The 118,998-nt window shown below is 42.3% G+C and overlaps 16 protein-coding genes and 2 long non-coding RNA genes across 30 annotated transcripts; 5 read left to right on the top strand and 13 right to left on the bottom strand.

The window, feature by feature from the left end:
* Window positions 7,980-11,332, bottom strand: LOC8061058 (glucan endo-1,3-beta-glucosidase 8). The gene is made up of 2 exons (XM_002440093.2): window positions 10,896-11,332; window positions 7,980-9,676 (listed from the first exon to the last, which is right to left on the bottom strand). The coding sequence occupies exons 1-2, from the start codon at window positions 11,246-11,248 to the stop codon at window positions 8,569-8,571; spliced, it is 1,461 nt and encodes a 486-aa protein (XP_002440138.1). The 5' UTR covers window positions 11,249-11,332; the 3' UTR covers window positions 7,980-8,568.
* On the bottom strand, window positions 12,850-20,117 carry LOC8061057 (pentatricopeptide repeat-containing protein At4g33170). Of its 4 annotated transcripts, none has more exons than XM_021448021.1 (5): window positions 17,051-20,117; window positions 16,867-16,941; window positions 16,098-16,330; window positions 15,088-15,147; window positions 12,850-13,081 (listed from the first exon to the last, which is right to left on the bottom strand). In XM_021448021.1, exon 1 carries the CDS (start codon window positions 19,909-19,911, stop codon window positions 17,275-17,277), a length of 2,637 nt encoding a protein of 878 aa, XP_021303696.1. In that variant the 5' UTR covers window positions 19,912-20,117; the 3' UTR covers window positions 12,850-13,081; window positions 15,088-15,147; window positions 16,098-16,330; window positions 16,867-16,941; window positions 17,051-17,274. The 4 variants fall into 4 exon arrangements, with proteins under 4 accessions (XP_021303696.1, XP_021303697.1, XP_002440137.1 ...); XM_021448022.1 differs by having other exon boundaries at window positions 16,212-16,330; XM_002440092.2 differs by lacking the exon at window positions 16,098-16,330.
* LOC110430374 lies at window positions 13,094-15,081 on the bottom strand. The gene is made up of 2 exons (XM_021448025.1): window positions 13,952-15,081; window positions 13,094-13,877 (listed from the first exon to the last, which is right to left on the bottom strand). Exons 1-2 carry the CDS (start codon window positions 14,397-14,399, stop codon window positions 13,624-13,626), a joined length of 702 nt encoding a protein of 233 aa, XP_021303700.1. The 5' UTR covers window positions 14,400-15,081; the 3' UTR covers window positions 13,094-13,623.
* On the bottom strand, window positions 26,269-26,919 carry LOC110430040. Its single transcript, XR_002447234.1, has 2 exons — window positions 26,542-26,919; window positions 26,269-26,433 (listed from the first exon to the last, which is right to left on the bottom strand). It is a non-coding gene; the product is annotated as an uncharacterized LOC110430040 (long non-coding RNA).
* LOC8068979 (stromal membrane-associated protein 2) lies at window positions 29,930-34,945 on the bottom strand. Of its 2 annotated transcripts, none has more exons than XM_021447104.1 (13): window positions 34,596-34,945; window positions 33,851-33,912; window positions 33,619-33,706; window positions 33,472-33,530; window positions 33,294-33,387; window positions 32,763-33,173; window positions 31,578-32,006; window positions 31,331-31,492; window positions 31,120-31,236; window positions 30,955-31,035; window positions 30,585-30,657; window positions 30,415-30,475; window positions 29,930-30,245 (listed from the first exon to the last, which is right to left on the bottom strand). In XM_021447104.1, the coding sequence occupies exons 1-13, from the start codon at window positions 34,692-34,694 to the stop codon at window positions 30,107-30,109; spliced, it is 1,875 nt and encodes a 624-aa protein (XP_021302779.1). In that variant the 5' UTR covers window positions 34,695-34,945; the 3' UTR covers window positions 29,930-30,106. The 2 variants fall into 2 exon arrangements, with proteins under 2 accessions (XP_021302779.1, XP_021302780.1); XM_021447105.1 differs by having other exon boundaries at window positions 32,763-33,167.
* LOC8068978 (protein CASC3) lies at window positions 37,533-43,419 on the top strand. Of its 2 annotated transcripts, XM_021447926.1 has the most exons (12): window positions 37,533-38,237; window positions 38,355-38,471; window positions 39,284-39,386; window positions 39,853-40,259; window positions 40,360-41,039; window positions 41,419-41,533; window positions 41,838-41,960; window positions 42,070-42,122; window positions 42,234-42,279; window positions 42,368-42,546; window positions 42,871-42,953; window positions 43,062-43,419. In XM_021447926.1, exons 1-10 carry the CDS (start codon window positions 37,717-37,719, stop codon window positions 42,393-42,395), a joined length of 2,193 nt encoding a protein of 730 aa, XP_021303601.1. In that variant the 5' UTR covers window positions 37,533-37,716; the 3' UTR covers window positions 42,396-42,546; window positions 42,871-42,953; window positions 43,062-43,419. The 2 variants fall into 2 exon arrangements, with proteins under 2 accessions (XP_021303601.1, XP_021303602.1); XM_021447927.1 differs by lacking the exon at window positions 38,355-38,471 and having other exon boundaries at window positions 37,534-38,237; window positions 43,062-43,391.
* On the top strand, window positions 47,959-54,303 carry LOC8061056 (heavy metal-associated isoprenylated plant protein 35). 2 transcript variants are annotated; one of them, XR_002447407.1, is made up of 4 exons: window positions 47,959-48,674; window positions 48,765-48,840; window positions 51,768-52,602; window positions 53,865-53,995. XR_002447407.1 is itself a non-coding variant. In XM_002441391.2 (3 exons), the coding sequence occupies exons 1-3, from the start codon at window positions 48,447-48,449 to the stop codon at window positions 54,005-54,007; spliced, it is 447 nt and encodes a 148-aa protein (XP_002441436.2). In that variant the 5' UTR covers window positions 47,981-48,446; the 3' UTR covers window positions 54,008-54,303. The 2 variants fall into 2 exon arrangements, 1 of the variants encoding a protein (XP_002441436.2); XM_002441391.2 differs by lacking the exon at window positions 51,768-52,602 and having other exon boundaries at window positions 47,981-48,674; window positions 53,865-54,303.
* LOC8061055 (calcineurin B-like protein 4) lies at window positions 55,832-58,135 on the bottom strand. The gene is made up of 8 exons (XM_021447208.1): window positions 57,722-58,135; window positions 57,540-57,622; window positions 57,354-57,413; window positions 57,181-57,289; window positions 56,909-56,961; window positions 56,693-56,773; window positions 56,480-56,592; window positions 55,832-56,365 (listed from the first exon to the last, which is right to left on the bottom strand). The coding sequence occupies exons 1-8, from the start codon at window positions 57,804-57,806 to the stop codon at window positions 56,311-56,313; spliced, it is 639 nt and encodes a 212-aa protein (XP_021302883.1). The 5' UTR covers window positions 57,807-58,135; the 3' UTR covers window positions 55,832-56,310.
* On the bottom strand, window positions 64,882-67,056 carry LOC8068977 (uncharacterized membrane protein YuiD). 2 transcript variants are annotated; one of them, XM_021446868.1, is made up of 2 exons: window positions 66,360-67,056; window positions 64,882-65,290 (listed from the first exon to the last, which is right to left on the bottom strand). In XM_021446868.1, exons 1-2 carry the CDS (start codon window positions 66,998-67,000, stop codon window positions 65,218-65,220), a joined length of 714 nt encoding a protein of 237 aa, XP_021302543.1. In that variant the 5' UTR covers window positions 67,001-67,056; the 3' UTR covers window positions 64,882-65,217. The 2 variants fall into 2 exon arrangements, with proteins under 2 accessions (XP_021302543.1, XP_002440134.1); XM_002440089.2 differs by having other exon boundaries at window positions 66,371-67,052.
* LOC8061054 (pentatricopeptide repeat-containing protein At3g49240) lies at window positions 67,904-70,300 on the top strand. The gene has a single exon (XM_002441390.2). It carries the CDS (start codon window positions 68,023-68,025, stop codon window positions 70,015-70,017), a length of 1,995 nt encoding a protein of 664 aa, XP_002441435.1. The 5' UTR covers window positions 67,904-68,022; the 3' UTR covers window positions 70,018-70,300.
* LOC8061053 (CLP protease regulatory subunit CLPX1, mitochondrial) lies at window positions 70,396-74,306 on the bottom strand. Of its 2 annotated transcripts, none has more exons than XM_021447567.1 (14): window positions 73,834-74,306; window positions 73,609-73,670; window positions 73,423-73,523; window positions 73,250-73,329; window positions 72,781-72,831; window positions 72,357-72,431; window positions 72,186-72,263; window positions 71,889-71,945; window positions 71,668-71,738; window positions 71,480-71,576; window positions 71,276-71,383; window positions 71,073-71,135; window positions 70,829-70,951; window positions 70,396-70,744 (listed from the first exon to the last, which is right to left on the bottom strand). In XM_021447567.1, the coding sequence occupies exons 1-14, from the start codon at window positions 74,017-74,019 to the stop codon at window positions 70,424-70,426; spliced, it is 1,473 nt and encodes a 490-aa protein (XP_021303242.1). In that variant the 5' UTR covers window positions 74,020-74,306; the 3' UTR covers window positions 70,396-70,423. The 2 variants fall into 2 exon arrangements, with proteins under 2 accessions (XP_021303242.1, XP_021303243.1); XM_021447568.1 differs by having other exon boundaries at window positions 71,279-71,383; window positions 73,834-74,303.
* On the bottom strand, window positions 74,455-76,856 carry LOC8061052. The gene is made up of 3 exons (XM_002440087.2): window positions 76,716-76,856; window positions 76,405-76,614; window positions 74,455-74,876 (listed from the first exon to the last, which is right to left on the bottom strand). The coding sequence occupies exons 2-3, from the start codon at window positions 76,590-76,592 to the stop codon at window positions 74,690-74,692; spliced, it is 375 nt and encodes a 124-aa protein (XP_002440132.1). The 5' UTR covers window positions 76,593-76,614; window positions 76,716-76,856; the 3' UTR covers window positions 74,455-74,689.
* LOC8061051 (putative F-box protein At4g38870) lies at window positions 80,619-82,324 on the bottom strand. The gene has a single exon (XM_002440086.2). The coding sequence runs from the start codon at window positions 82,263-82,265 to the stop codon at window positions 80,967-80,969; it is 1,299 nt and encodes a 432-aa protein (XP_002440131.2). The 5' UTR covers window positions 82,266-82,324; the 3' UTR covers window positions 80,619-80,966.
* On the top strand, window positions 83,456-91,625 carry LOC110430351. Of its 3 annotated transcripts, none has more exons than XR_002447802.1 (6): window positions 83,456-84,036; window positions 86,145-86,223; window positions 87,040-87,072; window positions 87,339-87,407; window positions 88,435-88,532; window positions 88,879-89,822. It is a non-coding gene; the product is annotated as an uncharacterized LOC110430351 (long non-coding RNA). The 3 variants fall into 3 exon arrangements; XR_002447803.1 differs by lacking the exon at window positions 88,879-89,822 and adding an exon at window positions 91,300-91,625 and having other exon boundaries at window positions 83,460-84,036; XR_002447801.1 differs by having other exon boundaries at window positions 83,461-84,036; window positions 89,223-89,822.
* LOC8061050 (E3 ubiquitin-protein ligase ATL31) lies at window positions 91,169-93,964 on the bottom strand. Its single transcript, XM_002440085.2, has 3 exons — window positions 91,964-93,964; window positions 91,623-91,682; window positions 91,169-91,464 (listed from the first exon to the last, which is right to left on the bottom strand). The coding sequence occupies exon 1, from the start codon at window positions 93,708-93,710 to the stop codon at window positions 92,529-92,531; it is 1,182 nt and encodes a 393-aa protein (XP_002440130.1). The 5' UTR covers window positions 93,711-93,964; the 3' UTR covers window positions 91,169-91,464; window positions 91,623-91,682; window positions 91,964-92,528.
* LOC8068976 (probable starch synthase 4, chloroplastic/amyloplastic) lies at window positions 98,862-106,924 on the bottom strand. Of its 3 annotated transcripts, none has more exons than XR_002447617.1 (16): window positions 106,631-106,924; window positions 106,011-106,119; window positions 105,686-105,761; window positions 104,656-105,583; window positions 104,490-104,541; window positions 102,722-102,844; window positions 102,565-102,640; window positions 102,306-102,490; window positions 102,006-102,197; window positions 101,844-101,912; window positions 101,006-101,215; window positions 100,791-100,929; window positions 100,423-100,572; window positions 99,842-99,903; window positions 99,678-99,753; window positions 98,862-99,576 (listed from the first exon to the last, which is right to left on the bottom strand). XR_002447617.1 is itself a non-coding variant. In XM_002440083.2 (16 exons), exons 1-16 carry the CDS (start codon window positions 106,753-106,755, stop codon window positions 99,406-99,408), a joined length of 2,730 nt encoding a protein of 909 aa, XP_002440128.1. In that variant the 3' UTR covers window positions 98,862-99,405. The 3 variants fall into 3 exon arrangements, 2 of the variants coding, with proteins under 2 accessions (XP_002440128.1, XP_021303377.1); XM_002440083.2 differs by having other exon boundaries at window positions 100,791-100,916; window positions 106,631-106,755; XM_021447702.1 differs by having other exon boundaries at window positions 98,883-99,576; window positions 100,791-100,916; window positions 105,686-105,758; window positions 106,631-106,919.
* On the top strand, window positions 110,736-112,190 carry LOC8085903 (probable serine acetyltransferase 5). The gene has a single exon (XM_002441389.2). The coding sequence runs from the start codon at window positions 110,887-110,889 to the stop codon at window positions 111,850-111,852; it is 966 nt and encodes a 321-aa protein (XP_002441434.1). The 5' UTR covers window positions 110,736-110,886; the 3' UTR covers window positions 111,853-112,190.
* On the bottom strand, window positions 115,846-118,693 carry LOC8068975 (RGG repeats nuclear RNA binding protein A). Its single transcript, XM_002440082.2, has 6 exons — window positions 118,257-118,693; window positions 117,585-117,978; window positions 117,352-117,496; window positions 116,734-116,892; window positions 116,589-116,651; window positions 115,846-116,259 (listed from the first exon to the last, which is right to left on the bottom strand). Exons 1-6 carry the CDS (start codon window positions 118,429-118,431, stop codon window positions 116,074-116,076), a joined length of 1,122 nt encoding a protein of 373 aa, XP_002440127.1. The 5' UTR covers window positions 118,432-118,693; the 3' UTR covers window positions 115,846-116,073.

Below are 118,998 nucleotides of genomic sequence, written 5' to 3'. Positions count from 1 at the left end.
GAAAAATTGAACTATAAATCTAAACTAAACATTGTTATTTCTTCTATCACCAACTTCACATCTCATCATCCTTCACATCAAAGACCACAAAGTTAAGTGCTCCTTAAATGGATGAGGTAGGTAAACGATTGCTCTCTCATTAAGTTCCTGCGGCAGTCAAGAATGAGATGTGGATCCAATTGTTATAGCATGTGATGTCATGACGTGGAGTAGATCAAGTCTAATTGACACACAATGACAGGTTCTCGGATGACAGATCAAGACAACTTCAAGGACCTAAAATTAGCAATTCAAATAAAAGTATAGGATCCAAATGATACACAAAGACAAGTTAGAAGATTAAGAGTTCAGGGATCTTGTGATAGATTTCTGTTCTAATAACTTTCAATACAACATTGATTTTGTAACAAATTGATGAAAACCAGGAGGAAGTAGCATCTTTATACTAATGGGGTGTTAACAACGGCCAACCATGGTCGGTACACCCATACAAATTGGACAAGGTCAACAAAAGAGTTTATAATTTTTATAATACTATATGCTACTCGTACAAGGTGACATTTGAAGCATGTGTGGGTTTATTTCTTATTTCAACATTCTTGAGTGGTAAATACTTAATATTTGCCAAATGATTCTAGTACTCAATAATAAATACCCTCCAAGTATTTCCTGGCAAAAACATAAGTCCACTAATGATGAAAACATGAAGGTCCCACTAGATGCTGCGCGGTTGTAATTGCAAGCTGCAACGTACTGTGCATGGTCGACCCCTGCGAAATCAAGATTCCGAATTGACAAAACAACCACTTAAGATTTTTTTTTGAGAGAAACTGGAGGGGTTTACACCCCTACAGTGAAAACTAATATTAAAAAAAATACAGTACAGTACAAGGCAAACACGGAAGCAAAGCAAGATAAGGAGGTTCAGGAGACAAAAAAAGAGAGAAAGAAAATAAGAGAAATTAAAAACATTAAGCAAGATTGTTTAACCATAGCTCTATGGAAGGAAAATAACTTCTTTTTGCACGAAGAAGGATCAATGCAAATTCTGACTTGAATGCCCGCTTTGTGGCTTCTACTGATGGCTGCACTTGATTGAAGATTAGACCATTTCTTGCATTCCAAATGGACCAACCCATTAGTATAATGATCTCCATGAAAAATGGGACATGCAGCTGTAATTTAAAACTTTCTATATTCCTGTGGAGATCCTCTTGCAGAATGACATGACAGTTAAGCCATGCCCAGCATGCTTGAGCAAAAGGGCAGAGAAGCATTAAGTGCAACAATGATTCCTTTGTTCTATTGTTGCAAAGGACACAATTATAATCTTGAAGTTCCATATTCTTCCTTTTTAACAACTCTCTTGTGCTTAATCTATCCTTCATGATAAGCCAAGCAAAGACTTTGTGCTTGTTTTGACAGCTGCTGCTCCAAATCCATTTAAACCCTGAATGAATATGATTGTGGCCACTAAGATGTTTGTAGGCTTTTGCAACAGAGAATTTACCAGAGCTCCAGAGGTAAGACCACTTATCAGGATCATCATTTAGTGTTAACTGATGCAGTTCTGAATCAAGCTGCAGGAATTGAGAGTAGGCTTGCTGAGATAATGGGAGGTGGAAGAGGCCTGACAAAGGAATGGTTCATTTAGCTGCTGCCAGAGTAGTTGTTTGTGATTTTGCAAATGAGAAAAGTTCTTGGTAAGCTTGATTGGGCACTTTATCATCCCACATATCAAGCCATAGGTAACAGGATTTGCCATTGTTTATGTTCACCTTTGCCATTCCTTTGAATTTGTCCAACAATTTAAGAATGTCTCTCCACCAATAGGAACCTTTTCTTCCCTGACATGGCAAGGTGTCTGAATCATAATAGCTTTCCCAGACTAGTGACACCCATGGGACGTCCTCTTTGTTGAAAAACTTGTTCAGGTGCTTAAGTAGAAGAGCTTCATTTTGGGTTTTAAGATTTAGAACTCCTAACCCTCCTTCCTCTTTTGATTTGCACACCATTGACCAGGCTGCTTTTGGCCTCTGATTAGCATTGATATCAGCCCCTCTCCATAGGCATAATTTCCTGTACTTATCAATCTGTTCAATGACAGAAGAATGAATGGCAAAGGTGCTCATGCAGAAGGTTGGGAAGGCTGAGAAGACAGAGTTAGTTAGTTGGAGCCTTCCAGCTTGGTTGAGAAAAGTTGAAGTGGCGGCTAACCTTCTTTCACATCTACTGACAAGAGGTGAAAAATCAATGACTCTTGGTTTAGTCAAACTTAAAGGGAGTCCCAAGTAAGTGAATGGCAGACTGCCCTTTTCACAATTAAAAGTCCTTGCTAGGTGAAGTAACCTTTCTTCTGAAGTGTTGATTGGAACCATAATAGATTTCGAGTAATTAACCCTTAAGCCTGTGGATTCACCGAAAGAGTGGAGTAAAGCTTTCAGGACTAACAACTGTCTGCTGCAGGCTTCCATGATGATCAAGGTGTCATCAGCATATTGGATAATTGGGAAATCTTCAGAGGATCTTAGTGGCAGAGGTAGGTTTAGAAGATTCAGAGATTTAGCCTTGTTTAAGACAGATTGCAGAAGATCTGCCACTAAGACAAATAACAAAAGAGAGAGGGGGTCTCCTTGCCTTACCCCTCTCTTACAATGTATTGAGAAGAACTGAAGAGGTTGCTGTATATAATAATTCCTTTATCCATTTAATCCATTTCCCACCAAAGCCTTTTGCCTGAAGGATGTGAATTATAGCTTCATGTTCTACTTTATCAAAGGCTTTTTCAAAATCAAGCTTTAGGATTATCAAATCCTTTCTAGATTTATGACATATGTGAATATATTCCAATGCCCATGCCAAACAATCTTGTATGGTTCTAGTTTTGATGAAACCATATTGATTTTTGTGTATTAAACTTTTGATTACTCTCTGCAATCTGTTTGCAAGAAGCTTTGTGAATATCTTGACAGAGCTATTCAGAAGCGATATGGGTCTGTAATCCGATGCTGAAATTGGGCCATCTTTTTTTGGAATCAGTGCTATAAGAGAGCTGTTCAGACTTCTCAGACATGGATTATGATCAAAGCAACTTTCAAATAATTTGTAGAAGTCTGGAGCTATAAGATCCCAGCACCCTTTGACAAATTCATTATTAAAACCATCTGGACCAGGAGATTTGTTATTTGGTAATTCAGATACCACCTTATCAATTTCTTGTTTGGAAAAAGGGATTTCCAGGGAATTCAAGTTATTTGAAGCAATCAAAAGCTCATTGAGGTTAAAGAGCATATGGTTGAAATCAATAGTCCCCAATCTCTCCTTGAAAGTTTCCCATAGAATCTTAGCTTTATCCTCATGCTCTGAAAAACTATTCCCGGCTCCATCTTGCAAAGTGGCAATGGAGTTTTTTCTATGTCTGATGGTGGCATGAGCATGGAAATATCTTGTACTGGCATCCCCTTCTTTGACCCAATTTATTTTCCCTCGTTGCTTCCAGTAGCTCCTTTGTTGTTTTAGGAGGGAAATTAGTTTTGTACACACTCTCTCTCTGAAGTTCCATTCCATAAGTGTAAGATCCCTGAAGGATTCGATTGTGTCTAATAGATTGAGAATCAACTTATTGTTGCTAACTGCATTCAGAAGACTTGGAGTCTTTGCATTCCATACCTTCAGAGCTTTTCTGAGATTCTTGAATTTTGCTGTAAGGACTTTGGCTGGGTCGGTTACAGATTGTTGACAATTCCATCCTTGCAATAGAACAGTGATGAAATCTTCTCTTTCAAGCCAGTGATTTTCAAACCTGAAGATCCTGCTTTTTGGAATTGAAGTTACTATTTCAATCACACATGGCCAATGATCAGATGTCTCCATAACCAAACTTTTCACGCTGGTGCCTAGATAATTGGTAGTCCAAGCATTTGAAGTAAAGAACCAATCAAGCCTTTCTAGGAGAGGAGAAGGTTGCTTATTTGTCCATGTGAACCGTCGTCCATGTAAAGGTAGTTCTGTCAACCCTAGAGTGTTGATTGCTTCATTGAATAGGAACATTTCATTAATGTCTCCTCCCTCTTTGTTTCTGTCTTCAGGTTTTCTTATTAGGTTGAAATCTCCTATAACCAACCACTCTTTTTCATCTGGCATTTGGATATTTTTAAACCAGTCAAGGAAGGCTCTCTTCCCATTTGGGGTGCAGGGTGCATAAACAGTAGTTAGAAGCCAAGCTTCCCTATTATAATTTGAAGAAAATTCCACAGTGATAGCAAAATCATTCTGGAAGATTTCCACTCCATTGAAAGTCCTTCCATTCCAACAAACTAGTATTCCCCCTGAAGCACCCTGGGATGGTTTGAAAGCAAAGGAGTCAAAGTGTTGTGGACAAATATTCCTGATAAAAGTTGAGTCAAATTGTTCCTTCTTTGTTTCTTGAAGACAAACTATGTCACATTTGCTTTCTACTATCTTATCTCTTATCGAGTTCCACTTCTTATCTGAATTGAGGCCCCTCACATTCCAGCATAAAATATTCCAGTGCTTATTTGTATTCATTGAGACTTGTTGCATGTGCATGTTCTTCTTCTCTTCCATATAGAGAGCCACTTCATTTTCAACCTAGTTTGATTCTCCCTTCTTCTTCTCATCCTCATCTTCTTTGGAGGGCTTGCTGCTAGTCGTCTTCTTTGCTATTACTCCTGTCTTCTTCTTCTTGTTGAGAGTCTCCACATCAAGCTGCTCCTCAGGGATTTGACAAATATTTGAACCAATACTTTTCAGCAGATCAGCTGACATCGTTGGTGGCTTGGCTGAGCAACCTAAGCAATTTGCCACCTTACATTGACTGGTTTTAAAACCATTGAATTTTTCCTTGACCCTGTTGCTCCTCCTAACTTCTGAATCAACCATTGGTGACTGAGGCTTAGCTTTCCTTGTTCTTTTCTTACTCTGGGGAGAAACGTTGTGCTCCTGCTCTATGTTCAATTCTTCCTCGAGAACTAAGCTACTGATAGGATGCTTTATGCGATCACAAACTTTTTGAGTTGACCCAATAAAATTTTCAGGGATAGTGAGATCCTGAATATCACCAGCTTGCTGGATCAGAGAGGGGAATTGTGTCTGTAGAAGTTTTTTTGTCCACTCAAAGTGAGATGGAGAATTAAGAAGCACCTGAAAAAAGTCAGCCCACAACTTTGGAATTTGGAGTATAGCTTTAGGTTGGAAAAGAGGGGAGTCAACCCTTGAAGCTGACATGTGAGATAACTGCTTATTGTTGGGGCTAGGCGGAAAAAAACTGTCCTGAGTCCTAACCATACCCACGTGAATATTGTTGATTATAACATTCTCCTCCTGCTGCCAATCCAAATCTTGTGCCTTTTTCTGATTATGAAGGATTTGGATTTCCAAATCATCCAAATGGTCCTCTTGAGAAATCTCTGATGTTAGGAAGTTACTCTGCTGATCTTGAGCTTGTGACTCTATGATAGGATGATTCTCCTCCACAACCTCTTCTGCAACTTCAAGTTGGACTGGATGTTGTATGTTGGCCTCTGTTTCATTTAAGTCTATGTTGTCCTGAGCCATTGAGTGCAGTGGATGAAAAAGAACTACTTGTGGATCATCTGGCAAAGGAGCTGCATTCAAGTCCTGCTCCAGAACTAGAGGAACCATGTTTAGATTAAGGCTCAGTGCTGCTGATAATTCTTCATGCCATTCATTGTTCTGTTGCTCCTCAACCTCTATACCTACAACCTGTTGCCCCAAGCCAAAAAAATCGATGATACCCTGTTCAGGTGTCTCTTGTTGCACATGTATTTTTTCTGACCATTGGCTTTGTACTACGTCTCTGTTAATCTTGGTTGCATCTTCTTTCCTGTGGGTCTCAAATGCATCCGGCGAATCATTCATATACTTAGATGGTAGGGTCCACGGTATGATCCTGGGCTCAGGCTGTTGAGGCGCCGTCTGCAAAGCCAAGCCCACGCTCCACCAATCTGCAAAAGAGCTAAAAATGGGTGGGCTGCTCTCACTCAGTCTAAGAGGCACGCTCCTGGTCTTGGAGAACCATTTGGGCTGCTCGAGTTGAGCTTTTCCTTTAATGCTCCAATCACACCTCTGGTTAATTCTAAACAAGTTTCTGTCCAAGTGTTGTTGCTCAATGCAATTCATTGCAATATGTCCCTCATACAGGCACCTATAACATCTAATCTTGAATTTACAGCCACTCCTTGAATGATTGTTTGAGAGGCAACGTGAGCAAGACCTGGAGCTTCCTGTCCATGACAGATTCGGATTAGGGTGAAAAGCAGATGGAGGTTGACTCATCCCAAGATCTAAAGCCAAATTCAAATCCATCTGAGTAGAGTCGATTGCCTTTCCACACCCATTGTTGCCTGGCTTCTCTCTGCTGACCAAATTCCTTCTAACTGAATTTTGAGCCCGGCCATAGAAAAGTCGGTCTGGAGGGGCTGCACGAGAACCCCAAGCATCTTTTGGGAAAATCAGACGATCGAAAACCGATTGCTTGCTCGGAGGTCTATTTGATTCTGCCAAAATACTGAACTTTTGCTTGACTGGAAGACTATTTGCTCCTGTCAAAATACCCGACTTTACAGCATCTACGTAACTCAGGTGCTCCTAACAACCAGGAATCATCTTCTTCTCTATTGAAAGCTGCAAGTTCTAGATTCCAACGAGGACCTCCATTGCCCCAAAGGTGAAAAAAGATCTTATAGTTAGAGCATTCGAAGCTAGCCAACTTGAAGATGTGGAAGCCCACATTTTTAGAAGAAACTGAGAAGCGAAATACTCGAGGAGCAAGGAACGCAGAAATCCTGAGCAACACCCCCAATGGTGGCTTGGAGGAGGAGACCCACTGAGAGAGGGCAAAGACGGAACTTGCAACGACCAAAAGAAGCAACTAGAAAGAAAACACCAGAAGAAATCCCCGAGGGAGAGACTGAAAGACCAAACCTCTGATTGATGGCAGCTTGGACCCCAATACCTTGGCGAAAATTGAGGCCAGAGAGCTCCATCGGGGCTAGAAGAGGCTTGCTTAGATGCGCCATGAGAGATCTTCAGTCAAGGATAGCACTCCATCCTGATTGACCATTCTGGCAAAACGTCGAACAACTTGGGTGCAAGTTCTGTAGGGAGCAGAGGCGGACGTGACGGCGAGCAGCGAGCCGGCGATGTGGCACAGCACACACATGCGACAGCCGGAGAGCGACGGGCCAGATGCGGGCGGCGGTGGCGCGTGACCCACACACGCGGCGGCCCCTCGGGTCACGCACAGCGATGCGTGCGTGCGCAGGCAGATGCACTGGAGGAGCGCAGGCCAGCAGCAGCGGACGCGCGGGCGGCGCACAGGCAAGCAGCAGCGGACGCGCGGGCGGCGCGCCGGCCAGCAGCGGCAAACGCGCGGGCGGCGCGAAGGCCAGCGGCGGCGGACGCGTAGGGGCCTCAGCAGCCACTTACCTGCGTCGTCCAGAATTAGGAGATTATTACAAACCAACAACCACTTAAGATTCGGGGAATCCGTCCGCATCACATCGAAATTAATGAACTTATCGATCATCAAACATCCATATTTCGAAGGGCAAGCATGTAAAGCACCGGAAAAAATGGTATGAAGGATTGAGGAAATGGAACGGTTCGCACATCCAGCAGACTCCAGCTGGAGACATGTCAAATGCTGATTCAGCAGAATTAACTGGAAAATTGTGCCAAGAGTAGATAGCTTCCACTGAACTCCGTGATGGAGCTTCGAATCTCAGTTCGTCAAATCAGATTCCTAGAAGAAGATAATGCAAATACCTTCTCCGGAATTTCGTAATGAATCGACCATGTTTGTGACTCCACAACGTTCGATCCTTCGGAGTTCCTGTCAGGTATGCCTGCCCTGAGCTGACTAGACCAAAAGAATCAATAAACATAAATAGATGTTCCCAAAGAAATAAGATAACCGGAAACGAAACAAAGAGGACTGAACAAGGGACAATGATCAGCATTATGTTCTCTCCCTAGAGAAGTGACTGGAGTAGTGAACAGACAAAAATACCACACATGGGAATCCAGTGTAGCTATCATGAAACAAGAAAAGTTTCTTTCACTTGGTTCATACATCCAGACGAGAGCAAACCTGTAAATAAAAGACAGGGTAGTAATGCTGCAGGTGCTGCGCAAATTGTTCGCTTCACATACGACAGACACAGACTGTTACTCAGTGAACAGGTAGCATCGGTATTTGGTATCGAAAAGAAAGTGAAAGCCATGTTGCTGTAAAATATCAGCAGCCAGCACAGCAATGGATGTGGTAAAAGGTTCAGGACTTAACACTTGTTGATATGCGAGATCATCAGCTTCTACCGACCACATGTCAAATTTTAGCTTTCTCACTATCAAAGTTAATGAGGTATGGTACTACTGCCAGTAGCACAGAGAACACGACTGTGTTTGACAATTTTGTTGTCCTCATCAACATCATCTTGAGTGACTATTCTTTCCTGTGTATGTGCAAACCTATTACCGCTTCAGTAACCCAATATTTCAGTGCTTACTACTATCCGTCCATGTCTACAGTAGATTGATCACAGAGACTAGCATAACCAAGGTTATAGGCCAAAATATCAGTGGCACCACTCTTCCTGAAGCACTCAGAATCTGTACTGGAAACAAGCACCCTCCTTGTGAAGCATTTGTCGCTGTGATCATTGCAAGGCCTCCAAAAGAACAAGCCCTGACATCCTGATCCATTGTCTGGAAATAGATGTTGAATGCATATGATATGTTCCCATCATGGCTGAGACCATTGCATGAGGCCCCATACCCCAGTGGCGTACAATCTGCATTTGAGCATGCATAGTTTACAGAGGCTGGCAGATCTTTGTATTTATCCTTTGTATCCTTGTTGAATACACACCATTGTGATGGCAAGTATTGCACCCCTTTAATTTCAGCCAAATTGCCTTTGCCATTTCCACTGAGATCCATAGAGAACTTTGGTTTTCCATCATAAGTGAATAGTCCCCAGTGACGCTCAAAGCGTCCAGGCAGGACACTCTTCTGGTTCTCATCAATCAATGCAAACAGGTAAACTTCCATACGACCAGGTCTCAGAGGTGTGCCAATATTTTTGGCCACCTTCCTCAGAAAACCATTATAGAACCTCTGTGCGTATTTGATGTTAGCATTCTTATCACCATCCGTTGGCCAGCCAACTTCACCAACAATGATTCTCATGTCGGGCACTCCAGCTTTCCTTAATGACCAGACAAGAGTATCAAAATTGGCATCAAACACATTAGTGTAGACCATTCCTTGATCAAATACTGGCTTGGTAGCACCATCAAAGAAGGAGAAATTCAGCGGGAAGTTGGGATTCTGATATAGGCTGAGAAATGGGTAGATGTTAACCACAAAGGGCGCATCATTTGCATGGAGGTAATTAACAATGTCAACCATGAGGGTATTGATATCCTTGCGAAAACTCCCAGCAGATGGCACTGGTTTGTTCTCAGGGGAGCTGTATATATCCGCATTCAGTGGCACAACTACCTTGATGCGTTGGCCAAAGCCAGCCTCATCTAGAGCCCTCTGCATGTTCTTGAGTGCTGGAAAGGTAATGTTGATGAAGCTGCCATTATAGCTCTTCAGAAAAGGTTCATTGCCAACAGCCACATACCTGAACAATTGGCATATAGGTATCAGGACTTTCACAATAGGACTATACAAAGACTGGAACTGAGTAACAACTATAGCATACTGTAACTTTCTGTGCAACAATTTCATTGAATTCATATAAACATGCTCGCCTATATGCATGAGAATGGTGAATTGGTGAGAAAAAAACATGACCATTCGTGTCTTGTGTATATGAATATCTTTTAAGGACAAAAAACTGTGCTATGGATATACTGTATGATACCACTATTCAAGAACAAGAGAGCATTAATTGCAACTTAGTGAAATAAAAGCACCAAGCTCACTAGTCACTACCTAAACATGATAATATAACTTCACTGGCCGATCCATTAAAATCCAAAAGAACTCCTGAAACACCAAATTATGACACGGCCACATACTCTATGGTTCCTCTCACCAGTAAAACATGTCTAAATTATTACCTACAATTCCATGCCTGATAGCTGACATAGTACTAATAACAATCAATGCATGGTGCATGACACACTCCTAAGAACATGGCAACCAGTAGTCCAGCACGTATGAGTGTATGACCCACAGCTAACATCTTAAAAAAGAGCAAGTCAAAGCACAGACCTCTAAGAAACGTACGGCTTCCAATGTGAATGAACCAGCATGCAAAGTCTGGTATGCTCTACAATCAACATGCATGAACCATGAACTGTCATATGGCTGCCTCCGACATCTGATAAAGCATATACTCTACTAAACTTGCTTACTGTAAGTAACAGATCGACGTTATTTTGGGGCGGAAGGAGTATCTTCTAAACAGCAAGCAGAGAGACCTGAACGTCTGCACTGAACAGTACAGCAGCAGCACAAGCATTGCATCCATTTCGCATGAACTAAAAAAAAATATGCACATCTCACTGCGGTAGCATTGTATCAAACATTCTCAGCGCACCAGAATACACATCACGTCCCATTGGCACTTGTAGTACCACTACCAAACACGTACTCGCGCGAAGACAACTCGTCTCGCCCACGCCATTCTACCAAACACTGATCAAATCAAACAGCCCAAATCACATTCCTGAGCACGGAGCATGGGCATCCGGGCCGCGGCGCCAGTCGTCAGTCGAGCGCACCCGAGCGCGCGAGGCAGAGCAACGACGGTGCTAGTGCTACTGCTACCAACTACTCACTCAGTGAGCTAGCTAGATGCGCCGGCAGTTGGCGTGGTGGTAGTGTAGCAGTACCTGACGTCGACGCCGGCGTTGACGTTGGCCGTGACGTTGTGGCGGACCCATTCGCGCGCGCGGCGCGGGTCGCGGGCGAGGGAGGCGAGCTGGTCGTTGGGCGCGGCGAGCATGGCCTGCACGCCCGACCCGGCGAGCGCGGCGACCGTCCAGGGGTCGGCGTCGAAGAGCTTCACCCGGTCGACCCCGTTGGCGCGCAGCATCTCAACCACCGCGGACGGGTGGATGGGGTGCGACATCATCGTGCCCCAGTTCACCCCCACGGGCGCCGCCGCCGCGGAAGGAGGGAGCAGGAGCAGGGCCACCACGGCGGCGGCGACGAAGACGGCGGCGGCAGCGGGGCGCTGCGCCATGGGATGGGAGGGGGAGGCAGCTGTGGTGGGGCTACGGGTTGCGGGAGACGGGGCGGGAGTGCGCTGGCATCGGCTAAGCAGGCGAGGAGCGCGGCCGTGGGCCGTGGGCGTGGAGAGATTTCTTCGCGCGGTATCGTGGGGAGGAAGGGGCGGGGCTTAAGAGGCAGGAGGTGGTCCGCTGACAGGTGGGACCATCCAATTGCGCCTCTGAGTGCATGACAGGAAAGCGTATGATGACGTCAGCTAGTATTTTTGCATCGGTTTGCAAATTGCAAGCCTATGATGACGTCAGCTAGTATTTTTGCATCGGTTTGCAAATTGCCATAAGTCCACTTTAATTTATAAGACGAATCTTTTAAACTTAGTCTATAATTAGACAATAATTATCAAATAAAATAAAAATGCTACAATAAAATTTCAGAATCAAGAAAGAGAACTGAAATACAATGAGCTCCAAGTTGGTATCTCTTGGATGTGCTCATAGGAATAGGGTACATACGTGTGTTTATAAGAACAAGTATGTATATGTTATAAGTGTTTATGTTGTACTGTGTAGTGCACTCATTTATTATTTATTCATACCATGCGCAATGCAAACATGACAAAGCATTGGTCAAATCAAGTAGGCAGTTTCCTTAAAAACCACTTGATATGTGAGCGCTCAATTAATTGTTTCTTCATACCATGTGCTATACAAACATGACAGACATTGATCAAATCAAGTGGAAGAAGTTATGGACTCAAAACCACGTGATACGTGGCATGACCTCCATGGATGAGCAGTGCAGTTTGCTCACAGAGAACTTGAGGTTTTAAGGCCTTGTTTTATTCCTCCCAAAAGCCAAAAACTTTTCAAGGTTCTCTATCACATCTAATTTTGCGGCACATGCATGAAGCATTAAATATAGATTAAAAAAATAATTACATAATTTACTTATAATTTACGAGACGAATCATAATTAAACAATAATTGTCATATACAAATGAAAGTGCTACTGTAGCTCAAAAAGTTTTCGCAAAGCATTCTCTGATAAGGCCAGGGTAGGGCCAAAACCTAAGGCATGTCTGCTCAAGGTGCTGCTTCTGTTGTAGCATTGATCTTGATCAAGTTCATATTCTCTCAGCAGCAACAACCGTACAGGTACAAATATCTGCAATGAATTAAATGGATAAGAATAAAAAATTTGAACAAACAAATATTGCAGAAGAAATCAGTAATATATATATGTCCAACGTTCCAGCGCAACAAAACTCACCTGAGTCGGTAGGTCTGGTGAATGATAACATGGGAGACCTTCACTTTGTTACTCGAACGTATCAAGCACAGCATCTGAATCCAGCATATACAGCAACAGTACAAGTAGCAGTATACCTAAAGCTAATTCTCTCTATAGATAGCTTACAGCCTCAAGTTAGTGGTAGAGTACAGTATAAGTGTATAACCCAGGTGCACCAACCAAAAAATAAGGTGCATGGCAGCTAGGCCTTGTTTAGTTCCAAAAAATTTTGCAAAATAAACACTGTAGCACTTTCGTTTGTATTTGACAAATATCGTTCAATTATGGACTAACTAGACTCAAAAGATTTGTCTTGCAAATTACAAATAAACTGTATAATTAGTTATTTTTTATCTATTAATAATGCTCCATGCATGTACCATAAGATTCGATGTGACGGGAAATCTGAAAAATTTTGCAAATTTTTTTGAGAACTAAACAAGGCCATGTAAAAGCAAAAAAGCCTCGAAGTTTCTTGATTCAGACACGTGCAGTTCAATAGTAGTGCTATTTCACCGAGTGGTGCTGTGGGTGTCTTCTATTCTTCTTCCAGGCCCTGATGAACAAGCAAAGTGTGTTAACATGAGATTCTCTATTTAAGGAAAATGTTGTTCTATCTGCATGAGACACACAGTGCAAGATGATTAAAAAACCGTTCAACGAGTATAGTTTCAAGCTGCAATGCTTCCTTTTGGTTTACATAACTTAAGGCATCTAGTACCACCAAATAGGCACAGCATAAATGCATAATTGGCAGAAGCAAGGCATCAGTAATCATATGGCTGATGTGTAATGGTGATGGATATTTTGGGATAACTAGGCCTTATGCTTTGCCAAGAGCTTGAGAGGTTGGGGGAGACTAGAATTGTTTCTTCATAATTCATTACTTGATTATATCAATAGAGTCTACAGATATTTATGTCCCTTCTACTTCACATCTTTTGCTAAATAATCTATCTGGGACTAATATAAATTGCAAATACAAAGATAATTAAATTTATAAAGATAACTGGGCCGAACTATCAGCCTGTCGGCCCTGGCTGCCTGTTGGCTGCCCATGACATCTCCTCCTCCCTTGAGGACCAGCTCGTCCTCGAGCTACAGTGATAGTGGTCGAGGAAGGTGCCGAGAGCGTCCTGGATCCCATGGGAAAGACCCAACAACTAGCGTCGCGTGGGCTGAAAAGAGGAGGACGTAGCAGCCAACGAGTCCGTTGGGCGCCTGAACAGATGAGATGGCCACTGCAATTCGTGGCACAGGTTGAACCGCCGGTGGTGCTGGTCGCTGCGTTGCCATGGTTGTTGCTGGAAGACACCAGACCTGGAACGTCACAGGAAGAACAGACGAGCCGGCTGTGATTTGCCAGCGTGCCGAAATGAGGAACATGCGTCTCATCCGCACCATGCGACGGACAAGAAATCCTCACACTGATGCTTGTAGGCGCACCGCTGCTTGCTCCTTAGATGCTTTTGTTGCATGAAAAGCCTGCGCTTGGCGGCGTGCCAGGAGTCCCCGTGCTGCTGCCCGGAGGCGTACAGCCGCTCGACGTTCATGTTCCTCCTTGTCCTTCGCCTGGAGACGCACCCTGAGGCGATCCAGCTGTGTGGACACATCAGCAAGGATGCGTAGGGTGTTGTCAACACCAAGGGATACCTGATGGAGCAGGTTGGGGCATGGGGGCGATTTGAAGCGCAGGTGCAGGAGCTCGGTGAAGCGACGCCATGCCGGGGTGCCTTCATCGTGCTGGACTTGGAGGAACCAAACCCGGGCGTCATCTTCCAAATTACAGGAAACCAGCCATACCTTTTCTTCCTCCATGATGCGCTCTCGGCGGAAGTAGGAGTCGCACTGGTTGACGAAGGCCACAGGATCATATTTCCCCGCAAATTTAGGGAAGTGCATCAAGGCAAAGCGTGGTGGCGGCGGTGTGTGGTGGGGTGGCGACGGGGGGTTGCGGCAGATCTGGATCGATGATTGCGGCGGCGGCGAATGGTAGTGATGGGGGTGCGGCGGCGGCTGGTGGCGTTGCTGTGGCGGCGCGGCATGATGGATGAGGTAGGCGACGCGGCGATCTGGATCGATATCTGTCTTTTTTTTTTTGAAACGACTGATGGAGGATCGGAGGTGCTAGAGGATCCGGCTGATGGAGGATCGGAGGTGCTAGAGGATCCGGCTGATGGAAGAGGATCGCTGGACTCTAGATACCAGATGTTATGGAGATGGGTATTTTGGGATAACTAGGCCTTATGCTTTGCCAAGAGCTTAAGAGATTGAGGGAGACTAGAATTGTTTCTTCATAATTCATTGCTTGATTATATAGTCTACAGATATTTATGTCCCTTCTACTTCACCTCTTTTGCTAAATAACCTATCTAGGACTAATATAAATTGCAAATACAAAGATAATTAAACTTATAAAGATAACTGGGCCGAACTATCAGCCCGTCGGCCCTGATCAGCTTTCTGATACCAATTGTAGTTGAACTTACAGGAAGAACACCAAATTCGGACAAAAGATAAGTTAGAAAAGAAATACAAATGTAGGGGAGTGGACAAACATACATTGAAGTTCAATGTTGCTCCTTCTGTAATATTCATTTCACGAAAGGTCGATGCCAGTACCTATCGAAACAAAACAAAGATGAGCTAAGTAGAAATGAATACACCAGTCATGTGAAGTATATGATGTCAGGCTTGAACAACCAGAAGTCAGAACCTAGAATTGGAATAGCCAGAAGAAATTACAAGGAAACAGATTTTGTGGCTATACTTCTTCAGTATACAAATTATTTGCAATTCCATTTACTATACATTGAACCTACACAGGAACTAGTAGGCCTTAGCTGGAATACACAATATTGTTGATCATCAGCTATCAAACCCACACCTTGACAAGTGCAAAACAAAAGCAATGACACATTTAGTGTTGGAGTGTCAAAACCATGTCTCAGTGTTGATGAATGAACCACAACCAAAAAGAAGCCATATAGGAAATGTTGACTAAGACAGTGTTCTTAAGCTAATTGTCACTTGATTTTTTTTCTACTCACATGATTTTAAGATTTGATAGTCCAACAGAGTTGGTGGATGCCTATTCAACGGCGGTTTAACATGGGTTTAGGCAGTTTCTCAAACCAAACTGTATGATTACAGTTTAGGAAGGTCGGTTTGTGAGGTTTCAGTTTGAAACCAGAAATTGAGGAGGCCGTCCTAGCGGTAGCAGGCAGCATGATCTTGGCCGCATGGCAGATGAACGCGTATCTGAGGACAGGAGCCTGCACACGCTAGCCTGCAAACAGCCTCTCGCTGGCAGCCTTCTCCAGCATGACAAGTTTCTCGCTGCGTCCAAGGAAGAAGGCAGCACATGAGGAGCGCAGTGAGAACAAGGAGGTGGTGATGACGAATGCTGCTAAGTCCAACAACTCTTGCACATACACCACACCGTGATGGCAAAGCTGTAGCCGATGAGAATACACGATGCAGAGGAACGAAATACTGTGGCCATCTCGCCAGAGGATGGCAACGGCACTCGGCGGTTGCCATGGCTATCTGTGGCAGTGACGCTACCGTACCTCCAGTTGTTTCTTCACCACCAAGGCCAGACCACTGGGCACCATGAACACATACGAGAAGAGTGCTGAGCCTAGGACGAAGAATCATGACTTGTCAAGCATCTCCCAGCTCACCTCCACAGCCAACGTAGCAGCCCTGCTCTCCTCCACCGTAGACTGAAGCACATCGTTAGTTACTGCTCTCACTTCTACCTGACTGGTTTAACTGGTTAAAAATTGCTAGCCTGCATAATCTGTTAAGAACAGTTTAGCTGGGTTGGTTTGGCGGGTTGCCCAGGTTGTAACCAAACCATGAACAGGGCTGGTGGATATTAGCAAATGATGCAAAGTAACTGCATGAGTCAACTTCTTTTTGCATTACACGATATATATTGATACTACCATTGGGTCAAAAGTACTTGTCACATTTGACTACGCATGATCTTCTATGCATGTCTAAAAAATATCCTTGATCACTAATATCTTCTAGAAAGTATTCTTAAGAACCCTTTAAATTTATGAGATTTTGCAAGTATTTTCCAATACAAATCTACACACATATCTTACATGTTTCCAAACTAAACAATTTTAAAGCTAGATGTATGTACATTTTAAGGTTTGACCAAATCTTGTCCTACAACATGTTTTTATGACTAACGGATATTACAACTGGAATCGACTAAAACAGAACTTATACAGTACAAGAGGGAATAGCAGCAAGATATAGGCAGAAGCCATGCGGAAACACAGTCAAACTTTGTCCCAGCAAACTTCATGAACCTTAACTCACATCAATGTTCGAAGCTGAAGCTGATTTTTCCTATCCAAATTTCACCCACTTCAAAAGGTTTGAGTAACGTGTATCCTGCACCAAAGAAATTGACCGAAAATAATTACTTGTTCACCAATACTGAAAGTTGAAAACAAACAAGTTCAACAAAAAAAGGGGCAAGGGCTAGCCACTTGTATCATACCAATTGATTATTGTTCTGATCTATTTTTCCATGCAATTGAGCCATCCAGCACCATGTGAGCCTCATAACACTTGAGTCGATCTGAGAAGTTGCTGATGCATGGACTCTGATCTATGGTCATAGTTGGTTGTCCATGCATGCCAATAGGTTAACATGGCAGTTCAGTTTTGCCGAATGAAGAATAACATGTCCACTTCATAATTCTGATACCGCACTATAGTTTGTCAAGGAGGAAACCCAAGTGCTGGGAGATCACCATATCGTTTCAGCGGTTCCACATTAACAAATCTTGCATCCCTCATCTTTAAATTCCTACTATCAACAAAAATAATGACGACAAAGTGATCAGATTTGGTGCTGTCCTCTTGCAACAAGTTATATAACTTAACAGATCCATTTATATTTCCCTTGTAGCTGGAATCCTTGTAATTTAGCGAAAGCTTATTCCCATTGTTGTTATTGATTCCAAATTCATGTCCAACCACATGAATGGGAAGTGGAGTTCCATAGAATTGAGAAGCAGCACCAGTGTAGATCTTCCACGCATTGGCAGAAGTTACATGGTCATTCTCTTCATCCAATGTGAACAGTCCAAGTTCTTCAAGAGTGCTGCTCACATAGCTTTGTTCTGAACTGAAACTATCTGTGGTATCCTGTTCTGAAACATTTCCTGTCAACGTTTCTTCAGAGTTTCTTCTTGATTCAGTCTGAATGTCAGTTGCTTTGTACATTCCCACAAGTGCATTTGTGACATATACATCAGAAAGCAGACCCATCTTTATGATGGAAGCATGCAGTTGTCTTCCTAAATCAATAGCACAAAGATCGCGACATCCCCGTAAGATTCTTGCAAAGGTGACACGGTTTGCACGCAGTCCACTGTGCTGCATCTTAGAGAAAAGATGAAGAGCTTCATCACTGCATCTGTTCTGAATATAACCCAACATTAACATGGCATATGAATTGATGTTCCTACTCTTCATGCTATGAAAGAATCTACAGGCACTAGAAATGCATCCACACTTGACATAAAGGTCTATGATAGCATTTCCAACAATGACATCCAGATTTTCAGAACCAATCTTTACAAGGTAGCCATGGATCTGCTCGCCAGCCTGCTTTGCTCTTATATCAGAACATGCACCAAGAATAGTTGAGAAAGTGAATCGATCAGGACACAGACCAAACTGATATTCCCTGCAAAATAGCAGCAGAGCTTTATCTGGCAGGAAATTCCAGCAATATCCAGAGAGCATGGCATTAGTTACAACTAAATTCCGTGGAAACAATGCATGGGTGAATAACTCAGCAGCACCCTCAATGCAATGGCACTTTGCATACATGTTTACTAGGGATGCACTGATGAAATCAGCAAGCAGTAGCCCAAGTTTAAGAGCAAACGAGTGTATCTGCCTTCCCTTATCCAAGTCCTGAAGACCAGTACATGCATTTATGACAGTAACAACACAATGCTGATCTAGCGGTGCTCCAGTGTTGCTTAACTGCCTAAAGTAACTGCACGCTCTTTCAAATTGGAGGTTCTTGACACAACCTGCCATCACTCCAGACCATGATACAACATCTGGTGATTGCATAGTTTTGAAGATTGATTCCGCACACATCAGTGATCCAAGTTCAGAATATACTGACATAAGGGCATTGCATACGTTAGTATAACAGAAGCCTCCGGTTTTCAGAGTAAAAGCATGCATTTGTCGAACCTCCTCTTCTATTTGACATATGCCTACCACTGTAACCATGTCTCCTTCCCTTAAGCTGAGACCTGAAGAAAGAAACCTTTCTGCAAGTTTCACTGCTTCATCCTGACAACCATTTGAGTGATAGCTTGAAATAGCCAAAGAATACAAAGATCCGTCACGCTTTCTAACTGCAGCAACAAGCTTTCCAATATACTGAGTTTCACCTACCATCCCGGCTGACTTGATGAGTTCAGACACAACAAAACAGTCTACTCCCAAGCCCACTTTAAGAGCATAAACATGAATGTTCCTAGAAAGATCAAATGATCCAAGAACAGCAGCAACACCAGCTACTACCCTCAAGGTCACCACATCCATTGACATGCCAATTTTATGCATATCCCGGAAAAGCTCAGCAGCCTCCACTAAACAACCATTCTCGACAAAACCATAAATCATTGCATTCCAAGCAACAGAGCCCTTCATCGGAATCTCATTGAACAGCCTAAAAGCATCACCCGTGTTGCCACATTTCGCATACATGTCCACTAATCCAACTTCTACAAACCTATCGACACCCAAGCCACACTTGACCACCAATGCATGCACCATGAGCCCAAGCTCCATGACACCCAACCTGGCACAGGCGTTCAGTACGGATGAGATGACAAACTGATTTGGCTTCACCTGATCAGAGGACAATAAGTCCTTAAATAATCCGATGGCCTCGACGAAGATCCCGCGGCTAACGTGCGCGGAAATGACGGTACACCAGGACACGACGTCCCTGTGTGGCATTTCGTCGAACAGCTGGCGTCCGGCCGCAAGAGAGCCTCCTTTGGCGTAAGAATCCAGCAGGACGTTGGATACGAGCATGTCGCACGCAAATCCTCGTTTGACGATGTGCGCGTGGGCAGCGGCGGCGCCCGCGGCGAGCGCGCCGCGCGCGCAGCGCCGCACGAGGCGCACATAGAGGCGCGCCTCGAAGGCCGGGAACAGAAGCTCGATGGGGCCGACGATCTCCAGTACGGCAGAGACGGTTCCATGCGCGCGGCCGCCTAGGGTACCACGGGAGGAGGCGGCAGAAGAGAGGAGTCTAGATGGGCTCTGCCTGGAGTGGAGCGATGAGTGGAGTAGGAGGAAAGAGAGAGACCTTAACATGAGCAAGGTAATTCGCGGGTCGCCGGAGACGAGCGACGGCGGCGGAGGAGAGTGAGAGCGGGGTCGACAATGGCATAGTCGCCCGCGGCGGCGGCGGCGGCGGCGAGGCTTGGAGCTTGGAAATGAGGGCCCAATCTTGCAGTCAGATTTGTGGCAACTTGCAGGCACGGATTCGTATCTTCCGAACAAACTCGTTGCTTATCTGTGCCGTCCGATAGTAATTTTGAGGGTCTATATTCAACCCATTAGGCCTTGTTTAGGCCTTGTTCAGTTTGCAAAAAATTTTGGCCTCGAGTACTGTAGCACTTTCGTTTGTTTGTGGCAAATATTATCCACTAACTAGGGTCAAAAGATTCCTCTCGCGATTTACAGGTAAACTGTGTAATTAGTTTTTATTTTTATCTATATTTAATACTTCATGCATGTGTTGTAAGATTCGATGTGACGGGGAATCTTGAAAATTTTTGGTAGTTTTTGGAAACTAAACAAGGCCTTAGTTAGAGAAAAATTTTGATTTTACTTATTATAGTATTTTTGTTTATATTTAGTAATTATTGTTTAATTATGGATTAACTAGGTTTAAAAAAGGATTAAGTCTATTTTTAGCCTCTCAACTATTGGCCGAGTATAATTTTAGCCCTTAACTATAAAACCGTCTGTTTTTCACCCTCAACTATCAAAACCGGTCACTTTTAGCACCCAGAGAGAGGACAGGGCGGTTTTAAGCACTTTGAGCGGTTTTTCCTTTTTCTTTTCTATGGTTAAAATTGTGAATTTCATAGTGAATTGTTTGAGCATGGTAAATTCATCAAATGTTTTGGGTAGCCTTGTCATGATGTTTTCTATGAAGGAAAAATATGAAACTATAAAAATAAGTAGTGTTTTTATGCTAAAAATTAGCTCTTTTAATTAATAAACGTATGTTCTGATTTTTGTAGGATAATATATATATATCCTATGATCATGAAACTTTTTGCATAACTGTTTTATACTAAGATAGACCTTCACAAAAAGTTTGAGATTAATTTGATGATGTTTGCTTATATCCCTAATTTATATGCTTTATTAATTACATATAAATTAGAGACATAAGCAAACATCATTAAATTAATCTTAAACAGTTACACAAAAAGTTTCATGATCATAGGATATATATATTATCCTACAAAAATCATAGAACATGTATTTATTAATTAAAAGAGCTAATTTTTTAGCATCCAAAAAATACTTACTTTTATAGTTTCACATTTTTTCTGTATAGAGAACATCATGACAAGGCTATCCAAAACATTTGATGAATTTACCATGCTCAAACAATTCAATATGAAATTCACAGGTTTAACCATAGAAAAGAAAAAGGAAAAACCGCTCAAAGTGGCTCAAAACCGCCCTGTCCTCTCTCCGGGTGCTAAAAGTGACCGGTTTTGGTAGTTGAGGGTGAAAAACAGACGGTTTTGTAGTTGATGGCTAAAATGAAACTCGGTCAATAGTTGAGGGGCTAAAAGTGGACTTAATCCTTTAAAAAACTCATCTCGCAAATTACAGATAAACTGTACAATTAGTTATTTATTTTATATATATTTAATACTTAATGCATATGTACAAAGATTCGATGTGACAAGAAAAATCTTGAAAATTTAAACAAGGCCTTACAGCCGTCACATCTTTGTACGGTCCATGAATAGCAAAATATCTAGTGCAAACCAATTCATGAAAACACTATTAAAATCATACTCAGCAGTTTTTAAAAAAAATAAAACTATGCACACCAATAATACATCTATAGATATAAATCATGATAAAATTTGAGATTCAAACTCGTTCTATAATTATTTATATAAAAAAAACAAATTTTATTTATATATGCGTTAAAGGATAGAATTTCTGGTACGGATGTAAAATTTTTTTCCAAACTGACGTCCGAAAGTAACAAGCCTCTCCACGCATATTGTCGCCTTGTCTATAACGCTGAGGCCGTGTTTAGTTCTTCAATAGAAAAATTTCGCGATACTGTAGTACTTTTATTTGTTTGGGGTAATTATTGTCTAACTATGGACTAACTAGGTTCAAAAGATTCGTCTCGTCAATTCCGACCAAACCGTGCAATTAGTTTTTATTTTCGTCTATATTTAATACTCCATGCATGTGTCTAAAGATTCGATGTGACGGAAAATCTTCAAAAATTTTGAGTTTTTGGGTGGAAGTAAACAATGCCTGAACGTAACTAATGCTAGCCAAGCCAGGCCTCGTTTAGTTTCTTTTTTTAGAAAGTTGAGAGGGGAGGCCCCTACCTAATATGTATTAAAAGCAATGCAAGATGTACAAAAAGTGCAAAGCCACACGAGGGTCGGAGAGAGCCTCATTTAGTTTCGTCGGTGGTACCATAATACTTTCGTTTATATTTGGCAATTATTGTTCAATTATGAACTAAATAATCTTAAAAGATTCTTACAAATTATAGACAAACTGTACAATTTATGCATGTGCCACAAAATTCGATGAGATGAAAAATTTTGAAAAAGTTTTGAGATTCGAATGTAACTAAATGAGGGCTCAGTTCTAAGCAGTATGGTGATGCATTTTTAGACTTGGGGATCCAAGGCTCTTTTTTTATAACATTCATACAGTAATGAAAAAACTCTACTTTGGAAGCCTCAGGGTTCGTTGTGCCTTGAGCAAGCCTTGTAGTAATAGCCAATGCAACTATCATAAGTCGAAGGAATGCTTTACGAACCATTCTGCACTACTAGGGTTAATGGTTCAAAGCTACTAGAATCGAATATGTCAAAATCTATATCAGGCCTTGTTTAGTTCTCAAAAAAATTTGGGTTGAGATACTGTAGCACTTTCATTTTTATTTGATAAATATTGTTCAATTATGGAGTAACTATGCTTAAAAGATTCATTTCACAATTTACAGATAAACTGTGTAATTCGTTTTTGTTTTTATTTATATCTAATGCTCTATGCATATGCCACAAGATTCGATTTGACGGAGAATCTTGAAAATTTTTTGGGTTTTGATGGGAACTAAACAAGGCCTATGTGAATCTTACCCTGTACCTACATATATCCTTTTATAAAGCATGTGGGAGTCCATTTAGATAATATAATTAATATCCACGAGTCTTTAATGTGCACAACTGAAAACTATCTATGCAAAATCGATAGAAAAATATAAAATACTGACAGAAAAATTAAAAAAAAATCAATTTTTCTATTGGTAAATCGATATAAAAGTATCCTTGGAATTAAAACGATAGGAAATATAAAAAACCTATTGATTAACCAATTTTTTTGTTGACAAAAAAATTTGAACAATTGGCGAAAAAATATCTGGCAAACAGGGGTAGAATTACATGTAGGCCTTGTTTAGTTCACTCCAAAAACCTTTTCAAGATTCTCCGTCACATCAAAACTTGGGCACATGCATGAAGTATTAAATATAGATGAAAATAAAAACTAATTACACAGTTTGCCTGTAAATCGCGTGACAAATCTTTTGATCCTAGTTAGTCTATGATTGGACAATATTTGCCACAAACAAATGAAAGTGCTACAGTAGCGAAATCTGAAAAGTTTTTGCATCTAAACAAGGCCGTAAATGGCAGGAAAATGTGCATCAGCTTTTTCATCAAATGGATACTTTAGCCAATCGAAAAAATTAAAATCACTGAAACAGTCTCAAATTTAATTTAGATCATTCATATACCAAGAATATTCATTTAACAAATCATATTACAACACAAATAATCCATCCATACATATAACAAATGACAAGTATTTTTAATCCATCCATACAGATAAATTATTAAGTTGAGCAAACAATCTAGCAACCATACGTCACTAACACTATATATGTATATAAAGATTTAGGCCTTGTTTAGATCCAAAATTTTTTGGATTTTGACATTGTAGCATTTTCGTTTTTATTTGACAAACGTTGTTCAATCATGGAGTAACTAGGCTTAAAAGATCCATCTCCCGATTTATAGGCAAACTGTGCAATTAGTTTTTGTTTTCATCTATATTTAAAACTTCATATATGTGCCGTAAGATTTGATGTGATGGAGAATCTTGAAAGGGTGAACTAAACAAGGCATTAGTCTATCTTGCACTAGGGCTTCTTTGAAGACTTGCATTAGTACGATTCATCCTCATCAAATAAAACATGCAATGGAGCATTATGTTGTTAGAGATCATCTTTCAAATATCAGTGGACTAGCTGCGACGAGGGCAGGAGCAGCGCCACAACAACAGAGGGATAGGAGCAGGGGACACATCTAACGGGAGCTAGGGTTGGGACAACATTTATATACGTGGTGAGGCTAAGAACACCCTCTTTTGGGCTGGCTGAAAGGCCACCATGGCTCAGGCCCAAGTTAGCAACCAACTCTGATTCTAGGCGCAAGTGGGATAGAATTTCTGTGTTGATAACCGAAAGAAGAATAAATGCATGTCCCTATCGGGTCTATAGTAATACAGAATAAATATGACTTTTCTGTCGATTTTGTACTTTTTTCTATAATATGTTTTATGGTAACCAACAAGATAAATATAATTTTTCTATCGATTGGTCCCATACCAATAGGAATATTTGCGTTTCTAGTAGTGGTAGGATGTAAGAATCAATGTCTAACTAATAATCAATCTCTATACATCTTTGCTATAGTATGTGAGAATCTACCTCACTACTAAACTATTTTGCCCATGACTTTCTGGACGAATTATATATCTAATCAATGTCTATACATCTTTGATGTAACATGTGAGAGTCTATAACTCCATATTTTCACTATAAATTAATTTGTTCATACCTCTCCCACTCTTGGTGTGATGGATTATATATCTCTATACAGAGCATATTTGAATTTATGTTTGACCACCACTACTTATGGTCTATGAGTCTTCGATATAGCATGCAAGGGACAATCCAAGACTAACTAATAATAAATGTCCATATTTCTTTGATATACTAGAATATCAAAATTCATGTCTCATTATAAATTAATGTCCATAAATATTTAAAAATATTATACTAAGACTTTGATGCTTAGTTATTACGAAATATAAATAATACGTAGATATTTCTAAAAACACCTACAAAACACATTAAAATATGAGTCACAAAATGAGAAATCTTTATCTATATCTATATCTATATCTATAGATTTCACATTTTCAGTTTCCAATGGCATTCTATCTCAGAATGCAAGTTGTCGTCTACGTCAATATCTACTTGCACATGATTATACAACCCACTAGCACATATAACTATGTCCTCATTTAAGCTATCCACATTAGCAATTCACATCATTTTGTTGTCTACATTAATATGCTACACCATCCACTGACCTTCACCATGACAGTTATCTCTTCATGTAAAACATGTAAGTAAATATGAGTAGTCTAGTTTTTATTTTAAACCCTTTGTGATTTTTGTTGCAACACGTGGCATATCCTTCTAATTGGTTAGAGATTAAAGTTTTTTAGAAACAAATATTGGACCAATCATAAGTTTCTTAGAGTGTTTCAGTAGACAAGCATATTGTGATATGAACAAAGAAAGAGTGAATCCACCGGTAAATTATGTTGCATGTGCCTTAAGCAGGTGCGAGCAAGGTGGTCGCTCTAGGCCTCCAGAGCCAAGACGAATAACTATGCACATTATATAGCATAGTAGCACTAGTAAAAGTGTTTTTGCGTTGCACGAAACAATGTGTCTTGGATTGGCCTTCTTATCATTGTTTTAATTTGTATGAGCACAGGTCATGAATCTAGATCTGGTACAAATGCAAAAGGTGCGACGATAGTTTAGTGAAAAAAAGATAGAACAGAAGAAACTATTCACCCTAATGGTATCTAAATAAATCATTTTAATAAAATAAATTATGTGAAGTCAAGTGAGTAGGAGCTCTATCCTTTGTCTTCATTGGGAGGAGCAAAACTTGCCAAGAGATCGCATACCTGGATAGGGATGTAAATGGATTGGATACCAACAAATATCACTTGTATGACGCTTATTTTTATATTTTTGTTCAGATTTAGATTTAAATATGAATAGTGTTGACTATATTGGATAGAATATGTTTGGATATTGACATCATAAATATATGATTTGAGTATTCGGATACGGATATAGTATCAGATATTGAATATCTAGGCTTGGGTACGGACATATGTGAACTCTAAATGGATTTAGTCTCGAATATAGTTAAAAAAATATCTATATCGTCTTCACCCTACTTGGAGCACGGGGCCACTGCTCAGGGTATACTCACTTTTTTATGTTGGTATTCAACATATATTTCACACCAGTTATAAAAAACCACACACATTGCACATATCATATTTGAAGACTTTCTTCTTCAAAGTATTACATAAAGACATTTGAATTAAAACCTTCCATATATTTATTCTACTCCATTTCTAGCTACTCCATGGCTTTCTCTATCTCCAAGAACACTCATAGATGTGCCAACCATGGCACTGGTGGTCCCGAAAGCTATGGAATAGTGTAAGCTGAAAACAAAAGTTCATGTCATATTTCTTACATGATAATGATATAATAGCATACTAATAATATAAAAAATATAATAAAATAAAATAAAAGGGTACTATATAACTTACTGCCGCATTTTGCCCCAGGTGTAAAATGTTGTCCAAACTGACGCCCCAGACTAACAAGCCTCTCCACACTTATTTTCTCCTCGTCGCTGGCGTCAAGGACGGAACAAATGCTAACCAAGTTAGATTTAGTGACTGTGTTGATGCATTTGCGACTTGGTGGTTTGTATGGGGGATGTTTTTTTATGGTATCCATGCAGTTTTGAAAAACATGTGCTTTGAAAACCAAAGGGCTCCCTTGAGCAAGCATTGTAAGCATAGTAATAGCCAATGCAAAGACCATAAGTCGAATGAATGCATTAGCAAACATTCTCCACTACTAGGATTCTTATTATTGGTTTAGTGCGGCTAAGACCGAATGTGTCAGAATCGGTATGGATGTGAACCTTACCCTGCACCTACATATCCTTATATAAAGCATGTGGGAGTCTATTTCTAGCTACTAATAAACACTTTCTACGAATCTTTGGTGTAGGATGTGAGAATTCATATCTAGCAACTAATTAATGTCCATACATTTTTTATATAGCATGTGAGAATCCATGTCTCACTCCAAATTAATTTATCCATACCTCTTTGAATGAATTATATCTCTAATTCTCTATGTAGAGTATATATGATATTTTGTTTGACCACTATGACCCATGGTATATGAGTCTTTGATGTAGCATGCATGGGAAAATCAAAGTATAACTAATAATAAATGTCCATGAATCTTTGATATACTAGCTAGAATGTCAAATCCAAGTCTTACTGCAAATTAATGCCCATAAATCTCTGAACTTTGATATCCTAGTTATTATAAAAGATATAATATGTAGATACTTTTTAAAAAATATATCAACTAAACTGCATTAAATATACGAGTCACAAAATAAGACAATTGATTTGAAATTAAAGTTTTTTTAGAAAAAAAAGATATTGGACAATTAGTAGACATAATAAGTCTCTATGTAGAGTATACTCAATTTTTTGTTTGACCACTATCACTCATGGTATATGAGTCTTCGATGTAGCATGCATAGGAGAATTGAAGTATAACTAATAATGAATGTCCATAAATCTTTGATATAGTAGCTATAATGTCAAATCCATATCTCACTACAAATTAATGCCCATAAATCTCTGAAAAGATTATGCTATTACTTTGATATCCTAATTATTATGAAAGATGTAGTATATAGATACTTTTTAAAGTATATATCAACCAAACCGCAATAAATATATGAGTCACAAAATGAGACAATTAATTTGAAGTTAAGTTTTTTAGAAAGAAATATTGGGCTGTTATGACATAATAAGTCTCTATGTCTAAGTTATTGTTTATTTGACCACTACAACTCATGGTATATGAGTCTTCGATATAGCATGAATAGGAGAATCAAAGTATAACTAATAATAAATGTCTGAATCTTTGGTATAATAGCTAGAATGTCAAATCCATATCTTACTGCAAATTAATGCCCATAAATTTGTGAAAAGATTATGCTATTACTTTGATATCTTAGTTATTATGAAAGATATAGTATATAGATACTTTTTAAAAAAAATATCAACCAAACCGCATTAAATATGAGTCATAAAATGAGATAATTGATTTGAAATTAAGTTTTCTTTAGAAAGAAATATTGAACTATTAGTATAGGCATAATAAGTCTCAATGTAGAGTATACTCGATTTTTTGTTTGACCACTATGACTCATGGTATATGAGTCTTCGATGTATCATGCATAGGAGAATCGAAGTATAACTAATAATGAATGTCTATGAATCTTTAATATAGTAGCTATAATGTCAAATCCATATCTCAGTGCAAATTAAATGCTCATAAATCTCTGAAAAAAAATTATGTTATTACTTTGATATCCTAGTTATTATGAAAGATATAGTATATAGATATTTTTTTAAAATATATATCAACCAAACCACATTAAAATATATGAGTCAGAGAATGAGACAATTAATTTGAAGTTAAGTTTTTTTAGAAAGAAATATTGGACTGTTATGACATAATAAGTCTATATGTAGAGCATAAGTTATATTTTATTTAACCACCACAACTCATGATATGTGAGTCTTCAATATAGCATGCATAGGAGAATCGAAGTATAACTAATATGAATGTCCATGAATCTTTGGTATAGTAGCTAGAATGTCAAATCCATATCTTACTGCAAATTAATGCCCATAAATTTGTGAAAAGATTATGCTATTACTTTGATATCTTAGTTATATATTATGAGAGATACAGTATGTAGATACTTTTTTAAAAAAATATCAACCAAACCGCATTAAATATGAGTCATAACATGAGATAATTTATTTGAAATTAAATTTTCTTTAGAAAGAAATATTAAACTATTAGTAGGCATAATAAGTCTCAATGTAGATATACTCGAGTTTTCGTTTGACCACTATAACTCATGGTATATGAGTCTTCGATGTAGCATGCATGGGACAATCGAAGTGTAACTAATAATGAATGTCCATAAACTTTATATTATTAGTTAGAATATCAAATATGTGTCTTGCTGCAAATTAATGCCCATAAATCTCTAAGAAGATTATGTTGTTCGTTATTATGAAAGATATACTCCCTCCATCTCAAATTGTAAGTCATTCCAAGAATCTTGGAGAGTCAAAGCATTTTGATGTTTGACCAAATTTATAGAGAAAAATACTAAGATTTGTAACGTAAAGTGACTATATTATGAAAAATAATTAAGGAAGAATCTAATGATACTTAGTTGATATCATAATAATAATTATTTTATCATATAAATTTGGTCAAACTTAAAAAAGTTTGACTCTCTAAGATTTTTGGAATGACTTACAATTTGGAATGGAGTGAGTAGTACGTAGATACATTAAAAAAAACATTAGCAAATTTGCATTAAATAATGAGTCACAAAATGAGACAATTGATTTGAAATTAAGTTTTCTTAGAAAGAAATATTGGAAGTAGGCATAGTAAGTCCTACAATGTTCCGTTGAACCAATCATAGTTTGATCAGACAAAAGACACTAGTAATATACGCTACATGTCTTGAGCATGGACGAGCAGGTGCCTGACATTTTTTTTTTGTTTCTTCAACTCTTTTTTGAGAAGAATAGCATCTACACCTCTCGATGATCTTTTTTCTGAATATAGATCCCAGAGACAGTGCTATATGACACTAAGGTTACACGCCTCGACACCATAGACCGATCCGTCCTCTTTCTAGGTGCATCCCCAGTGCCCCACCACCACCACTGCACGGTTGCCCCAAGCTCCATCTCTGCCGCAGCAGTGCAGCGCACAAACCTCCCCTTTGAGCTGCTATTTCAATTCCAAGCCTGTTCAATCACAGGCACCACGTGCAAATTGGTGCATCTAGGAGGGACGACGAGGTGAGCAATCAACATCTTTTATAGCGAAAATAAAATCCTATACACAAAACTGGTCATGGTCAGGCATTTCTTAGCAGTCTGCTTGATCCTCTACATTATTCCACTAACATCTTCTCACGGACAAAACGTAGCATCAAATGCTAAAAACTATATACAACGACAGAACTGGGGTAACAGATTAAGCAAACGGGTTTGTGCCAACTCGGGGTAAAGAACTGTGGTTCATGGCCTGTATATTTTGAGCAGCCAAACGTTGATCCATCGAAGGTAAGCCATATGTGTTGGCAGTCGTGGCCATCCCTCTGATTCCTTCATATCTACAATATTCAGAAAAGAGACGAGCATACAACATTGGAAGGATTAGTGGCCACGCTCAGTTTCACTGTTTCAGTAATAAAAACCATAAAAAGTTCATAAATATTAGAATATAGAATATATGGCATATTGACAATGTGAGTAAGGAGGGAGAGGGAGGAGGGGTGTTACCCGGTGGGGAAAGTATTATTTTGTACTTGAACTGCATGTTGCTGAACCATGTATTGATGATCTGTAAATAAATCATTTTAACAAAGGAAACTATATGAAGCCAAGAGAGTAGGAGCTACTGCTGTCCTTCATCATTGGGAGGAGCTGAACTTGCCAAGAGATCCCATTACCTGCAGCACGCGGCAACAATGCAGTACTGCCCAGATTTGCTAATGCTTCTTGCATAGAAGTTAAAGAAGGGAACTGCACACAGGCAACATGATATTTTTTTTACACAGCTAGCAAAAAACAGTGAAGTTCAAAATAGTTCTTGAAAAAATTGGAAATTGCATTTCATCATTGCCAGAAACAATAAACTTATAGAAGATTTTTTTTTAGATAAGGAAACTTATAGAAAATGACACAGATAGATCGTGCACTTGAATATAAAAGTACATAGGTTGGGTTAGATATTGTATATATAACTCTAGAGCATTTCGACCATCTAATCTTATTGGCATTTTACATATTACTAGTACAGGAGGTAGAACTTTTCAGTACTCTGGTGGAGGCATGAGCTGATGCAGGCCCTCCTGCCAAGTTAACAGGATTTACTGGGTATGGATGGGCAAGTTGAGTTGTCTGCACACGAAACAAGAAATAACTAAGGAAAGAGAAATAGTAATCTTAATGCGATACTGATTGAAATGACATCACAACACGTACATTTACAATTCCCACGGGATTATGCGTGCGGTATTGTCCGTATTGCATATTTACACGGGGATTTGGTTGCCAGTTCCAGGCTGAAGATACTGGACGATAGCTCATCGCAAAAATATCCTACAAAATTTCCTGATTTTAGAACAAAAGGCATACAAGAAAAAGAATAATGGGAGAACAAAACGCAAATTGTTGAGGCACCTGTCCCCATTACCTCTGGAAGTGCCTTTCTACCATTAGCTGTGGCCTCAGCAGCAGGTTCCTGGGATGCTGATACTATAGCCGGTTTGTGAGTTCCTATCATATTTGAAACCTGATTAGTAGGAAGAATACTTCCCCATTGCGTTGTTGGTGTAGGTGATGCAGCTCTCCATAGCTAAAGAAATGCATGCAAGGAAACAACTTTAAAATATGTCTCGCCTGAAAAGCTGGTGTTCTTCTAACAGAAGGACAATACTAACCTGGCTATGAACTGGAGCACTAGTAGCTCTGTTCAGGAGAGTATTGTTGTACTCGATAGTATTCACAGAAGAGAAATAATGTTGGTTCAGTTGACTTCCATGATTTGCCGGGGAAAAAGACAAGGACTTGCCATTTGAAAATCTAATTTGTGGTGCTGATGTCAAATCAGGGATCTGTAGCATTGGACCCTCCACAGAATTAGTACTGGAAGTTGAAGGCATGGTTGTAGTGTTTCTGTGAGTAACATCATCAAAAGTTGCCCAACCAACGTCTGTTGGAGGTAAAGAGCCCTTCTGAATATCAGTCTGAGTGACACCTTGAGGAGGTTCCAGATCTGAATCGAAGTCAATCAGATTTTTTGACATATATAATTTAGCATCCTTCAAGGTTGCAGGGCTAGGATCATCGGTCCTCAAAGATGACGGTTTCTGCAAAAATCAAAATTTATCCATTAAGATAAATTGGCAAGGCCAGAATCATGGGGCCTGAGGAACCATGGGATTGGTTATTGTTCTAATTTTTTCCCAAAAAAATCATAGGGTACTCAATTCTCAAATAAGAAATGTATAATAAATGAAGTACAAGTTTCAAGAGAGAACAAATGTGAAATGACCATCCATACCCCTACCAAAAGTAATACTTCAGCCACTTTGTTTCTATTGGAGCATTTAATTAGGGGTAGGGAGGAAACTACTGCCATAACTACATCCTTAATATCCTCAATGAACAACAGAACAAGTATTGCGGAACGTTTTGTACCAAGACCATGTGACAAATATTGTAGAACGAAGGGAGTAATAAAGAAGATACATAAGCTGAGAACCTCTTACACAACACCTAAGACTATTTCATCAAATTAGGTCCATATAAAGCAAGGTAAGAAGATGCAATCATGCACGAAAGGAGCAAATGCACGCTAAACAAACTAGTAGAATGTTGGTTATATGTCGTGAAGCACCTCTATTGTTTTCTATTGCAAGCTTGTTTTTTTTTCTCGAACAGCGCAGGAGAACTGCGCGTCATTTCATTAAGGTAGATCAAACATTTATTCTGGATTACTGGATTTTGATCTATCTTTGGCATACCTAAGTAAACATAAATAAATAGTTGGATCCATTAAAAGAAGAAAAGAGTAACACTAATGCAGAATAAAAAATAACGAAAGTCTGTAAGAACTACATCACCTGTGCTTCAGTAGAGGCATTAGATGCTGTTGCTTTCTGAGACCTAGGAGGATCAGGAAGTTTGATGGGCAGAACCGCCTTATTTGCTTCTTTGGAAGCTTGTACTGCAGAAGAAGCTGATGGGGCCACAACCTTCTGATTATTTTCTGACTTTCCATCAGTTTTCAAGAGATCATCTGGATGCAGATGGCTTCTAAGGTCGACCTTTTCTCTTGCCATTGTAGAACTATTATTTTGGTCTATTGTACTACCCACTGGATGTATATTAGAACTGTTTCGATTTTCCGAGAGACTTTCTGTGGTGCGCTTTAGATTATGATTATCTTCATAAGTTCCAACATATGCACTTCTTAAAACTCCTTGAGATGAATCTGCGGTGCTATTTCCATATGAGTCCTGACTACCCTGGATCTTTCAGATGTTTAATGGGTTAAAAAAATTCTGGGCAGTGAAGAGATTGTGGATACTAGTTTACTGCATAGATGTCTATTGGTGATCACTGAGCACGAGTTCAGAACTTCAGATAGGTACCTTTGCTTGTGGTAAATGTTCGCCGTTTCTTTGGTCTGAATATCTCCATTCAACATATACATTCTTGATGAAATTTCTGAGTCTATGTACATCACTAGAAGTGAAAAACACGTCAATCAAACTTCAAGTGTGCAACTACAATATGCATGAAAATAGTGAACAGGACTAGATGACTAACCTGCTGTCAATAACAGGGCCTTGCAAGTCCCAGTGCTTGAAATAGATTTTCTTAGCATGCTGGAAGAAAGAGAATATATGGTGTAAAAGAAAGGTAACTGAAAACATCACAAGACTTTCTAAATTATAAAAAAGATATTAGGTGAACCTCATTGCCCCCTTCCTGAAGTGCTGAAACTTCTTGAGAAGTGAATTTAGCCATTGATACTGATTTTACACGGTGGCTGAACTCTCGGCTGTAAAATGTCACAATTCAGAAATGAGCAGGCACTAATCAGAAGTTTATCACTTCTAGGGAGAAGTTCACGACTGTAATATAGCCAAACAAACAAAGTTGCTGCAGTTTTAAAGAGAAAAACAACAATATGATTATCACTTACTGTATCCCGCTGCAATTAGTGCAGATGAAAGTAGAGAAGCTTGTGCATACATATTGTGGTCCCTGTTAATGAAGAATACTTTTAGGTTAAGAAAGGAATATGTATCATGTGTTTTCACATCAAGGCTAAACCTGCATACATATTGTGGTCCTTGTTAACGAAGAATGCTTATATCAAGGATATATTGGTATTTGGTAAACAGGTTAGGGTCAGTACATGTGCCTAGGGCCAAGCTGTACCACCTAAATTAAATATTCACAAATATCAACTGTCACATAGTTTTGCACAAGGAACCCCACCTGAATTTTTTCGTCCGTGTTTCTGCCTGAAATTGGACCCCTGTCTCAAATTTCCACCTATATAGGGTCTTGGTTTCATATTTATTTTGCCTATGCGAATTCATACGTATGAAAGTATCGCATATCGTGTACTCCTATGTAAGATATAATAATCAGTTTCGGCACATGATCCTGATTTCTTTACTGAATCTAGAAATCGGTGCCAAGTGAGGAGAACGAACAACATAAGTAGACATCACTACATCAGACAACCACCCTCGAACTAAGGACCAGAGAAATCACCAATAAGGTTCCAATCTCCTAAAGCGAACCATCCTATGAGCAACCAACAAAAATAAAAGCACCAGGACGTCTCCAAGCCCCCAACCAAGCTACGTCTCCGTCTCAATCCCCGATGTGGGGTTTGTTCACAGAAAGCTGAAACATTTCCGAGAACCAGAGCTCACCAGGCTGTTGCAGTTGATGCACCGGCGGTTGCCGGGGAGCTTGAGAAGACCCCGGATGATCTTCTCGTTCCTCTCATCCTCCTTCACCCTGCTCCCCATCGGATGGCCGACGCGGGCTCCGGTCGAAATCCCGCGGCTCCGGAAGCCAAAACCCAGCTGCAAGAAACGAGGGGGGGCGTGTGGAGGTGGCCGGCGAGTGGTTTGGAGAAGGACGAGAGGAAAATGCTCCGGAGATTGAACGGCTTGGGAGCCTTGCTCCTTGCTGTTCTTGGCAAAGACCAGAGCTTGAGAGAGATACCGGGGTTTTGAAGAGTTGGTCGCCTAGCTGGCGGCTGACGTGCCCGACCAGTCGCCGGTCTGGCCGTGCACCGGTCCAGCACGCCACGGCCGTGTGTGCTTACCTGTGCGGGAGCCGAGGACATTGCTGATTACGAAAATGCCCCTGTGTGTGATTGAAGAACCGGTGGAATTACAGAGCTGGAGGACATGAGTACACATAACTAATTGCAGATTTGCCAAAATAAAAGAATGTTTGCGTCCGGAGTAAGTAATGATGTAAACATCATGGTCTAGTGATCTCGTGGATCATCATAAGTGATTTTCCGGCTAAGCAACTGTGACTGAATATAGATTATACTAGGCATTCGACGGCGCCAAAAGTGTGTCGTTCTTTTTCAGTGCAATAAGAAACAACAACAACTGAACTAAAGCATGGAAAGTTTGGCAAGCTGTATGTGTGAAAGGAAAGCAAACACCTACCAAAACTGTGGCACAACACGTGTGGCGTGGTGCAGGATGGATGTCGAGTATGTTCGTTTATCTGAAAAGTCATAACTAAAAGTATTGTCTGCTGATAAACTCAGCGAATAGGCCTGCCGTCCAAACACGCCCTCAATCAAATGTGGCAATTTGTGTCACCACTGCCCAAGGACAGTATCGGTATATCACATAACGAAGTGGGAACGGTGTTGCACAGTCATTCTACGCTCATGAGTTTATAAGAGAAGCATCGGAATTCATGTCGTGCTCTTGCAGAGGGGAAAAAAAAAGGAGGATGAGGCATGTAGGAGACCAATTCCATCAAGAATGCCATGTGTTCGCACGAGTTGATTACACCCGGTCCTTGGTCAATGTAACGGAAACGGGTATATTTTTAAAATTCTAGAAATAAAATTGACTTTTGATCGCATTTATCTAGATTGGCTCTCCGTTGTTAAACGATCTGGAAGACGATATGGTATCCAGATTTGACATATGCTAGAGATAATTCAATCCAAAGTTCACCAAGTTTTGTGTTGTTGTTTAGTTGGATGGAGTACCGACTTTCAAAAGTTCAGATAAATTGAAAGTGCTACTTATTAAGGCCTTGTTTAGATACACCCAAAAACCCAGAACTTTACCAGATTTCTCGTCACATCAAATCTTGCGGCACATGCATGAAGTATTAAATATAGATAAAAAGAATAACTAATTGCACAGTTTACCTGTAAATCACGAGACGAATCTTTTAAGCCTAGTTACTCCATAATTAGACAATGTTTGTCAAATAAAAACGAAAATGCTACAGTGTCAAAATCCCAAAACTTTTTGCATCTAAACAAGGCCTAAGCCATGTTCAGTACTCCTCTCGTCTCGTTTTAAATTATAGATACTTTTTGACTTGTCAAGATAGATATGTAGTTATCATATATTTAGGGGTGTGGCAAAAATATACTAGAAGAAAACCAAAATAAGGGGGGAAGGGATAGTTGTGAACTAGAGATAGAGGTATAACGAGAGCATGTAGATGAATTATTTTAGACTAGACCACTAAAAATATAACCATTAACCTAATTAATTTAGTCTACATATTACACTCCTAATCTAGATCTTAGAACTGGAGTTGACCCGACATAATACAAAAGCCAGATAATTATATACACGTACGCACGCCCTCATAAGCGTATTCAAATAAATGCAGAAAATTGTACACATACCAACTACAAAGATCGAGGTCTTGAACCTGGGCTCGTAAAAAAAAGTTTTATGATGGATATATTAGATTTTTCAAATCAGAATGCCAACTTCGTGTTAAAATTTGATTAGGACTTGTGGCTCTCATGCAAAAGATAGCGTTTCAGTTTGACTGAATTTTACGTGTTTAATCATGTTTTTAAAATAAAATATAATTTTTTAGTGGAAGGTAACGTGATTGTGGATGACAAAGCATTTGTTTTGATTTTATTAGCCTTGTAAGTCTTTCCAACCTGATCATCGAATCATAAGCACAGAGCAGATCTATGTACTACGTTTGTTTGGGTGTCTATACATGACACATGAGTGTCTATATATAGCTTATTATGTTTTGGGGAAAGAACAGAAGTCAACCATATATATGTGAAGTACTTTGCTGTTCCATCCGTTCCAAATTATAATGGCTTGTTTATTTCCCCTTACTGAACTTTAGTCAGCTAAAACTATTTTAGCTACTCTTAGATGATTAATAGGACTAAATTATTTTAACTTCTTTTTAGTCGGTATATAGTTACTTAAGTAACAAAGTTTAGCTAAATATAAAATTTAGCGAAAGGAACTAAATACTCTAAGTCGTTTTGACTTTTTTAGTACATCGAATTTACTATTTCTAGATATGTAGAAAATTCAATGTACCAAAAGATTAAAACAACTTATAATTTAAAATAGACGTCTTATGTAACTTGAAATTTCTTTTGAATAGTATAAAACACTAGCATATAAAAAACGGAGTGAGAGCATAATTCTTCCCATCACCAACTACAACTATAGTAGCAACAGAAAGCGGGCCGAACAGAATCCTATTCGACAAAGCCTTAAGAGAAACCAGTCATCAGGGCCCACATGCAGTGCGTAACGTGGACCGCCCTGCCAGTGTCCTTTCCGGACACCTTCAAATCCAGGATTTGGACACTCCAATGGTTTTTAAATCTTTTTTTTAACTTCACAATCCAACCTCTCCCCCCTCCCGTGGATAAGCAAACAATCCTCCCGCAGAAGCAGAAAAGGCCTCTCGAACCTTCCAAATTCCGTCGAAATCCTCGCCCGAGCCCTAAATTCTCTCGCCGGATTCGCCTGATCCTACACGCGATCTCTCGGCTCGCCCCCAATGGCCGACAAGGAGAAGCCGGAGGTTGAGGAGGAGGAGGAGGAGTACGAGAGCGACCTCGACGACGCGCCGCTCTCTGCGCTGCGGCGCCGCGACGCTGCGAGCGACGACGAGGAAGAGGACGAGGATGATGACGGAGGGACGCCCTTGAGGCGGAGGGAGGCCGGATCCGACGCAGATTCCGACGGGCAGGGCGCCGCCGAGGTGTACGACGAGGAGGGCGCGTACGAGGTAGGCGAGGAGGAGTACGAGGTATACGAGGAGGAGTACGGGGGGTACGAAGCAGGGCACGGCGGAGTGCGCGGGGTGGCGGCTGAGGCGGTTGCCGGTGCGGGGCAGGAGGGGGGCGAGGCGGCGGGGGATGGGGAAGCTGAAAAGGCGGGTGAGGCAGCGCCAGGGGATGAAGAGGAGGAGAAGAAGGGGAACGAGCCCTACGCCGTTCCGACGACCGGCGCCTTCTACATGCACGACGACCGCTTCCAGGAGGGCCGGGGCCGTGGGCGTGGCCGCGGGCGCCAAAGGTAGAGCCTCCCCTTCCTCACTCACTTTTTGTTGCTTATCCTGCTATTGTTTTCACAAGTGTTATGAGAATTGGACCATAGACATGCACTTGGTAGTCTACTTTAGTTGCATTGTAGGTCTAGTTCATATGCAACTAATTGGAGCCCAGACCTTTGGCGGGATTCAGCTCTAATTGGAGCCCAGACCTTTGGCGGGATTCAGCTCCTCCCATCTATGGTTATCAAAGGACATTGGTACGTTGACTAATGAAAATACCAAATTAATTCCACCTAATGTTATTATAGTGAATCAATAGCTAAAAAACTTATGACAGAGTTGATTTATCTATTTTTTTTCACTCATTTACTTGGTAGATGAAAACAGTTATTCTATTCTTTGTACTCTAGAATAACGATGCATTGCATGCATGACCGTTACTTGTGTAACATGGAGCAAAAATGCCCCTCAAAAATAACATGGAGCAAAAAAGATAGTGCATGATGCACTGCGTTAAAGAGCAGTGAATGGGGCAACCAAATTCAAGTGCATACTGCAATTTTCCCTCAAAAAGAGAGGATAGTGACACATTGTTAGCATGAAAACAGACAAGAATAACAATGAAACAGGGCAAGTGGGATTTGAAGCATGGTATGGAATGTAGCTTGCTACCTCAACCATTGGAAGTATATCATGCATCGGTCTAGCACAGGGAGTAAAAGACGATGACATAAATGAAGTACTGTTTGGGAGCTTAAGGTTTCTGGTAGAGTTAGTCAGGAGTAGTTGACCTTCATCATTTTGCTCATGGATTTTGTATATATATTATTGTTATATTTTTAAAAATTATACTGCATGCATTGCAACATTCCTTTTAGGAAAAAATGGCCTGATCAGTGAGTGAACTCCATACTGAACTCAGTCATAATACAGAACCTTAGTTATGTTTGCATGGATATCCTTTATATTAAGAATGTTGCTGTGATGCTCTGTCACACACATAAGCTTGATATTTATGATTTGAGGTTTTGAATGATTGCTGTCTAATGTTTCAGTATTGCTCATGTAGGAGAATGGTGAACAGTAGAAGGTTGTGGAGTCCTAAAGACGAGCAAGCCTGGGTCCATGACAGATTTGATGAGATGGATCTGCATGATTTTCATGGTGGCAATGTAAGTTCTATGTTTTCTTGCCATACTTAAACTTGTCCACCGATGTCATCTAGTAGGTCCCTAATTTGTTGAGTGTCCCAATTGAAGTCCAAATTACTGTAATTAGCATAGAATTGCCTATATTACATGCAAATGTGTTACCTAAATTGCAATATATACACACCGTGGTGATGGCATGAGCACATAGTAGAGCATGGGGTGTGTGTGTGGGGGGGGGGGGGTGCATCTTGGGCTCCTCTATACTAGAGTGCTACATATGTAATGACTTGCTGATTAGGGTAATTTGTACCTCAAGTGAACCACATAAAATTTAGGGACATGGATGTGCATTTTAAGAGAAAATAGGGATCTAGATGACACTACGGACTAGTTTAAGGACCACCCATGCATTTTATTGTTTTGTTTTTATGGATCCATTGTATCTTCCTTTCTTAACATGTTACTGTTTCTTCAACTGTACTTTCAGCCAAAAAGAAAGCAGGGAGGTGGCATTAGAGGACGCGGTGGTGGACAAGGTGGTAGAACTCGTGGCATTAGCCGTGGTAACTTCAGAGGCAACAGATCCCGAGCATACTATCATGATGGTAGCAAGAACTATAGCTATGTTCCAAAGGAATCTCATGCATACCATGATAACACCAAGAATACCCGTCATTCTTCATACTCTAATGGGAAGAATAGAGTTCCAAAACCATCTCGTGATCACTATGATGATGCTAAAAGTTATGACACTATCCCAAATGAATCTCGCACTTACTATGGTGATGCTAAGAGTCAAAAGAATGCACCAAGAGTAGGTCGAGGAAGAGGCTCCAAGCGTTACCAACCACGCTTGAAAAGTACCACTGATGTATCTTCAGAGCAAAATACCAAGTGAGTGGAAGTCTTTCTTTATGCGATCTTATGTCTTTGCTTCTTCTCTTCTGAGATATATAACTAATATATCAGAATTGTTTCTGTTATCACATTTCAGATCCCAGAGTCTTGAAGACACTTCGTCAAATGCAAACTTGGGAAAAGACCAAACTCAAGGATCAAATTTGCGGCTTGAACAAGTCCTTCCTGTTAAGCAGACTGTTGCATCAAGCTTGAATTCAGCTTCACCACCATTTTATCCTGCGAGGTCATCCAATCAAGAGTTCCCAGTTGGTCAAGGAGGGAATGCACAACTTAGTAATAACCTCCTGAGAGGGAAGGCCTTTGTACCATCAGTTGGGAATGTTGGAGCTGCTATGAATGGCATGAATAGACCCGCACTGCTTCCAGCTGCATCATCATCAAATGGCCCGTTTCCTTTAGCCACTAATCAAGTTAATAGAGACTATGGCCAGCCTGCACATCCAATTGTTCAACAAAACCCAGTTCAATCCCCTCCCAGGATGCCTGCCCAGATGTTTGGTGCAAGATTCAGCAATAGCAGTAAAATATCACCTGCACAACCTACGTCAACTATTTCGGGTGATGATGCTGAAATTTCTTCACCTAGTGGATCAAACAAATATGATTCTCGGTTAACAGTTAAGGGACAACCTGATGACAAAGGAGAAGAGCGTGCATTTCTCTATGGTGGGGCTCATGCTCTTGGGGCTACAGGTGCAATGGGCATTACACTTGGTGATCAAAATTTCCATGGCACCCCAGCATTGCTGCCAGGTTTGTATCATCACTCAGTAAAATATGAGTTCAGTAACATACTCTGTGAAGCATATCAAGGAAATGAACTACTTTGAAACTTACTGTAAACTAGTGAAGAAGGTAACTGAACAGAGTTCCAACCCCAGAAGCTACACGAATTTAAAAAAAACATATTTTAGGTGGCTGTTATTTATTTTTTTTCTTAAAAAAATGGGTTCAATTCCATACTGTCATATTGCCTTAAAGGTTACCAGTCTCCTGGTAAATGGGTAGTATTATTATTTATAGTGTGAATGCACCATTACACAAGCATTTGGTTGCTTATTATCTCCTCTTCATACTTGCTTTAGTCTGCATATGCTTTAAATTGAATCACCATCTCTTTTTTTGGGTACAGTTATGCAGTTTGGAGGTCAGCGACCAGTTGGGCGTGGTGTTCCTTCAATTGGTATGGCTCTGCCAGGATTTGTGTCTCAACAACAACTTGGTCTCAATAATTCTGAGATGACCTGGTAAGGACTTGGTTAAATCAAGACCTTTTGAAAGCACATTTGTCTTGTTTTCTGTCCATATGTAATTGGTGCAACGTGGTATTGTATTAAGTTACCAATCTGCTGTTGGTATGTTTATGGAGAGTATGCGTTGACATTAACCATGTGAAGTAAAGCAATCTTAATAATAATATACAGCTGCATACTACTTGTTCGGACTGAGCGCTGCTGTTGTATTTATCAGTTGAATGTGCCAGTATTGTACTGATAATTAGCTTGTAACTAAGTACCTAACTCCCTTCCTTTGGTATTCTAATGACATTAGGCTACCAATATTGGCTGGTGCCTCTGGATCTCTAGGAGCACCTTATGGTTCACCTTATGTAGCTGTTGATGGAAGCTATTACTCTCGACCATCTGAACAAGCATCTTCATCAGTTTCTATCAGGTATGTCAGTCTCGACCATCTGAACAAGCATTTTTTTTCATCAATTGCATGCATTATTAAACTAAGTAGGTTGAATTATTCTGTCTCAACATTTCTCTCTTGTATGCAGAGAACCTAGTGCAAATAATGCTTCTTCTCTGTTGAAGTCCCAAGAAATAACAGGTAGATCTAGATTCCCTTTTACTCTATACCAATATTCAATTTTCAGCTATGTTGGGAGCTTTGCCTTGCTTATGTTCTATAATTTTTTTTGACACCTTTTTCCTTTTGCAGAGGTTGCAAGTGATGAAAGAACTCAACGCCAAAATAAACCTCGTCGGTATGTTGAAAAAAAAAATGTGATATACTAATTTCTGCTCTGCTTTAATTTATAGTATGTGTTGACATCATTCCACTTTTTGCTAAAGATACTCGGAGATGAACTTTGGCCAATGAACATAGTGATGATAGTAATCAGTGAGGACCCATTGGAGCTTTGGATCCAAGTAAGACCTGTGCAAGAGACCCAGGCCTTACCAAGTCTTTGCAACATTTCACTGTCTGATGTCTAGCACTTTGGGCTATCTCGTAACCCAAAAAATGCCAGGTACATACACTTCTCCTATTGCAGATCCTCGGACCCTTTATGGTTTGACTCCTGTATATTTTCTCTGCTCACAGCTTAAGTCTGAGTGAAGTAGTGAAGAACCTGGTTTGGAAAATATTCTCATCAGTGTAGATATTGCCTCTAGTGATAGTGGTTTGGTGACGTTTCAGACAGCAAAAATAATCTAAGTTGTTTTCCCTGCCAGAAACGCCAAGTATTATTGGCTGGAGGGAATATTGTAATAACTAGCCTAGATCTCGTTTCAGTGCTTATTTTCCACACTGTTGGTCGTGCTTACAAGATCTGGACATTGCCCATGTGCAGGTTTGACAGTTGAAGGTGTTCAAACCATCACTATGGTCGTTTGCTGTGATTATTCTGCTGGGCTGGTGGTGTTACATTATTAGGTGAGCTTGTCGGCATTTCAAATGTTGAAGTGTATGATGAATTCTTGGCGCTTGGCCCTTGCTATGCAAGTGAACGGTTGTATGACCCTGGTGTCTTTACATTGTCAGGTGAGATTTACATGGTACTCTACGTCACCACAATATCAGTCGCAACAATATCAGACGTCGTCGCAGCATATTGCATACCAGTCCATAAGTGTGAAGGTCTTGGTGGAAATCGTGAGAGGTCTCCGTACTGTAAAGCTCGTGTTCCATTGTGTACATCAGTCTGTGTACTTGGGTGTGCGCTTGCTTCTGTGCCTCTGCCTTTAGCTCTTTGGTACTCGGCTGACTTGCATCCGTTATATTTATGATGAAGATCCTGTAAACTTGTTATCTGATCCACTGTGTTGAAGATATAATTGCCCAGGACAATGGTACGGTCTTGGCAGTTAATAACACACTGAGCATGATTTGTGGTGGTGAATCTTGCTTTGGATGTTGACAAATCAGGGCCTTTGTATTCAAAGGCCGTGCATCGGAGACGCCTGTGCACAGCCCATTGTGCTGCTGCCGCAACTTTCCGAACGTGCTATACCAACTTTTCCAAAAGAAAGGGTGCTCTACCTTGTCTATTTGCACAGGAGTGATCTGTATCGTGGGCTTTACAAATCAACTATACCTTTGTTTGGTCCACCTGAAAATTATAGTGTAATTAAACTAAGAGGGTGTTTAGTTCCCATTTTTTCCAAAAAAAAAATTGGGTTTTGGTCCATTATTTTGTAAAGGCCTTGTTTAGTTTCAAAATATTTTGAAAAATGGATACCGTAGCTTTTTCGTTTGTATTTGACAAATATTGTCCAATCATGGACTAACTAGGCTCAAAAGATTTGTCTCGTCAATTTCGACCAAATTGTGCAATTAGTTTTTATTTTTGCCTATATTTAGTACTTCATGCATGTGTCTAAAGATTCGATGTGACGGGAAATCTGAAAAATTTTGCAAAATTTTTTGAACTAAACAAGGCCAAAATGGAACTAAACACCATGCAAATTTTTTAGGAAAAAGATAATTATTGTCTATTTTGGATTTTGGCTTCAAGAGGCAAAAAAAACCCAAAATGAGTCTCAAGAGGCTTAATAAATTCGCATTTTGTATTTTGGATTCGGTAGTACTAGCGTCCGGACGTCCGAACAGACCTCCATATATCTGCATAGCTCGCTCGCCCACACTCAAGCATACGTAGGGACTACCCAAACCTGCTCCATCCAGACGCAGCACCTGCATAGTCCGCTCCCTTTCACGTGCCCATATGCACATGAGGGGGGACCGATCCCAGTCACCTACCTCGTCTCTGTATGTGCACCCATGTGGGGCTAGCACCACACCAAACATCTCCCGCATCGAGAGAAAGAGGCTGGGGCGCGACAGATGCCTAGCCAGCGCCGAAGAGGCGGAGACACCGGGGCAAGGCAGCAGAAAAAACAAGAAGGAAGACACAACACTCGATCTGCTTTTGAAACATCCAAAAACAACAGTTGCAACCTACGACTAAACGTAGTTGAAACACTTGAAAACATACTTATGAAACACTTGAAAAACACACCTGAAACACACTTGAAAACCATTGCAACTATACACAAAGATCCGAATAAAACACATGCAACATATGTGTACAACATATTCAACATCCAAATAAACACAATTGAAACATACATCTGAAAAACACAGACGAAACATACCGCTGAAACATCTAAAAACACTCGAAAACATACTATTACAACATGCCTTTAAAACAATTGAAATATAGACAACATGTACAACATTCTTCGATCTATTTTTGTAACATCCATTTGATTCAACTGCAACATATCTTTGAACCTTCTGAAACAATCAAAATATACAATTGCAACATAGGGTGGGCAGAGAGATCCTAGCGCAGGGAGTGCCATGGCCGCCAGATCTACGAACATTGGGGGCTCCTAGTGGGGAGGACGTTGGTGTGTGGGGGGGAGGGCGCCGCTGGGGTGATTTTTTTTATTTTTAGTCTAAATTTAAAACATATTTCAAATTTGACCTGCTTATGAAAATATTTTTAAAACTAGACCGTTTGGACCCGCCACCATACATGGCGGGACAAATATACGGAACCCCGCCATGCATGGCGGCGGGGTACTACCGCTGACGTGGTATGGTTCAGGGAACACCTGCTGACGTGGCTAACACGTGGCGGGGTACGTGGCAAAGAGTACCCTGCCACTCATCATGGCTGGTTGCAACCCCGCCGGGCATCATGGCGGGGTGCTCCCTGCGACAAAACGGCCCACCCTCTGCTTTCTCTGCGTTCCCTTATGGCACTTTCGTTAATTTATGATAATTATAGTCTGTAAATTGCACTAATTATACAGTTTGTCTGTAAATCGTGAGACGAATTTTTTAAGCCTAGTTTTTATAATTAGATAATTTTTATTAAATAAAAACGAAATTAGTACAGTGTTAAAATCTAAAAAGTTTTTGGATCTAAACAAGGCCAAAGAGAGAGGGGTCAGGCTGAGAGGCAAAGTGACCACATGAATAGTCTAGGGTGTTGGGTCTTGTTTAGTTCTCAAAAAATTTTGCAAAATTTTTCAGATTCTCCGTCACATAAAATCTACTTTATTCAAAAATTAGATTTAAATATCTATTTAATGATACTAATTTTATATTATAAATATTAATATTTTTAATAAATATTTAATCAAAAATTTTTTTATAAGAAGCGAAAACGACAAATATTTAGGAATAAAGAGGTAGCAGCTACAGGGCTACAGCGTCTGCCACATTGCTACCCTGCAACACTGCTCCTACAGTGCATGTTCTGTTCCTACAGTGCTACACTGCTACAGCGCCTGCTCAAGTGTGTTGTATGCTACCTCTTTATTCCTAAATATTTGTCGTTTTCGCTTCTTATAAAAAATTTTGATTAAATATTTATTAAAAATATTAATATTTATAATATAAAATTAGTATCATTAGATAGATATTTAAATCTAATTTTTGAATAAATTTATTTGAAGTTAGAAATATACGTCTAAAGATTAAATGAACGAAAGTGTCACTAGGGAACGCAGAGAAAGTAGGGTGGGCCGTTTTGTCAGGAGCACCCCGCCATGATGCGCGGCAGGGTTGCAACCCGCCATGATGAGTGGCAGGGTACTCTTTGCCACGTACCCCGCCACGTATTAGCCACGTCAGCAAGTTGTCTCCTGAACCATACCATGTCAGCGGTAGTACCCCACCGCCATGCATGGCGAGGTTCTGTGCATTTGCCCCGCCATGCATGGTGGCGGGTCCAAACGGTCTAGTTTTGAAAATATTTTCGTAAGCGGATCAAATTTGAAATATGTTTTAAATTTGGGCTAAAAATAAAAAAAATTCGCTGGGGTAGGGGAGGAAGGACACTGAGGTGAGAGAAGGAACCACCGGAGGTCGAGGAATATAGGGGAGCAGAAGGTTGCGTTGGTCGCCCGTACTGGAGCTGTGCGTCTTGTGCCGGAGCCAGGCTACGCGCCCACGCTAGATCTATGCCCGCGCTGGATCTACGCCCGCCGCCTATCCCCACACCGGAGTTGAGGCCAGGGGTGGCTGGCCAGAGAAGAGGAAGGGGCGCCGAAGGTGACCACGAGGAAGGAGGTCACTGGAGACTCGTGCTAGGGACGCCGCTGCGGAGGAGGGAGAGGGAAAGAGCGTGCGCATCTGCTCGTGTGACGCGCGTGGGGTGGGAGGTGCAGGGGCATGGCTTCGCAGAGGAGCATCACGGACGTGGTGCGGAGATATCGCAGTGGGAAAAGAAGCGAGGAATGAGCGGATGAGAACGGCGTCCGTCCGTCCGGACGTATGATAAGTATCATTACCGTTTTAGATTTTTATGGAGAACTAAACACTCCTTAAGTTATATTCTAATTCATTTCAACACATGTGGATTAAAGTGGATAAACATGCATCTAAACAAGGCCTTTGTTGGTGGTAATTATAAGTTTAGCCTATCTTTGAAACGTTGGAATTTAACAGAAATTCTATAGGAAAAAAACAGAGCTTAGGAAACAATGGATCTCGTGTTCAAGAAGGGGCCTACAGTAAACTTATTATTGTCACGGGGGCGTGGATCGATTTCTGGTCCTGGTCCGTGTACAGCCACTGCCTTGCATTACTGCAACCAGAGCACAGCGCGAGCAGACAGCAGAGGCCATGCCGTATAGGTGGTGGTACCGTATTGGTCCATTGCATTGCATACCTGTGCTACGAGATCCCACACCGTGCCGTTTCTCCTAGGTCTTGTTTAGTTTCGAAAAGTGAAAAGATTTCGGTATTGTAGCACTTTCGTTTGTTTGTGACAAATATTATTCAATTATGGACTAACTAAGATCAAAAGATTCGTCTCGTAATTTACAGCTAAACTGTGTAATTAGTTTTTGTTTTTGTCTATATTTAATGTTTCATGCATGTGCCACAAGATTTGATGTGACGGGAAATCTTGAAAACTTTTTGGTTTTTAGAGTGAACTAAACAAGGCCCTACATGCATTGGATTGGATTGGATCTCAACCATCGGAATAACCAATCCGAGAGAATGGAGTAGGCACATGTATATACGCGGCGCCCAGGCCCATTGTTTGCTAGCCATATTTCAAACACACAGGGCCTTCTGGATCTTTGGAAATCATTAGGCTAGCCAGTTGGCAACACTGTCGTCCGCCGACCGCCGCCGCCGGCATGATATGATCCCTCCTTTTATTATATATATATAAGAGCCTCAATGATTGAGCCGCTGTCATCTAGTGCGGCATCACCGATCGATCGAGTCCAGTTTCGAGGCCGTGCATGCATGATGAAAACCAACAATTGCGATGCGCTATTGATGTATACAGTATATTGTGGCAGCACATTGTCACATGGGGAGATCGGCAGCTTGTCCCCGCTACCTAGCTGCAGAAATAGCTGTCATCCTTAATCCTTAATCAGCTCGTGATTAATTTAAACTGCTCTTGAGTGTATTTGAAGGACGAGACGTACTTACGTAGCCCGATACTGAGCCGGCCGGTCGCCACTGTTGGTGCTGCTAGTACAGAGTACGTACTGCAAGGTAGCTAGGGGTAGGTCTCCCTAGTCCCTACTGCTCCCTCGTGTACCTGCAGCTCGCCGAGATCCTCCCTTGCCAGTTGCCACGGCCAGAACCAGAGGGTAGTGTGGTGCTGGCGGCCCATGGCGACTGTGCAGCTAGTTTGTGTACCGGCAGGCCTTCATTTACCATGGCCATAACTATTAGTATTACCTAGATCTCGACGACAGAGAATCGCATGGAGAAGGAGAACACCACTGCCTCCCCACCACCACCACCACCACCTCCTCCTCCTCCTCCTCCTCCTCCTCCTCCTCCTCCTCCTCCTTCTTAAGAAAGAGATCGATCGATCGGTACACCACTGCGGCGTTTGCTTCGTCGATCGCTTGAGGCGGCACAGAGAGCAAAAGAGCGGCGATGAGGCGGCCGCGCATTGGCAGGGTGCTGCTGGACTGCTTCTCCTTGTCCCTGTGCACGAGCACCTGCGTGTGCGTCCGCGCGCTGGAGGACGACGAGGAGGAGGCCATCCAGAGGGCGGCGCTGGTGGTGAAGGCGAGCGACCACCACCAGCAGCAGCACCGGCAGCGGCGGCTCAAGGACCTCGTCGATGGGGCAGGGACGCTCGGCTTCCATCTGCAACCCAAGGTACTGCCACCGTCATTCTACATCCATGCATGGTTAATTAGTTGCAACACTGCCTGTCTTTCTTTTCCTGATGATCGGCGATGCATGCAGACGGTGGAGCTGAGGGTGTCCATGCACTGCAACGGCTGCGCCAGGAAGGTTCACAAGCACATCTCCAAGATGGAAGGTACTTACTCATCTATCTATCGCAACATTTCACTGGATCGGTCTTCCACTGCAATGCAAGTGTGTTTGCATTGATTCGTAGTATGCCAGTCACTGATCTCAATTTCTGAACTACTATGAGGCCAGATTCATGTCAAACACATTTTGTCAGATAAAGCCACGGCCCTTCTCGGTCAAAGCTGACCTGCCTTGTGTTTCCCTGATTCCCTCAATCGTCAGATACTCTGTATTGTATAGGACTGCTGAATAATTTATGGTTCCCATTTTGAAAGAGACCACACACCTTGCCCTGCCGCCCCTGCACGCCAAGGCAAGGTACCTGCTACGGTAGTTTCCAGTACGGTTAGGAGTATCTTCTTCTAGGCCTTGTTTAGTTCACCCTAAAAACTAAAAAGTTTTCAAGATTTTCCGTCACATCGAATCTTGTGGCACGTGCATGAAATATTAAATATAGACGAAAACAAAAACTAATTACACAGTTTAGCTGTAAATCACGAGACGAATCTTTTGATCCTAGTTAGTCTATGATTAGATAATATTTGTCACAAACAAACGAAAGTGCTACAGTACCGAAATCTTTTCACTTTTCGAAACTAAACAAGGCCCTCTGTATATTCCAAAATTTTTTGAGAAATCGATACTGTAGCACTTTTGTTTGTATTTAATAAATATTGTCTAATCATGAACTAATTAGGCTCAAAAGATTCGTCTTGTCAATTCCGACGAAACTGTGCAATTAGTTTTTATTTTTGTCTATATTTAATACTTCATGCATACGTCTAAAGATTCGATGTGATGGGAAATCTAAAAAAATTTTGCAAAATTTTTTAGGAACTAAACAAGGCCCTGAATAAGAGTAAAAGGGTACTCCCTCCGTTTATTTTGTAGACAAATTATCTAGAATTTGATCAAATTACAGAAGAGTGTCAATAATATGACACAAAATATGTCAATTATGGAATAGTATATTTAAATAAATCTAACGACATTTATTTAATATCATCAATATATTGACTCGGTTATTATAGAATTCCATTGTTTACACGAAGGAAGGAGTATTTAAGCTTGATCCAGTCGTCTTTTTTTGTGACTTAGCATTATAATAATTACGAAATATATTTTTATATAAATTAATTTAGAGCCATAACTACTGATGTTGTTCACTAAAAAACTTTGTCAAACTTAAACTACTTTATTTGGCATGCAAGTAGGCAACCTATCGTTGCAATCTTTTCCTGCCAGAGGAAGTACGATTTTTTTTTTAACACAGAGAAGAGTACTACCACTACTATCAATCTTTCAATTTCCACCATAAAGAAAAATCAATCCAGATCTTCGGTAGCACAGCTGCACAGGACGTCATCTATATTCTATTTATTCGACCGAATTGATGGTGGAAGCACGAACAGAGGCAATTTATTTGGCTGGAGAGCTTTGCACTGAATGCAGCTGCAGTACGTGTGTGGTACCAGTGGCGGACCCAGGATTCCCTCAAAACTAGGGCCGAATTCTCCTAGCGAAAAATTAAAAACTACTCTCTTCATTCTATTAAAAGTGTCGTTTTTAACTTTTAGAATTTTTATTTAGTCGTTCCTCTTATTCAAATTTTCTATACAAATAGTAAAATAAATAAATATTGTTAAAATATTTTTATTGACAAAACAATTCATAACAAAATAAATAATATTATATAAAAATTTTAAATAAGACGAACGGTCAAATAAGAAGTCTCAAAATAAAAAATGATACTTTCAATGGGTTAGAGGGAGTATACCGTAATCATAATATATGTGTGGTCTTACGGCCTGCGCATAGATGAATCCTAGTATTTCACGATCATTTCTTTGTCCAACGATGACAATACACCATCAGATAAGGCAAACATCTTGTGGCCATGGCATAGGAATGGAATCATCAGCTGATAGACGTTGGTGGTCGCCTACTCATAGGACAACGACACAATAAGGCACTAGCAGACAACGGGCACCTGCTACAAGCGGCGACGTGAGTGAGCGAGCATCAGAGTGAGAGGGTTGAGACTAAGACTAGAACGAAACAATAAGAGAGGTGTCATTTCCTTATCTATGTGGGCTAGTTGCTAGTTTAAAAGTTGTTAAAATAAACTCTAATAAAATAACTATTTTTTTAGAAACAAATGATAACTATTATTAAAATGTACCTAGATTATATAGATCATGACTAGGGCCAAGGCCCTAGTGGCCTTAGGCCTGGATCCGCTAATGGGTACCACTGTATGTACGTACACCAGTATGTACGTACACCACTACTCCTGCAGTGGGGTCTTGTTTAGTTCACCCCAAAAACTAAAAACTTTTCAAAATTTTCCATCACATCGAATATTGCGGCACATGTATGAAGCACTAAATATAGACAAAATTAAAAAATAATTGCACAGTTTATATGTAAATCGCGAGATGGATCTTTTAAACCTGGTTACTACATAATTGGATAATGTTTATCAAATAAAAATGAAAGTACTATATTTTCGAAAACCAAAAAAATTTTCCTAACTAAACAAGTCCTCGATGCCTAAATACGACTGTTGCATGCTACGGCGGGGGATGCATGGTTCTTCATGCAACGTCACTAGTACTGTATCACCATTCACCAGTTTGTTGGTCTCGTCAGCGATCAAATCGCATCGGGTGCCGGCTGCTCCCATCCACGTACATGTACATTGCCCTGGCCCCTTGGGCCTTGGCCACCCGTGGGCCAGGCCCACCCAACATTGACTGTCTGTCCTGCGCACATGTCACTTGCGGATGTCTAGCATGTAGCATCACATCCATTGGGCATTGGCCAGCCCAATTCCATTGGCCATTCAGACGCCACGCACTACTATAGTACTACTAGTTGTTTTTTTTTGACAACTTCATATATTATATATTATAAGCAGCCATTTTACAGAAAGTTCCTCTAAGGAAGACCAAATTACATCTGGGTCCAAAGACCGGATAAGCATGACAGCTACAACGAAGGCGTTGACGACGACGGATTCGCCGGTGGGGGGTCGTAGAGGCGCCGAAGACGCATACACCCAGGTGGAAGGCCGCGCCAAGCGTCGGTTGAGGGTGGGGCGACGGAGCCGGTGTTGAAGCATGCGCCGAGTGACCGAAGAATAAGGTTGTTGCCGTCGCTGGGGGAAGAAGATGGAGCTCCAAGTCGGGATCCCGGTGGAGACGAAGTTGACGCGACAACGCCGCAAGAAGAGCTGTCCAGATCGGCAGGTGCGATGGCTGCATAGTAGAGGAGAAGGCGGAGGCGGAACGCGGTGGATGCGGGTCGGAGAAGCACAGATCTGGGGGTTGGCGCGAAGAAGGCGAGGTGGAAGAGAAGGGGGAGGCCGAGCACAGATCTGGAGGGTGGCGCGAGGATGGCGAGGTGGAAGAGAGGGAGGGGTAGATCGAGCTGTGGAGGAGCAGGTTTATTTTATTTAAACGTACCTTGGTAGGAGTCTCGCCGGCGACGGGAGCTGCAGCAGCAGAGACAACGACGGCGACGGCGAAGGCGACCACCAGGGGAGACCCCATCGCAGGGCTCCTAAAGGCTGTACAGGAGGGAGGGAAGGTGGGGGCCCCTTTCCCTACCCGGTGCGGCGAGGACGTCGGGACCGAGAGGGAAGGGGCCAGAGAGCGGCTGGGCGGCGGCGGCGAGATCTGTTCGATGGGGGAGAGAGGAAGGAGAAAGAGAGAGGGAGAAAACGCACCGGGCGTTACTTCCGCACTAAGCGTCTCCACAGGCGGTTAGTACTACTAGTTGTTACTTATTCCAATCATAAAGTAACTATATTTAAAAGATTCATCTCGTGATTTACAAATAAACTGTACAATTAGTTTTTATTTTTGTCTATATTTAATACTCCATGCATATGGCGTAAGATTCGATGTTACGGAAATCTTAAAAAGATTTTGATTTTTGGGTGAACTAAACAAGACCGATCTCCTGACAAATACTAGACCGGGGTGAAAGCAGAAGTTTTCTGTACTAAACGGCTACTTGTTCCCTGTGAAGTGTGAATGCTGGAGACCAAAATAGTTCATCTTAATTAAACAAATAGATCTCTGTTGATAACTTGGACCTAAATTAGGTTTTCTTCTCTTTTCATAGAGCTCTGATTTTTCCGCCTTATTTTAGCAATATATCATCTAAATGGCTAAAACTTGGCTCTTACTCAATCCATTCTAAATTACAAGACGTTTGACTTTTCTTACATTAAGTTTGACTAGTCGTCTTATATTCAAAATTTTGTACAAAATATCATTTCTTCGTGGCTTGGTTTATTAACAAAAGTTTTTCAAAAATAGCTTAATTTTTTACTATATTTGTATAAATTTTTTAAATAAGACGAATGGTCAAATTTATGATAAAAAAGTCAAATGTTTTATAATTTGGAATGGAGAGTACTTGTTTTATGACACGCGAGACCTGTTCTTCAGTGCACCTCTTTTTTTTTCTTTTTCAACTCTCTCTAGTTTTTATCTCTCCCGCTCCGTTCTCCTTCCAATATGCGTGGGACTTGTCGTACATATACGATGCTCATTAGGGCCTTATTTAGTTCAAAAAAATTTAGAATCTCTGTCACATCGAATCTTGTGGTGCATGTATAGTGCATTAAATATAGATAAAAATATTAGCTAATTGCATAGTTTGTCTGTAATTTACGAGACGAATCTTTTGAACTTAGTTAGTCCATGATTGGACAATATTTATCAAATACAAACGAATGTGCTATAATGTCTATTTTGTAAAAAAAAATAGAGATGTGGTCGAAGAGGATTCCTAGGGCCACAGTGGTGGGAACCGCTCGTATAAAGAATTTCTTAATTAGCAAGAAAAATACTATTATGGTCCTTTTTTTGCTGAGCATATTAGACATGGCCGATTCCATAAAAGGAACATTAGACTCAGCCCCTCTATACGTAATTGCTAGGGCACACTAAATTAAAGATGTTTTTATGGTAGACCATGGATGTATAGCTTATCCGGTAACATTGGTGCTTGCAGGCGTGACATGGTTCGAGGTGGATCTAGAGAGCAAGAAGGTGGTGGTGAAGGGGGACGTGACGCCGTTGGAGGTCCTTCAAAGCGTCTCTAAGGTCAAGTTCGCGCAGCTGTGGTTGGCCGGCCCCGGCCCCCATTGTAGCTAGCTGCAGAGCGTCTCCATCCATGCATCGTTCTGTGAAGAAGGCCCGGGATACGGGATTCATAGCTGCGGCTCCCTACTACTCTCTCTATCTCAAATTATAAGACGTTTGACTATTTTATCTTAAATTTAATCACTCGTCTTATTCAAACAATTTGTGTAAAAATAGTCAAATTTAAGTCATTATCGAAAAACGTTTATTAATAAACCAAGCTACGATAAAAAAGTGATATTTTACATAAATTTTTGAATAAGACGAGTGGTTAAATTTTGGTGTTATAAAAGTTAAACCTTTTATAATTTCGAATGGATTGAGGCCTTGTTTAGTTCGCAAAAAAATTCAAGATTCTCCGTCACATCGAATCTTTAGTCGCATGCATGAAGTATTAAATATAGATAAAAATAAATACTAATTGCAGATGAATCTTTTGAGTTAGTTACTCCATGATTGGACAATGTTTGTCAAATAAAAATGAAAATGCTATAATAACAAAAACCATTTTTTTGCGAACTAGTATACAAGGCCTGAGTACATCACTGCACAACGTGATATCGCGCTCAGATTCGGCGAGCCCGTACGCGCCGCCAAGACATGGCTGTTTTCGCGCGCGCCGGAGGCTGCAGCGTTTTGTCAAGGCTGTGTGATCCTCTACTCTACAGTGGCAGTAGTAAGGACGGTGTTTTACTGCTGTTGCTGGTATCAGTGTCACAGGGGGCTTCGATATCTCCAGGGCTGTACAAAAATCGCAGGGCACTAAATTAAAACAGTGAAACTGTGAAAGGGATGTAGATGTACTTTCTCCCTCTTTATATCTCTATCTCTGAAAAAAATAAATAGAGCGGTGATGCTTTTACCTTTTCTTTCTTTCCAGGTACTGAGAATCTGAAATTTTTTTTTGTAAAATTTTCTGGGAACTAAACAAGGCCCAGAGAAAACTGTGTGTTTGGATACGCCATGGCCCATGGCTCTTGTACAGACTTTCCCATCGGGGCCCATGCGAAGCCCGTATGACCCAGGAAGGGCACAGGCCCTACTTACTTCAAAGTTTTATTTTTGGACTTGAACCTATCTGGACATCTTATCCTCTCAAACTTTAAAACCGGACATCTTATCCTCTCAACTTCTAAAATCATTTAAATTACCTCGCTACCTTTGTTAGAAGTGGTTTTTAATACGATGTTTACCCCCTTTAATTACAAAAACTTGTAAACGGCTTGTAAGTTTTTTAAGCCATGAAAATGTTTCTAACTCTAAAATTTTGAGACAAATACTAAAGATATATTCGGATACAATAAGTCCAAATAGAATATTTTGAACTTGTGAAAACATATTTTGAAGCTTCCAAAATATATATATTTATCTCTAGAAAAATGAAAAAAAACTAGGAAATAAAAAAATCCTTCATTGGTGTATAAACGCATTTTAAAATATTTCCAAAACAAAAAAAAACCACGAAATGAAACTAGCATGCACGATTACATTCAGCACTAATGTATGTTACACTAATACTTGTTGAATCTCATTTTGTTGTTGTAAGTTTATACAACATGTATAGCCATTATATATTATTTTGCATATTCCCAATATCTTAGACCCAAATCTAGTTTGGAAGATTCTACAGATATTTTTCATGAGTTTTAAATATTTTATTTATATTTCTCGTGCCCCAATCTATCTAAGATTTTTCTCTGAATTTTAGAAGGCTAAAACTAATTTCCATGGTTTAAAAACTTTACCACCAAAATTTTTAATTAAAAAAAGATGAAATTGCACTGAAAACCACTCCTTACCGGAACCCTAGCTTCAATTGGATGCAGCCAAGTAAGATGAAAATACCTGAGCAGCTAAAAACTACTTAGGTACTAAAGTAGTAAAGTTCATCAACAATACCAAGTCTCCACAAGTTATTCTTTCCTTGTTACAATTACAACTATACGCAAGACGAAAGCATCTCAGTAGTGGGCAGCTAACTTCTGAACTCAGGCACTGCTTGTCTGCTTCGATGAACAGACTTGTTGATCCTCTGCAATATTTTCTTTAACGTAGGATCCTCCACGATGTTTGGATACCGAGGAATTCATTGCCTGCTTACCATCTGAAACTTAACATTCAGATGAATTTTCGTCACCATCTTGTTAGGCTGCAGCGTGTGGCAGCAACTCTCATGCACTCCGTTGCAGCTACATTCTGAACTTGCTCCGGTGCCTCGTGCCATGGACTAGGCTGTGTAGGCTCCAAGAAACTCAGGAGCTAACTAAGGCACAACAGAGCTGATGGAACTGTGTACGCAGCTGTACTCAAATACTTCAGTCACTGGCTTCTGAATGCATTATGAAGCTCGGAAATGACATGGTAATGTCCCTGAACAATCAACAATAATTCAAAAGTAATCAGATCCTCTCTTCTTCTTTTTTTTTAAAAAAAAAAGGAATGGATAAGAATAACAACGTTCTACAGGGGAGATGCGCTACTCACTGCAAATAGGGGAGAGACATGTTTCTTAATGTTGCCGGGTTCTTCTTCACGAATTCTTCCCATTCTTCAGGATCTATCCTGCCGTCCCCATTCGAGTCCGCTTGACTGAATGTCTACACTCCAATCCAAACAGAGCAGCACAATCATGTTATGCTAGAATAAAAATGAGATTTTTGCGAACAAACACTTGATGAGTAGCAGTATATCAATTACATTATCGACAATCGTCTCAACGGTGCTATCTGAAAGGCAGAGATCAGACTCGTCAAGCAGTGCCAAGACCATCTCTCTGAGCTGTGTCAAAGAACAAAATCGTTATGTAATCAGAACCAAACAAACTATGTTTTTTTCGGATCATTAAGGCATACACCCCGATTGCTTTGTTTTGTTTTTTTGGAACGTAGTATAAGAGAATGCATGAACGATCACCTCTTCTTTTTCGATGTAACCTGTCCCTCTTAGATCATACAGCTTGAACGCGACTGCATAGATGATAAGAAATCCAAATCGAACATGTCAATTCCTTCTTTGTCGATGTAGCCATTTGGATTTTGGAATCGTGTTGGAATTTCACGCGAAAAGCGCAGGATTTATAGAAGAGAGATAAAAACAAATCCATCGTTCCAAACATGGCCAGATGGCCTAATGCTGTAATGCATGAGGAGAAGATGAATGAAAGACAGAGATCAGACAGTTCATACACGCTGTCTTCTCCGATGTATCTGCGTTAGGGTGGAACACACTGAGCGACCGCACGAATTCCTCGAAATCGATGACTCCGTTCCGTTTGAGATCGAACAGATCGAAGACCTACCACAGTGAACACGAGCTCAGTTTCCTCTTGTAAGTGCGAAAATGGGAATGAGACGCTTACCCTGTCCGCGAAGAGGTTCGCTCTCTTGCTGTTCCTGAACAAGGCGAACTGAAACTCCTCCTGATCGACCAAACCAAACACCACACAGACTCCAATTCGTCAGCGGCACAATCTCTCTATCAGAAACCAGGAAATGGAATGGAGTGGAGATGGATCCATGTGTCGGTGGATCCCCAGTTCCCCCACCTTGTGGATGAGCCCGTCTTTGACGATGGAGAAGCTCAGCTTCTTGTACAGCTCGTACAGCGCCTCCACCTCGTTCACCGTGACTGCCACACAAGCAACCGCAGCAGACGGGGTCAGTCAGCGTCACGCAATCGGGGCGGCGCCGGTCGTTGCCGGTGAGGAGGGGCGGGAGAGATGCTCACATGAGGTCTGGGACGCCAGCACGGCGGGATCCTCGTGCGCCGACGACGCGCTCCTGCCGAACTGCTTGGACGACGCGCAGCCCATCGCGCCGGCGGCGCGCGGGCGCCCGGGCCGGGCGGGCGAGCGAGCGACCGCTCGATCGGGACGCGACGACGCGCTGTGCCTGTGCGACGGCCGGCGGCCCACGCGGCACGAGGCTATGCAGCCGCTGCCGACCGTTCCAGAGGTAGTAAAGAGATTCGGTAGGGCGGCGACGGCGAGGAGCCGAGGAGACCTTGAAACTTGGTGCGCGCGCCGAGGAAGTCGTCGTGTGTTCTCGCGCCACGCCACGCCACGCCACGCCACTGCCTACTAGCGCGCGCGCTGTCTCCCTCGAGTCCCGTGTCCACGCCTCTCACTTTTGTCTGTCTGTGTCCCTGGATCGGAGTCGCGCGTCCGCGATCGATCTTGGCCTTGTTTAGTTCTGAAAAATTTTGGGAAATAGACACTGTAGCATTTTCGTTTGTATTTGACAAATATTGTCCAATTATGGACTAACTAGGCTCAAAAGATTCGTCTCGTCAATTTCGACCAAACTGTGCAATTAGTTTTTATTTTCGTCTATATTTAATACTTCATGCATGCGTCTAAAGATTCGATGTGACGGGGAATGTGAAAAATTTTGCAAAATTTTTCGGGAAGTAAACAAGGCCCTTTTATAGCGAAGCGACTTTCGAGTCAGAGATCGGACGCACGCCCCCCCCCCCCACCCCCCCACCACCACCACCAAAAGAACAAAGGCCTTGTTTAGTTAAAAAAAATTCAAGATTTCTGCGTGGAGTATTAAGTTTAGACGAAAACAAAAACTAATTACACAGTTTCTTATAAATCGCGAGATGAATCTTTTCTCGCGGCGCTCACGCACAGTTGGCGATGGCGTGGACCCTGCTGGGCGCCGAGAGCGCGACAGGTGCAACGAAACGAACCCGGCCTGTGGGAAATGATCGCCACGCGGTGAGCTAAGTTTAATAATACAAGTTTAATACAGTGTATTTGCTGATAGAGTTACTTGTAGCCTTCTTAGCTATTTACTTTTAATATATGGTCCACTTATCTCTCTCACAAAGTTTCTTGATTTCTACGTCTAAGCTGGCTGTAAGTTTACAATCTGCTTCTCTTCTCTATCCTCTCATCTCTCCTCCACATCAGCATTTAGGCGACTTACAGCCCACTATAATACTTGCTTTAAGGGCACGTACAACGGTAATTAATATGTTGTCTATATACTGTCATACAGTCGATTAGCCCTGTTTAGTTTCCCACCTAAAAAATTTTCATCCATCTCATCAAATCTTTGGACACATGCATAGAACATTAAATGTAGATAAAAAATTAAATTAATTACACAGTTTGGTTGAAAATTGCGAGACGATTCTTTTAAGCCTAATTAGTCCATGATTAGTCTTAAGTGCTACAGTAACCCACATGTGCTAATGACAAATTAATTATGCTTAATAGATTTGTCTTGCAGTTTCCAGACGAGCTATGTAATTTGTTTTTTTTATTAGTTTCTAAAACCCCCTCCTGACATCCTTTCGACACTTCTGATGTGGCAAAAAAAAATCATCTCCAATCTATCCTTCCGACACATCCGATGTGATAGCCAAAAATTTTCATCTCCAAGAGCCTAAATAAGGAGAAATGAGAGAGGGTCCTGCCGTCGTCTCGCCAGGCGCCACCTTGGGCTCGTGCTCCCAGGCTAATCGTCCGCCACTGTCTAGGATCTCAGATCCACTACGAAGACGTGGTGCGTCAATGAAAAGGAATCACCTTCTTCTGTTGTGCAGCTTTCGTTGCACATCAAGCTGCCCGTAGCTCACCTCCCCTTTTCGGCCATGTCTAGGGTGAGGCGGGAGAGATGTGAGAGGGAGATAGGATGGAGAGGTGAAAGACGGTATTAATCGAATATTCCATTGAATGTATGGCTGCACCTGAAGAAACGAAGGGATAAGGTTAAAGATCTCTATTATTTTTTGGTTTTTTTAATCCATAAATATATAATCTAAATCATTGACAACTAACGAATGCCATATTTGATTTATGGGGAAGAAAGCGTATGTTATATTTGATTTTTAATAAAATATATTATATTACATTATATATAATATATGATTTTGAAGGATTTGTTTTGCATCAATTAGCAATTATATAGAAATGATATTCATGATTGATCATGGCTACATATAAGCATTAAATGATTTGTAGAAAACCAAACAAACAGTAGTTGTCTCTGGGTTGTATGAGCTATCTATTTAGCTGTCTGTCAGTGTTGTAAATTTCAAAAATTTATAGGCAGCAGTTGTCTCTCTGTTGTACATACCCTAAGGATGATGCAAGCGGATTTGTTTACGAACTCGTTATAAATATACTACTTAATGTAAAGAGTTTTGAAGGCCTTCGCGTGGGAAAAAATAAAGAGTTTTAAATACCCTAGAGATTTTTTTAAAGAAAAACTAAATTTAACGTAGTGATTTTAGAATCACGATTCTATCTTTGGCCTTGTTTAGTTTCAAATTTTTTTAAAGATTTTGATACTGTAGCACTTTTGTTTGTATTTGATATTTAATATTTAACTATAGACTAAATAGGTTCAAAAAGATTCGTGCAATTAGTTTTTGTTTTCGTCTATATTTAATGCTCTATGCATGTACCGTAAGATTCGACGTGACGGAGAATCTTGAAAAGTTTTAGGTTTTTGGATGATCTAAACAAGGTTTTTATATTTTTGTCAGATTTATTGATTTCATCAGATTATTTAAGTTTAATTTACAAGGTGTTCGTAGCTTTATATTATATGTTTCCATTATAATTCTCTCCGATCTGATACTCTTGCATTTCTCCATCGTCAAATATTAATATAATATTAATTAGTCATAATTAATATCTAATCTGCTTCATTTGTGAATTAAACAAGTGAATGTGTCTACGACATATGAAAACAGTAAAGCTACGAATTTCATGTTTTAGGAAAGTACTCGGAGATGGATCATGCTTGATGTGAAGAGATGCGCTGTTTTCAGACTTTGAACAGGGGAGGATGCAGATTTTTTTCTTTTTTAATATATAGAGATAAAATAAAAATTATATATGTAGAGATAGTGCCGAACTGAACTTAAATTTAATTCGTCCAGCAAAATAATTGCTTAAACATACTATCAAACCCAGACTATAAAATGTGATAAAGTTTAGTTATCAATGGTGCTCAAGAATTTTTAGTCCTGTGTAACAAACACCTTGGTGTTTTGTTTTCTCAGTGGCACCTAAGGAAACAAATTATCTATATAGATGACAATCAAGGAAATATATAGACTTGTTCATGTAATGATAATGGCAGTGAGAGGATAAAAATTGTAAATGGATGGCAGTGAGGGAAGTCTATATTTTTCGATGGCAATAAAAGAATTGTTATAGGTTTAAGTGAGGACGAGAGAATTCTCTCCATAAATTATGGTCGATCAAGATGGGATATAGAGACTTATGTTCGGTGAGGAGGTGACTTCTGCACGGGCCGCAAGATTCGATAAATATTATTTAATTATAGACTAATTACACTCAAAAGATCTGCCTCATAAATTACATGTAAATTGTGTAAGGCCAGTCTCAATGCATGTTTCATGAGAGTGTCATGCACATTAAATAGGATACCACATAAGCAAAAATGCTGATTTGGCAGAATCATAGTTTTCATCAGATGAGAGAGGAGTTTCATCCCCATAAAACTCATATGGCTCGGTTACCTAGTTTATAGTCTTGGTAACTGTGTCATGAAACTATACATTAAGACTAGTCTAATTAGTTATTTTTTATCTATATTTAATGTTTCATGCATGTGCCACAAAATTCGACGTGACTGAGAATCTGAAACATTTTGTAAAATATACAAGGCCTTGGTTGGTGGACGGGAAATCGTGTTGGACACTGGAGCGTGTGGGCTACTGTGTTTGAAGCATTTTCTCTAGGTATCACAGTAGACACTAGACAGCCATCTGAGTGACTGCTTGCTTTAATAATAGTAATAAAAAAAGCTTCGGGTTCGGCAATGTCAAACTCGGGAGATCATGGACCGCGACGTTGGTGTCTGCTCGTCGTCAACGGCGCTGTACTGCACTTCAGGAAGCTGCGGCCGGATAGGGACACATGCACGCACGCCGGGAAGTCGTTGTTTTCAATTTGTCAGCAGAGCGGACCCAAAATCATGTCAGACTCAGAGAAGCTGTGCATGGCCGCCAGGCGGCAGCCACGACGACTTTTAGGGATTGCTTGAATAATCTTTTACTACTTTATTGTTACTTTGTCTTGTCAAGCTAGAAACTAAAGAAAGACATATATTTGGTTAGACTATCTCCAACAATCGTCACCCAAAATACAAGACCCATTTGTCCTTTGGGTAGCGCTACGGGTAAAAGGTTCCATATCTATTTTTAGTCTTCTCCAACAACAAGACCTAAAAGACAACACTCTCTGCAAATGGGTCTCGAGGAGAGAGGATACCCAAATTTGGGTTATGCCTCTCCTGGTACCCAAATTAGGTCTTCTGTATGGGTACTCTGTTGGAGGCTACAGGTATTGTGTTGGAGACCCATTTTAGGTTTGGGTTTCCAAATAGGTCTCCCTGTTGGAGATAGCCTTACCCTTGTAGTCTATGCTGACATGTTTTCCATGTTTCTATAACTAGCCTTGCCGACCTAGACAAGGCAAGCTAATAAAAGAATCAACCATGCCCTTAATTCCCAAGTTGCACGGCAGGGCAACACATCCCTGTCGTAAGAAAGACAAAGCAGCTAGACAGATCCATTTTTTATCTATTAATTTCACAAAAGTCAGTTTTTTCTCCATAAAAAACCAGACGCAACTCCTCCCTCGTCTCTCAAATCCATACACGTGAACCTAGGGCTGTTTCCTTTGACGGATTTTCTCCTTTTTCATTTATGTTTGTTTTGACTATTTTTTAAAAAATCATACTAAATCATAAGAAAATTATAAAACAAAAAATCTAATATTGTTAGACTCTACGTGAGTAAATCTACAGAGTGGACATATTATATATTTCAATATAAAGTTTTTATTGCAGCTTTAGATCTATAGGTTTTGTGATCCAATCGTGATAAACAATTTATGACGGGCTAATTAAGCCTGGGCAAGTTACCCGATACCTATTACACGTACCCGAATTATCCGGATCCGAACCCAAATTACCCGAACCCAAGGTATCCAATCTTAAATTCGGATATTGATTTTGATTACCCGAAATTAGTTTGGGTAATTCGGGTAATATCCCCTGGTACCCGAATCACCCAAATATTTGTCTGTCTTTGTATTTATCATGTGTTGTTAGTTAAATATTAGAACTTATCAATTTATTAGAACATAATTCTCTTTGTTTGAACAAGTAATAGTAATATATTATTCACTACAAAATGCTATTGAGATTCTATATAAATTGCTGCTGAAATTATATATAAATTGCTATTAATTTTTGGTGTAGTGTGTTGTTTTCTGAAAATTCAGGTAAATCAGAAATACCCGAACCCAAATTATCGGAGTACCCGAAATTGCGGGTAATGTTTTTTTGGGACTAATATCGGGTAACAATTTTCATTACCTGAATTTTGAATTACCCGAATTACTTGTCCCGAAAAAATCGGGTAACCCGAATGCCCAGGCTTAGGGCTAATCATTTCACGCTAGAGATGTAATAAAATTTTTACTCATTGGATCATGTATACTCATTGGATCATGTATGACTCAGTTATAGATTTATCTAAGTTTATACTTGTTAAATAGTTTTTAATAAATAGTTAAAAGTGTGTAAAAATAGAAAAAGTGTGTTTTCGTAGTAACAATGGTAAAATATAACAATAGTTGAGAGAGGAAAAATAGACTTTCTTTTTTTTTCCTGTAACCAAACATGCTCCAAATTCCCACAGGCACAGCCACTCCAGCCTAGTTGGCCAGGCTGAACCAGAGGTGGGTCGAGGCTAGTTTGGTTTCACCGGTTAAAGTTTTTGTCCGTCATATCGAATGTTTAGACATATTCATAGAGTACTAAATATATACTATTTATGAAACTAAAATACAACTAGAGAATAATTTACGAGACGAGTCTTTTGAGCCTAATTAGTTAATAATTAGATACTAATTGTCAAATAAAACAAAAATACTATAGTACCTGTTAAACTTTCACAACCTGAATCAAACACCCCCCAAGAAGGGTCTTCATTCTCGCTCCATAATGAGAAAACAAAACAGTATTTCTTTATTAGTCAATAACATTTTTTTTACAATAAATTAACAAATAGTACTTTCAGTGTCACTTTTGACAGGCTCATATGCACGGCTCAGCACTAGCCTCCCCAAAACGGCATGCTCGCGACGCCAGTTGAGGTCTTGAGGACTTCAGCGTGACATCACTCTCAAGACCCTCCCTTGAGTTCCACCTGTGGTAACAGAAAGCAAAGTCCACTTTATTATACGTAACAGGAACATAGCACCAAAATTACAGCTTCCTTGTCCTGTACCAGGCAAGGTGGGCCGTGATACATGGGCTTGGGTGCAGACCTCAGCCCAGATACCGGATCGAACAAGAACCGGAACTCGTCTTCCTCGTCGAGTCCTGTGTCTGAGACCTGTATGTTCCCTTGCTGTTCTTGCTGCTACTCCTGATTTAGTACAGCTCACAACAACTTCATGAGCTGTTGTAAGCTGTTTTTTTTTCCTAAATACTTGTTTACAAAACAGCTTCATGGATGAAGCTGTTTTTTCTTCTCCTCTCACCAAAATATGAGTGAGATGAAGCTGAAAAAAAATAGCTTATTGCAGCTCTCTCCCTCCTTTCTTTCTCCCATCTATGCAAGAAGTAGTTGGTGAGGCTATTTACCAAACACTTTTTCCAAAATAGCTTAGCTTCATTTAGGAAGTTGCTCATGAAGCTATTTTCTAAAAAAACAGCTTTACTAGTGAAGTTGAGCTGTGCCAAACAATGCCTAATTCTTCCCAAATTGTATCAAGTTACTCTTGTATTAGTGAAGTGACATACCTGATGTACAAATGTGTATCTTCAAGTCCACAAACGGTGATAGAATGACTCATATCATACATCCCACAGGATAAATAGAAACAATTGGATCATAAATAAAATGAGCCTCAACTTGGCAATGAGACTCGAAAGGATGGATATCTTGATCGTTTCATACTATGAGGTTACATATATACAGGAAAATCCCAGAGAAGAAGGGCAATAGTTACCTTCTTAACAATGATCAAGCTAGTCAAGAAGATCAAATATTTTCCAGAACACTAATCAAGCTACATGCAAAATCCACGTGATGGAATAGTTTCATTTCTAGATCATCCATACAATAACAACATCAAATGGGAACAATACAACCTTGGCAGCAATACCAGGCCACCAAGATGCCTAAAATTGCTCCTGCAAATACCTGTGATGGAGTATGTCCTAACAACTCCTTAAGTTTTCTTTCACTAATCGGATGGCCTTCAAACAGATCCTCAACGATCTTATTGAGTACCTGTGTGATCATAATGCACATATTAGTAAATGAGAAAAGGTAGATACAACAGGCACACATCTAGTGACAATAACAATGAAATTCAAGGAGCTAAACTTCCTTCAAAGCACACAGCGGGTAGCATCTAGGAAAAGCACCATATCATAACCTATCATGTCGTGCTTGGTTGATGTGATTCGAGCATGTCCCAAGAGATAGTCAAGATTACTCTAAACATAGTTCAGCTGTCAAAATACAGTAACTGTTATGAAATCCCTACAACACAAGTGATGACCGTTGCAATGTCTTATATTGAATATCATCGGCAAAAAGGAGTCTCAGCAAATTTAACTGAGAACAGGAATGCCTTGTTTCTATGTAGGCTCATCAGGCCACAGGCAAGTCTGTGTGCTATTGAAAGGTGATGCACCAGGCAAACTGCCAAATGACAGGGCTTTAATATATGAGCTAGCCTATATGATCAACAAAACCCTGTGAGCAAAACAACACAGCACTCCATGTTTAAGGTGCACTGTAATGGATCTAAGCTACCAAGATGAAGTTGTAAACTTCCTGTGACAAAGCCAACAACACCAACGTTTAATGATGAATATCAAGCTATTACTACATACAGTGGCATCACAACTATGAATTATCACCCCCAACAAGTAAACCACAGTGGATAGAAGACATAAAAACAAAAAGTACGAGCTGACAACAGTATCATAGTAACTCAGATGAGGTACAGATCCAGAAATTGAAACTGCTAAAATCCAAGCCACACTGACCAGCAAATAACCATTCTCTCAGATTTAACTGTTTGTTTCAGGATTACGATGTCCAGGCAATCACACAAAAATCCACATCTTGAACATGATATCCTACCAACTAACTATCGCTTAGCAGAGTATCGCAATGATAGAAAACAATGGTAGCCATCACGTTCTGATACTCTATGAGAATAACATCATGCTGCAGGGTTTCCTTCAGACTACAAAACTAGCTCAACGAAAGCAAGATTTTCCCCAAACGAATTGCATAATGCCACCAAAACATTGCAAGATACTGTATAAAAAGGAAGCAACCGAACCATGAGCTCACCTCGGCCTGCATTCCGGCGTGGCGCCTGACGCCCGTGGCATCGTACATAACAATTAGAGTAAAACCGAGACAAACGGGGAAGAGCGCGTCGCTGACGCCATGGCAGAGCGCGACGGATGCGGTGAGCGCGGTGCACAGCGCGGTGTGCGAGGACGGCATCCCGCCGGAGCTGAAGAGCATCCGCAGGTCCCACCGGCGCTCGACGACGGAGGTGAGCAGGGCCTTGGCAGCCTGCGCCACCGCCCACGCGACCAACCCCGACACGAAGGTCGGGTTGGCCGCCAGCGCCAGCAGGTACGGGCTCTCCCGCGCCTTGGTCACCGCCGCCGCCGTGGTGCTCATGAGCAGCGTCCCTATCCCGGGCCCGCCCGTGGCCGTGGCCGCGGCCGCGAGGTCGGGGAGCTCCCCTCCCGCGCGGCCGCCCCGCAGCGCGGCGGCGAGGAGCCGGCCGAGCGACGGCGGCGACGGCGCGGCGGCATCGGCGGCGGGGCCGTGGGCGGAGGAGGCTAGGGTATGGACGGCGCCGCGGGGCCGGCGGCACGGGGGCTTGCTGAGGGGCCTGGAGGCCGCCGGGTCGAGGAGGCTCGGGAGGAGTGCCCTAGCGAAGCGGCTGGAGCTGAGCACCTCCATTGCTTCTGCTCCGCATCGCCGCGCGGAGGTCGGAGGAGTGGTGTGGCCGTGGCGATTACGCTTTGGGTTAATACCGACACGTCCATGTCCAGGAATACCCCTGCGCTTTCCCCGTATTCACGGCGCGTAGCGCCGGAGGAGTGGCTGGTTGCCCAGGGGTGTTTTCGGTAGCACGAAGCGGGCGAGGGGACGAGGGGGCCAGGGGTTTCTGGCATATTACGGCGAAGATTCTGGGGTGGTCGGAGTCGCCGTCGCGCCGTCGCGGCCAATGGAAGCTGGTATAGGTGGCTGGACCGTGTAATTTGATTTGAATTTTATATCGTTGGCGTATACGAGTGCTCGCTTTTGATTTTCGTTTTGTCTTTTTTTTTGAGACACCGATTTCGTTTTGTCTAGAAACATGGCATGAGAAACGGACATAGGCTACGTATCTTTGTGGTTCAATTAGATTGAGAAATGTGTGGTGGTGACATGCTGGTGTCACGTGATGTGAATGAATAATAAAAAGATGGGAAAATTTTCCTTCATGAAAATGACCATGATTTTTTTAAATTTATGGAAATGCTGCCGGTACGAGTACATGATGGGTTCCACACCAGCATATGCTGTTGCTGTATATGCCTTGATTTTTCTTTCTAGTTTTTAGTTTGCAACAAATTCTTCCGTACGTCCCGTTATGATAATATTTTCATTAGACCTACGTGGATTATTTCTGAAAATCTTGAGCTCCCACTGATAGAGGATAACCAGACACAACAAACTGTCCACTTCCAAGTTCGAAACAAAAGGTTTGGCAAAAAAAAAAAAAAAAAAACAGGAATGCAAAGCAACAAATGATGTCGGTTTGTCACAAAACATAGAGTAGCAGACCTTTCCTATACGTTTTCCTTCAGCGAAGGCGTAAAGTATAGTTCAATTCATCTCCTGCTCCCAATTCTCCACTCCCGGAAGGCCGAAACCCCCAAAACCCTCCTCACCGTCCGGCGGCCGTCGCCCAAGCCCAACGCCCCAACCGCGGAAAGATGTCGCTGTCGAAGCCGGTCTCGGCGCGCCGCCTCGTGCCGGCGCTCTTCCCGCTCGCGCACGCGGACGTCGCCTCGGCCGCGGCTTCCCGCTGTGAGCGCCGCAAGGACACGTTCGTCGCGACGCCGCCGACGCCCGCGCCCTCCCCGCGGGCCGTGCGCCTCGCGGAGCCGCTCCCCACGCTGGCGCCGTCCCGCCTCGCGTTCCACAACCGGATCCTCGCGCTCCTCTCGGGCCCGCAGGCCGACCTCCCCGAGGCGGCGCTCCTCACCCGCCACGCGCTCCACTCCAACTGCCGCCCCTCGTCCTTCACCTGCGCCGCCGTCCTCGCCGCGCTCCTCCGCGCGCGCCGCCTCGAGGACTTCTTCGCGCTGCACCGCTTCGCGCTCCAGGCCGCCGTCCCGCCCACCGCCGCCACGCACGTGCTCTACCTCTCCGCGCTCGCTGCGCGCCGCCTCGCCGACGACGCGCTCCACCACCTCCGCCTCCTCGCCCGCCCCGGTTCCCCCGTGCCGCCCTCCCCGACGGCCTACCGCGTCGTCGTCGAGTGCCTCGTCGCTGACCACGGCCGGCTCGCGGATGCCGTCGAGCTCAAGGATGAGATGCTCGACTCTGGATTCGTCGGCCCGGATCCCAAGGTCTACAGAACCCTCATGGCTGGGTTCTTGGGTGCTGGGGATGGAGCCAAAGCCGTGGAGCTGTACCAAGAACTCAAGGACAAGGTTGGGGGCGAGCCAGTTCTTGATGGCATTGTGTATGGGACTCTCATGAAGGCGTACTTCCTTATGGGAATGGAGGAGAAGGCTATGGAGTGTTACAAAGAGGTGCTCAGTGTTGAATCGGCGGTGAGGTTTGGGGCCGACAGCTACAATGAGGTGGTTGATGCGCTTGGGCAGAATGGGAGGTTGGAGGATGCACTTAAGCTGTTCCACAGAATGCTTGGGGAGCATGACCCTCCACTGCGGATTGCAGTTGATCTCAGAAGCTTCAGGGTGATGGTTGATGCATATTGTGCTGCTGGGAGATTTGAAGATGCAATTGCAGTGTTCAGAAGAATGGGGGAATGGAAGCTGGTGCCTGATGTGGCATCCTATAATAATTTGATTCGGCACCTTCAGAATAACCAGTTGATAGATAAGGTGGAGGAACTCTACAGTGAGATGTGTGAGAGTGGTGTCGGTGCGGATGAGGAGACATATTTACTGCTCATGGAAGCATGCTTCAGTGTTGACCGCATCGATGATGGTATCTCTTACTTTGACAAAATGGACGAATTGGAGCTGAAGCCTGATGCAACTGCATATCATAAGCTTGTTGATGGCCTGGTGGGTTTCAGTATGGTTGACAAGGCTCAGGAATACTTTGATCAGATGAAGGAGAAGGGAGTTAGCCCAAGCATCTCAAGCTACGAGACATTGCTGAAGGCATATATTGCTGCTGACCGGTTGGATGATGCAGTCAAGGTTGCAAAAGGTATTCTTTTGGATGAGAAGGTTGTGTTCAGCGATGGAATGAGGGAGCTCTTGGAAGGAGCATTACGTGGAGATGGGAGGGAAGATGACATCGTCAAGTTATATGAGGATGTGGAGAGGGAAAAGGCTGAAGCAGAGGCCCGGGCTGCAGAAGAGAAGGCGAGGGCAGAGGCTCTTGCCAGGGAAGAGAGGGAGAGAAGGAGGGCAGAGATTGCTGCTAAGGACGAAGCCGCAGCTAAAGCCAGTGCCGCTGCCATTGAAGCTATCCTAGCCCATAAAAGGAAGATTGGGAATGAAGGAGCACCTGCTTCTGATGCAAACACCCTGGATGGTGGCTTTCTCAGTAAGCTAGGCCTTAAATCAGCTGGAGAAGGGGCACTTCAAGGCAATGCAACAGAAAGTGGAGACGATGGAGAAGTGGCACTTCAAGGTAATCCAACAGAAAGTGGAGACGATGGAGAAGGGGCACTTCAAGACGACCCAACAGAAAGAAATGGAGACAATGTGCAGGGACATCTGTGATGACCACAAGTTATGTCCACAATTTGTTCATCACACTCAAATCATAAGCTATAGCTTGCCAGTTTATATATCAATATATGAGCACGTTCGCTTGTCTGAAGAGCCATGGCTGAAAGGTTCATCTCTGGGTAAAATTAGATTGCTTTTGGTTGAGCATTGTGTTATTGCAATGGATGCACACAAGCATTTATAGAATTTTGATGTGTAGTAATTATTGGAAGCCATTTTCTATTTGTTCAGTATCAAAACAACTGTCTGTGTTTGCTACAGTAGCGTTAAGTCACATGAATTGTTGTTGCAAAATCTATTCTTAACAACAGAATTGCAAGGTACCGAAGAAAACACAAAGGTCCAGCCATTCTTTTGCTATCTCAACAGTTGACACGAAAATCAACCTCGTCATATTTCATTGTGTAAAAATGTTGATCTTGCATAGCATCAATACAATCCATTCATATATCGATGAAAAACAAGGAAATGTTTGGTAAATCCAAAGCTTTGTCGCCGATAATGCGACTAGAAGGCAGAGCCTAAAAATGCGTCTGCGTCTGGGGTTGCTCTGAATCAGCCCGGGCACCTTGATATTGTTATGGTAAACATACAGTTCCAAGGCTCCATCATCCCGAAAAATTTTTGCTCCATATCCTCGATGGTGTAGTGGTCCTACAGACTCTTCGTCGACAAGAACAGCAATCACCTTCTCTTTCCCCTCTCTAGCATCAGGAATCTGCAATGGAATGACCAAGTGCTATCAGCCAGAAGCTGATACTGGATTACCCACTGGCATGCCAAAATCAAAATAGAAGTCAACCTCAAACATTGCTTCTGTCAAAATGTCCTCCATTATAGACCGCAGCCCTCGGGCTCCTGTTTCTTTTGCGGCTGCCTTCTTTGCTATCATCCGCAGAGCATTATCAGTGAAATAAAGCTTCACCTTATGGAGGAAACGTGAACATAAATTAGTTCCTTGATTAGAAATTGTCATTTAAAGTTAAAAAAAATCTTCGTCCAAAGCTTGCAATAGCATTTCATTGGCTGAAATGAATCAGACTAACATCATTCATTTTGAATAGCTTCTTGTATTGCTTTCCTATTGCATTTTTGGGCTCCCTGAGCACCTGCAAAAAGAATTGGCTATAATTTTGAGGTGGTCGTGTTCGAGAAAAAAAAATAAAAAAATAATTTTGAGGTGGTGGTAATCTTTGAGAAGTATTTTAAGAAAGATTGCTTTAAATTATAAAATTAAAAAGAAATTTACTACTTGAACCAATTGCTCTTCACTAAGATTGTTCAGGCCAACTGTTATTGGCAACCTTCCAATGAATTCTGGGATCAAGCCGTAGGCAATAAGATCATCATTTTCAACCTAAGTGGCACACCATTAGGAAAGACCTCAGTTGTCAATGCAGAATCAAATCAAACTGTCTAAAACAATGCAAAGTGCTGAAGCAATTGAACCTACAGTATCAATAGAGCAAGATTCCTGAAGAGCAGTTGTCCAGCTGCAGTTCCGCAGCTCATGACATATTGGTATGCCAAATCCAACAGGATGTTGATGTCTTGCACAGTACAAAAGTACTTTGAGAAACATATAAATTCTAGGTGAAGAACCTAAAGGTGAATAAATTCGTATATTATTAACTGTATAACCTTTCTGCGACTATCTTTTCCAAGCCAAAGAAGGCACCTCCACAAATGAAAAGTATGTTTCGTGTATTGACCTGCAAAACATGCAACTTACTGCACAGACGAACAGACCAATTCCAAATTGGCACAGAACTCATTATCGAGCCTATTATTTTCCATAATTCAACAATGTAAAGGCACATTTTGTTTGCTTTGACTGAGCATAAGTTTGTCCAACCAACTACCTCAACATAACCCTGGGGCATATTATCTTGACTTCTTTTTCTTGGCACGCTGATGACCTAATAAACACAAGAAACTGTTCAGAAAGCAAAATATAGTAAATATAGAAAGACATCATGACATGAAACTTGAAGTTGAGGAGCAAAGTATGATCAACTACTTTGTTTACATACTGTCTAGGTTAGTTAACCATGTGCAGTTTCTCAAATATTGGTTTCCTCTAATAAAGAGGGAGTGTGACTACTGCATGCAAAATATGAATATACAATGTGGCGGAGAAAATTAGTAGATGCACTTACTGTTCCTTCAAATATTTTTAACAATGCCTGCTGCACACCCTCTCCAGATACATCCCTTCGATCCTCACGGCAGTCGGCCTGAAAGTAGCAATAAATATGATTACGGTAGGTGAAATTAGCTTCATTACGTGTTAAGGTAATATTAAGATCAGAGCTAATTTGTCCAATAACCTTCTTTGTGAGCTTATCAACTTCATCAATGTACACAATACCATGCTCTGCAGCTTTAATATTGAAGTCAGCAGCCTAAGAGAGTAAGAGGTAGCACATGTGAGCTAAAAGATAAAACTGATCTCCAAGTTCATTAAGAAATGACAAGCTAATATTTGATGACTATTTCAAACTAGAATTGTGAAGATTCACACAACAAGTTTGGCAGACAATCAAATGGAACATTGAAGATATAGTGGAATTAACTTGAAAGATTTTTTTCTTTGAGGGAGTCATGCGCTGGTGTGTGTGTGTGGTGGTGGTGGGTGGGGGTAAGGGTGTGATCTGACCTTAAATAGACTATAACATTCCTTACAAGGGTAGACTATACAACCCACTACCAATACTACAGTAAATAATCAAAGAATGGTAGGTTGATATATACCACTAGAAGTTTGTAGATTACAGATTCCACATCTTCACCAGAATATCCAGCCTGAAAAAGAAGTCTTTTTGTCACATCAGGAAGAAGAAAGTACAAAGAACAATCAGCTGACTTCTTTCCAACTTTCTCTCTCTTTTATAAGGCCTTGTTTAGTTGTTAGGGCGAAAAAATGGGTATTGTAGCATTTTCGTTTGTATTTAACAATCATTGTCCAATTATGAATTAAGTAGGCTTAAAAGATTCATCTCGCAAATTACATGCAAACTGTGCAAGTATTTATTGTTTTTATCTATATTTTGTGCTCCATGCATGTGCCGCAAGATTTAATGTGACGAAGAATCTTGAAAAGTTTTTGGTTTTTGGTGAAACTAAACAAGACCTAAATGGCAGCAAAAATCGCATGAAGGATCAATGGGTTAAAGTATATCATGGAAAAGCACAAAACACGTGCGATGGCAGCCAAGATTACCTGTGTAATTGCTGTTGCATCAGCAATCACGAATGGCACATTCACATACCGAGCTAACGTTTTTGCTAACAATGTTTTACCTGTCCTATACCGAAAAAACAAAGCCTTCAGCACAAAAAATTACCATTGTCTTAGCCATATAGATTGACAGATTACATGTCCGCAAACGATACCTGACCCTGTCGGCCCAATCAGAAGGATGTTACTCTTTTCAAGCTCAATGTCATCATCACAGCTCGCAGTGACACCACCACGAGCCAAGCTTTTCACGGAACTTTGATCGCAAGTCAGGGATGCAAATCCGGTGTTAGAATCACGACAAAGTCTTGAAAAGACTAATTCAGTTACCAGAACCTCACCACTTATTGGATGACTCGTTGTATATCCTCTTGTAGTGATTGTGCACAGCAACAGAGAGCACCTGCACGGCCAAATCCCCGCTGAAATTCCGTGGAAACCCCAAATTATCTGCCATTTGTTTTGCAGTAACGCGACAAAACCCATTCATGCCAGTACGGATGCCACAGCAGCAGAGCCAGAAGCAGAGCGACGAGAAGGGATGTGTGGCGAGTGTGATTGGTAACCTTCTTGGCCTTGTCCTGGCCGACGACGAACTCGTCCAAGCCCCTGTGGATCTCCTTGGGCGTCGGGAAGCGAGGCCGCGACGGGGACGCCCCAGCGGAGTGGGAGTAGGGCGCGGCAGCCGCCGCCATGGCGAAGGCGCGGGCGCGGGCGCGGGACGCGAGGAGGCGGCGAGCCGCTGAGAACATGAGGCCCGAGGTCGTCGCGGCTGGGACCAGCCGCCAGGCGGGACGGCGGCGTATTCCCCGATCAACCGCCGCGGGCTCCGCCTCAATCTACGTCTTCAATTACTCTCAGTTCGGTTCAGTTGTTCAAACCGGCCGTAGCTCTACCTGTTTCAGGGCTCTTTCGGGAAATTCGGCAGCGAAGGGCCTCCAGCTTTTGTGCGCAGCTAGCTTAACAGAATCGTCTAGTGCGGGCTGATTCCTCCGGCTAGCCGGACTGCCGGAGGATACTGCCGCCCGCGCCGGTTTCAGGTGAGGCCGCGGGCTAAAACGAACACACACAGCTTCAAGCTAAAAGACAGCAGCTTGCCCCATCTGCATTTGTTGGTTTGGATGTAAAACACGGCAGTCAACAATTTGGCATCACAGCAGCATCACATACACGCGCACAGCAAAACAAAGACCAAGTCACCAAGGGCATCAATAACATCAAACAGTTGTGGTACCCCAGAATTAAACCATGATGTAGCAGATTATTGTATCTCAATAAGTCGGTTTCACCGAGATGCACGCGTGCATTTCACACAGCACCAAAAATAATCTCTCTAAATTCGAAAACAAACTAGGCATCTGGCTGCGAATTATGTGCCTAAGAAGTCATCAGCGAAAGGGGACTGAATTTGTTGCTCCGCGCTCAGACATGATACCCTGTCAAAGTAAATCCTCTCCCAACGATCTCGCCTGCGCAGAACCACGCGTACAGCTCGATGCCGAAGAGTGCTGCGACACCGGCGTGCTCGACTTTCAGATCGTTCCTGTTCTTCCACAGCTGCTTCACTTGATCAAGCTCTTTCCAGAATGCTTCGTAGCGACCAGGAAGGCTGAAAGGAGCATGTGTCAGTTCAAAGATACAGTTGAATAGTGTTCAAAGCTCATGATATAAACAGATAGATATGAGACAATCTAGTTATAAAAGTGCAATGGTTCAATCTCTTATCCTAGCTGCTTTATTTTTGCCTCTACAACTATTTAATTTTATAAATTTAGAGCACAAAGTATCTCTATGTAACGGTTTATAAACCTCAGGTCTTTACAGGATGGGTAATTTTTTAAACACACATCATATTTCAATGACAAAACTACTGTCGAGTTAGGCCTTGTTCAGTTGGCAAAATTTTTGGATTTCGGATACTGTAGCATTTTCGTTTGTATTTGGTAATTATTGTCCAATCATGGACTAACTAGGCTCAAAAGATTCGTCCTACAAATTACAGGTAAACTACGTAATTAGTTTTTGTTTTTGTCTATATTTAATAATCTTACAATTTTTTAGAAACTGAACACTATTGTAGTCCATAGCTAATATCATATCCAATAAATGACTCAAAGGCAACACTGGGAAACAGATCACAAGGCTTTATGATAAGCTGCCCATATATTTAACAACTGTCTTCTTTCCCAAATCTAGTCTCAACACCAAAACTCAAGTATTATGGGATATGTAAATCTTATAGGCATCAAACACACCACTAAATCAACTAGAATTCATCACTTACGTCTTCAGAGAGAACATAGGTGAAGCAAAATTGTACTTGGGACGATGAGCCCCTAACTTTATCTGGAACTTTCTGATTAATGATGTAACCACTCTCAATGAATAAAGATTGATGATTTTGTCAAAAAAAAAAGTCAGTTAACTACATGTAAATCTAGGATTTTACTTTCAAGTCTATGCATTTTTTCAGGATCTGTGGTCAATCGCCACCAGACCACTGGAATCATTGGACATCAGCCTACTATAGAACTAGATTACATCTGCTAATTGATCATAACAGTCAATTGCCCCAGCTTCCAGGACCATAATACTATCCATACTTCCACTGTAACGAGCATTCATCAAACGACTCACTTTCTCACAACACAATTTTCCTAGTCCAGAGCTTGCATTTGAATGTAAGTATCCAGCCACTTCCCTTACACAATGTAGTTTATTCAATCAACTGATCAGACACTTTATGAGATAACATAACTACAATCAGGTAATAACTACACGCAGAGTTTCATGAGTGCCCTTTCGAATATTGAGGAGCTATCTGTACAGTATCTCCCAAAATTCCTGCTCAAACTTTAAACACGATGTGTAAGTCAAACATTGAACACCAAGTCTATTATTTAATAAAACAGCGCTTTCTCACATCACTATCACTATGATTTGAGCTAAATTTTCATATTACTATCGCGATGATTGGTGCTAAATTTCACAGCCCAACGCAACACTCGAAGTCTAGTATTTGGAAAGCACGTCTGTAAAAGAAGTATTGCATTGAGATCACGGAGTACGGAAGTACGGCGCACACGATCTGCCACATGATTCTCAGGTGCGGAAGAGAGGAGACCGATTGCACGAACCTGGCGAGGCGGGTGTAGAAGAGCTGATTTGAGAGCTCCTGGCACTTCTCGATGGTGGGCGGCTCCACGACGTACTTCTTGTTCTTCTCCGCGAGGGACCGCTGGTACTCGCACCCGTGCCGCGCCACGAACCGCGTGGCCTCGCACGCCTTGGCCTGCAGCTGCGCCAGCCTCGACGCCAGCGCCATGGATCTGCTCCGGCCGCGAAACCTGCGGCGATGACCACCAAGATCAGGGGAATCGTAACAGCGAGGTGAGATCGCGGGAGTAAACCCAGCGGGAGTTGATCGCCGTTGAGGGGTGGTGTTTACCTAGGGAGATCCGAGAGGAAGAGGCGATCCGAGACGGCGGCGGCGGCGCGACTTGGTTCGTGCCCTCACACAGACTTGTGGTTTCCTTTTGCCGGGCACTAGCCAGGTAGAATAATGTTTTTTTTCCACTCTTTTTTTTTTGGGCTTGGGATGTTTTATGCCAGATGGGACAAAGAAAGGCACAGGAGTTTTGGAGGATTTTAATCCTAATGAAAATTTTTCTATATGATCATTTGGAATAAAGGATTTATTAAACATAATAAAACATGGGATTTCTATGGGATGTGTAAAATCACAAGCATGAGGTTGGACCAATGGACCTCATGAAAACTTTCCTTCGTATCTATGTCTTGTAATTCATGTATTTTTTTTCTATGTTGTGTTCAAAAGGCACCGGAAATGTTCTTGCATTTTGAATTCTTGTAGGATTGTAGATTATACACAACTCCAATCCTAAGTTTTCCGTATTCCTTAAGAATCTTATGTTTAGTGATAAAAAAAAAGAACCATGTGTTTAAAAAAACTTGGGTTGAGGAAACATGAGTTAGACCGTTCGGATCTCTTTCTCATCATATGGCTTCGAATAACCTACTTGGGGCATGTACATCTCAATTGTGACAAGAATCTTACCCAAGTCCCTAATTAATACTTTATATACGGAGAGTGTGATAGGTTGATTGGCTTAAGTAACCCCTAACTCGACGAAGCACCGGCCGATTGAAAGCCAGAGTCGAAGGGAGCCTCAATGACTTAGGAGGTTCCCAACTAGTGGTTTTGCGTGAAGATTTTGATGCCTACGGCAAAGACATGGTTAGTAGTAACAAATAATGCAGAGGTTGATGATAGTGACTGATAGGCTACTAAACATACATTTTCATCACCAATTCTAAAACCCATAGCATCATCGGTTATGTTTTTTTTGGGGTAAAAGTCAATAATGATAATAAGTTTATCACCGCCATTTTGCCGCGATAGTGATCCAAGAAACACGTCGTACACTACCAGCCCATACTCACACCTTGTTGCCATTCCACAAAGAGATAAGAGAGAACCAAAGACAATTGAAGAGGTAAAGACGGAAGCATTGGCAGCCACACACTCAGTATTTGTTTTTCAAAGTGGATGCATTTCATGATGAACTCTGCTTTATATTGTATATCTTTTATTTTATTCTGATTTTGATTTTTTCCAAAATTTTGGAACACTAGCCAGCGATGAGCCGGTGATATGGAACATGAGACAAAAACCTTAGTTAAAGACAACTTGACATGGGGCATAATCTTAGTTGAGGACATTTTCTAGGAACAAGATACTCATATATCAAGAATGTTCTCACCATACCGGATAGACAAGGGAGGAAGAATGTATTGGCATGGCATTAGGATGTCATGGGCAGCTGGTTAGGTTTTTTGCGGCGGAATCTGTCCACCTGGGTTCAAGTGTTGTACTTGATACGGGTGCTCGTATTTTTCTTAGGATTTAACGGCGCTATGCTTTCGATGGTAAACAACGTGCCCGTCGATAGCGAGACACCTGTTTGACTTTATCAAGCTCGAGATTTGCCAGTCTAACTCGGTTTTTCGAAGATGCTCATGGGGGTAAGGTGAGTATGCGCTCGTGTTGTAAGCGTCTGCATCTGGGTCTAAAAAAAGGGCTTATTCTCTTTTTAAATCGGCGCATCATGCTCTGGAGGACTCTCGAGCGCGCCTGGCAAAGAGACAAGTCGCTGCTGAAATCGAGTTCAAACTCAAACACACGAGGATAATTTGAAATGGAAACAAGCTGTGTGGAAGTTAAATTGTCCTCCCGAAGGTCAAGCATTTTCTGTCCGCACAAATATTGGACGCAGGAGTATGAACATTGATAAGATGGATAAACGATGAAGATGGTGATCACTACTAATACTTTTTAAAATGTGAGTTTGTGAGGAGATGTTGGCATCCGAGTCCGAGGTAGTGTCCTCCATCACAGGACATCCACAAGATCAACATTGATTGTGCATTTCTTCTTGTGAAGGACAGTAGGGTCTTGTTTAATTCGAAAGATTCGATGTGATGGAGAATTTAAAAATTTGCAAAATTTTTTTAGAACTAAACAAGGCCGGGACAAGACTGGAGCATGGGGATTTGTGATTCGAGATCACAATGGCTGTTCAATTATAGCGGGGTTCAGACCATCTAATGGTGATGTATGCTGCATTGTGTACTGAGGGAGAAGCTTGCCTTGCAGGAGTCCTAATAACGCTCTGCAAGGGTGATTGTGGAAGCGGATCCCACATGTCTAGCTGCAGCACTGGAAGATGACTCCTATTAAGGCTTTGTTTGGATGTTGTCGGATTCACCTCAATCTACATGTGTTGGAGTGGATTGGAGTGGAATTTAGTTCAAGTTCCACTCCAATCCACCCCAACACATGTGGATTGATGCGAATCCAACTACATCCAAACCAAGCCTAATTCTGTACAATTCCACGTTCCTGTAATGTGGCTGCTCATGAGCTTGCTCGCTTTGGTTTGCAAAGGGACCCGGATAAGTACCCTATTTTATTTGGGTTGCCCCCATTCCCATTGTTTAAACTCTCTTGGACTGTGATTTCACTGGTTCCATAAAAGGTTAAAAGGCAACGAGCCTTGAATGTAACAAAAAGATTCCTCCCATTCGCAGGTCAAGGCAACGAGCCTTCAATGTAACAAAAGACTATATATATATTGTTAAGAGGAATGAAAGGGATTAAATCTCTTCGCAGGTCAAACTCCTCCCATTCTCCGTTTGGATTGTAGTTTTCTCATAGAAATTTCAAAGGAATAGCATTCGTTTGTTTTGCTGACGTTACCGTCCGTTTGGAATGGAGGATATTGCCAGTTTCCTTTCCTGAGGAAAGGTTTGCTTCCCTTCTCAAAACGCATGAATCAAAAAATTCCACTCTGATCTCTTGGTTTCTCTTCCTATAGCGAAGTCTAAGGCAAAGCGCATGACAGAGAAGCAGCAACCAGCGCTAGATTCTTGTTCACGTGAGGTTAGGTGCTTTTAATATGTTCTTTATTATTTAGTTTCCAAGTTCCTATATTTAAAATTCATTTGTTTCAAACAGCTCGCTGAGTTGCTATCCTGTATTTTTCCAATCCTTTGTTTTCACACTCTTATCTCTTTCCTCTGTTTCCTACCATTCGTGTGTTTTCAGTTCTTGTGTTCCAAACAGGCACGTAACTCTTTTTTCCTTTGAGAAAAGGACAAGACATAATAATTTTGCACGCCGAATTTATCATCTGTATTTCAAAGCTATAATCATAAAAAAAGATCGGTACTTCATAGTTAATAGCTTACAAACAAATAAGACCAACATTGGAACTAAGGTGACCTACACGGCAAGCACCAGAAATTTTTGCAAACAGAAGTAACATCAAAGCTTCAGATCAGACTTTCCGTTATTCAAATTAAGATCGTCCAAACACACACGAAGGTTACAGAGACTACCTCCACCTAGAACAAAGATGACAAGTTTCCTACAAAGCTCCTGCACTACCATGATTAGATCAACCGCATACTTGGACACTATTCCTATCTTATCTAAGTCGACCAGAAGGCACCTCGTCATGGGCTTGCCGGTGCCGCGATGATGTTATTCTTCAGGCGGTGCTCTTCCCACATGTCTCACATTGAATATACTGATTGCAAGATTAATCAATTTGACAAAAAGTATCTATATCCAAGACTAAAAACTAAATAAAAACAGCAGAAGACGCCCAAAAGTAGGATAGACTGAGCTTCATAAAGGAGAAAACATAACAAGGTCTTGGTGTCTTCAGACGAAATCACAAAGGACTATAGGAGTTTTTTTTTCTTCTAATTATTATACCCCAAACTGGCATCCACCAGGTAGGATCATAATCGACAACAGATCACCAAAGCTCAGAGTGACATCCCTTGCCTCCAAATTTCACCAGTATAAATTACATGACATGGAGTTTAGTCAGGAATAGCCTACCAGGATTTAGCCTAGGAAAAAAACTCAAATAAAATAAAATTATGAAGCCAAATAAACACAACGTTTGAATGTGCACCATTCTATAAGATAAAACTCTAATGAAGGCGATACAATGATACTAGGGAACAGCGCGCATTGAGCCATCAGAAGCTACATTCTATAAGATCCTGAATGTGCACCATGTGTAGCCTTATTTTGAACAAAAAAAAAAGGAACAGAAGCTACACGCTTGCCACGGCCTCGTCACCAAATAAAGCCATCTATCAGCTAATAAGCAGTGAGAGGAACAAGAGACTCCGTGTAGAGCCTAGCAGTGAACTTGCAGAGATTCTTCCACTTGCGTGCTTTTCGACCCTGGTACCTCATGCGATCCAGCTCGCACTCGATCGTCAGCATCGAGGTCGCCAGATCATAGCTGTAGAGCCTCAGTCGATTCCAGAACAAGACCTGGCTGCTGCCATCACCACTGCCAGGAAGAAGAGCCAGAGGGCGAAAGATCAGCGGGTACCCGACGATGGAGTAGCGCTGCTCCCACTGGCCTTGGCCCCCGTTGTCGTCCACCGGCATCGCCCAGATGGTCAAGGTATCCGGCGTCCTGCTGGTGCACGCCGTCAGCCATAGCTCCCCATGTAGCATGTCCATGAAGAAGGTATCGTCCAGTGCAGGGTCCATGGAGTCAGGTAGCCTGGTGACTCCGAATGACTCATCTGCCAGGTTGAGGTGGAGGAGACCCCGCGGCGGAGTCTGATGGTGTCCATGGCGAACTTTGTCGATGCGCCAGAACATCAACCCTTTAACACTAAGGCTAGACTGCTGTCTACAGACGGGGTATGGCACATCATGTGCTATCTTCCTCCAAGCACGGCGGCGGCCGGCGCCGACGGTGAACACCTCCATCCCCATCCCGTAGGCATTCGTGGTGATATCAAGAGACCGGTAGAAGGCTCGAACCACCTTGTACTTACCGCTGCGTGGATCCAGGCCTAGGCCTGCAGAATTGCAGAATTCTCGCCCCAATTTGTTGCGCTTATTGTCCGGCAGCGTGAGGGAGTCCCTGGTGGCCGGGTTCAAGAGGTAGAGCTTGGTGTCGGTGCGAACGAGCACCAGACCATCACAGAACGCAAAGTAACCCATCTGACGAATAACTTCACCGCTGCCAAGGTCCTTGGTGTAGATGTGCGTCGCTGTCTGTTTGGAGGAGGGAGTACTGCCACCATTGGCTTGCAGATGATGCCACTGGTAGAAGCGGAATTGGTTGGAGAAGGTGCTCGGCCGGGACTCCCCTGGGATGACATTGTCCATGATCAAGGGGCTGATGATCACACACGGGTCCTGCTCCTGTTTGGTGGCAGAGTGGCGGAGGTGTGCGCGGATGAAGATGGGATCCGAGATGGTGGCGCGCCAGGCCTTGCAGACCGACTTGAACCGCACCAGGGACTTGACAGGCAGCCGCACCAGGATCTCCTCAACGATGATCTCCTCCGACAGCTCAGGATTCTGGTTTGGAGGACTGATCCTCCTCCTCTTCCTGCGCCCGTCTTCATTCTGCAGTTCCATGGCGTACATGCAGGAAGGAGAAAGATGGACAATGGTTAATCTAGCTTGAACCAGCGTTGGTATCCCAATATGTATAAGAGCAACTCCAACAGCTTTGCTATTCTTATTATGAAGGCTTTTTAGAACTTGTATAGCAGAAAAATAGGCTCCAACAGATGTGCTATTTGATTTTGTAAAATAGAAAGTTTGCTATTCCTTGATTTTCGTTGGCCATTTATAGCCTGATAGCAAGGCTGTTGTAGACCTCTTCTTTTTTAAAAAGTTGTCTATTTTACAAAATGGCTAAACATTAGAATTTGGCTACTAATTTTAGCCAAGCTCTTGGAGATGCTCTAATATATATATATATATATATATATATAGACGCACGGTATATATTGACTCAGCAATGGTTAGTCATGTTCTACTCGGAGTAGGACAAGGCTTCTGTATCAGACTCGAAGTCGAGAAGAAAAGAGAGAACTTTTTTTTTCCATTTTCCCAGATTTCTTCACAACAACCAAAAGGATAATAATATAGAAGTAAATGTGTTCCGGTCATTGTGCTCTGGGCAGATGACAGCGAGGCTCTGGGACGGCATGGCTGCTGACAGCAGCGTCATCGTTCATCCATGCTGCCGCCGTCGTCCGGTCGTCGTGCTCCCAGTTCTGGAGGTAGTCGACGACGCCGACGGGCCGACGTACTCGGTGATGATGGTGATGGTGAGATCCCAGATGAAGCGGTCTGCCTCCACAGGGTTATATATACTGACAATTCTTGCAAAGGATGGCAAGTGTTCATAAATGCATTATTATGATTTTTCTTATGTTTCTATTTATTAAGAGAAAATTCAATTCGACTATTTGAACAAGTAAAAGAAAAGCTTATCACTAATTCAATGCACATTCCTTCAAAAGAGCTTCTTCTTCGTCCTCTATCTTGGATTGACAAACCATTAGTAACCAAATTAAGGATAATAGCAAGCTTTTTCTTTCCATAGCCGGCCAAATGACTACCGGATCATCGGTCTACTCTACCTCAATTCACCATTTCGAACTTTATACAGAACCGTACCAGCTTTCTTTCCTTTCTTTTCGGATCAATGAGACAAAGAGGTAGTTCAAGAAGAGCATCTCCAACAGATTAGCCAAATCATTTTGTAAAGATAAATTTAGCTATTGTTGAAAGAAAAACGTTTCCAACAGACTTTGTAAATGACTCTCTAAATTTAGTGGCTCTCCATCCCACCTCTCTCGCTCTCTACTTTTGGATAGCGTACCTCACTAGCTATTCAATACAGAGTCTGTTGGAGCACTTTAGTATTTTCTTGTCAAATCTATTTTAGAGAGTAGCTAAATTAGTAAATTTAGCTAGTACTTTTAGATAATCTCTTGGAGGCAAAGGAATGGAAATAGGACCCCCTCAACTTCTAAGCGGTCTCATGCTAAAAAAGAACAGAAATACTATATGACACATGTGTGTTTTGTGGTTTGTTGACACATGAATTTTGTGGCCACTCGATGAAGAATGAAACGTCGGATTTGGTCTGATCTGTGATGGTTGCTTTGTGAGACTGCCGTGAAGAGCCCATTGGGACACTTTTTGTATTTCTCGATCCGCGCGCTCAGACAGGAAAGGAAGCGGTTCTGGAGGTCGTCACTCTGTCTATTCTCCCCTTTCCCTTGTGTGCTCTTCCCCGTCGAGCCTCGTCGGCATCGCGGCGATTCAATAGGCGACGGCGCCTCTCCGTGCTCCTCCCCGTCGAGCCCGTCGGTGTCGCGGCGATTCAAGAGTTGTGGAGGTACGTAGTTCGCAGCGACGCTCCCATGAGTTTTCTATCGTTCTCGTCCTCCTTGCCCACCACTAGATCTGAGGGAGGTTGAGCTCTGACGGAGACGATGACCCGTAGCAGCTCCGCTCCTCCTCCCTCTTCATTGACGCGAGGTGCACCATCTGGGTAGTTGTAGTTGGTGGTGGCTCGCGGATTCCTCATAGTCGCCACTGCTGATCCCTCCCCACTGTCGCTTGACGCCGATGTGTGCCTGCTGCTGCCGCTTCCTGGGGTAGGACTTGGAGTTGGCCACCGCGCGTGCACGTCTGCCGAGCTGGCACTCCGGGGGATTTGCCTTTGTGTCGTTGCTTCCATTGCAGACCACGAGCGACGGGCGGAAGTGAGGTGGGGATGGGTGAATTGCAGTACTGTGCTACCGCTCGAGGGGAGCAGGACAAGAGAAGTGGAGGAGCGGTGATTTGCGCTGTGTTCTGGTTGGATTTGCTGTTGGGGTTGTGGTAGGGGTCTGCAGAGCTATTGTCTGTGAATGTCATTGGTAGCTAGTTGGTGTCAACTGTATTATTTTAGTCTTCAATCCTGTTACCCTGCTCAGTCAATCAGACTATGTTATCCAAAGATTTCTGTTGCCTATCTGTTCGACACTACTTCCTTCTTCAGTTGTCGCTGTTGTGTTTTTATTTTCCCCAATTCAGCAATCAGGGATGCTTGCTTGTTTGTAGTAGCAAACCATCAAAGTTTTTTTCTATTGCCATGAAAACTGATATGTTGTTCACGTGTCACTGCAATAATTGTCTGCTTTTTCAGTCTACTGAGATTAGATTTGCTCATGTACCAATTTTGAAGATAACCATGTTGCAATGCTGGTCTGGTTTCAGTTTGGAGCTGGATGATAACTGATCCTGTCCAGGAAGAAAATGTAATGTGTCAGTTTCGTCTTTTTTCTTTGCATTGAAAGTTGGTGGAAGTGGAACTGCGCTGGTGTTTGGGGGTTTGTGCCTAAGTACTTTGGTTGCTGTTGTTTTGGTCACTATACAGGTTAAGCCTTGCATTAGTGTTTCTCTGTTCTGGTTTTAGATGAGTAAGTAATAAATTCAGGTTTTCCTATTGTGGAAAAAATGTAATTGGAAATGGCATCAATGCATTTCTTTTATTTTATTTTTTAAAAAAAATATCTGCCAATGGAACTTGAGAAACCATGCACGTCGCCAGTAAGTATTGTGATGAGTATTGCACGAGAGGATATAACTATTTTAATGGTCCATCACTGTTAGCTTTTCTAAGCTACTACAACATTAGCTGATATAATCCTAGATAGCTAAATAAGTAATCCTAGATGCCTTTTTGTATTTAGCCTCATAAGGGATCAGCAAATACCTTATTTGTTCCCAGTGGGTTTGGGAAGTGCTACTGCCCGACGGCCGATTCGATAGGTCCCTTCCATTATCGCTAGCATGGAGTGATGGCTGATGGGTTTGTTTGTTCCACACATGGTTCCTGATTATGGGCTAGACCCCTCCCAGCCAAGGAAATTGGGATGCAATGCAACAGCCAACAGATTGAGATCCAATCTATGATAAGGGGCATCAACACTAGCAGGTTGTTCAGTAGTTCAGTAGCAGTATTTAGTATTTCTCTGTGTTGGCCAACAACACTAGCAGTTAATGGTTGTTTTATTTCAGTTAATCCTAGGAATAGATTGCCTTCAATTAGCCTGTTTATGTGTTGTTATGACAAATTCTTATTTACGGGAGTAGGTCTTATAACAACAGCTACCTACATCTCATTTATGTGCTTTCCCTTATTCTGCTTGACTGAATATTTCTTGAGTTTGGTACTGTATGTTTTTAAGAGTGCATTTGCTTCGAGTCTGGAGCACATTTCGGCTAACAGTAGTGGTTGGATATAAAAAGTTGTTTGTGTAAGATTTTTTGTCTGGAGCACATTTTTGTTAACAGTTGCTTGTGTAAGATTGTTGTCTGAAAATTTCTAAAAATTCAAGAATCTGAAATATAGCAACTCCCTCTCCTCTGAATAATAGGAAGCACCATACAGTTATGTACACTGTACACAAGAATGGCCAGATACCCTTGGTAAATTTTTCTGCCTGATCTCTGCAGGCAAGCTGAGGGATGCAGCACTAATGCCACTCAGTGTATTGCTGCGCCCACTGCCCAGTGACAGGAACCTGCAGTAGAGGTATGCTAAATTTTTGGCCAGAAACTTGGACGACAACAGTTCACAGATTGTACTAGAGCCGTGCACTTTCTAGGTAGTAATTTTGTAGACTCAGCTCCATCATATTTCAGGTTCTAAATTTTAGTAAATTCTTGCAGCAGTTGTAGGTTTCCTTTGGTCTGAATCAATGCAGTCTGATTGCAGTGGCATTTTGGTATTGCAGAGACAATAGCTCAGTCAAGCTTATAGGTTTCCATTGTCGCTCGTAGCAAGTCAATGTGTGTTGAGTTTGTGAACTTTTGGTTTGTGGTTTTGTCTATTGGTGTTTTTAATTCTCTGGATAGAAAATTGCAGACTAAGCCCATATAAATTGCAACAAACTAAAGGTATAATTTTAGTACAAAATATATGCAATAACAATTTTTTGCTGGGTAAGTTGTTTTTCATTAAATTCTGTTGATTTTCTGAATCCACAACACACTTAATAGTACATATGCATAATGGCAAGTTTTATGACATGCTCCAGTAGTACACACCTATACAATTTTGAGTTGTAGTAGGGTGGCTGTGAATTTTGTGGTGTGTGCGTGTATTGGTGTTGGGGTGTGTGTGCGTGTGGGTGTGTGTTTGCGCTCTCTCTCTCTCTCCCTCTAGAATCTCTTTATCAGTTTGTGATTGTAGCATTTAATTTTCTCTATCCAACTTAATAGTATATATGTATAATGGCAAGTTTCATGACAAGCTCTAGTAGTACACGCCTACACCATTTTGAGTTGTAGTACATATGTACAAGCTACTTTGGTTGCTCCATAAATTATTTCTTCTTCATTTTTGTAGGTGCTCTTGTTCTTTGTGCCCCCTGACTTCAAGGTCAGTTATTAGTTTTTTAAGTTTAGGATTGTTATCAGTTCAGTTATTAGTTTTTTTAGTTTTACAATTCTAGGTTTCAAGTTCAGGATTGTTATTAGTTGAGCCTTAGTTAATTTTTTATCTTTAATTCCACCAAGGCAGTCTTTATTTTTTTAGACTCAGCTCCATCATATTTCAGGTACTAAATTTTAGTAAATTCTTACAGCACTTGTAGGTTTCCTTTGGTCTGAATCAATGTAGTCTGATTGTAGTTTCTGTCTATACAGGGTCTATTACAGCCAACCTTCTATAGCCCCTTGAAGACTACTTACTAGTTCTACTAGGACTAGAATAAGGTAAGAAAGAACTGCAATATTATGGTGGTTTGGTTGTTTTTGTTTTGGCTCACGGTTTTTTTTCTGAATTCTATTTCACACATCTTGTGATTTGTGCTAACACATCTTAAACTTTGTTAGTTGTGATTTGTGCCAACACACACCTCTTTTTTTGTCATTGTCCTTCCATAGAAAAAAATTGTCTCTTGTGATTTGTGCTAACACATCTTGAAATCTGTTGATTGTGATTTGTGTCAACACACACCTCTTTTTTGTCCTTGTCCTCCCATAGAAAAAAAATTGTCACTTGTGATTTGTGCTAACACATCTTGAAATATGTTATTTGTGATTTGTGTCAATACAAACCCCACAGACTCAGCTCCTCCTATCTTCAAATATTCTCTCATGTGTTGGTTAGGCCACTGCTGTCCTAGACCTTGACTGTTGGCTTTGTTTTATACTCTATAAATCTATATGGTGAGGTAGGTAAGTGGGAGGAAACTGATAGTATTAGCTATTTCCTATGCAGTTTGTGGATTGGTACTAATTTCAACCATGATTATAGTAGTTACCTCCCTCTCAACTCAATTGAATGTAGACTATGTTTAGTTCAGATTGGTTACTGGTTTCTGATTTTCATATCTGATATATGCAATTCTCATAGATCATGAACCAGTCTAAATATTTCTTGTAGAGTGTTTATCTCATCACTCAAGCATTGCATCCAAATTTGTTGTGATTTGTGTTAAGAAATCTTTGAATTTTATGATTTGTGTTAGTTTGCTGCCGCTCTGTTAGTGACTATCACAAAAGCAATTTGTTATATATGTGACTATGTTGCTGCTCTTTTTTTATGCAGTGAAGTATGTAGATAGGTCATCTAAAGAATTACAAACGGAATAATGTAAATTGTAAATATAGGGCTCCGCAATTGTATTTCTGACAACTGTTTATGCCATCACGGTTAGCTTTACAAAATAGGTTAAATGGAAAACATGTTTAGCAATGTGTTTGTAGTCTTTACTGTGACAAGTGTGGATCCTTGTAGCTACCCAAAAGACTGTTGATGTGCCCTCAGTTAAGGACTGGAGGGGTTGAAGGGCTGCTAGTTTCAACATCATTCCCAGGAGCACTGGAGCTGCTAAGGTTAGAAACTGAACCTTTCTTTTCCTTATGCGCTTTGTATAATATGTAATCATGAAATAACTTCATGCTTTGTATGAAAAAAGTAATTTGAAATATTGTAGTATCAACTCTTCAATTGCGATAAAATATTTGGTTACACAATTGCAATCACAAACAATGTAATTTACAGCAACTAGTAAGTGCAATTTTAGTTCTCAGCGTATGCAATTGTAGTTCTGGGCATAATTTATTTTAAGATTATAACATCTTGTTAATTAAAAAATTACATATATTAATTGGTAACTGAAATTAACTGCATCCCTCCTCCTTCTGATTGATAAATTTTGCTTCCATATGTAAATTGCAGCTCATTATTGGGCAAGCTAGGGATCAATGCTACCATTTGATGTTTTCTTTCTCTTATTTCTTTTTGGCTTCACTGGGATTCTATAAAACATTATTAGTTCAAGAATTATGCATTTGGATTCAAATTCTATTTGTAGCTACACAGTTTATAATGAAGCATTGAAAATTACTCTCCTATTGTGCTGAATTTACATCGCATATATGGGTGTAATTTGCACATGTGCACATTGTAATTTCGGTATACTTGCAGTATAATTTTTACCCATCTATTCCTGTCAGTCTAATCATCTTTCTGTGAGTTCCTGATTTATTCCTGATTTTGCACTATGCTCTCTCTGCTTCTAGCCTTTTAGACCACATCACAACCTCCCAAGTGCTGGATCTGCTTCTTGTGCACAGTGAGCAACCAGAGCCATGCCCTGCTATTGGAGCAAGCACAAGCAGCAGTCCATTTTTGCCATCCTGACTGTGTTTATAGTTCCCATGATTACAGATTCCATGTATCTAGGTTATCCTAATCTTTCATCTCAGTTGTTATTTTGTTCGTTGTTGCTTCTTCAGAGAAATTGATTTACTAGAGAAATTGATTTAAAAGATTGGTCTACTAACCTTACCTGATGAGGTATGAATCAGACTTGTAGTGCTTGTTCTTCAAATTTTCTTTGCAATCTGATTTCTGCCCGTGTCCCCTGCTGAGCAGAGCAGAGCTTTTCCCAATGTAGAGCAGATCTATTTTGTTTGCTTTACTTTTTTTCCCAAGTCTTATCTGTTGTTTTATTCCTATGGATTCTTTGTTGTTGGACTGTTTTTCTGGGCTGCTGCATGTTTCATAGGCCAATTTCTCTTTTTAGTTATTGGGATTTACTATTTTACTCTTCGGTTGCACAAAAATTACAACAGATCGGCTCTGCGTGGGCCTTGTTTTAAAATCAAGTGTTTTATAGACAGCCAGCAACCGTGTGCTAGCTTGTGCTAAAATACACAGTTTTTTCTCTGTTGAAAATTATGTGTTCTGCAGGCAGCGAACAACCATGTGCTAGTTTGTGCTAAAACACACAGTTTTTTTCCGTTACAAATCGTGTGTTTTACTGCCTGCAAACAACCATGTGCTAGCTTTTGCTAAAACACACGGTTATATAGTAGACAGACTCAAAAAGAAAGAAGGTCAAAAATAGGGGTGATATAATCCACTGCTCGCCTAAGAATGTACTGACGTAATCCCTACTATGGCTTCAACAGCCATAACGGATTGATGTGACATATTCATTTTTAGCTCTATACAATATTGTGTCTGTTAATTAGTCAAAATAGATCACACAGGCCAGAAGACATATGTAGAAGACGAACAAACTCCAAGTTGCAACAGTAGCTGACGTGAGTGGAACAACAGAACTCCCAAACAACTTTGGTAGCGATAATACTCCCTCTGTCCCAAAATAGAAGCCGTTCTTATTTCCCGAGAAATCAGTTTTTTATAGCTTTGACCAACTATATGTAAAAGAATTTAATATTTATAATACATAATTAGTATTATTAGATAGATTATTGAATATACTTTCATAATAAACTTATTTGGAGACATATATGTTGCATGTATTTTCTATAAATCTAGTAAAAGTTAAGAATGTTTGACCTGTACGTATTTTATAATGTTATCTATTCTTTTTTGAGAAATAATGTTATCTATTCTAGGACGGAGGAAGTATACTACAGCATGCATCATGTTGTAAAAATGAATTAAGACAAAACTCGTTAACCAGAACATGTGGTATTTACTGGTGAGGTGCCCTAGGTTAAGAATCATGAGAAATGCAACCATTTGAATTCTGGGATAGTAGATAACGCTTCTCTATAAGACTAAAGCAACATCAGGGAGATGCAATGTTCATCAATCGTCAGTATATAAGATATGGGAAAGTTACTTTAATTTCCAGTAGAAAAATTGCACTGGGACGAGCGAGTTGCATTTGCATATACTCTCTTCATCCCAAATTATGAGTCATTTAAAAAATCTTAGAGAATTAAAGCATTTTAAGTTTGACCAAAACTATAAAAAGAATTATAAAGATTTATAACATCAAATAGATATACTATAAAATATAATTAATAAAAAACCTAATGATACTTAGTTGGTATTATAAATATTATTATCCTATCGTATAAATTTGGTTAGATGTTTTGACTCTCCAAAATTCTTAAAATGAGTTATAATTTGAGATTGAGGGAGTACATGGCAGCAAGCAAACAGCACGGTACGCCCCCCCCCCCCCACACACACACACACACATCTCTGCTCGCAAGAATTACCATTAATAGACACCAACTTTGTATTTAGCAACATGTAAAAGGACTTGGCACAACAGAGGATTTTATGGATCAAAGCATACTCAGTGAAGATGATGTTCTACTTCTTCCATTGCAGAGAAAAAGCAGGGCACCATGGTACATGCAGTCTAATGTTCCAAGGCCCAGGCCTGCATGCCGAAAGCTCCAGTGGTTCGTTGGCTTTTCAGGTGAAGATCCTGCTCATTAGAAGTGGCCTCCTCTCTTGGATTCTTCCTTGGGTTTAACCCCTGGTGGCCACTCTCTGCATTGCAACCCTCCTGATTTAAATACTTATTTATGCCTTAGCAAAAATTCAAAATCATAATGGATCATCAAGTTGAGCATTATATATTAAGTTTATACAATGAAAAAAAATTCTAAAGTAGCTTTATTTGGTGGATGTAAAAAGTGTGAATTTACCTTCGGTTCCAGTTGTCTGAAGTGGATGCACCTGAAGTTTACCAGCTTTTAAACATTCATCTGAAGGCCAACAAGTTCAACATAAGACATCAGTAATTATGATAACACAATATCTGGCTATAAAAATAAGGATCATACATAATCTAACCCCAAACAAATTAGTTAACACAAGAGACAAAGTCAGCTGATAATCAGTTTTATCAACAATAAGATACGCTATAATTTGGGGTAAGATTATAGCATCCATGTGTGCTCAAGCTACCAAACACTAATCAACAAGAAATTGAGCTTAAGGCTAATAAGACATAAGCCTGATTTAGAGCGAGGACATTGTTGTTTACCTAGAATATCTGTCATCCGATCCAGTGCCTTGAACAAGGTTGTTACATTTCTGCAGTTGAAAGCATATGTTACTCATATGCAAATGTTTATAGAAAGATGGGTATTTTACCGTCATATATGTTTCCTGAGATGGATCTGAAGAAGCTAGCCATGCCATGACCCATGATCACTATACAGTTCATCTCAAGATAACAAAATTTGTGGAGTACCTGCTATCTCACAAGATAGCTCTTGGCAAGCGCAGCAGGAGCAGCACACAGTTCATCTCATCAGATTTTTTTTATGAAGAAAAATCCTGCTGTTTCTCTAATCTCCAATTCCTATCCTGCTGCTTACACACAAGTCCACAGTCGATTTTTTTTTCCTGTAATAACTAACGGAACTAAACGAATGAAGACTCTGTTTTTAACCGAAAGTTGAAGTTATAATAATAATAATAATAATTAATATACTCCATATACAAATCCACTCTATCTAATTTGCCGCCGCGCAGCGCCTAAAAGAGGACTCCTAACTTTTTTTTACTGGGACTAGGATTGTGTACTGTGAGCTTAAAATGCCACGTCAAACATGGGCGCCAAGCGAGCAAGCTCCGCCGTCGCACTGCTCCACGGCCTTGCCGTCGTCGCCGGCGAACTTGGCACCCTTGGCTGGAGCGTCGGCCTCACCGCGCCGCACGGAGCCCCACACTGGCAGCCTCGCGGAGAAGGTGCGCGCCAGGAGGGACATATTGGACCACCGGCCGGAGTTGCCGAGCCGGACGCTCCTTCCATAGCCGCGGCGCGTCGTCGTCCCGTCACCACCTGTCTGGACGCTCGCAGACCGCCGAAGGTTGCCCGCAGCGATGGCTTCCCGGAGAACGTGGTCGGGCAGCCTCAGCGTGTAGCGCTCCGAGTCCAAGGTGGAAGAAGGCGAGTGCGACGGCGCGGCGACGGCGAGCGAGTGGCCCGTGGTGTGCGAGCGCGGGAACTGCGCGGGGCGCCGGCCCGACTTGCCTCGCAGCGCCAGGGCGCGCTTCACGCTGCCAATCCGCATCAGCTCGGCGGCCTCCTCCCTCCTGACCCTCTGGTCCTCTGTCTCCCCGGCAGCGGCGTCGGCGTCGACCACCGCCTGGTCCGGCGGCGCTGCGGGGACAGGCGGGACGACTTGGTCACGCTCCGTGGCCGGAGCCGCGGGGGCGTCGGCGGCGTCGGGGGCGGCGAGGACGGCGCGGCAGACGGGGCAGGTGACGTGCGACGCGAGCCAGGCGTCGATGCAGTCGGTGTGGAACGCGTGGGCGCACCTGGGCAGGAGCCGGAGCGTGTCGTCGTCGTCGAACTCGCAGAGGCAGACGGCGCACTCGAGCGCGCCCTTGCCTGCCTTGTGCGCCCTGACGTCGGCGTAGGCCATGGTCGGGAAGGAGTCCAGCACGGCCCGGTCGAGGCCGCGCATCCTCCTGGACCGCGACGCCGACGCGTAGGTGAACCCAACCCCCGGGCGGCGCCCCAGCCCCACAGGGTACTCGTCGTCGTCGTCGGGCCCGCCAAGCGGGGGCCCCGCGCATCGCCGGAGGTAGATGGAGAAGAAGCCGAGCAGGAAGAAGGCCGTGACGAGCACGACCATGACAATGGCCATGGACGGGTTGAAGTTCTTGGGGTTGAAGTAGTCTGGCCCTTTGCCCTGCTGCGCCGTCACGGAGTCCACGGCGGCGCCGGCGAGAGCCACCGCGGCGAGAAGCTTGAGACGGCGGCCATTGATCGGGCCCATGTCCGTAGCTGTCTGGGGCCTGAGCCGCTGAGCGGAGGGTGGTGGCCGGTGGGGTGACCAGTGGCCTCTGTCCCCTACCCTTCGTCTCTCTCTTTTTTTCCGGTGGGGAGAGTGGAGTGGCGAGCGACCAGGCCGGTGCCTGCCTTTGGTGGTGGAGATGACCGGGCGCTCGGGTAGGCTTCCACCTTCTAGCGTGCCGTGCCTCGGGGGTTGGTGTGGTGTGGGCTGAGCGCGGGCGGAGAACCTGGTGGCTGGTGCTGCCGGCCGTTCTGCTTCTGCTTCTATGCACTTTGATCTGATTAACGAAGCGTGGATCCAAAGAGCCGCTGCATTCTGGTCCGGTGCGATCTCTATCGCAGTAGGTATACCATCGAAGCGTTCCATATATATTTTTTGTTTTTCAATCGCGGTAGGCAGAGCCGAGCAGCCAGTGATTGCGGATGACTTGTGAGCATAGCAATGGTGGAGAGCTAGCCGTCGGCAATGACCAGACCAAACAAACGGCTGGATCACCTTTCACATTTGCGTGGCAGCAAACGCAGCACTGTTTATTGGTGTTACATTACATCCCACTCAGTGCCAGGATCCGATCCGCCGCCCGGTCAAACCCGACAGCTCGGACAACCGGAGGAGCGGAGAGGATAGTGAGAGGGCGATGTTTTTTCCTCTCCTCCGCCGGGAACGGGACCGAAAGAGGCAATAATACAATACAACATGTACATGCTCAGCATTGCTTATCTGGACCATCTAAATGTGCTCTGAGATTCGTGCTGCTGCACTTCTTCCAACTGTGTTCACACTTCTCTCCACTGTTTCACACATCTCGATGCATATTCAACGGTATAGATAAGCAATGCCCAGCATATAGACTTCAAAAAACTGCGTTCACGAAAGAGGTCAGTGAGATGGTTGTTTTGAGGTACACGTCAGTGAGACAGTGAGCATGTTCAGTTAGTAGAAAAATTATGACACAAAATTTTATTTACTAATTTATTATAATAGAAAAATAATATTGAATAGCTAGTAAATTCGACAAACAACCAGACCAACAGAAGGTCAATTATATTGGGCCCCAACGCCGCTCGTTAGGGGTGTGTGAAAGTAAAAGTGGATAACCGAACAATCGTACACAAACTTAGGAGCAGGAAAACCTGCCGTTGCACGTACGTACGTGTCGGCACCGTGATGGCAATGGTGACTACTAGTTGGATCGAGCGTGAGTGGATACCTTGACGGTGGATGGCAGACATCACGTACGTAAACACAAGTGGACACCTACCACTTGCATTGCTTCCGTACAAATCATCACACAAATTAAACTCCCTCTACAAGTGTGGCAATGCAGTGCGGGGACATCAGAAAACAACGGATATGGCAGTGCGGCACAATGCCGTATCCGCACGTAATACGCAGCTAACCAAATTAAAGGCAGAGACAGTGGACCTCCCCCCCTTTTCTTTCAGCACGGCGTTCCCTTGATTTTTCCTGAGGGTCAAATCAAATGTCAAGAATACAGAAAACTTTAGGAAACGGATAAATTGCATGAACCTTTTTCTCTCTACACTAATAAACCAATAAATAAATTACTCAAATTTGGCGAGGCGCCATCAAGCTATCTTGCTTCATGTAGGCTGGCATAATCACAGACTATCACCTGCAGGCATGTGTTCTCCTATCATCATGTCACTACGGACAAAAGGTGCATGAGGCATCATGCCACAACCACCATGTAATCTGGGCTTACGAGTAGTGATGAACTACTCCTACCTGCTGCAACAGGAACAAAAAGATCATGTCAGAGCAGGGGCGCATGAGACATACTGAATTAAAATGAAGAGGAGGCACTTGCTGCAACATCAAGCAACACAAACATCATCGATAATACTACTGATAGCATGTCATTTTCCTAAAATATAATGATCAATGATACCACCACATTAAGACATGCTTGGCAGAGCTCCGCTGCTCTTTGATTCTATGGTGGAGTGACTACTTGGTTATGATGGAGGATCAGGAATTCAGGATGGACAGCACGTGAATAAGAGGACAATATAATGTGAACTAATCTTATTCTAAATTTGCAATGTGCAAAATTGTATTATGTGCCTCTAGTTTTAGCGTTGCCCTTTCTTTTTGATCAATTTCTACCTTATTACTAGGTTCACTTATTCATAAATCGACCAACCAAATTAAATGCGTTGTCCGTTTCAAATTATAAGTATCTTTGATTTTTTTTTTTTTGGGGTTGTGGTTGCCACCGGTTAGCCATACCTTTATTTGATTGTTTGATGCTTAATTAATCCATGGTTTCATCGGACAGTGTTGTCAGCCTGCTGCCTCGCACGCACCGTGATCAAACTTATCAGCATTGGGACATCGCAGACTTGTAGTGCCTCAACATGTAGAGGTGAAGACATTTGCAAACCGCAGTGTTGCATGGCATCACCTTATTGCGTTGTCAACTTGCCGCTTCCGATACGCCCGCGTCAACTTTCGAATCCTACCAGCGGGCGCCTAGGGCAGCCTCACGCTTGAATTGCCCAAATAACTCAATGCATCGGGTTCTCGTCCCTCGAGGAGATACTTTTTTTTTTTTTTTTTGAGAATGAATAGGCATACACTCACCACAAGCACGACAGGCAACAAGGGAGGCCCACAAAACCTATGGTCGCGAATTGGCAGCCCAAAATATTGGTTCACTATTGCAGTTCTTTCTTCCCTCTTTGTTCAAACCTTGGATGCTCAGCCTAGAAGCACGGCCCACATAGCTACTACGGGCCATGTGCGAGTGCGAGAGCGTACGAGCGACTCCACGCGCACTCAGGCCCACGCGTCGACACCTTTGGAGTGAAGCTGCGACTTCAATCTCCACTGAGCTCTTGTTGTAATCTTTCATGTATTTTTTTGCCATGCATATCATGCAACAGAAGATCGAAAAGGCTCATGAGCTTGCGTGCTTTGGTTTGCAAAGCAACCCGGATAAGTACCCTACTTTGTTTGGGTCGTTGACCCCTTGCCATTGTTTGTACTACAAACTCTTGGACTGTGATTTCACACTGGTTCCATGCATAAAAAAAGGTTAAAAAAAAAACACTACCAGTCATTAGCACACTAGTTACTGTCATTTATTAGCACACTAGTTACACACTGAATCCAGGCACAACACCAACATGCAAACATCTGAACCTCTCACTTCTGAGACTACCAGATTACGTAAACTCTTCTTATTTAAAGCAAGAACTAGGCAAAAATTCAGAGGAACCCTGCCTGCCGATGCTGGTTTTACTTGGTCCACCAGTGAAGGAAATCCTTGCGCCTGTTGATCTTCTTCTGCAGCTGAAGAACACCGTACAGCAGAGCCTCAGCGGTTGGCGGGCATCCAGGGACGTAGATGTCAACCGGGACGATCCGGTCGCAGCCCCGCACGACGGAGTACGAGTAGTGGTAGTATCCGCCGCCATTGGCGCAGCTGCCCATCGAGATCACCCAGCGAGGCTCCGGCATCTGGTCGTAGACCCTAGAGAAAACAGAGGAAGCTAAGTAGCTGAGAGTGAGCATTTTTCTGCAAGAAGTTACGTACTAATCTGTTATCTGTAAGCGAAAGGCGAGTTACAGGTTGGTGTCGGTCAGCGAGACGCCGAGACGTACCTGCGGAGCGCGGGCGCCATCTTGTTGGTGAGCGTGCCGGCGACGATCATGCAGTCGGACTGGCGCGGCGAGGGGCGGAAGATGAGGCCGAAGCGGTCGAAGTCGTAGCGGGAGGCGCCGGCGTGCATCATCTCGACGGCGCAGCAGGCGAGCCCGAACGTCATGGGCCAGATGGAGCCCCGCCGCGCCCAGTTCATGAGGTCGTCCACCTTGGACACCACGAACTCCGCCGCCTTCGACGCCAGCGCGGGAGGCAAAGGCGCCGCCCCGCCGTACGGCGCCGGGCGCGGGCTCCCCGCGGCAGAGGAGGAGGAGTAGGCGCGCGAGGAGGCGGGTAGGAGCGCCAGCCGCGCCGTGCGGGGGAGGAGCGCCATGGTGGTCGGGCAGTGACCGGGGAGGACGCCGGGAGGAGGGTGTCGTGGGTGCTGCGGGCTGCGGTCGGTGACGGTGGGTTCGCCCGCCGAGTTGAGGACACAGGACGGCACGAGCACGAGAGCGAACGGCGCGTGGCACTGGCAGGGACTGACTGAGGGGCACGACTCCAGTGTGGGCAGCCTAGGCCGACACGGCTCGAGTCCGCGGTGTCATATGGTGGACGCGAGCAGGAGCAGAGGATGGATGGCCGGTTTTGAGTCTCGGGAGGGAGAGGTCGGTATACGCGTGCCGTGTACACCGCACGACACGATTGCCGAGACATGTGTGACTACCGCCATGCTCGCTTCAACTTTATCAGCACTGTCCTTTACCGAAAGAATAGTCGCGTAATAAATCAGCATTAATAACACCATCAACAAGACAACAACAGTTAAATTTTAACAAGCCGAACATGGCACCGTCTCTACTCTCTAACGCTAGTATTCCACTACTCTCTCCATTCTATTGTAAATTACAATTCATTCTAAGAGCAAGGGCTCCTATAGTCCTACTTAAGCCCCAATAACTAAATATAAGTGTCCAGACTAAAAACATTACTCCAACAGGGTCCCTACTCCAGATCTTATATTTGATTGGGATCTCATTCTCATTTCTGTTGGCCTAACAGGACAGCCCCCATCCTCCATCGCGTGTCCTAGCCCCAGCGCACGCTCTCTCTCTCCCCTTGCATGTGTATGACACTCTACGATAACGGGCTTGATGCTCTAATTGTGTCCCTGTCTAAAGAAAGAAGAAAAAGACAATGACAAGTGGGTCTTTTCTGTCATTCTCTTTGAATAAGTTTGGGGACCCAAATTTAGATGCTACTGTTGAAGTTGAAACAAAAAAAGTTGAGCCCCAATAAGTAGAGGGAGCATCCAAATTAAAAGTAGAGGCCTAGTTTTGGAGGCTATTGCTAGAGTTACTCTAACCTTTTTTAAGTCAAAGCATTTAAATTTAATTAGTTATAAAATTTTATGATATCAAATAGATATAATGTAAAAGAATAGATAATAAAGAATCTAATTATAAAACTTTACACCCATGAACTAAACAAAGCCGATAAATTAATCAGTGCTCAGTGCAATGTTGATGCTCTTCTATCCCAACAAAAGAATCATATACGATATATAAAAAATAACTTTAGTATATTCTGTAATCTATACCACCTTCTCTCGTCTTAAACGATAGAAGCAACATTGTTGAGACAACAAAGACTTTGAGACTTTGCACTGGTCAGAGTATAACTCACACTAGTTTATGAGAACGTCTCGTCACGTGAATAAACTATAAAAATGTCTCAATTCACAGACCGATAGAGCTCAACAATCACGTGTATAACTGGGTATTTGCTCGCCCTGGCATCCCGATCTCGTATGTGCTTCTGTACCGACAGTAGCTGCAGCACCAAACATCCTTCAGAATATATCAGTTCTGTATTTCCTCTTATCTTTTTGCTTCGTTGGGAACTGCACGTAGCGCCAAGTCGCCCTTAGTATACCCAAGTAGGGAAGCACCGTGCTTCTTCAGCATATGCTTAATTTAGAGCTGATACAACCATATTTCTTTACCATACGGTTAAGCACAGCATCTAGGAGACTTCACAGAGGCAGTAGGGAACTGTCTCTGCTATTTACGCTGTTGCCCTGGCTCGAGCCGCTGCTCTCTGATAGATTTCTTCGTATTGGGAAGCTGAAGTATCCCAGCTGAAATCGATCTTCATGTCTTTCTGCACCAACTGTTTCCAAACTTCAGGTTTTCTATGGTAGTAGTTGAAAGCTCTTTCCAGTGCACTATCAAAACCCTATCAAAGTGAACATCACACATTAGCGGTACTGCAGCCACCAAAATATCTTAAATTCCAATATTTCATGTTAGGATGTACTACACAGATATGGCAACCACCTGCTCATCGGCCTTCAAAAAGGTGAAACCATTTCGCAGCTCCATGGGTATTGTTTCATCATCGAAATCAAAGACACTAAAATCACAAATCACATCACCACAGTATTATCAATACACGTTTGAAGGTGATTAACCTTTTGGTGAATGGCTGATTTATGATTTACCTGTCATTCAAACCACCAGTTCTCCGAACAATTGGCACAGAACCATATCGCATAGATATCATCTGTGGATGAAAAACAAGTTATAATTGCACATCAGAAGACTAGCACAATCATCAAGGCATGAGTTACATAATTACAATATGATATATTGATATACATATGACAAAAATGGTAAAGGATGTTTGTCAGTAAATGGCACTTCCTATGTTCCAAAATATGTCACATTAGTTTTACCATAAGTCAAACTTCTCTAACTTTGACCAAGCCTAACTAAAACAACCTACATATCATACTGAAATCAAAGGGAATTTCCTGTACATACTAATACGCCAAAAATGGTAAAGGATGTTTGTCAGTAAACAGCACTTCCTATGTTCCAAAATATATTTCGGTCAAAAAAAATGTTCCACAATATGTCACATTAGTTTTACCATAAGTCAAACTTCTCTAACTTTGACCAAGCCAAACTAAAACAACCTACGTATCATACTGAAATCAAAGGGAATTTCCTGTACATACTAATACGCATTATGCACGATACTAATTGCTAAATTATTAGACCAAATATGAAGCAAGCATACCTGAGTGAGGCCACATGGTTCAAACATAGAAGGAACAATGAACATGTCTGATGCTGCAAAAATCATATGTGACAGAGCATCATCATACTTCAAAAGCAGCCTGACATTGCTGTTGTTCTGAAATTGGTCCGCTATACCCTCAAACTCTCTCTGTGGAACAAATGAACAACAAATACATCAAGTGTTACGACCATAAACAAACAGCTGTTTGACCGAGGCAGCAGAGAAATACGGTATTTCAAACAATCAGGCCATGCTGCTTTCATGATTAATTAGCTATTCATGAGAAGCTGAAGGCTGTTTTCCTAGATTTCAAGATTCCAGATTGGCCAAATGTACTGCATGAATACTCCAGCAAGAAAACACACCTGGATATGCTGTACTGGACTTGAACCCAACAGAACAAATTGTCCACCCAACTCAGCTGTTTTATATATTGCATGCCTGATGAGATGTACACCCTTCTGAGGAACTAGCCTCGTAATGCAACCAACCTGCTTGAGGAAACTTCAGTTCTCTAGTAAATCTTGGAGAGAGGAAGAGGCTCAAATCAAGTACACAATTGTGTGGATGGAAAACATACTAGTGGCTGGGAAGCATGTGTGGAAGACAGCTTCAACTGCTTCCTGAGAGCTGCTTTATTTGCTGACTTTCCATATAGATCATTAGCACTGTATTGAACCTTGAGAAACCTATCTGTAGATGGATTCCAAGTATCTGTGTCGATGCCATTAAGTATTCCAATAAATTTCTTGGAGTGCACTTTGAGTGTATCTTGGAGCCCACGCCCACCCTGAGCAACAGAGTAACTTCGTCAGAAACAAAACACAGAGACTCTTTACATCCCAAAGGGTAAAACTCAATGAGATTCACAATAATGACAAAGCTTGAAGACAGATTACATGGTTCAAAAAAATAATAATAATGTGGAATTAAAACACCAGAACCATTTCAGGCCTATGTAAGATAATGTACCGGAATTAGGACAGTTTCAAGCATTCAACCTCTTTGTCTGACTCAGTTCATTTCTATCTCATCCCATTTGCTTTTAAGTCCACATTAGTTCAATAAAAATGAGTGTCAGGTAAGCAATTCTTGAATCCCTAGCAACTTCCGTGAAATGATCTACAATAATTTTAGTCCATGAAGAAATATCAAGAAGAAAACTGTGCAATGTTTCACATGTGGATAATTTACATGGATAAATCCTAGATCTTTTGGGGAATATTTATTGTATTTTGTCTCTTTAGTTTTTAAAATATTCTTAGAGTTTATTTATTGCAGTTTTTCAGTTTAGTTTTTTAAAATCTTTTTAACATTTCTATTAGACAACATAAAAGAGAAAAGGCCAGAAATCAATACATTAGTTGCAATGTTGCATCCAATGGAAGACACACTGAACCTAAAGGTCAGAATATTACCTCTGAGCGCACCTCTTGAGCATACGTTGGTGATACAGTTGTGACAATGTTGGAATACACAATTGCACCCTGAACACAATAAGTGCATAAAAGCATTAGTGATACCATAAGGCTGAACTCTAGTTCCGACTCTCCTGTTAAACATTTTCCATAGGTAAATACCTTAACTACATTTATTCTGCCATGTGAATTATCCCGCATTCTGTCTGGTCTATCCAGGTGATCAACATCAAGGCCACAATATGCTAAATCCTGAGCTGGAGCAACTCCTTGATATTCAAAATTGTGACAGGTAAAACAAATTCTAGCTGAGTTGAAGCCCAGATTTGCATAAACATCCCAGTAAAGAGGTGCCTGGAGTTTACAATGTAAGAAAAAAACATAATTTAATACCTAAAACTTTGTAACTTTTAATAAAAGCAAGATCCATTTTCAGTTGGAACATGATCATTTAAATCTTACAACAAATGCAGTCTGCCAGTCATGACAGTGAATTATGTCAACTTTCTTCCCGGATTGGTACAGCAATTCCAGTGCAACACGGCTAAAGTAGGAAAAACGTTTGAAGTCATCATGCTCTCCGTAGTATTGCGCCCTCCAGAAGAACTTACCTGGATGCTGCGGCTCAATAAAGTAGACAGGAAGACCTGCATATGCAAATTTAGTTAGGCAACTGTAGATCAAATTTTATATGATGGTTGAACTGAGTGTTGACTGGAACCTTCAACAGTCCCAGTCCATATCTTGTTCGCAAACATATTTCCTTCGAAGTAAGACTTCACCACAACATCTAGAACCTGTACAATCACCAAACAGCAATCTTAACCAAGCGAAAGATAAAAATAAAACTACAATAAGAGTTAACAAAAAATACATACCTTAAGATTATTGATTTGGTTATGCTGCATGCAATCATATTTGGGAAGAATAATCTCTACTAGGTGCCCTTTTTTTTGAAGTGCCTTCCCAAGACCAGAGATCACATCTGCCAAACCACCAACCTACATAGTCATGCACACCAAAAAACTCTAAGATGACGAACAGGGATGAAATTTAATCAGCATAGACACCAATAGCAGTCTAAAATATTTAGTAAATCGTCGTATTGGTAATTAAATCTAAGGAACCAATATAATATAAAATATATAATCCAGTAGATGGAGAACAATACAACTCAACCTATAAGTTATCAGCCTGTTTTTACAGATTCGGGCAATTTAGCACTGAATCAACATCAAGTTTATTACTTTGTGGGTGACGGCTTCTTAACAGCAGCACACTTTCAACTGTATCAGATTTTTTTTGCAGAAAAATAGCAGGAACTCTGCCTTGCATTGTAGTAGAGAGAGAAAAAACATAAAGTTAATCACTTAATCCTCGAAGGGCAAAGAGAAATACCACGCACACCAGAACTATCACAGACTACAAACGCCAATCGCCAAAGGACTAAACCACCCCCATTCCAAGTTCCCAAAAGCTCGCCGCCATTGCTCTATGACTTCCTTAGCGCTAGTCGCCACAGATAGTGAGGAAGATCCTTCATTTTGAAAAATACACCAGTTTCTTTCTTTCCACAAATTCCACATGATGTAAATGACTACGCCATTGAAGTCACACTTCTTCTCTTTCGGCACCGCTTTGGTTGCCGTTTCTCAACAATACATGATGGAGCTGAAATTTGCCGCCTGGATATGCGAGGGAAAAGAGAGATGGTCCCACACAAGCACCTGCTTCCAAACTTCAGCCGCAAAGGGACCTGTATCAGATTTATTGTTCTCTCCAATCAGCCCTTAAGATTCTCAAACTGGAAAATACTTGAGGGGAAGCACCTTTACACTACTTATGAATGAGCTGGAAAACACGTGTTAATACTTATTTGGTGTGCTCCCCTATGTATCAACAATACTTCACTAACCCAGCCATTCCCATATCCAATACCTGCGTATGCGATACTTGGATACTTTCTCTATATTACCAAAGTGCTGCATTTTCATAGTCGGGTATTGTCATACCTGTACCGGTGATACATAGGTGCCCCTATTAGAACTTACTCCAGTTCAAATAGAGGACTGCAAGAATGATGCTTTACGATCAACACTTCAACAAGACAGCTTTACCTAGAAAAATATGGCAGCCCTACACTTCCATCAGCAAGCGCACAAGGCGGAGGGAGAAAGCAATATGGTGATCAGAAAATCAACCAACATGTAGCAATCTTTATAGGAGGGTTCCTTCGGTTTCCAGCCTGTGTGCTGAGACAGCTGAGCTGGGCTTGTATCAAGGAATGATCGTTTAGCTGGTGTGCGGGTTAACTTTGGTAGTTTGCTTAAGGTTAGGTCTGGTCGCTTGACATTTAAGTGGTTCTGGGGGCCTCTCTGGCTGGACCCTGGGTGTACAGGGAGGTTGGCTTTTAGTTCTTAGTACTGTATGCTCTACATCATATCAAACTTCATTAATTTCGTTGCTAGAAGGTAATGAAATTTGGTTTCGGCCATGGTGGGGAAAAAACAAGACAGCATTACCTAGAAAAGTGTCTTTTCTGTTTGCACCTAGTTTTTATGCAACATATTACAAAGAAAATTATCAAGAAATGAGATAATGGAAACATATACACTTGATGAAAACTGAATTAATAACAAGGATCACCTTTGCAACAGGAGCCATCTCTGCTGCTATGTGGACAATGTGCAAACCAGAACTGCATTGAATAATAATATTCAATCATACAAAACACAACAGACCAATATTTTCTGAAGCAAAGTGGTTGTATAAACAAGTTTTTTCCTCTTATTGGCAAAGCAGAAAGTGGTACCTTGTTCCTGGTAGTGCCATCTTTAGGAAATTTTCTATCAGTTCCCTCTCTTCCATTCCTCTGGATGACAAGTAAGCTTCCCGAAGGCGATTATCCCTTTTCCAAGCCATTTCTCTCAACATACTTGCATCATTGATGGATATTTTCTTCTCAAGCGACCACCCATCAATCAGAAGAGAGATCCTACTCCAGAACTCCGATGGCATGCCTTCTGCATAATGCTCCATTGACTTTTTCTCACTTTCGTTTATTAGTTTGCTGAGAGTATCTTGAAACTCCACTATTGAGTGTTCATAAAGTTCAATTTGTGAATGCATTTCATGACTACATGCTTGAAAGCGCTCTTCTACTGATTTTAACCTTTGCTGCAAAATATCAACCAAATAAAGACAGAACTTTGATACGTTTGTTGCTCCCAATGATGCTTTTAATTTCTCAACCTTATCCGGGAAATCACGATAACCATCTAGCGTCAGAGCAGCATGCTCCACTTGGTTTGCTGTGGAATCAAGCAAGTCTTCCAAATTTTCTACTTTCTCCCACCAGGCATCTTGTTGCAGAGGACCAAGTTTCAACATATCAGATTGGGCAGAAATGAATGTACATTCGAGCTCCCTAAGGGAAGCATCTAAAAGAGCACGCTCTTTCTCCAACTTGAATAGACTCTCCTCTGTCTCAGTTATCTCAATAAGCTTTGCTTTTAGAAAATTCATGTCATCCTTCAGTAGCACATTCTCTTCCTTTACGACATCAAACTCCAGACCCTCTGCATCAGACTTCACTTCACTAGAAAGCACAGATTGTGTACCTGTTTCTGACAGTTTCATCTCTAAAATGTTTATCTTCTGTTCCAAAGCTTCCTTCTCTTTAAGAATTTTGTCAGCACGTCCCAATGCTTGAAGACGAGCTTGATTCAGAAGCAATATATCTAACCAAAAAAAGTTTGAAATTAGAGTTCATCATATGTACATGTCTGCATATTTGTAATCATAAAACACTATAAGAATAAACAGAGGAAGGAATCTCCTACTCTTCTGGGTATTCTGTATCATTCCTACCAAATCTTCCAGTTGAATGTTTAGTAGTTCATTTTCATCTTCAGACTTCTGCCGCAAAGAGATCAAACAGAAACGCTTAAAAGAAACAACAGTGAATAAATAAATAAGGACAAGCAGAAGAGTATTGATATTTCATAGTGAAAATTCAAATTTGATAAGTTGCAGTGTAAGAGTCTAATAAGAATAAAAACATATGAAACATGAAAAAAAAACATCTTACACTACAATTGTGTCAAGCACTATAGATTAGAGAACATCTTATGGAAGACACAATTGCTATAGAATTTGCTGCAGTACCTGTTGCTGCTCTTCATCAATGGAAGTTGCTGCTCTATCTCTCTGAATGCTAGCCCTGTTACGATGGTTAGCACTAGGTGTGCTCTTCTGATGAGGTTGCACGCCAGTCCTAACACCAGAAAATGGAAGTTTGATTATTTGTACATACATGATACATACTTTTCAAATTCTAGCAACTAAGTGTTGTATATAACATACAACAATGTTTAGAAATGGGGTAGAACAGTGCGGTCAAACATGAGCCTCAGCAGCGTCAGATTGGAGCGAAGACAATTCAATCATGTTTTCAGAACAACAGTTATTTTGGCACTAATGTTTACAAATGGACAGAACAGTGCGATCATACATGACAATAGTGTTTATAGGGACTGGAAACGGCCATTTCTTATACATTAAAAAGAAAGAAAGAAAAAAAAACAAGCACGGTTGACGACTCCAGTAGTTTGCAGCCACTGCAACGTGTGCAGATAACGTAGTACAGCATTACGATCCCATCCACGACCCCGGAGATCGCCAAGCCCACCCCAACGCTCCAATGTCACAAGCAATACAGCGAACACAAGACGAGCGCCTTCCACGCGGAGCTCCTACGGAGACACGCGCGCACATAAGCAACTCACCTGAGGTTCCGGCGCGGCGTCCGGCGGGACACGGCGAGGCGGTGGCGCCCGGCGATCGTGCACGGAGCGGGGCTGCGGAACAGGAGAGCGGCGGCCTCGGCGCCCGCCGCCGCCGAGCACGACATGGGAAGCCGAGGAGGATGGGGGGCACAGGGGGTGAGAGGGAGTGGTGGAGTGAGCTCGAGGCGGCCGCGTCGGGGTTCGCGTGGGCGGCGGTTGGAAAAAGCGGCGGAGTGGAGTGAGACGGAAGCGTGGGCTGGGCCGCGTGGCCGTGCAGTGGGGAGTGGGGAGTGGGGCCCGTGCGCTGCGCGCGGAAGGCGGACGAAGGAGAGCCAAACAGAGGCGGGGCTAATCTGGGTTCTAGCCGCCAGGGCCCCGCTAATCGGGAGGCGTGGGGCCGTGACGGCAGCGGGTAGTCCTCTCCTGGCTACGGACCCAAGCGGTCAAGCGGACGCCGTACTGTACTTTCGAAACGACTACAATGCAAAGTTATATACGTTATTGTAATCGTTTCGCAACTATAGTACAGTTAAATCGTTAAAAAAATATTTAGTTAATTTTTCATAACCTTTTAAGGTAGCCTTTTATCAACTTCTCATGTAAAGACATCTCTAATAGTATTAAAGAGTCAGCATGTAAAATATTTTATTAAAAAACAGAATGAATAATAAGTTTTTTTTAGATCCAATTATAAACATAGACTCTCACGTACACGAATATACACTTACCGCACGTTCTATCTTTATGAGCACCTTGAAATAATTGGGTTGGACTAATAAATCTAGAAATTGACAAAGTCATTACAGGCAACTTATTGTTGACAGATACGTTATCTACCATTGAAAAAATAGCATCATTAAATCCTAGACTAAATCTTGAAAAATGCGATAACTTTTCAAAGCTCATATACTTATAATTCATATGTTTATGCTGTTCATATGTATTGCTAAACTAACATGTTGGGCTACTGTTTAAAGTTCATATGAACTAGCAAGTCGACTCTATTGTTGAGAATGTCCTAATTTCTACTGAAGCTAAGCTAGCATGTTTGGCATGCCTGCTTATTCCGTCCCTATAGCCACCATCATCGCATCCTCGTAGAACACCCATGGTCACCAGCTTATTTGTCGAATATGCCAACTATTCAACAATGTTTTTCTTTTATAATAAATCAGTGAACAGTACTTTCAGCCATGACTTATCAACCAAAACGATAGAAGCAGATAAAAAATTATTAGCTGATAAAAATGTACGGCTTATTATAAGATAAAAACATTATTAACTGATAAAAATGTATGGCATATAAGACAAAGGAACAACCTCATTATCTCTATGGTACTCATAGTTGACATTATAGTCTAGACTACATGCTAATGTAACATGGTTTTGCTTCAAATTGCAGGGAGGAAGAAAGGGTCTTCTAACTTTAGTGCACATACAAGTAAAATTTATTTATATAAATAAACAAAACAATAATACATAATAATAATTTTCTAATTAATGTACATGTTGGTCTTGCAAAGAAATTGTTTGTCTAATTCCAAGTAATTCCATAGAGCTAGTTAATAATTTAAGGGCACCACCCAGACAACACCTAGTGTTAGACCTTGTTTAGTTCCTCATCAAAACCCAAAATTTTTTAAGATTCCCTATCACATCGGATCTTTGGACACATGTATGAAGTATTAAATATAGATGAAAATAAAAACTAATTACACAGTTTACTTACAATTTGCACGATGAATTTTTTGAGCTTAGTTAGTCTATGATTGCAAGTAGCAACTTGTACTCTACCATGGTCCTGACACTATGCTCAGCTTTTGTCCAAAGCTCTTTGGCTTTTGCATGCCTTTTTATACCACAACGCTGGAACATATAAGTGTATTGTGGAACATATAAGTGTATTTGGTTTCTGATCAACTTCTAGCCTGGCTAGAAAATAAGTCAGGCTAGTCTAAGTCTGTTACCAACAAGCCAAAACAAACTTATTTGGTTGTCTACACTACTTAAGCCTGGCTAATAGTTTGTTTGGTTGGTTGGCAATTTGGCTTGGATAGAGCCACCTCTTCTTTGTGTAAGTAACTTCACCCCTTTAAAGCAATTCATCGAACACCTTTAAGCCGGGCAAGGAGAGCAGAGGGAACAAGCCATGGGCGATGCCACAGTTTGTCATGTCGTTGCTCGTGGGCCTCGACGACGTTGCAGTCCTCCCTACCACCGTCAACGATGCCGCGACATCAGTCCTGTGGTTGGTCTCGCAAGCGAAGTAGGCCAGTGGGGACCCATGGGTCGCCGAGGCCATGGATCTCGGTCGGGTCTTCATGTCGGGTGACTTGGCTAGTGGCACCATCGTGCACCACTTCGCCGGTGGCAACATGTCAGGTCCAGGAGGAGTCGGAGAAGGACCACATCACAAAATAGGACGAGGGTGGCATAGAGCGCATCTTTGTCTTTGCCCTGGTCGACCATGCCACGCGCGCCTTCGCGATGATTGCGGTGGTGGGAGAAGGAGGAGGAGCGTTAGCTGGGGAGGAGGAGGAACGCCGGTGGGAGAGAATGAGGAGGAGCGCCGGCGGGGGAGAAGGAGGAGCATCACCGCTGGTAGGGGAGCACTGGCGGGGGAGAAGGAGGAACACCGGACGGTGAGAGAAACTTAGTTGAGCTAGTCAGAGCCTGGCTCTAGAAGAAACACCAACATGATGTTTCTAGTTGGGCCTGGCTAAGGCTGTACGGAAGGCCAGATGGAGCCCTGGCTCCAGAGGCTGGCCAGACAACCAAATAGGCCAAACCTGGCCCATCCAAGCAAAATGTTAGGTTTAGAGGTCAACCAAACACACCCATGGTTGCTTCAAACTTTTTGTCAGTGAAAGCTAACACTTCCTCAAGTCCTCAAGAGAACATGACACCCGGTGGGGAATATTCTTGATGATTTAGAGACTAGATGTGCATGGATGGAAGTTGGGGCAGTACTCAGGATGGAGTGTTGGGCATGGCCTAGACGTGAAAGCCTCAATCGGATAACGTCGTCATTGATGACTCATCAACATTGACAATTTTCTTTGCCTTTTTGTTTATTGTTTATGCAAGTAAAGTTTAGTGCCATCTTCATAAGTTGCTACCATTGCAAAGTTTCACTTAGCTACTATAGTTTTGTTTAACGAATGCAAGTTGTTTGCCGCTGGGCATGCGGTTTTAGGGAGAGGAGTATGAGCAATATGTACATGTGTTGTGGCCTTCTGGGCATCTTGTAGCCCTTTTCCGAAAATCTTTACACGTATGGTCACTTTCCGAAAATGTGGGGATTATATGAGCTTATCACTTGCATGTAAAAGAAAACCAACTTTGACTTTACTTTTCAAAAAAAAAATCCAGCTATGTAAACACATGTATGATCATATATAGGAGCCACAAAACTGAAGCTAAACAAAACCGTGGCTTACATTAAAAAAAACTACGAGTTGGACAACAATATGTACTGCAGATTCATAGTTGACCAACAAATGTATGTTCCCCTCATCCAGTCCAGATTCATAGCGACTGCAGAAAAACTACAAAGGTACTATGGTTGACAATGTAGTCATGGCTACATGCACACGGTCTTGTCTTCCCTTCTTTTGAAGGAAAAAAAAGGGTCTTCTGACTCTGTTAGGCCCTGTTTTGATTGAGAATAAAAAAATTTTGGATGTCACATCGGATGTGTCGAAAGGACGTCGGGAAGAGTTTTTACAAACTAATAAAAAAACAAATTACATAGCTCGTCAGAAAACTGCAAGATAAATTTATTAAGTATAATTAATCTATCATTAGTACATGTGGGTTACTGTAGCATTTAAGGCTAATTATAGAGTAACTAGGTTTAAAAGATTCGTCTCGTGAATTTTAACCAAACTGTGTAATTAGTTTATTTTTTATCTATATTTAATATTCCATACATGTGTCTAAAGATTTGATGGGATGGATGAAAAATTTTTGGGTAACTGAACAGGGCCTTAGACTACGGGCCTAAGTACGGCCCAATCCAAAGCCCATCGATCTTACCGCGAGGTAGTAGTAGGCTACTAGCCTACTAGCCTACTACTAGCTACTAGCAGAGACTGCCGCAGCGCACGCGCCACCTGTCCTGTGCAGCCGTGCTCGGCGGCATATATCCCCTCGCCCCTGCGCCGGGGCCGCAGCTCGCAAGTGGCTCGCGTTCCTCGCCTCGCTCCGCCCAATCCGTCACGGTCCCGCCACCTAATCCCTCCGCGCGCCTCGCGATGCCGGCCGGCCAGCCGCACGCGCACGAGGCCGCCGCTGGCGGCGGCGGCGCCTCGAACCACTCCAACCACCACCTGCCAGTCCACTCGCCACCGCCGCTCCCCGCGGAGGTGGTGCCGGCGTACCCGCCCCCGGAGTCGGAGGACGACGAGACCTGGGTGTGGACCCAGATCAAGGCGGAGGCCCGGCGCGACGCGGACGCGGAGCCGGCGCTCGCCTCCTTCCTCTACGCCACCGTGCTGTCCCACCCGTCGCTGCCCCGTTCACTCTCCTTCCACCTCGCCAACAAGCTCTGCTCCTCCACGCTGCTCTCCACGCTCCTCTACGACCTCTTCCTCGCCACGCTCACCGCGCACCCGTCCCTCCGCGCCGCCGTCGTCGCCGACCTACTCGCCGCCCGCTCCCGCGACCCCGCCTGCGTCGGCTTCTCCCACTGCCTCCTCAACTACAAGGGCTTCCTCGCCATCCAGGCCCACCGCGTCGCGCACGTGCTCTGGGCGCAGCACCGCCGGCCCCTTGCGCTCGCGCTCCAGTCCCGCGTCGCTGACGTCTTCGCTGTCGACATCCACCCCGCCGCCGTCGTCGGGAAGGGAATCCTCCTCGACCACGCCACCGGCGTCGTCATCGGTGAGACGGCCGTCGTCGGCGACAACGTCTCCATCCTCCACCACGTCACCTTGGGTGGGACTGGGAAGGCGGTGGGCGACCGGCACCCCAAGATTGGGGATGGCGTGCTGATTGGAGCAGGGGCCACGATCCTTGGGAACGTGAAAATTGGTGCCGGGGCTAAGATTGGGGCCGGATCCGTGGTGCTGATTGATGTGCCGGCGAGGAGCACGGCGGTTGGGAACCCTGCCAGGCTGATTGGTGGGAAGAAGGCCGAGGGCGAGAATGATGAGGACATGCCGGGGGAGTCCATGGATCATACGTCCTTCATACGTCAATGGTCGGACTACACCATTTGAGAGCAATTTTCCAAGGTCGATTACTCTTCTTCTGTATCGCTAGTAATGGTGATGTACCAAATAGTGACGTGCCCTTCTTTGTTGTGTGCTATGGTTTGTCTGCGATGAACTGTATTTTAGAAGCCTAGTGTTTATGATCAATCATTTTGTTAGCTAAGTGTGCCATGCTTGGATACTGGTACATTATCACTGATGAATAAATCTGTATATCCATAGGGGAGTTGGTTGGAATTTGTCACATTCCTTATGAATCAAACTCCAAGGTCAGAGTTAAGTGTGTAAAGCGATATCTTATCTGATGCAGCTTATGTTATTCGATATTATGCTAATTAGTCTGATACAGTGACTTTTTGTTCATCGAATTATTGAATGTGGTGCATTGTAATTTGTAAAATCGAGAAGAGACTAAATCTTAGAATAACCTCTCATCGAGTTTGTTTTGCATGTCCACTGTGTAAATAAGTATATGCTTTAATACCACAAACTTGTCATGAAAAGTAGTCCTGGAGTATTTTTGGTAGTCACTATTATCTGAAAAAATTATTTGCCTAGAGGTGATGCATGTCGTACAACATTTTTGTTTGGTTGGAACACTTAGAATTGCTGCTGCTCTGTTGAGAAAAAAAAATCTAATGTTTGTATATTATATACGCAAGTTTTCTCTGCTAGTAACGGATGTGGCTTTAGTTCATTCTCATCAATTTTCACATGTTTTCTTATCCATTCATTTCTGGAAGGACACACAGATTTGGCATCATTCTATCTGTCCAGAGGGAGTATTTAGTAGCTACCAAATTGGTCGGTTCACATTTTGTTAAACGTTTTTCTTTTGATGTGTTTGTGTTAACTTTAGTTATTTGCTTTGACAATTAATGTCCAAGTATAGACAGTGTGGAAGCCAGTGGTTGAAATCACATGACATCACATGCGATCTTTTCAATCTCAAAACTAGGGACTTCTATATCTGAAAAGTAATTCTCAGATCTGATTGTTTTTTATGTAACAAATTCTGTTCTTTTGGGTAATCACTTAAACCTTGGTATCTGCTATTAAACAGAATTATATGCAATAGGGTACAGATAGCAAGTGTTTATTCTTGGTTAACTTCTGTTTTGTGTGTATTTGTTCAGATTTTTCATTTTTGCACAGTTTGGTCTAAGTAGTGCTTATTTCATACACAAAGGGATTGTCTAAGGAGAATGAGAGGGAATCTGATCCTAAACTCTAAGGAATATTTACTCAGAACGTCCCTCACTCTCCTGGACTCTAGTCATCTGGGCAGTACTCCATCTGTTTTGAAATACATGTTGTTTAGTACATCAACATGGTCTGCATGGTGCACATTGACCAACAACTTTAAAATTTTGACATTTCAAATCAATGCAACTAAATATTTTGGAAGTACTTCTCATGACAGGTCTAGTAACATCTATCTTAAAAGTTTATCAATTTATGTAGTCTTTTATGTCTTGATTGACAATGAAAGTTAGAAAGGTGTGACGGGCAGGAATCGTAAAACGACATATTTTAAATGGGAGGGAGTAGATGTTCAAGACTTACTGTGATTTTGCATTGTAAGGATAATTCACCAAACATAAATTTATCATATTTTCAGCATGTCTATAAGACTGTAACTACCAATCGTTGGTTGGCTAACAGTATTCAACACAGGTAGTTGCATTTTCTGCCTATCTGATTTGTGTCTGCAATTCTGCACTTTGAGCCTGAGGGCTGCAGACTGTGTCAGGCTGTATTATTGTGAAGGCAGTGAAGTTGGCAACCAAATTAGATCATAGGAGTATTCTTCTATCTGTTAGTAATAATTTTTGGAACCAAAGGTCATCCCTCAAACTGCCAAATAATCAGTTACAGTTAGAAGAATTAGAACCTGATCATAACCTTAAACATTCTGCTAGTTATTCTTTGAGCTAAAACTCATCCCTCAATCTTACAATGATCATTAACAATGGATATAATCTCTATTCGATACTAAGCTAGTTCTTACTGCTATTCTAGGGATTACCGGATTAGCTTAGTTAATTTCCTTGGAGATCTTCTAGTAAACCGTAATCTGAAGTTCAACCGTACAGCATCTTTCTTGTTGAGGGTGTATGTCCTTTTCTTCTGTTATGGTAAAAAGCAACTTGGTTGTCCCATGGTAAAACTCTCCCTGTACTTGTAAAGATGTCTGAGCAGTGTGTACTTACTGCTCAGTAAAAACAGGAACTGGTTGCCCATAGTAACTGTCTGTACTTGTGATTTCTGAGTGGTGTGTAACCTCCACTCAATAGATGCTCAAATCAGGTCGCTGTCTTGGGTACAACAGTCATGGCTCGATGATGTTGGACATCGCATCTTGTTTTCTCGAAAGGATTAGATCTTGTGTGCTCCAATGGGCCTAGTTGCTTAAAGATAAGCATATAAATTACTGGCTCTAGAACATTCTGGTGTCTCTACCACTCCAGTTGTGCCAAGTTGATGCATCATAGACATTATGCATTATTCTGACATATGAAAAGTACTACATATTTGCTTAGATTTACAGTGGAACTGAAGCATTGTGTTTTCTACCATTTGGGATCAATATGAACACTCAGATCCTACTTTTGTGTATTCCAGTTGAACAACTACAGAATCTGGTTTTGCTCACGTGTGATTTCAAGCCTCAATTGAGAGGTTTTATTTTGCCAGCCCAAACTCCTTGTATATCTGTGCTACACAGCTACTGTCTGGTGTCTGCTGAGATTTACAGCAGGTCAGCACCCTAGGTCCTGAAGGTGGAGATCCTCGTCACAGCAAACTGCAGAGCAGACTCCTGGTGTCGGAAGGAAAATAATGGTATTATAATGTTATAATAACAATTTTTACACAAAAATGATTTTTAGAGGCGTCTCGATTTTAATGTAGAACTGCCCGCCTGTTCTATCAAAAACTTTCTCTAGAAATGGCCTCTTAAGTCCTCCTGCCTCTAGAAGTGGATTAAAAAATTCCTCTCATTTCTTAAAGCAGCTGCACAGTTAAACAACCTATATAAATGGCATTTCTAGAGGCTGACAGAAATTCCGCCGATCTCCAGAAATGGATTTGTAGAGACTAGATCTGGGCAAAAAATAAACGAAATAATCAGAACTAAAACAAAAAATATTCGTTTAGTACTGTCCTGATGGTTCGAGCTCCTCCATAATTTCTCCGGCCGAGTGAAGAGTGGGGTTGCTCGCAATCGCAATGGAGATGCTCTCCAACCAACGCGGTCGGTGTTCGGCGAGCTCGTGAGCCGGTCCATATATCCTTCCTGTTCTCCAAGTTCGATAAGGAATCGGAGACGGCGGGGACGATGCAGGAGGACATGCAGAAGCTGCGCGGCGCCACCTGCTGCTGAGGAGCGGCGCGATCGTGCAGGACGCCGAGAAGCGGAACGTCCCGAGCTTGGCCATGCTGCAGCAGCTCAAGGCCTTCTGAGGGACAGCACGCCGAGAGAGGAAGCTGCCAAGCTGGTGTAGGGTTCTCACGAGGTCAAAACAGTTGTTAAAGAAGAACATCTCCATGGTTGGTGAATACTCTACCAACCAGATCATGTCAAGTCCATTTTCTCAACCCCGGTTTGCTTGGAGCTTGTTGGAGCCTTCTCAAACCGGAGCCTGGCAAATGCATCCTGGCCGGGAACATCAGACGCCGCAAGGGACGTATGAGAGATCTTGTACTGGAAAGTCACGGATTCCACCGCACTTCAGCTACATTTGTACATGTGAAATCCGTGATATGTCGACGCAATGACGCACGCACCATAACACATGTAACTACAGAAGTGGTTGTGCTTTGTTTCATTTTATATGCTGGACGTGTGTAATATGTGTGTGCTGTGGTGGGTGATCTTACCGTGTATAACCAATGGCATGCCTGTGTCCTACATGTGCAGATTTTCCATACTACACTACATTACTGTTAAGACAATTGATAAAGGCGCTTTCCGCAAGAAAAAGAAAACTGCAAATATAGCCACAAAACAGAAACAAAGCTGGTAACTCATGACTGGTTCTCGAGTAAAACGGCAAATAGCCTAACAAAATTCTGACAGACAACTCTGATATACAAAGTCGACTCACAGCAGGGAATAAACAACATGCGACACCATTATGTCTGATTAGCAGTGACACAGTAATCTGCAAAGCAGAACCCGACTTTGACAGCAAAGACGATATGGATTTTCAGGTACCAGATGTTTCACTTCCCACCAAGCGAAGGGAACTGGGATTGGTCTTGAATTGCAGGAGCAGCTGGTGGGGCATGATAACCCCCACCATATCCCCCTCTGAAACCTCCACGGTCTCCACGGCCCCTGCCACGGCCGCGCCCGCCATAGTACCTTTCTCCTTCAGCAGGTTTCAAGAACTCATTGATGCTCACGGACTGGGAGAGAGAGGAAAAAAAAGAAATAAGTGAATCATTCCCTCATTAGCAGTAGATATACAGTAAAAAAGAGTGAACCTGGTGATCTGATTGAAAGCACAAGCAGGAGAAATCACTATGGCAAAGTTATAGCCACAGGACAAAGGAATGGCAAATGAATCCAAGACCAAGAGAGTAAATTTTAGTGTGTTCATGGAGTTCAAATAAGACAGTGGGCTACGCGCCATAATTAACTGGCAATGGTCAATTTCACCAGTGTGGAAATAAAAAAATAGCATTTTTCAGCAGCTTGATAGGAGGAAATCAGGACAATTAGAGAGATGCAAGACCTTCTTAGCGCGTTCATCACGATCAGCATTTTCTTTCTTCTTCAGAGCATCCTTATCAGAACCCTGCCAAGAAAATAATAATCAGGCTTGGACATGTCCATTACATTATAAGAGCAGAAAAAATTTAGGCATAATGAAAATTTACCAGCTTCACGAAAATTTCATCATTTCCTTTCTTGTTTGCAAGCGGCTGCATAGACTGCAGGTCCCTATCAACTTCAACCTTCCTCTCTTCAGTCTTAAGGGCAAGAAGTGACTTCCGCTTTTCCTCCCTTATTTTCTCAAACTCCTCAAGAGTCATCTCCTACATCATCAAAAAATTTGGTCAGACGATCATCAACATGGAAACACATATCAGTACAATAATGGATAAGGGAAGTTCCTTATGGGAAACAGGTGTCATGATCACCAAGCTTAAAATTGCCCATATAGAATAAAAGATGTAGGTAAGAAAATATTAGAACTGTTCCAAATTTGAAGTCAAATAACTGCACTGGATTACATTACTGCTGCTGCTGCTAATCACCTGCTATAGCAACTCATACAGCTATTGAGTCTACCTTACTCAAAAGTTTCTAGAAAACTTGTCTGTTACACACATTTTCATCAGTTCCATGAATGTGGCAGGTTGTTGTTGCAATGTTAAATAACCACAGAAGATCCACATGTTTATTTCAAATCAATTCAATATCAAACAAAAAAAGCAAGTTAACAACAAAATCATAGCCTTTAGGACAGAAGATCAAAGCAGGGAGAAGTATACCTTATCCTCTTCCTTCTCTTCTTCCTCATTAGCTGTGGCATCCTTGTTCTCCTTGTTCTCCTCTGCCTGTGGAGTATCCTCCAGTGCACCCTGCTTCTCAGGAACAGGGGCCTTCTCTTCCAGCTTCAGGCCTTCCTCAGTTTCCCTGGTCATCCAAACAGCACAACATGTTAGTTCTATCTTCAGAAATGTGCACTTCAACAGCTAATACAACAAAAACCTAGCTATCTTACCGGGCGATAAATTCATCAGTGGTAGTTCCCCAGTTCCCACGGCCTGAACCCTCGCGCTTCATTTCAAACCCACGGCCAGTACCGCTATGGCGTTCATAGGGCCTCCGAGGTGGCCTCTCAGAATCATCACCAAATTCACCATCACGGTATCCACCCCGCCGGCCTCCGCCGCCACCACGGTACGGTGGACGAGGGCCCCTCTCTCTGTCCTGGGCTCCTTCTTCGCCTCCAGCTCTGGCACCTCCTCCAGTACCATATCCTCCCTGAAACCCATTAGCATCTTCGCTGCCATAATCACGGTTCTGACCATATCCTCGCCCTCCTCTGCCACGACCACGTTCGCCACGCCCATAACCACCACGGGAGGGGGCACTACCACTGCGGGCCTCCTTCACTGAAACATTTGGAGCATGTAAGCATTCCATATATTGAAAAAAAAGCTTTTTTTGTGACGGAAATGGCCTAAAATCACATGTACTACTACTATAATTATACTGGATGTAGTTTTCCTTAAGATGACATCCGAATCAATGTATCGTCTATGCTAATCAGCAGGATATCCTAAAATTGTTCAGAAAAAAAACAATATTTCCATGGTCCACGCCTCAGGATGAGGATAAAACCTATATTAAACCCCAGATCCAACAACCACGCGACCGAACCCGAACTCACCGGCCTGAGCAGGGGGGACAGGCTTGGTTGGCAACTTGGCGGGGCCGGCGGTCGCCGCCGCCGCTTGCTTCTTCGCCTCGGCCTTCTGCTTGGCTGCCGCGGCGGCGGCCAGCAGCTGCGTGGGGTCGTCGTTGTCGTCGGCGCCCAGGAGTTCAAAGGGATTGATGGTCGTCATGGAGACGGCGGCGGCGGCGAAGGTCACACTACACTCGCGTACTTGTAGGTGGGGACTGGGGAACTGACCCTTCTGGCTACAAGAACCTCCTGCAAGCCCGCATCGCCATGGCTCTGCCGAGGTCAAGGAGCTGGAGGAGGCTAAGGTTTCGGCGGCGGCGGACCGGAGGCAGCTGGTGGAGCCGAAGAAGATGAAGAGAGGGGGAGAAATGTGTGAGGAACGTACAAACCCTAGCCGCGCTTCTAGTCCCCCAGTCCTACTGCGCGAGCCCATATCCTATCGCCATCGACTGGGCGCAAGAAAATGACCTCCCTACCCTCGTTCGAACGGGGATTCGCAGGCCGAGTTGCGTGGCCCGATGGGTACTTTCGGGATTCCGTGCTTGGTGGGTCCGCGGGATTGATTCTGCAACCGTGGGCGAGCGGCGGCTGTTGCCCGCGGCCGTGAGATTGCGATCGAGCGGCTGAGATTGCTCGCCGCGTGCCGGAACGGGGGCTTCGCCTGTCGGTGTGGAAGGATTCTCCGCGGCCGTGCTCCGTGATGACGGCATTGTGGTGTGCGTGCGTC

This window comes from Sorghum bicolor, chromosome 9 (assembly GCF_000003195.3).
Source record: "Sorghum bicolor cultivar BTx623 chromosome 9, Sorghum_bicolor_NCBIv3, whole genome shotgun sequence".
Classification (NCBI taxonomy): domain Eukaryota; kingdom Viridiplantae; phylum Streptophyta; class Magnoliopsida; order Poales; family Poaceae; genus Sorghum; species Sorghum bicolor.
Note: the sequence above shows the minus strand (reverse complement) of the source record. Positions and strands in the feature narration are given on the sequence as shown.

Coding starts and splice junctions, on each gene's coding strand:
- LOC110430374 (XM_021448025.1), bottom strand. CDS start 14,399: ATGATCCTGTGGCCTTCGTCAACCAGTGCGACTCCTACTTCCGCCGAG. Junction 13,878..13,951: donor GTGCGCCTACAAGCATCAGT/GTGAGGATTTCT, acceptor GGCAAATCACAG/CCGGCTCGTCTGTTCTTCCT.
- LOC8068975 (XM_002440082.2), bottom strand. CDS start 118,431: ATGACGACCATCAATCCCTTTGAACTCCTGGGCGCCGACGACAACGAC. Junction 117,497..117,584: donor ACTGATGAATTTATCGCCCG/GTAAGATAGCTA, acceptor TTGGATGACCAG/GGAAACTGAGGAAGGCCTGA. Junction 116,893..117,351: donor AAGAGAAGGAAGAGGATAAG/GTATACTTCTCC, acceptor TTGATGATGTAG/GAGATGACTCTTGAGGAGTT.
- LOC8061057 (XM_021448021.1), bottom strand. CDS start 19,911: ATGTTAAGGTCTCTCTCTTTCCTCCTACTCCACTCATCGCTCCACTCC.
- LOC8068979 (XM_021447104.1), bottom strand. CDS start 34,694: ATGGGGAGCAGGGTGAAGGAGGATGAGAGGAACGAGAAGATCATCCGG. Junction 31,493..31,577: donor GTGCTCCAGTTCATAGCCAG/GTTAGTATTGTC, acceptor GCATTTCTTTAG/CTATGGAGAGCTGCATCACC. Junction 30,476..30,584: donor ATTGTTGCCGCGTGCTGCAG/GTAATGGGATCT, acceptor ATTTATTTACAG/ATCATCAATACATGGTTCAG.
- LOC8061058 (XM_002440093.2), bottom strand. CDS start 11,248: ATGGCGCAGCGCCCCGCTGCCGCCGCCGTCTTCGTCGCCGCCGCCGTG. Junction 9,677..10,895: donor AACGCCGGCGTCGACGTCAG/GTACTGCTACAC, acceptor CCAATTGTTCAG/GTATGTGGCTGTTGGCAATG.
- LOC8061056 (XM_002441391.2), top strand. CDS start 48,447: ATGAGGCGGCCGCGCATTGGCAGGGTGCTGCTGGACTGCTTCTCCTTG. Junction 48,675..48,764: donor GCTTCCATCTGCAACCCAAG/GTACTGCCACCG, acceptor CGATGCATGCAG/ACGGTGGAGCTGAGGGTGTC. Junction 48,841..53,864: donor GCACATCTCCAAGATGGAAG/GTACTTACTCAT, acceptor TGGTGCTTGCAG/GCGTGACATGGTTCGAGGTG.
- LOC8061053 (XM_021447567.1), bottom strand. CDS start 74,019: ATGTTCTCAGCGGCTCGCCGCCTCCTCGCGTCCCGCGCCCGCGCCCGC. Junction 73,671..73,833: donor GCCAGGACAAGGCCAAGAAG/GTTACCAATCAC, acceptor TTGGCCGTGCAG/GTGCTCTCTGTTGCTGTGCA. Junction 73,524..73,608: donor AACGAGTCATCCAATAAGTG/GTGAGGTTCTGG, acceptor TTGCGATCAAAG/TTCCGTGAAAAGCTTGGCTC.
- LOC8061051 (XM_002440086.2), bottom strand. CDS start 82,265: ATGTACGCCATGGAACTGCAGAATGAAGACGGGCGCAGGAAGAGGAGG.
- LOC8085903 (XM_002441389.2), top strand. CDS start 110,887: ATGCCGGCCGGCCAGCCGCACGCGCACGAGGCCGCCGCTGGCGGCGGC.
- LOC8061052 (XM_002440087.2), bottom strand. CDS start 76,592: ATGGCGCTGGCGTCGAGGCTGGCGCAGCTGCAGGCCAAGGCGTGCGAG. Junction 74,877..76,404: donor TTCTACACCCGCCTCGCCAG/GTTCGTGCAATC, acceptor TGCTCCTTTCAG/CCTTCCTGGTCGCTACGAAG.
- LOC8061054 (XM_002441390.2), top strand. CDS start 68,023: ATGTCGCTGTCGAAGCCGGTCTCGGCGCGCCGCCTCGTGCCGGCGCTC.
- LOC8068978 (XM_021447926.1), top strand. CDS start 37,717: ATGGCCGACAAGGAGAAGCCGGAGGTTGAGGAGGAGGAGGAGGAGTAC. Junction 38,238..38,354: donor CGTGGCCGCGGGCGCCAAAG/GTAGAGCCTCCC, acceptor GTTGCATTGTAG/GTCTAGTTCATATGCAACTA. Junction 41,040..41,418: donor CACCCCAGCATTGCTGCCAG/GTTTGTATCATC, acceptor TTTTGGGTACAG/TTATGCAGTTTGGAGGTCAG.
- LOC8061050 (XM_002440085.2), bottom strand. CDS start 93,710: ATGGGCCCGATCAATGGCCGCCGTCTCAAGCTTCTCGCCGCGGTGGCT.
- LOC8068976 (XM_002440083.2), bottom strand. CDS start 106,755: ATGTCGTGCTCGGCGGCGGCGGGCGCCGAGGCCGCCGCTCTCCTGTTC. Junction 102,491..102,564: donor ATGGACTGGGACTGTTGAAG/GTTCCAGTCAAC, acceptor TTGCATATGCAG/GTCTTCCTGTCTACTTTATT. Junction 99,577..99,677: donor TTTTGAAGGCCGATGAGCAG/GTGGTTGCCATA, acceptor TCACTTTGATAG/GGTTTTGATAGTGCACTGGA.
- LOC8061055 (XM_021447208.1), bottom strand. CDS start 57,806: ATGGGCTGCGCGTCGTCCAAGCAGTTCGGCAGGAGCGCGTCGTCGGCG. Junction 57,414..57,539: donor AAGACGGGCTCATCCACAAG/GTGGGGGAACTG, acceptor TTGGTCGATCAG/GAGGAGTTTCAGTTCGCCTT. Junction 56,366..56,479: donor ATGTCTCTCCCCTATTTGCA/GTGAGTAGCGCA, acceptor TTGATTGTTCAG/GGACATTACCATGTCATTTC.
- LOC8068977 (XM_002440089.2), bottom strand. CDS start 67,000: ATGGAGGTGCTCAGCTCCAGCCGCTTCGCTAGGGCACTCCTCCCGAGC. Junction 65,291..66,370: donor ACGCCGGAATGCAGGCCGAG/GTGAGCTCATGG, acceptor ATGATCACACAG/GTACTCAATAAGATCGTTGA.